General features: G+C 42.2%; 4 protein-coding genes across 5 annotated transcripts in view; 1 reads left to right on the top strand and 3 right to left on the bottom strand.

The window, feature by feature from the left end:
* Window positions 1-11604: 11604 nt before the first annotated feature.
* LOC117971137 (zinc finger and SCAN domain-containing protein 10-like) lies at window positions 11605-25578 on the bottom strand. The gene is made up of 4 exons (XM_059016618.1): window positions 25380-25578; window positions 18499-18707; window positions 16752-16801; window positions 11605-14651 (listed from the first exon to the last, which is right to left on the bottom strand). Exons 2-4 carry the CDS (start codon window positions 18702-18704, stop codon window positions 12772-12774), a joined length of 2136 nt encoding a protein of 711 aa, XP_058872601.1. The 5' UTR covers window positions 18705-18707; window positions 25380-25578; the 3' UTR covers window positions 11605-12771.
* Window positions 25579-34944: 9366 nt separating this feature from the next.
* On the bottom strand, window positions 34945-115157 carry LOC117433086 (trinucleotide repeat-containing gene 6B protein-like). Its single transcript, XM_059016465.1, has 24 exons — window positions 114913-115157; window positions 109305-109367; window positions 108568-108623; window positions 108064-108156; window positions 79858-79945; window positions 75674-75695; window positions 75036-75356; window positions 67866-68021; window positions 67490-67665; window positions 66186-66260; window positions 64608-64653; window positions 61178-61329; window positions 58741-58875; window positions 56874-57008; window positions 53836-53958; window positions 52604-52778; window positions 48598-48759; window positions 47163-47330; window positions 46386-46529; window positions 45587-45682; window positions 43808-44017; window positions 42946-43016; window positions 42261-42400; window positions 34945-40510 (listed from the first exon to the last, which is right to left on the bottom strand). Exons 4-24 carry the CDS (start codon window positions 108105-108107, stop codon window positions 40045-40047), a joined length of 3105 nt encoding a protein of 1034 aa, XP_058872448.1. The 5' UTR covers window positions 108108-108156; window positions 108568-108623; window positions 109305-109367; window positions 114913-115157; the 3' UTR covers window positions 34945-40044.
* Window positions 115158-122581: 7424 nt separating this feature from the next.
* LOC117969725 (endonuclease domain-containing 1 protein-like) lies at window positions 122582-124780 on the bottom strand. Its single transcript, XM_034917651.2, has 2 exons — window positions 124426-124780; window positions 122582-123257 (listed from the first exon to the last, which is right to left on the bottom strand). The coding sequence occupies exons 1-2, from the start codon at window positions 124708-124710 to the stop codon at window positions 122598-122600; spliced, it is 945 nt and encodes a 314-aa protein (XP_034773542.2). The 5' UTR covers window positions 124711-124780; the 3' UTR covers window positions 122582-122597.
* An 18477-nt stretch (window positions 124781-143257) lies between these two features.
* LOC117971138 (casein kinase I) overlaps window positions 143258-144179 on the top strand; it is a 31318-nt gene continuing 30396 nt past the window's right edge. Inside the window, exon 1 of one of the 2 annotated variants that reach the window (XM_059016384.1) lies at window positions 143258-143439. The gene's annotated coding sequence lies outside the window, so the exon portion shown is untranslated. Of the gene's footprint in view, window positions 143440-143741; window positions 143916-144179 lie in introns of those variants that run through there. The other variant, XM_059016385.1, reaches the window with a different exon arrangement.

Consider the following 144179-nt stretch of genomic DNA (forward strand, 5'->3'; position numbering starts at 1 on the left):
TGTTTATTGAGGGGAGTGTTGAGTGCTGGTGTATCTGTGTTTATTGAGGGGAGAGTTGAGTGCTGGTGTATCTGTGTTTATTGAGGGGAGTGTTGAGTGCTGATGTATCTGTGTTTATTGAGGGGTGTGTTGAGTGCTGGTGTATCTGTGTTTATTGAGGGGTATGATGAGTGCTCGTGTATCTGTGTTTATTGAGGGGTGTGTTGAGTGCTGATGTATGTGTGTTTATTGAGGGGTGTGTTGAGTGCTGATGTATCTGTGTTTATTGGGGGAGTGTTGGGTGCTGGTGTATCTGTGTTTATTGAGGGGTGTGTTGAGTGCTGGTGTATCTGTGTTTATTGAGGGGAGAGTTGAGTGCTGGTGTATCTGTGTTTATTGAGGGGAGTGTTGAGTGCTGATGTATCTGTGTTTATTGAGGGGAGTGTTGAGTGCTGGTGTATCTGTGTTTATTGAGGGGAGAGTTGAGTGCTGGTGTATCTGTGTTTATTGAGGGGAGTGTTGAGTGCTGATGTATCTGTGTTTATTGAGGGGTGTGTTGAGTGCTGGTGTATCTGTGTTTATTGAGGGGTATGATGAGTGCTCGTGTATCTGTGTTTATTGAGGGGTGTGTTGAGTGCTGATGTATGTGTGTTTATTGAGGGGTGTGTTGAGTGCTGATGTATCTGTGTTTATTGGGGGAGTGTTGGGTGCTGGTGTATCTGTGTTTATTGAGGGGTGTGTTGAGTGCTGGTGTATCTGTGTTTATTGAGGGGAGAGTTGAGTGCTGGTGTATCTGTGTTTATTGAGGGGAGTGTTGAGTGCTGATGTATCTGTGTTTATTGAGGGGTATGATGAGTGCTGGTGTATCTGTGTTTATTGAGGGGTGTGTTGAGTGCTGGTGTATCTGTGTTTATTGAGGGGTGTGTTGAGTGCTGATATATCTGTGTTTATTGAGTGCTGATATATCTGTTTGTTGAGTGCTGATATATCTGTGTTTATTGAGGGGAGTGTTAAGTACGGGTGTATCTTTGTTTATTGAGGGGTGTGTTGAGTGCTGATATATCTCTGTTTATTGAGGGGTGTGTTGAGTGCTGGTGTATCTGTGTTTATTGAGGGGTGTGTTGAGTGCTGGTGTATCTGTGTTTATTGAGGGGAGTGTTGAGTGCTGGTGTATCTGTGTTTATTGAGGGGTGTGTTGAGTGCAGGTGTATCTGTGTTTATTGAGGGGTATGTTGAGTGCTGATGTATCTGTGTTTATTGAGGGGTGTGTTGAGTGCTGGTGTATCTGTATTAATTGAGTGCTGATGTATCTGTGTTTATTGAGGGGTGTGTTGAGTGCTGGTGTGTATCTGTGTTAATTGAGTGCTGATGTATCTGTGTTTATTGAGGGGTGTGTTGAGTGCTGATATATCTGTGTATATTGAGGGGTGTGTTGAGTGCTGATATATCTCTGTTTATTTAGGGGAGTGTTGAGTGCTGGTGTATCTGTGTTTATTGAGGGGTGTGTTGAGTGCTGATATGTCTGTGTATATTGAGGGGTGTGTTGAGTGCTGATGTATCTGTGTTTATTGAGGGGTGTGTTGAGTGCTGGTGTATCTGTGTTTACTGAGGGGAGTGTTGAGTGCTGGTGTATCTGTGTTTATTGAGGGGTGTGTTGAGTGCGGGTGTATCTGTGTTTATTGAGGGGTGTGTTGAGTGCTGATATATCTGTGTATATTGAGGGGTGTGTTGAGTGCTGATATATCTCTGTTTATTGAGGGGAGTGTTGAGTGCGGGTGTATCTGTGTTTATTGAGGGGAGTGTTGAGTGCTGATATTTCTGTGTATATTGAGGGGTGTGTTGAGTGCTGATGTATCTGTGTTTATTGAGGGGTGTGTTGAGTGCTGGTGTATCTGTGTTTATTGAGGGGAGTGTTGAGTGCTGGTGTATCTGTGTTTATTGAGGGGTGTGTTGAGTGCAGGTGTATCTGTGTTTATTGAGGGGTATGTTGAGTGCTGATGTATCTGTGTTTATTGAGGGGTGTGTTGAGTGCTGGTGTATCTGTATTAATTGAGTGCTGATGTATCTGTGTTTATTGAGGGGTGTGTTGAGTGCTGGTGTGTATCTGTGTTAATTGAGTGCTGATGTATCTGTGTTTATTGAGGGGTGTGTTGAGTGCTGATATATCTGTGTATATTGAGGGGTGTGTTGAGTGCTGATATATCTCTGTTTATTTAGGGGAGTGTTGAGTGCTGGTGTATCTGTGTTTATTGAGGGGTGTGTTGAGTGCTGATATGTCTGTGTATATTGAGGGGTGTGTTGAGTGCTGATGTATCTGTGTTTATTGAGGGGTGTGTTGAGTGCTGGTGTATCTGTGTTTACTGAGGGGAGTGTTGAGTGCTGGTGTATCTGTGTTTATTGAGGGGTGTGTTGAGTGCGGGTGTATCTGTGTTTATTGAGGGGTGTGTTGAGTGCTGATATATCTGTGTATATTGAGGGGTGTGTTGAGTGCTGATATATCTCTGTTTATTGAGGGGAGTGTTGAGTGCGGGTGTATCTGTGTTTATTGAGGGGAGTGTTGAGTGCTGATATTTCTGTGTATATTGAGGGGTGTGTTGAGTGCTGATGTATCTGTGTTTATTGAGGGGTGTGTTGAGTGCTGGTGTATCTGTGTTTATTGAGGGGTGTGTTGAGTGCTGGTGCATCTGTGTTTATTGAGGGGTGTGTCAAGTGCTGGTGTATCTGTGTTTATTGAGGGGTGTGTTGAGTGCTGATGTATCTGTGTTTATTGAGGGGTGTGTTGAGTGCTGATGTATCTGTGTTTATTGAGTGCTGATGTATCTGTGTTTATTGAGGGGTGTGTTGAGTGCTGATATATCTGTGTTTATTGAGGGGAGTGTTAAGTGCGGGTGTATCTGTGTTTATTGAGGGGAGTGTTGAGTGCTGATATTTCTGTGTATATTGAGGGGTGTGTTGAGTGCTGATGTATCTGTGTTTATTGAGGGGTGTGTTGAGTGCTGGTGTATCTGTGTTTATTGAGGGGTGCGTTGAGTGCTGGTGTACCTGTGTTTATTGAGGGGTGTGTTGAGTGCTGGTGTATCTGTGTTTATTGAGGGGTGTGTTGAGTGCTGATGTATCTGTGTTTATTGAGGGGTGTGTTGAGTGCTGGTGTGTATCTGTGTTAATTGAGTGCTGATGTATCTGTGTTTATTGAGGGGTGTGTTGAGTGCTGATATATCTGTGTTTATTGAGGGGAGTGTTAAGTGCGGGTGTATTTGTGTTTATTGAGGGGTGTGTTGAGTGCTGATATATCTGTGTATATTGAGGGGTGTGTTGAGTGCTGATATATCTCTGTTTATTGAGGGGAGTGTTGAGTGCTGGTGTATCTGTGTTTATTGAGGGGTGTGTTGAGTGCTGGTGTATCTGTTTATTGAGGGGTGTGTTGAGTGCTGATATGTCTGTGTATATTGAGGGGTGTGTTGAGTGCTGATGTATCTGTGTTTATTGAGGGGTGTGTTGAGTGCTGGTGTATCTGTGTTTATTTAGGGGTGTGTTGAGTGCTGGTGTATCTGTGTTTATTGAGGGGTGTGTTGAGTGCTGATGTATCTGTGTTTATTGAGGGGTGTGTTGAGTGCTGATGTATCTGTGTTTATTGAGGGGTGTGTTGAGTGCTGGTGTATCTGTGTTTATTGAGGGGTGTGTTGAGTGCTGGTGTATCTGTGTTTATTGAGGGGTGTGTTGAGTGCTGGTGTATCTGTGTTAATTGAGTGCTGATGTATCTGTGTTTATTGAGGGGAGTGTTGAGTGCTGGTGTATCTGTGTTTATTGAGGGGTGTGTTGAGTGCTGGTGTATCTGTGTTTATTGAGGGGAGTGTTGAGTGCTGGTGTATCTGTGTTTATTGAGGGGAGTTTTGAGTGCTGGTGTATCTGTGTTTATTGAGGGGTGTGTTGAGTGCTGGTGTATCTGTGTTTATTGAGGGGAGGTTGAGTGCTGGTGTATCTGTGTTTATTGAGGGGAGTGTTGAGTGCTGATGTATCTCTGTTTATTGAGGGGTGTGTTGAGTGCTGATGTATCTGTGTTTATTGAGGGGAGTGTTGAGTGCTGGTGTATCTGTGTTTATTGAGGGGTGTGTTGAGTGCTGGTGTACTGTGTTTATTGAGGGGTATGATGAGTGCTGGTGTATCTGTGTTTATTGAGGGGTGTGTTGAGTGCTGATGTATCTGTGTTTATTGAGGGGAGTGTTGAGTGCTGGTGTATCTGTGTTTATTGAGGGGTGTGTTGAGTGCTGGTGTATCTGTGTTTATTGAGGGGTGTGTTGAGTGCTATATCTGTTTGTTGAGTGCTGATATATCTGTGTTTATTGAGGGGAGTGTTAAGTGCGGGTGTATCTGTGTTTATTGAGGGGTGTGTTGAGTGCTGGTGTATCTGTTTATTGAGGGGTGTGTTGAGTGCTGATATATCTCTGTTTATTGAGGGGTGTGTTGAGTGCTGGTGTATCTGTGTTTATTGAGGGGTGTGTTGAGTGCTGGTGTATCTGTGTTTATTGAGGGGAGTGTTGAGTGCTGGTGTATCTGTTTATTGAGGGGTGTGTTGAGTGCTGATAAATCTGTGTATATTGAGGGGTGTGTTGAGTGCTGATATATCTGTGTTTATTGGGGGGAGTGTTAAGTGCGGGTGTATCTGTGTTTATTGAGGGGTGTGTTGAGTGCTGGTGTATCTGTGTTTATTGAGGGGTGTGTTGAGTGCTGGTGTATCTGTGTTTATTGAGGGGTGTGTTGAGTGCTGATGTATCTGTGTTTATTGAGGGGTGTGTTGAGTGCTGATGTATCTGTGTTTATTGAGGGGTGTGTTGAGTGCTGGTGTATCTGTGTTTATTGAGGGGTGTGTTGAGTGCTGGTGCATCTGTGTTTATTGAGGGGTGTGTTGAGTGCTGATGTATCTGTGTTGATTGAGGGGTGTGTTGAGTGCTGGTGTATCTGTGTTTATTGAGGGGTGTGTTGAGTGCTGATGTATCTGTGTTGATTGAGGGGTGTGTTGAGTGCTGATGTATCTGTGTTTATTGAGGGGTGTGTTGAGTGCTGGTGTATCTGTGTTAATTGAGTGCTGATGTATCTGTGTTTATTGAGGGGAGTGTTGAGTGCTGGTGTATCTGTGTTTATTGAGGGGAGTGTTGAGTGCTGGTGTATCTGTGTTTATTGAGGGGAGTGTTGAGTGCTGGTGTATCTGTGTTTATTGAGGGGTGTGTTGAGTGCTGGTGTATCTGTGTTTATTGAGGGGAGTGTTGAGTGCTGGTGTATGTGTTTATTGAGGGGTGTGTTGAGTGCTGGTGTATCTGTGTTTATTAAGGGGAGTGTTGAGTGCTGGTGTATCTGTTTATTGAGGGGAGTGTTGAGTGCTTGTGTATCTGTGTTTATTGAGGGGAGAGTTGAGTGCTGGTGTACCTGTGGTTATTGAGGGGAGTGTTGAGTGCTGATGTATCTCTGTTTATTGAGGGGTGTGTTGAGTGCTGGTGTATCTGTGTTTATTGAGGGGAGTGTTGAGTGCTGGTGTATCTGTTTATTGAGGGGTGTGTTGAGTGCTGATAAATCTGTGTATATTGAGGGGTGTGTTGAGTGCTGATATATCTGTGTTTATTGGGGGGAGTGTTAAGTGCGGGTGTATCTGTGTTTATTGAGGGGTGTGTTGAGTGCTGGTGTATCTGTGTTTATTGAGGGGTGTGTTGAGTGCTGGTGTATCTGTGTTTATTGAGGGGTGTGTTGAGTGCTGATGTATCTGTGTTTATTGAGGGGTGTGTTGAGTGCTGATGTATCTGTGTTTATTGAGGGGAGAGTTGAGTGCTGATATATCTCTGTTTATTGAGGGGTGTGTTGAGTGCTGGTGTATCTGTGTTTATTGAGGGGTGTGTTGAGTGCTGGTGTATCTGTGTTTATTGAGGGGAGTGTTGAGTGCTGGTGTATCTGTTTATTGAGGGGTGTGTTGAGTGCTGATAAATCTGTGTATATTGAGGGGTGTGTTGAGTGCTGATATATCTGTGTTTATTGGGGGGAGTGTTAAGTGCGGGTGTATCTGTGTTTATTGAGGGGTGTGTTGAGTGCTGGTGTATCTGTGTTTATTGAGGGGTGTGTTGAGTGCTGGTGTATCTGTGTTTATTGAGGGGTGTGTTGAGTGCTGATGTATCTGTGTTTATTGAGGGGTGTGTTGAGTGCTGATGTATCTGTGTTTATTGAGGGGTGTGTTGAGTGCTGGTGTATCTGTGTTTATTGAGGGGTGTGTTGAGTGCTGGTGCATCTGTGTTTATTGAGGGGTGTGTTGAGTGCTGATGTATCTGTGTTGATTGAGGGGTGTGTTGAGTGCTGGTGTATCTGTGTTTATTGAGGGGTGTGTTGAGTGCTGATGTATCTGTGTTGATTGAGGGGTGTGTTGAGTGCTGATGTATCTGTGTTTATTGAGGGGTGTGTTGAGTGCTGGTGTATCTGTGTTAATTGAGTGCTGATGTATCTGTGTTTATTGAGGGGAGTGTTGAGTGCTGGTGTATCTGTGTTTATTGAGGGGAGTGTTGAGTGCTGGTGTATCTGTGTTTATTGAGGGGAGTGTTGAGTGCTGGTGTATCTGTGTTTATTGAGGGGTGTGTTGAGTGCTGGTGTATCTGTGTTTATTGAGGGGAGTGTTGAGTGCTGGTGTATGTGTTTATTGAGGGGTGTGTTGAGTGCTGGTGTATCTGTGTTTATTAAGGGGAGTGTTGAGTGCTGGTGTATCTGTTTATTGAGGGGAGTGTTGAGTGCTTGTGTATCTGTGTTTATTGAGGGGAGAGTTGAGTGCTGGTGTATCTGTGTTTATTGAGGGGTGTGTTGAGTGCTGGTGTATCTGTGTTTATTGAGGGGTGTGTTGAGTGCTGATATATCTGTGTATATTGAGGGGTGTGTTGAGTGCTGATATATCTCAGTTTATTGAGGGGAGTGTTGAGTGCTGGTGTATCTGTTTTTATTGAGGGGTGTGTTGAGTGCTGGTGTATCTGTTTATTGAGGGGTGTGTTGAGTGCTGATGTATCTGTGTTTATTGAGGGGTGTGTTGAGTGCTGGTGTATCTGTGTTTATTGAGGGGTGTGTTGAGTGCTGGTGTATCTGTGTTTATTGAGGGGTGTGTTGAGTGCTGGTGTATCTGTGTTTATTGAGGGGTGTGTTGAGTGCTGGTGTATCTGTGTATATTGAGGGGTGTGTTGAGTGCTGATGTATCTGTGTTTATTGAGGGGTGTGTTGAGTGCTGGTGTATCTGTGTTTATTGAGGGGTGTGTTGAGTGCTGGTGTATCTGTGTTTATTGAGGGGTGTGTTGAGTGCTGGTGTATCTGTGTTTATTGAGGGGTGTGTTGAGTGCTGGTGTATCTGTGTTAATTGAGTGCTGGTGTATCTATGTTTATTGAGGGGAGTGTTGAGTGCTGGTGTATCTGTGTTTATTGAGGGGAGTGTTGAGTGCTGGTGTAGCTGTGTTTATTGAGGGGTGTGTTGAGTGCTGGTGTATCTGTCTTTATTAAGGGGAGTGTTGAGTGCTGGTGTATCTGTGTTAATTGAGGGGAGTGTTGAGTGCTGGTGTATCTGTGTTTATTGAGGGGTGTGTTGAGTGCTGGTGTATCTGTGTTTATTTAGGGGTGTGTTGAGTGCTGGTGTATCTGTGTTTATTGAGGGGTATGATGAGTGCTAGTGTATCTGTGTTTATTGAGGGGTGTGTTGAGTGCTGATGTATCTGTGTTTATTGAGGGGAGTGTTGAGTGCTGGTGTATCTGTGTTTATTGAGGGGTGTGTTGAGTGCTGGTGTATCTGTGTTTATTGAGGGGTGTGTTGAGTGCTATATCTGTTTGTTGAGTGCTGATATATCTGTGTTTATTGAGGGGAGTGTTAAGTGCGGGTGTATCTGTGTTTATTGAGGGGTGTGTTGAGTGCTGATATATCTCTGTTTATTGAGGGGTGTGTTGAGTGCTGGTGTATCTGTGTTTATTGAGGGGTGTGTTGAGTGCTGGTGTATCTGTGTTTATTGAGGGGAGTGTTGAGTGCTGGTGTATCTGTTTATTGAGGGGTGTGTTGAGTGCTGATAAATCTGTGTATATTGAGGGGTGTGTTGAGTGCTGATATATCTGTGTTTATTGGGGGGAGTGTTAAGTGCTGGTGTATCTGTGTTTATTGAGGGGTGTGTTGAGTGCTGGTGTATCTGTGTTTATTGAGGGGTGTGTTGAGTGCTGATATATCTGTGTATATTGAGGGGTGTGTTGAGTGCTGATATATCTCTGTTTATTGAGGGGAGTGTTGAGTGCTGGTGTATCTGTGTTTATTGAGGGGTGTGTTGAGTGCTGGTTTGTCTGTTTATTGAGGGGTGTGTTGAGTGCTGATATATCTGTGTATATTGAGGGGTGTGTTGAGTGCTGATATATCTCTGTTTATTGAGGGGAGTGTTGAGTGCTGGTGTATCTGTGTTTATTGAGGGGTGTGTTGAGTGCTGATATATCTCTGTTTATTGAGGGGTGTGTTGAGTGCTGGTGTATCTGTGTTTATTGAGGGGAGTGTTGAGTGCTGGTGTATCTGTGTTTATTGAGGGGAGTGTTGAGTGCTGGTTTATCTGTGTTTATTGAGGGGAGAGTTGAGTGCTGGTGTATCTGTGTTTATTGAGGGGAGTGTTGAGTGCTGGTGTATCTGTGTTTATTGAGGGGTGTGTTGAGTGCTGGTGTATCTGTGTTTATTGAGGGGTATGATGAGTGCTGATGTATCTGTGTTTATTGGGGGGAGTGTTGGGTGCTGGTGTATCTGTGTTTATTGAGGGGTGTGTTGAGTGCTGGTGTATCTGTGTTTATTGAGGGGTGTGTTGAGTGCTGATGTATCTGTGTTTATTGGGGGGAGTGTTGGGTGCTGGTGTATCTGTGTTTATTGAGGGGAGTGTTAAGTGCGGGTGTATCTGTGTTTATTGAGGGGTGTGTTGAGTGCTGATATATCTCTGTTTATTGAGGGGTGTGTTGAGTGCTGGTGTATCTGTGTTTATTGAGGGGTGTGTTGAGTGCAGATGTATCTGTGTTTATTGGGGGGAGTGTTGGGTGCTGGTGTATCTGTGTTTATTGAGGGGAGTGTTAAGTGCGGGTGTATCTGTGTTTATTGAGGGGTGTGTTGAGTGCTGGTGTATCTGTGTTTATTGAGGGGTGTGTTGAGTGCTGATATATCTCTGTTTATTGAGGGGAGTGTTGAGTGCTGGTGTATCTGTGTTTATTGAGGGGTGTGTTGAGTGCTGGTGTATCTGTTTATTGAGGGGTGTGTTGAGTGCTGGTGTATCTGTGTTTATTGAGGGGTGTGTTGAGTGCTATATCTGTTTGTTGAGTGCTGATATATCTGTGTTTATTGAGGGGAGTGTTAAGTGCGGGTGTATCTGTGTTTATTGAGGGGTGTGTTGAGTGCTGATATATCTCTGTTTATTGAGGGGTGTGTTGAGTGCTGGTGTATCTGTGTTTATTGAGGGGTGTGTTGAGTGCTGGTGTATCTGTGTTTATTGAGGGGAGTGTTGAGTGCTGGTGTATCTGTTTATTGAGGGGTGTGTTGAGTGCTGATAAATCTGTGTATATTGAGGGGTGTGTTGAGTGCTGATATATCTGTGTTTATTGGGGGGAGTGTTAAGTGCTGGTGTATCTGTGTTTATTGAGGGGTGTGTTGAGTGCTGGTGTATCTGTGTTTATTGAGGGGTGTGTTGAGTGCTGATATATCTGTGTATATTGAGGGGTGTGTTGAGTGCTGATATATCTCTGTTTATTGAGGGGAGTGTTGAGTGCTGGTGTATCTGTGTTTATTGAGGGGTGTGTTGAGTGCTGGTTTGTCTGTTTATTGAGGGGTGTGTTGAGTGCTGATATATCTGTGTATATTGAGGGGTGTGTTGAGTGCTGATATATCTCTGTTTATTGAGGGGAGTGTTGAGTGCTGGTGTATCTGTGTTTATTGAGGGGTGTGTTGAGTGCTGATATATCTCTGTTTATTGAGGGGTGTGTTGAGTGCTGGTGTATCTGTGTTTATTGAGGGGAGTGTTGAGTGCTGGTGTATCTGTGTTTATTGAGGGGAGTGTTGAGTGCTGGTTTATCTGTGTTTATTGAGGGGAGAGTTGAGTGCTGGTGTATCTGTGTTTATTGAGGGGAGTGTTGAGTGCTGGTGTATCTGTGTTTATTGAGGGGTGTGTTGAGTGCTGGTGTATCTGTGTTTATTGAGGGGTATGATGAGTGCTGATGTATCTGTGTTTATTGGGGGGAGTGTTGGGTGCTGGTGTATCTGTGTTTATTGAGGGGTGTGTTGAGTGCTGGTGTATCTGTGTTTATTGAGGGGTGTGTTGAGTGCTGATGTATCTGTGTTTATTGGGGGGAGTGTTGGGTGCTGGTGTATCTGTGTTTATTGAGGGGAGTGTTAAGTGCGGGTGTATCTGTGTTTATTGAGGGGTGTGTTGAGTGCTGATATATCTCTGTTTATTGAGGGGTGTGTTGAGTGCTGGTGTATCTGTGTTTATTGAGGGGTGTGTTGAGTGCAGATGTATCTGTGTTTATTGGGGGGAGTGTTGGGTGCTGGTGTATCTGTGTTTATTGAGGGGAGTGTTAAGTGCGGGTGTATCTGTGTTTATTGAGGGGTGTGTTGAGTGCTGGTGTATCTGTGTTTATTGAGGGGTGTGTTGAGTGCTGATATATCTCTGTTTATTGAGGGGAGTGTTGAGTGCTGGTGTATCTGTGTTTATTGAGGGGTGTGTTGAGTGCTGGTGTATCTGTTTATTGAGGGGTGTGTTGAGTGCTGATATATCTGTGTATATTGAGGGGTGTGTTGAGTGCTGTTGTATCTGTGTTTATTGAGGGGTGTGTTGAGTGCTGGTGTATCTGTGTTTATTGAGGGGTGTGTTGAGTGCTGGTGTATCTGTTTATTGAGGGGTGTGTTGAGTGCTGATATATCTGTGTATATTGAGGGGTGTGTTGAGTGCTGATATATCTCTGTTTATTGAGGGGAGTGTTGAGTGCTGGTGTATCTGTGTTTATTGAGGGGAGTGTTGAGTGCTGGTGTATCTGTGTTTATTGAGGGGAGAGTTGAGTGCTGGTGTATCTGTGTTTATTGAGGGGAGCGTTGAGTGCTGATGTATCTGTGTTTATTGAGGGGTGTGTTGAGTGCTGGTGTATCTGTGTTTATTGAGGGGTGTGTTGAGTGCTGGTGTGTATCTGTGTTAATTGAGTGCTGATGTATCTGTGTTTATTGAGGGGTGTGTTGAGTGCTGGTGTATCTGTATTAATTGAGTGCTGATGTATCTGTGTTTATTGAGGGGTGTGTTGAGTGCTGATGTATCTGTGTTTATTGAGGGGTGTGTTGAGTGCTGGTGTATCTGTATTAATTGAGTGCTGATGTATCTGTGTTTATTGAGGGGTGTGTTGAGTGCTGATGTATCTGTGTTTATTGAGGGGTGTGTTGAGTGCTGGTGTGTATCTGTGTTAATTGAGTGCTGATATATCTGTGTTTATTGAGGGGAGTGTTAAGTGTCCATTAACTTGGATCTGTTCCAAACCAGTCTGGGCTGTTGGTGGGGTGCTCAGTGGAAGAAGGAATTGTAATCATGAGGATGTGATTTCAACAAACATTTAATGTATAACACTTTAAATATGTCCTGTTTTGTATTGTTTAATTTATTTTTTTAAAAATAAAGATCACCATCAGTTTGAACCAAGCGTTGAATATGGCTTCCATAAATAACATGTTTCTTTTTTTTTTCTCGATTAGGATGATAATATTTCATTTTATATGTCATTATTATAGCAAGGTTAGAAACTCACACTAGCCCTGCAACCACTCCTGGGTTCCTGACTGCTGTACCATCAATTACTACATTATTTAAATGATTCAACAGCCAGGAGTTTGAGCAACCATATTGTTCATTTCCTTATAGCTGCAAGAACAACTGCTAACAGTGGCCTGATTTTTCAAACTCCCAACACCTGGTGATTTCAATAATATACCTAAACAAGGGGAGTTTTGAAACCCTGGACTGGGTGCAGGACTGGTGGATGTTTCAAACCCTGTTACAGTGACTTTTTTTCAGATGACAATAATTAACATTGCATTTCTAACCATGTATCTGTCATTCAGCACATTGTTTCAACGTGCATATGGAATACATGTACTTTATAAGGGCCGAGTGGGGGTGGCTTCTATTTGTACATTAAAGTCAATGCACGGGGTGTTTGCTGCATGTCGTAAATATACTGGTGTCCTTGTAGAACAATGCAGCAGTACAATTTCATTACAGCAATGCCTTACACACCCACCTTTTATTATTCTAAGACTTATGGGAGTAATTCCACAGCTAGAACTCCTTTTTAAAAAATAAAGGCAAGTGACAAACATTTAGAAGTTGTCTGTTAAAGATACAAAACTAGAAATAAACACAGGTAAAAACTACAAGAGATTAATTCTAGTAACAAACGTTTTGGCTAGATTTTTATTTCAGGCAGTTTAAGTAAGTTTATTTGGTTATTTTTTATACATTTTGTAACTCTTTACCTTTTCAATAAATCGAATAATATACACTTGCTAGGTTTTACCTTTAGGCTGGTTCATACTTCAAAATCCCCAAGCTGGTTGTGCCGCACAGCCAAAGTACGAACCTGCCTTTACAATGACATGTATTTTCTTGCTCTTATTGTATTACTTGTATTGTAACACTTGAAATGTATTTGCTTACGATTGTAAGTCGCCCTGGATAAGGGCGTCTGCTAAGAAATAAATCATAATAATAATAATGTATTTGAAGTTCTGGGTGATTTACTTGGACATCAACGAATCCGCGGAGGGCGGCATGTGTGTCTTCTCTGGTGCGTGTGGAGGTTGATTAAGAAGCGGAAGTGCTTCGCACACACCTTGCACTGGTACGGCTTCTCCCCGGAGTGAATTCGGCGGTGTGCTTTCAAACTCCCCGCCTCGCTGAAGCCCCTCCCACACTCGGGGCAGAGGTTGGGCTTCTCTCCCGTGTGGGTGCGCTTGTGCCTATTCAGGTCCCCGCCGTACTTGAAGCCCTTCCCACACTCAGGACAGTGATGCGGTGTCTCTCCTGTGTGCACACGCTCGTGCCTCTTCAAGGTCCCTGCCTGGCTAAAACTCTTCCCACAGACAGCGCAGAGGTAAGGGGTTTCCCCGCTGTGGACTCTGTGGTGGGTTTGGAGTTTTCCTGGAGCCCAGAAGCTCTTCTCACACAGAGAGCAGGGATAAGGGCGACGCTTGTCTTCAGTTCTAAGCGATTGGTGAGAATTCTGCCCATTGTGTTTTTCTCGGTGCGTCTCTCCTGTGTGAACATGCACATGCTCGTGCCTCTTCAAGGACCCTGCCTGGCTAAAACTCTTCCCACAGACAGCGCAGAGGTAAGGGGTTTCCCCGCTGTGGACTCGGTGGTGGATTTTAAGTTTTCCCGGAGCCCAGAAGCTCTTCTCACACAGAGAGCAGGGGTAAGGACGACGCTTGTCTCCAGTTGTCAGCGATTGGCACAGTTTCTGTTCAGTGCTACCAGCTGGAGGCCCTGTGTGTTTTTCCATTTCCTCTCCCAGACACACAGCGCCCCGCTCGGGAGGCCGTGCAGGATCCTCTCCCAGACACACAGCGCCCAGCTCGGGAGGCCGTGCAGGATCCTCTCCCAGACACACAGCCCCCAGCTCGGGAGGCCGTGCAGGATCCTCTCCCAGACACACAGCGCCCCGCTCGAGAGGCCGTGCAGGATCCTCTCCCAGACACACAGCGCCCAGCTCGGGAGGCCGTGCAGGATCCTCTCCCAGACACACAGCCCCCAGCTCGGGAGGCCGTGCAGGATCCTCTCCCAGACACACAGCGCCCAGCTCGGGAGGCCGTGCAGGATCCTCTCCCAGACACACAGCCCCCAGCTCGGGAGGCCGTGCAGGATCCTCTCCCAGACACACAGCGCCCAGCTCGGGAGGCCGTGCAGGATCCTCTCCCAGACACACAGCGCCCAGCTCGGGAGGCCGTGCAGGATCCTCTCCCAGACACACAGCGCCCAGCTCGGGAGGCCGTGCAGGATCCTCTCCCAGACACACAGCCCCCAGCTCGGGAGGCCGTGCAGGATCCTCTCCCAGACACACAGCGCCCCGCTCGAGAGGCCGTGCAGGATCCTCTCCCAGACACACAGCGCCCAGCTCGGGAGGCCGTGCAGGATCCTCTCCCAGACACACAGCCCCCAGCTCGGGAGGCCGTGCAGGATCCTCTCCCAGACACACAGCGCCCAGCTCGGGAGGCCGTGCAGGATCCTCTCCCAGACACACAGCCCCCAGCTCGGGAGGCCGTGCAGGATCCTCTCCCAGACACACAGCGCCCAGCTCGGGAGGCCGTGCAGGATCCTCTCCCAGACACACAGCGCCCAGCTCGGGAGGCCGTGCAGGATCCTCTCCCAGACACACAGCCCCCAGCTCGGGAGGCCGTGCAGGATCCTCTCCCAGACACACAGCGCCCCGCTCGGGAGGCCGTGCAGGATCCTCTCCCAGACACACAGCGCCCAGCTCGGGAGCCCGTGCAGGATCCTCTCCCAGACACACAGCGCCCAGCTCGGGAGGCCGTGCAGGATCCTCTCTCAGACACACAGCCCCCAGCTTGTCCTCTTCAATGTGTTCAGCAGAGTGTGAAACTGGCTCAGCAGCAGCTATCTCACCAGCACCTGGGATGTGAAGAGGAGAACACTTTGATTTGTCATTTCATCTGTATGATGTTTGTAATCATGTCACATGGTTCTCGTTACAATTGATCAAGTAGTGTGATGTTTTTATTGATCAAGTACTGTGTTGTTTTTGATAAGCATCAGTTAACCCTTTCATGCATGAAATATTGAAAACAACTGAAAAAACAAGTAGTTTTGGACCATCATAAAAATATTTTTCCTATTGTTTTACATAGGGGGAAATATAGCACTCGCATGAAGGGACCAAGAACAAAGTACATAGAAAGAGTACTTGAAACTGCAAGCACAAGTCAAAAAGGAAGTTAGAAAGGCCAAGAGAGAAATAGAAATGAACATTGCCAAGGGGGCTAAAACCAATTCCAAAAAGTTTTTCCAATATTATAAAAAGCAAAAGAACATTCAAGGAGGAAGTAAAATGTCTCAGAGATACAAATGGCAAAATCATAGATGAAGAGAAAAAAATAGCAAATATATTAAATGATTACTTTTCACAGGTTTTTACAAAGGAGGATACGGACAAAATGCCCCACATGTCGACCTGTTCCTATCCAGTTTTAAATAACTTTAGCATAAGAGGCACAAGTGTTAAAGGGACTAGGAGCTCTTAAAATAAACAAATCCCCTGGGCCATATGAGATCCTCCCAATAGTACTCAAAGAAATGAAAGAAGTTATTTACAAACCATTAACCAAGACAGACTGGAGAATTGCAAACGTAATACCGGTCCACAAAAAGGGAGTTAAAATCGAACCAGGTAACTACAGGCCAATAAGCCTGACTTCTATTATATGTAAACTTATGGAAACTATAATAAGATTCAAAATGGAAAATTAACTATATGGTAACAGTATCCTGGAAGACAGTCAGCATGGTTTTAGGAAAGGGAGATTGTGTCTAACTAACCTGCTTGATTTTTTTGAGGATGCAACATCGACAATGGGTAATTGCAAAGCATATGACATGGTTTATTTAGATTTTCAGAAAGCTTTTAACAAAGTCCTGCATAAAAGATTAATTCTCAAACTGAACGCAGTAGGAATTCAAGGAAATGCATGCACATGGATTAGGGAGTGGAATTCGAGAATGTACCCTAAATTAAAGAGAATGAGAGCGTGTACCCTGAATTAAAGAGAATGAGCACATGTACCCTGAATTAGAGAATGAGATTGTGTACCCTGAGGAATTAAAGAGAATGTTAGTTTCTCACAAACAGGAGTATAAATAAATCACAGCTAGAGTCTGCTGTTACAGCAAGTGAATAAGGAATATCTCTGCTCTGCATTTCTGTAGCAGTGCTGATAATACAAGGCTTGTTTGACTATAACCTGCTGTAGAACAGATTTACTGGGCCCAATCCACAAGAACACTGAAGAAGCTGCTCTCGAATTTCATCACATCATAAACACAAACACAGACTCCTCCATTACCATTAACAATAACTCTCACGGTCAGCTTGCAACTATTGCCAGCATGAACATGCTCATATTCAAAGCATTACCTATATGGTACAGCGCACACACCAGGGCTGAAGTACAGGGGGTGCAACCAATGTTAGTGCATGGAGGGGGAAATCACTCCATAGAGAGGTTTGGGGTAACAATTATACAGTATTTTAAAAGGTATGATGTTAATTTTATACATGTTGATGGGGTATTTTATCAGTGATACAGACACATGTTTATTATTTTTATTGTATTTATTTTTAGTACACGTCAAGGGAAAGTTATAACCAGGTGGGGGTAGAAGACCTCTTGGGAGATCATTGTGGGGGGGCTAGTGTGAGAGACTGTCTCCTTGCTGTGAGGGAGTCCAGTACAGCTGCAGGATTAGTTTTGTTTGAGTATGTACTCCATAGATATTTATTATTTTTGCTTAGTGTTTTCCAGAGTATTTTCTTTCTGTAAACAGTTTAATCTTACTTCTATGTTTTGCTACCAAAATAAACCATGTGTTCACTTTCCCAACGTACTGTTTCCAGTCCGCTCTTTGCCTAGCGACCTCCACAACTCCACGCATTACCTTACAAACACACTCACTCAAGAGAGCAGTTAACAGTAGGAGGTCTTGTAATTTACATACCTTCTGAAGAGCTTCCCCTCAGACTAACATGTTGCTGTCTTTCAATAGACCTGGAAATAATAAAAAGTAAACAATACAAAATAATGGGGGAGGGGTGGATTTTACTACCAACCTAACTTATACAATGAAGGAACAATGGCTGCGTCTACAGCAAGGCAGCCACGTGATAGTCTCACCAATCAGGACCACCTGGAACAGAGCCTGTGCAGTTTCGAAAGACACACGTATCAGCAAACATTCATTTAAAAACATGGCATCTGGTAAACAAATCTGTTTGCAAGCCATGTCTATCTAAAAATGTTTTTGCTACAAATAATGCTGTCAATGTTTTACACACTGCAGTGGCGCAGGTCAATTTCAATTACCGGGTCTGGATTAGCGAGAATCTACTGTATCAAACAATCATGTAGCTAAAACATTATCATTACTGAAACCTGTGGCAGACCTGGGGGCAATAATTACAGCAGCATTGTTTGCTAAAATTGCAATTACAATGCTATTTTGTTCAGTTATAATTATGGTGCAGTAATTACAATTCTACTAAAAAGTAACAAACCACACTCCATTTACTCTAAAAGACAAAGGTACAAATACAGAAACATACTGTATAACTATTTTTTTTTTTTTTCTTTTTTAAACAAATGGGGTCAGAAAGGTGGTTGAAAATATGAGAATAATGATCGCTCAATGAAGAACACAACATGGAGCTCTGTGATTCCGCTTGAAAAGGTGTGTCCTTCTACAGAGCTCATAATTAGCAGTTCTCATGTATTTGAATTCAAGTGTAATTCATTTGACCTGCTGGTCTCTGATCAGGGTCTAGCTCTTCCGTTGTTTTCTAAATGCAAATAGATTTGATTTTCTGTTCTTGTAATTCAGCAAAAGTGTTCTGCTATGCAGTGGATCGCGTGTTTATCAAACGATGAGATTATGAAAAAATAAGTGCACAATTGATCAACTGTATGGTGTAATTACAGTTACAATGGTGTGTCACGGTCCAACTCCAATTGCAATTAATTCCAAATTACACAATTACAATTGGAATTAACCCCAGGTCTGACCTGTGTGTGGACCACTTAAACCAGTCCAGTCCTGTGTCAAACCCAGACCTGAAAGGTGCGAGTGTGAATCACCACAACCAGCCCCACACTGAGGAGTCAGGGTTTGAAGAGACTGCACACGAATTCAACAAGCTTGTGAGTGACATGCATTTCCACGGGAGCACAGCTGATGGTTTCATGAAAAAGTAAAAATCACATGCATCTACTGAAGAATTAAATCCTGTGCAAAAGAGTGTCCTAATCAAGTCTCCTCACAATGGGACAGGTGGTTCTCTAGTAGAAAGTGTACAGATGGGCCGCTGCCTCCACCATGTGCCTGTACAAAGCAGTGCGCACACACACACACACACACACACACTCACACACAGAGAGGGTCCTCACAACCACGTACTGTAAAACCATACAGCAAACACTATACATGTTATCAGACTCCACTCAATCCAATCAGAGCTATATGATGCCTATGCATTAGAACAAGTATGTACAATTTCACATTTTTGTTGTTGTATTTTATTATATTTCGTTAATGCACGGAAACACTCGGATTGTGTCGTGTTCATAGATATTCCGATGCTGTGCTTTGATAACAGTCCGGAGAAGGTTCAAGGCAGCTACTCTTTCACTCTGCAGAGTGTGACAGACAGACAGACAGAGGTGGATTCCCCTAACAGTACAGTAATACCTACATGTATGCATCCAATAGTAACTTTGCTACAGCCGCGTCGGAGGGCAGATTCTTCTGCCGTTTCAGTTCCCTCCAGCGCTCCATCTCCGCGGCTAGGTTCACCATCCTCCTGCTCCGAACTCGGTCCACTTTGCAGGCCTTGGATTCAGCCTCCGTGAGCCTCCGGACGCGGTATCTTTCCAGTACCCTCTTAGACATGGCTGGCATTCTCTGAAACAGTGTGCAAACCTATTAATACAGTAGAACCTGTCATATCCGATCCCGTCTATTAACCGATGGACCTCTGGCATGTGTCATTTACACAGGCTGCTACCAACTGAACGGTACTGATGGAAACTGATCAATGCACATTTTAATATGGGTCTAAAACAGTAAACTGTCCGTTTGGGAATTCAGTTTCATTTTTTACTTGCTGGAGGATCAAGAGATCTACAAGTGTACATTATCTCCATGTTAACTACCTCACTTATGTGAGTGTTATTTGAGAATTAGACCCCAATGAATTTGCTTGTTACAAGGCTCGTTGAGTCAAACGAGCCTTGTAATATCAGCACTGCTACAGAAATACAGAGCAGGTATATTCCTTATTCCAAAGAGACAGGACAGCAGTCTTCACTTCATCCTTCTCTAGTCTAACTTGCCTATATTTGAACAGCTCTTGTTTATCTCTCATCACCGCTTCTTTGTTTCACCCAATAGTGCACATCGTTCTGCACCAGGCATTCACTTCCACAGCCCTCCCCATCGTTCTGCACCAGGCATTCACTTCCACAGCCCTCCCCATCGTTCTGCACCAGGCATTCACTTCCACAGCCCTCCCCATTGTTCTGCACCAGGCATTCACTTCCACAGCCCTCCCCATCGTTCTGCACCAGGCATTCACTTCCACAGCCCTCCCCATCGTTCTGCACCAGGCATTCACTTCCACAGCCCTCCCCATCGTTCTGCACCAGGCATTCACTTCCACAGCACTCCCCATCGTTCTGCACCAGGCATTCACTTCCACAGCCCTCCCCATCGTTCTGCACCAGGCATTCACTTCCACAGTCCTCCCCATCGTTCTGCACCAGGCATTCACTTCCACAGCACTCCCCATCGTTCTGCACCAGGCATTCACTTCCACAGCCCTCCCCATCGTTCTGCACCAGGCATTCACTTCCACAGCCCTCCCCATTGTTCTGCACCAGGCATTCACTTCCACAGCACTCCCCATCGTTCTGCACCAGGCATTCACTTCCACAGCCCTCCCCATCGTTCTGCACCAGGCATTCACTTCCACAGTCCTCCCCATCGTTCTGCACCAGGCATTCACTTCCACAGCACTCCCCATCGTTCTGCACCAGGCATTCACTTCCACAGCACTCCCCATCGTTCTGCACCAGGCATTCACTTCCACAGTCCTCCCCATCGTTCTGCACCAGGCATTCACTTCCACAGCCCTCCCCATCGTTCTGCACCAGGCATTCACTTCCACAGCCCTCCCCATCGTTCTGCACCAGGCATTCACTTCCACAGTCCTCCCCATCGTTCTGCACCAGGCATTCACTTCCACAGCACTCCCCATCGTTCTGCACCAGGCATTCACTTCCACAGTCCTCCCCATCGTTCTGCACCAGGCATTCACTTCCACAGCCCTCCCCATCGTTCTGCACCAGGCATTCACTTCCACAGCCCTCCCCATTGTTCTGCACCAGGCATTCACTTCCACAGCCCTCCCCATTGTTCTGCACCAGGCATTCACTTCCACAGCACTCCCCATCGTTCTGCACCAGGCATTCACTTCCACAGCCCTCCCCATCGTTCTGCACCAGGTATTCACTTCCACAGCCCTCCCCATCGTTCTGCATCAGGCATTCACTTCCACAGCACTCCCCATCCTTCTGCACCAGGCATTCACTTCCACAGCACTCCCCATCCTTCTGCACCAGGCATTCACTTCCACAGCCCTCCCCATCGTTCTGCACCAGGCATTCACTTCCACAGCCCTCCCCATCGTTCTGCACCAGGCATTCACTTCCACAGCCCTCCCCATCGTTCTGCACCAGGCATTCACTTCCACAGCCCTCCCCATCGTTCTGCACCAGGCATTCACTTCCACAGCCCTCCCCATCGTTCTGCACCAGGCATTCACTTCCACAGCCCTCCCCATCGTTCTGCACCAGGCATTCACTTCCACAGCCCTCCCCATCGTTCTGCACCAGGCATTCACTTCCACAGTCCTCCCCATCGTTCTGCACCAGGCATTCACTTCCACAGCCCTCCCCATCGTTCTGCACCAGGCATTCACTTCCACAGTCCTCCCCATCGTTCTGCACCAGGCATTCACTTCCACAGTCCTCCCCATCGTTCTGCACCAGGCATTCACTTCCACAGCCCTCCCCATCGTTCTGCACCAGGCATTCACTTCCACAGCCCTCCCCATCGTTCTGCACCAGGCATTCACTTCCACAGCCCTCCCCATCGTTCTGCACCAGGCATTCACTTCTACAGCCCTCCCCATCGTTCTGCACCAGGCATTCACTTCCACAGCCGTCCCCATCGTTCTGCACCAGGCATTCACTTCCACAGCCCTCCCCATCGTTCTGCACCAGGCATTCACTTCCACAGCCCTCCCCATCGTTCTGCACCAGGCATTCACTTCCACAGTCCTCCCCATCGTTCTGCACCAGGCATTCACTTCCACAGTCCTCCCCATCGTTCTGCACCAGGCATTCACTTCCACAGTCCTCCCCATCGTTCTGCACCAGGCATTCACTTCCACAGCCCTCCCCATCGTTCTGCACCAGGCATTCACTTCCACAGTCCTCCCCATCGTTCTGCACCAGGCATTCACTTCCACAGTCCTCCCCATCGTTCTGCACCAGGCATTCACTTCCACAGTCCTCCCCATCGTTCTGCACCAGGCATTCACTTCCACAGCCCTCCCCATCGTTCTGCACCAGGCATTCACTTCCACAGCCCTCCCCATCGTTCTGCACCAGGCATTCACTTCCACAGCCCTCCCCATCGTTCTGCACCAGGCATTCTGTTCCACAGCCCTCCCCATCGTTTTGCACCACGCATTCACTTCCACAGCCCTCCCCATCGTTCTGCACCAGGCATTCACTTCCACAGCCCTACCCATCGTTCTGCACCAGGCATTCACTTCCACAGCACTCCCCATCGTTCTGCACCAGGCATTCACTTCCACAGCACTCCCCATCGTTCTGCACCAGGCATTCACTTCCACAGCACTCCCCATCGTTCTGCACCAGGCATTCACTTCCACAGCACTCCCCATCGTTCTGCACCAGGCATTCACTTCCACAGCACTCCCCATCGTTCTGCACCAGGCATTCACTTCCACAGCCCTCCCCATCGTTCTGCACCAGGCATTCACTTCCACAGTCCTCCCCATCGTTCTGCACCAGGCATTCACTTCCACAGTCCTCCCCATCGTTCTGCACCAGGCATTCACTTCCACAGCACTCCCCATCGTTCTGCACCAGGCATTCACTTCCACAGCACTCCCCATCGTTCTGCACCAGGCATTCACTTCCACAGTCCTCCCCATCGTTCTGCACCAGGCATTCACTTCCACAGTCCTCCCCATCGTTCTGCACCAGGCATTCACTTCCACAGCACTCCCCATCGTTCTGCACCAGGCATTCACTTCCACAGCCCTCCCCATCGTTCTGCACCAGGCATTCACTTCCACAGCACTCCCCATCGTTCTGCACCAGGCATTCACTTCCACAGCACTCCCCATCGTTCTGCACCAGGCATTCACTTCCACAGCCCTCCCCATCGTTCTGCACCAGGCATTCACTTCCACAGCACTCCCCATCGTTCTGCACCAGGCATTCACTTCCACAGCCCTCCCCATCGTTCTGCACCAGGCATTCACTTCCACAGCCCTCCCCATCGTTCTGCACCAGGACCAGGCATTCACTTCCACAGCACTCCCCATCGTTCTGCACCAGGCATTCACTTCCACAGCCCTCCCCATCGTTCTGCACCAGGACCAGGCATTCACTTCCACAGCACTCCTCATCGTTCTGCACCAGGCATTCACTTCCACAGCACTCCCTTATCTTTCACAGCTATTCTGCAACATTTCCATTGCTTTAATCTCTATCTCTTCAGCTGGCAAAACAAGTCTGCTTCACACCAGCATAGACGCTGTGGCCTTGCAGGTGCATTCGCTAATTCACTTTTTTATTCAGTTATACTATTGACTAAGTGTTGTTTAAAAGCTACATCATACAAAGATAAAATTATGAAATAATAATAATAATAATAATAATAATAATAATAATAATAATATTTTCAATACATAATAAAAGAAAAAAAGGGAAGCAATTAGGGAACAAGGACTTTGAAAAGGACATCAGGGTTATGATGGAGGCATCAGGTATCTCACCAGTGTGGTCAGGCAATTAAAGGCAAATAGAATGTTAGGTTATATTGCAAAGAAGCATGGAATACGAGTCTAGAGAGGTTATGCTACGATTACACAACACCCTAGTTAGACCCCACCTAGAATACTGTGTGCAGTTTTGTTCACCTCACTACAAAAAATACTTAATTGCACTCAAAGGTAAAGTGAAGGGCAACTAGGCTGATCCCAGGACTGAATGGCATGAGCTATGAGGACAGGTTAAAACAATTAAATATCTTTTCAGCCTAGAAAAAAGAAGGGAAATAGGGGACTTGACTAAAGACTATAAAATCATAAACAGTATAGATAAAGTTAACCCAAGACACTACTATTAGAAACATGATCTGAGATTTCCTTTAACCTGATTGGTCAATACAAGGGTTTAAATCTCTGATTATAGGACCTTGAATGTTATCTTTCAAACTATGTTTAATCACTGTTCCAAATCAATGCGCCCGAAAATATGTAAAGGGTATTTGTGCATTTTAACTTTTTTCTGCTTGTTGAAAGAAAATCTCAGTTCTTGTACATGCCCTCTGAATGTTGTCTGTCAATACAGACTATTCTTCTTCCTCGCTGTCCCGTCTATCTATTTAAATTTATTATAGCAAATAAAGTAAAATAAATACATAAATCGAGAATAGAATAGTGTAGCAACTAATGTAGTCTCTTTCCAGAGCAGCAATATCCTTTTTATAACGAGGTGACCAGAACTGAACACAATATTCTAGGTGAGGTCTTACTAATGCATTGTAGAGTTTTAACATTACTTCCCTTGATTTTAATTCAACACTTCTCACAATATATCCGAGCATCTTGTTGGCCTTTTTTATAGCTTCCCCACATTGTCTAGATGAAGACATTTCTGAGTCAACATAAACTCCTAGGTCTTTTTCATAGTTCCCTTCTTCAATTTCACTATCTCCCATATGATATTTATAATGCACATTTTTATTGCCTGCGTGCAATACTTTACTCTTTTCTCTATTAAATGTCATTTGCCATGTGTCTGCCCAGTTCTGAATGCTGTCTAGATCATTTTGAATGACCTTTGCTGCTGCAACAGTGTTTGCCACTCCTCCTACTTTTGTGTTGTCTGCAAATTTAACAAGTTTGCTTACTATACCAGAATCTAAATCATTAATGTAGATTAGGAATAGCAGAGGACCTAATACTGATCCCTGTGGTACACCACTGGTTACCTCGCTCCATTTTGAGGTTTCTCCTCTATAATCAGTACTTTCTGTTTTCTACATGTTAACCACTCCCTAATCCATGGGCATGCATTTCCTTGAATCCCTACTGCGTTCAGTTTGAGAATTAATCTTTTATGCGGGACTTTGTCAAAAGCTTTCTGGAAATCTAAATAAACCATGTCGTATGCTTTGCAATTATCCACTGTCGATGTTGCATCCTCAAAAAAGTCAAGTAGGTTAGTTAGACACGATCTCCCTTTCCTAAAACCATGCTGGCTGACTCCCAGGATATTGTTACCATATATGTAATTTTCCATTTTGGATCTTATTATAGTTTCCATAAGTTTACATATAATGGAAGTCAGGCTTATTGGTCTGTAGTTACATGGTTTGGTTTTATCTCCCTTTTTGTGGATCGGTATTACGTTTGCTATTTTCCAGTCTGTCGGTACAACCCCTGTGTCAAGAGACTGTTGCATGATCTTGGTTAGCGGTTTGTAAATAACTTCTTTCATTTCTTTGAGTACTATTGGGAGGATCTCATCCGGCCCAGGGGATTTGTTTATTTTAAGAGCTCCTAGTCCCTTTAACAGTTCTGCCTCTGTTATGCTAAAGTTATTTAAAACTGGATAGGAACAGGTCGACATGTGGGGCATGTTGTCCGTGTCCTCCTTTGAACACGAAAGCCATTGATTTATCTAAAGGTACTGTTATTATAAACTTTACAGTTTGGTTTTTATTTCTGGTAAGAAATAAAGCATTATAAACTAGCTATGTGTGCTTTTTTTTCTACCTGAACTGCATAGCGTTTAAATAAAACAACCGAAAACTGTTTTCAGAATGACTGAAATAACAATATATATATATATATATATATATATATATATATATATATATATATATATAAACAAAAAGTCATGCAACAGAGGCTTAAAGCAAAATTGCAAACACATGAAAACGTGCATATTCTGTTTCTCCCCACGCGGTTTATTACTTGATCACAGAAATCTGTAGTACCGGTTCAATAAAGTATAATACATGTATTATATATTATTATTGATTTCAAACAGAGTGGTACAGGTTTTTTAGCGTGTTGTGCTGCTGTTGTTTTCACAGGCCTGTCATTATATGATATGGCCTACAGACAACCAACAAACGTTATGACAGCTGCGTTCATTTAAAATCGAGTGCTTGGGTAGGTAGCCTATACATTAAAACTTTAAAATTAAACGTTTTATTATTTTCTTTTAAATCGTAATTTCTCACCAGGACGGAACCGCCTATCGACAGAAGTGGAGTCTTCAATCTTGTCGGCTTCCTTATTCTTTATTGTTATCTTGTTCTCTGCAACTTCAGCTTATGAACACTTTAATAAAAAACAACATGCATAACCGGAAAACAAAATACTTCTGTCAACGGAAGCATGCGTTCTCCTCCCTTTTGTTATTGGTTGCGAGCGCAGCTGCTCTGGTAATTGGGTAGTATAGTTGTAATGCTCTAACCCAATCGGAAAGCCCATAGCATCTGTCTTGGGTGGCGTTATTAGAGGATCTTCTCAATTGGTTTAAACATTGTTACTTCTGGCTGTGATATCCAATCCCCGCCCCAGGATGATGTCAATGTTGAAATGCCTGCTTTCTGAGATGTGTATCGCTGCGGACTGCAGGCTCACGCACCGCACTCCTCTCACCCCTGCGTGGAGCTGCCTAGATCACGTGGTGAGGCTAATGTTTTTGGGGTACAGTACACTTCACTCAAACAGTCAAAAACAGAAAATTCTGCCAGGTTTTTTTTTTTTTATCGTTAAGCTTTTAATAGGTCATTTTAATAACAATAAAGTTTGTAAAATACAACAATTATGAATTTATTTATGAAATATAGGTGAAAACGTTACTGCGTGTTACCTTTCATTGCAGGGGTCCATTTCACAGAAGTCCTGCGATTGCAATGGGTTGCGAGGACGCAGAGGTCGGCGCTGCGTGCGTTTCATGAAGCACTTCGCACGTCCCGTCGCTTGCGGTCACTCTTTTGCGATCTGCAATGAGTGAAATCACTAAAGCCCCTAACACAGTGCCCTATGTGACCGTCGCAAAAAAAAAATCCTTGGGAGCAGGCATCACACACTGCACTGCACAATTTGTGATTTTTTTAGCGTTTTAATTAAATCGGAAACAAAAACATTGGAAATGTGAAAAAAACGCCAAGTTATCAAAAGTGCTCAGCCATTTAAAGTAGAGATATCAAAAACACAAGCCATGTTTTAAGAAACCATTGGGGCAACCTTGGCCCCCACCGCTTTAACAGTTGTGCAGATTTGCTTTGCCGAGGCATCAGCCAAGGGCCTTTAACCACCCCAGAAGTGGTTTATACAGCTTATAACACGGCTACCTATCATGTGGGTGATGAAAAATAATTAAAATAATTAAGACACACTTTTATTGTGTATACATCCACAGAGTAATATAAGAACATAAGAACATAAGAAAGTTTACAAACGAGAGGAGGCCATTCAGCCCATCTTGCTCGTTTGGTTGTTAGTAGCTTATTGATCCCAGAATCTCATCAAGCAGCTTCTTGAAGGATCCCAGGGTGTCAGCTTCAACAACATTACTGGGGAGATGGTTCCAGACCCTCACAATTCTCTGTGTAAAAAAGTGCCTCCTATTTTCTGTTCTGAATGCCCCTTTATCTAATCTCCATTTATGACCCCTGGTCCTTTTTTCTTTTTTCAGGTCAAAGTCGTCCCCCGGGTTGACATTGTCTATACCTTTTAGGATTTTGAATGTTTGAATCAGATCGCCGCGTAGTCTTCTTTGTTCAAGACTGAATAGATTCAATTCTTTTAGCCTGTCTGCAAACAACATGCCTTTTAAACCTGGGATAATTCTGGTTGCTCTTCTTTGCACTCTTTCTAGAGCAGCAATATACTTTTTGTAACGAGGTGACCAGAACTGAACACAATGTTCTAGGTGGGGTCTTACTAATGCATTGTAGAGTTTTAACATTACTTCCCTTGATTTAAATTCAACACTTCTCACAATATATCCGAGCATCTTGTTAGCCTTTTTTATAGCTTCCCCACATTGTCTAGAAATATAGTCCCAAATTTATTTTCATTTATTGTTCGCTTATTAAAAATAGATTGCACATGTTTGTTTATTGTGAATTTCTGCATCGAAAGTGGCATCTCACTAGACACTAGAGGACTGAGCACACACCAATGATGGGCGGAGTTTCAAATGAGACTGAGGAAGTAAGAGGAGCAGCTGCCATGGATGCTGAAGCTGTATCTGTATCAGGTGAATTTGTGTCCTCGTTATATGCGAGGTCCACATATTCAAGTCCGTTTTCATCCTTTCAGATCTCAAAATATGTTTTTATTAGTTGTCGGACACCCTCGCGTCCAGTTGTGCCAGATTAAGTTGATGATCAAACCAGACTTTACGCACCATTTTATTTGTTATTAGTTACAAAACCACAGCCAAAAATGAGTGACATTCCACCTATTTCCTTTAATGTATTTGGGGATGAAACTCTAGATAACTGGCACAACACCAACTTTCTGAGTGAAGACAGCAGTCCATCTGAAAAAAAAAAATACAAATAAAATAAGTGAACCAGCAACTGTCAGGAGTAACACATAACAGAAGATGAGGAACAGCTAAATGAAATAGAAGAAAACAAAGATTGAAAATACAGCATGGGCTGTTAATGTACTTAGAGACAAATGTAAGACATTCATTTTAAGGAAATAAGTCAAAAAAGAATCTCAACAAGGCCAGACACAACCCCCCCCCCCCGAATTACCGGCCTGGATTTTAAGTGTCTGCAGTAACGTGAGGCACTGTCCCCTGACACGGCGGTCAGCTTGGTGCGTAAAGTCTGGTTTGATCATCAACTTAATCTGGCACAACTGGACGCGAGGGTGTCCGACAACTAATAAAAACATATTTTGAGATCTGAAAGGATGAAAACGGACTTGAATATGTGGACCTCGCATATAACGAGGACACAAATTCACCTGATAAAGATACAGGTTCAGCATCCATGGCAGAAGGAAGCAAGTTTTCTTCCAGGACAACCTTGTACTTGGCTTGATTCATGCCAAAGCTGCCCGATTCCAGCCTTGCTGAAGCATCCCCAGATCATCACCGATCCTCCACCAAATTTCACAGTGGGTGCGAGACACTGTGGCTTGTAGGCCTCTCCAGGTCTCCGTCTAACCATTAGACGACCAGGTGTTGGGCAAAGCTGAAAATTGGACTCATCTGGGGGTGCTTCAGCAAGGCTGGAATCGGGCAGATTTGTCTTTGTGAAGGACGCATGAATCAAGCCAAGTACAAGGTTGTCCTGGAAGAAAACTTGCTTCCTTCTGCTCTGACAATGTTCCCCAACTCTGAGGATTGGTTTTTCCAGCAGGACAATGCTCCATGCCACACAGCCAGGTCAATCAAGGTGTGGATGGAGGACCACCAGATCAAGACCCTGTCATGGCCAGCCCAATCTCCAGACCTGAACCCCATTGAAAACCTCTGGAATGTGATCAAGAGGAAGATGGATGGTCACAAGCCATCAAACAAAGCCGAGCTGCTTGAATTTTTGCGCCAGGAGTGGCATAAAGTCACCCAACATCAATGTGAAAGACTGGTGGAGAGCATGCCAAGACGCATGGAAGCTGTGCTTGAAAATCAGGGTTATTCCACCAAATATTGATTTCTGAACTCTTCCTAAGTTAAAACATTAGTATTGTGTTGTTTAAAAATGAATATGAACTTATTTTCTTTGCATTATTCGAGGTCTGACAACACTGCATCTTTTTTGTTATTTTGACCAGTTGTCATTTTCTGCAAATAAATGCTCTACATGACAATATTTTTATTTGGAATTTGGGAGAAATGTTGTCAGTAGTTTATAGAATAAAACAAAAATGTTCATTTTACCCAAACACATACCTATAAATAGTAAAACCAGAGAAACTGATAATTTTGCAGTGGTCTCTTAATTTTTTCCAGAGCTGTATATATATGCACGGTCATGTGATGCTGTTTAACCAGTCAGAGGATGTTATTATTCCAAGCCGTATATGTGTGTGTGTGTATATATATATATATATATATATATATATATATATATATACACACACACACACACATTTTTTTTCACATTTTGTTGTGTCGGTGCCTCAGTTTCATGCATTTAAATGAGGATTTTTTCCCACTTATCTACACACCATACTCCACACTGTTAAGGGGAAAAAAGTTTTTATTGAGAAAAAAAATTATATATTAAAAATACAAAATTGAATTGGATAATTGGATAGGTCTCCACCCCCCTGAGTTAATACTTGGTGGAAGCACCTTTGGCAGCAATTACAGCTGTGAGTCTGTTGGGATAGGTCTCTACCAACTTTGCACACCTAGATTTGGCAATATTTGACCATTTTTCTTTACAAAACTGTTCAAGCTCTGTCAAGTTCCTTGGGGAGCGTTGATGGACAGCAATCTTCCAGTCATGCCACAAATTTTCGATTGGATTTAGGTCGGGGCTCTGACTGGGCCACTCAAGGACATTTACCTTTTTGTTCCTTAGCCACTCCAGTGTAGCTTTGGCTGTCTGCTTTGGGTCATTGTCATGCTGAAAGGTGAACTTCCGTCCCAGTTTCAGCTTTCTGGCAGAGGGCAGCAGGTTTTCCTCAAGGACTTCTCTGTACTTTGCTCCATTCATTTTCCCTTCTATCCTGACAAGTGCCCCAATCCCTGCCAATGAGAAACATCCCCATAACATGCTGCTGCCACCATCATGCTTCACAGTAGGGATGGTGTTCTTTGGGTGATTCGCTGTGTTGGGTTTGCGCCAAACATAACGCTTTGCATTTAGGCCAAGAAGTTCAATTTTAGTTTCGTTAGACCACAAAACTTTTTGCCACATGGCTACAGAATCTCCTGAGTGTTTTTTTTACATACTTCAAAACGGGATTCATGGTGGGCTTTCTTCTTGCCACCTGCCGGATGAGATCCTCCCAATAGCACTCAAAGACATGAAAAGTTATTTACAAACCGCTACCCAAGATCATGCAACAGTCTCTTGACACGGGTTGTACCGACAGACTGGAAAATTGCAAACGTAAAACCGATCCACAAAAAGGGAGACAAAACCGAACCAGGTAACTACAGACCAATAAGCCTGACTTCTATTATATGTAAACTTATGGAAACTATAATAAGATCCAAAATGGAAAATTACCTATATGGTAACAATATCCTGAGAGACAGTCAGCATGGTTTTAGGAAAGGGTGTCTAACTAACCTGCTTGACTTTTTTGAGGATGCAACATTGACAATGGATAATTGCAAAGCATACGACATGGTTTATTTCGATTTCCAGAAAGCTTTTGACAAAGTCCCTCATAAAAGATTAATTCTCAAACTGAACGCAGTAGGGATTCAAGGAAATGCATGCACATGGATTAGGGAGTGGTTAACATGTAGAAAACAGAAAGTACTGATTATAGAGAAACCTCAAAATGGAGCGAGGTAACCAGTGGTGTACTACAGGGATCACTATTAGGTCCTCTGCTATTCCTAATCTACATTAATGATTTAGATTCTGGTATAGTAAACAAACTTGTTAAATTTGCAGACAACACAAAAGTAGGAGGAGTGGCAAACACTGTTGCAGCAGCAAAGGTCATTCAAAATGATCTAGACAGCATTCAGAACTGGGCAGACACATGGAAAATGAAATTTAATAGAGAAAAGTGTAAAGTATTGCATGCAGGCAATAAAAATGTGCATTATAAATATCATATGGGAGATACTGAAATTGAAGAAGGGGACTATGAAAAAGACCTAGGAGTTTATGTTGACTCAGAAATGTCTTCATCTAGACAATGTGGGGAAGTTATAAATTAAAAAAGGCCAACAAGATGCTCGGATGTATTGTGAAAAGTGTAGAATTTAAATCAAGGGAAGTAATGTTAAAACTTTACAATGCATTAGTAAGACCTCACCTAGAATATTGTGTTCAGTTCTGGTCACCTCGTTACAGAAAGAGTGCAAAGAGTGACCAGAATTACCATGGGTTTAAAAGGCATGTCGTATGCAGACAGGCTAAAATAATTTAATCTATTCAGTCTTGAACAAAGATGATGACGCGGTGATCTGATTCAAACATTCAAAATCCTAAAAGGTATTGACAATGTCGACCCAGGGGACTTTTTCGTTCCTGAAAAAAGAAACAAGGACTAGGGGTCACAAATGGAGATTAGATAAAGGAGCATTCAGAACAGAAAATAGGAGGCACTTTTTTTACACAGAGAATTGTGAGGGTCTGGAACCAACTCCCCAGTAATGTTGTTGAAGCTGACACCCTGGGATCCTTCAAGAAGCTGCTTGATGAGATTCTGGGATCAATAAGCTACTCCCCGCAGTCTGGGCAGCCATGCGGCTTCTCTCCCGTGTGAATTCTCCAGTGTGCCTCAGATTCCCAGTCTCGGTGGTGTATCTGCTCCCCGCAGTAAGGCATGCCCTCCGCATGGCTCTGCTGTGCTTCTGTTCTTTTATCATACACTCATTTCAATATGCGGCAAATCCTTATACCCCTACGTGAATTAACTACTTGCTTCTACCCAAGACTGCTGGCTGTCCTAGCAGTCTTTTCATACCCATTAAAAACCTTCCATGGGATACTTCAAAGGAGCTATATACTGTGGTTACGGCCCTGATTTAGACATATCTGTCCACTTCTAGTGTGAAGAGGATTCAGACAAGGCTGGTATTACTGCCCCTGCATTCCACAACGCTGTGCTTTTACTGAGACACCGTGTATGAGGAAAAGATGACGCCAACACAGAAAGGAAATATTTAAATGCTTAGCAGCCAAACATTTATTAACTTTTCTTTCCAAGAACCAAATATATTTTGTAGTTATATTGAAAAGCAACTGAGTTGCATATAATACAATCATATCTTCAAAAAAGCGTTCATTAAAAAGCAAAAACAACAAACAAACTTCAGAAAATTCTACATATATATATATATATATATATATATATATATATATATATATATATATATATATATATTATAATGCGCATTTAGGACATCTTGGTTTTTATTTTGAGAAAAAAAACAAAACAAACAAAAAAACAACAACTTGACTTAAATCCTCCGTAATGTTAACTCCTAAATCGGTTACACCCACACACACACTGATAAAATGTCAACTTTTATTTTAATTATTTATAATCCAGCATAAGAAATACAGTACCTTCCATGGCAAAAAATAAAAAATATGTAAATGCAATAAAAGTTATTTCTTTTTTTTAAATCCTTATTAGATTCAGCTTATTTGCACAATATAGTTCTACCATCTTTTCCTAGGAGCCAGTGATTTTCTTGAGTACCATCCAGCACTAATATAAAGCAGGGCCCTTTCCCTTTAGAGTCACACTGCTGCCAATGCAAACTGCTTCCCGTGCCACACTTTGAAGGAGGATCAGGTTCACCCTGCAGAGTTTAAACAGAGGATCAGGCTTCAGCTGCAGAGCACATTATGTTACTTGAAAAAGTGTTTTACTTAAACCCAATCTGAAAGCTTCAAGTATAATGCTGCAGATAAGAGCTGTGTTTTCACATGGTTATTTTATATCTGAAGGTCATATAGGCAGCTAGCAATTAAAGTAAAACATTACAAGGGGGTTCCGATAAGTAAACATTTCTAGACAGTCAGCAGCCGTAGACTCCCCCCCCCCCCCCCCAAAAAAAAAAAGCTGACACTCATCCTCTATGCAATCAAAACCATCTGAAAGGTTAAGACCCTCCAAAAACCAATCCAAGCAAAACAAGAAAGTGCAACCATTTTTAATAAGAACTTAACAGCTTACAACTTGTCTCTTATTTCTTAGGTAAGATATTCGACAGTGAAGTCACCCTGCTTTGAAGAGCTGCCCCATTGTGCGGAGAGCCCATGCTGCGATCTCACATCAGACTGACTCAGTTACAGATTGAAGCGGATGGTGGGGAGGGACTGACCTCCTCCACTCTCTGCACTTTTCACAGCGAGCTTAGCTTGCACCTGGAAGCAGCGAGTCTTGAAACCCCTTTGCTGCAGGCACTGCCTCGTCAGTAAATGTACCCAAGCTGAGTTCATAGAGACGACATCTTCAGCCTAATCCTGATTTAAAACGCAAACAAGCCACCCACACCACGTTTTTATTTAAGACGTCTTGGATTACAGATGCTGCACATTTTGGAAAGCAGCGTGAAAGTTTAAATATACATCTAGCCCCTTCTCTAAAAACCCTGAAGCAGGAAATTCAGCTTCAAAACATGTGGGAATGTACTCTCAACCTCCTAAACACCACACTGCAGCAGCAGAATTTTAACTAACAACGAGGGAATGTGCCGATTACCTGGTCAGCACTCCTTCAAGGAGCACACATATCTAACACTCGGCACCCAGCACCGCAAGCTCTGGACGGCAAGACCAGTTCAATACAGGACTGGAATCAGGAGAGGTTGTTAACCCTAAGCTGCATGCCAGGAGTAAAAACAAAGAGCAGAAATGGGTCAAAATCAGTCACCCACCATGGTCATTGAAGGCAATTTTCACTTCTAAAAGCATAGTGGATAATTACAATGTTGAAATGGAAATTATTGGACGCATGTTTTACTGTAAACACTGTTTAAAAAGAAAGTCTAAAATTACAATGGCTACTGCACTGCCTGATACAGAATGCTATGCCTTTAGGAAAAACAACAAGACTTGTACAGCTAGCCAGCTGTTCTGTTAAGCTGGAAGTTGAATAGTGGGAACTTAAACAATTGAAGCTAGCAGGTAAGAAAACACATTTAAGATGTTGTGGCCATTCTCTTTTCACCCTGTAAGAATCTCCACTGCACAGCAGTGACAGCTGCTGACAGAATACGAAACTACACACTGTAGTTCTGTGTCCAACCAGACAGTCAAGTAGTCTGGCTATTCACCTTCACTCCCTCTGCACACCAGCAAGTCACCTCACAAGCGTCCAGACAATCCTTTCCTCTTTCTACACATACAGGAGTTTGCTCTGGGTATGATTAAGGCTGGGACTGAGATTCAAGGCTGGTTTCACCAACTCCCATTAGCACTAATATTTAAACTGCGTAGCACAAGGTAGCCCGAAGGAAGTGCTTATCTGGGTCTGTATGAATTCACACAAAACAAACAGCAGTAGGAGTAGTCTGTATACTTTTTTTCAAAACCTGCAAAATCGGATATAAAAACTGCAGCATACCACTGTCCTAAAACTTGAAACCCTCAGACTTCACTGTGTTGTGATTGCATTGAGACAGTGATGGGGGAGGATGAACAGTTGAAAGCGGCGCTGAAGAAAGCAGATCTGCCACAGTTTAGATTATCATGCCTTGGAAACAGTCTGTTGCTTTTCAGCAACTTAGATCCACTAGCCAAAATTACACTTTTACCAGACAGTGCAAGGCTGTCACTTAGTTTAACGAAAAATTGCATTTTTTTTTTGTTTTAAATTAGACAAAAACAATAAGCTTGTTCCCTTTTGATGGTGAGAGCTCTCTTAGTTCTTTGTTTTCTTTATAACACTCCTAATGTGGTTCAAGAGCATAGCAGCATACGGACGAGAATGAGGACAGTTTTATAATACAAGTTTGAGGCAAAGACTGCCATATCATTTGGGGTCAGCAAACAAGAGCACCCTCCTGTCATTTAAACTCTGCAGGCAAATCCTCTTTGTAATGGTTTGGATTGGCGCAGCTCAGGCACGGAAATTGGCAGCGTTTGAACAGAAAACAGTGAAGCCCAGCAGACTGCATAGTTAACTTTTTTTTTTTTTTTTTTTAGTTTAAGTTTTTGTACAAACAAATTACTTTTAACACCAAAAAGCTTGAGGGAATTTAGTTTTTTTTCTCCTTTTCTTAAAAAAAGAATCTTAACACATCTTTGACAGATTAAAAATTCACATTTGCATATTAATACATATCAAGGCCATCTATTAGAGAAATAAGATCAAGGCTTTTTTCTTCTTTTTTTTTTTAAATATACAATAACTCTTATTTTCAGTAAGATTGAAAGGCTACAGGAACACACACACATACAGGAGCATTACCAGGTGTGTTTGCTGTTGCTCAATAGCCTTTGTAACTTTGTAAACTATAAACTTATGAAAACCTGGGAGCTTCCGAGCTCTCTATATAGCATCTGGTAGTATACAGAACATCCCTGTGTCAGTCAGGTTAACTCATTCATACAAAACCATTCACCCCCCTCCCAAAAACATAACAAAACCAACCCATACCGGGTTACAAAAGAACCTGCAATAGCTCCTAACCTCTTGTGCCCCCACCCTTTCTAACCACTTGAGTTGTACATTAAAAACCAAAAAGTAACAAATGAGAGTCAATAAATCTGCACTCAAACCTCCAGTTTCTGCACCAAGCGCTGTACAGATTAATGAACACATTGGTTACAGTGGTATTATCAAAGGGGACCAGTGTAGCATTGTGCTGGCATTGCAAACAGGAGGGTTCGATGCAGTGAGGGTGGAGAAGCCGGTATTAGAAATTAACAATACTAGAGGTAAAACGTACATAAAAATAAATTAAAGAGACAACACTGTCTTTCTTTAAACACATTAGAAGGATATTTGTTTTTATTGTAGCATTTTCAAGTATGAAAGGGCTTTCTTCGCAAGCCTGCGAGTCCAAGCAAACACCTGCGATGCTGCAATTCTAGGCATATGATCGTCTTTGTAAAATGGGTTATTTTGTCCTGGCTGAAATCATCCCAATTTATTTATTTAACTCACGCACTCAAACGAATACAACAAATACAATTAAATCTGCAGAATCTTTTTTCTAGAAGAAAGGAAGGAGGAGTAGAGGGTCATTCAATGTTGTACTACAGTGAAAGAAACCTCAGAAGATGGAGTGAGCTGCATGTTTGGTGCCTCGAGCAGCACCTGGAAGGACGTGGCAGGCAGTTTAAACAGTTCGGTACGCAGGGCGGAGCATGAACAGTGACAAGTGCAATCTGCGTGACCAGGGAAACACTGGGGTTAGCAACACCCTGCTGCTCCCTCTGCAATGTCCAAGGCAGCCCGTGAATATTGTCAACTTACTGACACGTCAGTGGTCACTAAATACTTGATCTGTCTGCAAAGTTTTGTCCAAGTCTTCAATCATTCTATTTATGCAAGACTTTGATTATGAATGTATTAGTAAATAGAGAATTAGGAGAGGAAAAGAGAACAAATCTCCAAAAACATGCATCTCAGATACAGGCGGACGCTGCAGCTCAGAGCCCTGGCACACCAGCTCTGCATAACACAGCAGACTGTGGTTCTGGAATCTGGGAAAGATATGCTGGAAAGATCTCAAGAGGGGACAAGTGCAGATTACCTGAATGTTTCACTCTACCTGATCTGCACTTCAAAAGGAGATGGGAGGAGTCAACCCCACCAAATATACCTACAAATGTTTTATTTATTTTTTAAAAATAATTTATCGATTCCCCTAACCTTCCTTAAACACTTCGTAAATAAAAAATGTTGTTCAATTTCGGGCCATACCGTTAACACTGCTCCAAATGATTGCTTTTAGGAAAAAACTAAACAAACAAACAAAAACACAACACCACACAGACTACAATTTGTAAAGCCGGTTCTGTAATCAATGCCACACATGACGACCAACAGTGACCACCTGGAACCTCTTTGGAATAAAGTGAGCATGCTCAGGCAAACAGCCCTGCATTACAAAACACACCAGCATGTAGGTGCAGGAAACACATTTTACAAGACAAAACAAGTGCATGCCTTACAGCTTACCCTGTAGAAATCAGCATGTTTAAGGGAATTTCTTAGCTGTTTAATATCCTACTGTGTGCATACCATTCTCCTCCTCTGCTTAGATTTGCTATTCTTCCATTACATTTGCCTGTTTTGCACAAGCTTCAGTGCACAATGCTTCATCTATGGTCATCAGTGCCAAGCATGGCACTTTCCCTACAATCACCTTTAAGAGACTTTTCAGATCATTCATTCGCTTGTGCAGTTCCAAGTAGAACACATCATACAGAACACACATGCAACAGGACATGAAAACAGGTCAGAAATGCATTACCGGGGAAATGCAGATGTTTAAAGTCCTATCTCTAAGATATATTTAATTATTTTCTCAATGTGATTGTTTCCCAAATCTTCTCTCTTAAGCATCCTGTATCTTTCAACAGATTTTTCTAATAGCCCACCCCACACAGACAATGACCACATTTAGAGTGCTTTGGCACGGTCTGGTAATTCCCGTGACATCGGATATTATTGCCCAATTAAACATCTTGCGTTTGTACACCGTCAAACAGAATTGGATTGTAAGTGCGCACATTTATGCATTGTTTATTCTTTTTCCTTTAAAAAAAAAAACAACAACAATAGTTGTCAGACCAACTCAACCTTTGTTTTAAATAGTGCAGGACATTATGTATAAGTGTAATAGAGATTGTAAAATGTAACAGTTTTATGTAAAATTCTGCACATACAGTACATATGTTTTCAAAGCATAGGACGACGCTGCCGAGACGGACGTTTCGAGTTGTGTAGGGTAGACTCCTACTTTTTTGTTTCTGCACCCTCCTTTTTATTGACAAGATTTCAGCTTTTAAGCCCATGCTAATTCAGCATTGAAGCAGACAAGGTAAACCATTTTCCCCTCCATGTTTGCCAAGATCTCCTCCAGCAGGCAATTACAAAAGAGCCACGACTCAAACTGCGAAACTATACTGGTTGGAGAGTTAAGAATGAACAGTAGATTTAGCAGGAGGCTGATTGTTCTTGTTTGGGCACAGTTCTGATCAATTAGGTCACAGATCTAAACCAAAGGAGTTAAAATTGAAAAAATAAATCATGCCAGACTGGAGAAGTGGTCTCCCACACCCTTGCTTGTGTAACTTGTCTTTTTTTTTTGTGGCATTTTGCGTTACACACACACACATACATACAAACAGCCACTGCAGAGTGAGTTCAGAAACACTTACAGAACTTCACGGATTAAAAGACATTGAGTTTGTTAAAGTCTAGAACTGTTTAGTGACTTATCGTGTAACAAAATGTGTAATTAAATTCTTGTTTAATTTGTATGGTCCAAGTCACAAGCTCCTTTGTGTCACAAATGATAAACTCTTGTCAGTTCGGTTGCTGTACTTCTACAGACCAGCCTTGGATTTCTGTGCAAAACAGGGTAGTGCTTCTACTAGACCACAGGAAGGACAAGTCTAGCTTCTGGCAGTATTCAATAAACTACAGTCAACGACCTCCAGGGAGGGATTGCAGGAGACAGACATTACGGAAGTCCACAATGCAAGTCTACAACAGTGTCTCGCTTCAGACAAAAGTAAACAAACAAATATAAAATCTAAGTGCTGCATCAAAACTAGCACTGTTTCAACTCAATGGCCACAGACTTTAAAAACTGGGACCACATGTAAATACAATGACAAATTTATTTTAACACCAAAAAAGGTATTCGCGTGTTCGCACCACTTTTCCTGAACCAATTTCTCCTCCATCTACAACCTATAATCCAAACTACTACAGAGTAATGGAAGCCAGCCTCAGCATTGTTAATTCAATGACAAGTGTGCAAAACAGGCTCTTTTTTCCTCCAAAGGTTCCCGTTTTTGTGATAAAATAGAAGTCAGTTATTGTGGTTTTAGTTTCCAAGCTACATAAAAAAGAATGCAATGAGCAGCCAGTATCTTTGCAAGCTCTAACAGTGTTTATATCTGCGGGGAGCTGAAAGGATGCTCTGTGTATTATTTTTAAGATTCTTAAAGGAAATACAAAAAATGACAAACCTAAAAGCAAAGTAGTACTTGTAACAAGCTAAACCATAAACAAAAGGTGCAATACTTTAAATCTTGCTAGGCAATCAATACTAAAAAAAAAAAAAAAAAAAAAAAGAACACACAACTAAACAAAACAAAGCAATGAACAAAAGGATAATTCTTTAAGAACATTCGTGGGTAAACGTTTTCTGTACTGTGCATGGCTGGCAACAGGAACTTATAGGGGTGGTCGATGATTGTGGTTTGAGCTTCAAAACCAGGGTGCTGCAAGGGACACAATGCAAAATGCTTTACCTTTCAACCATGTGCTGCCAGGTTCCCTGCCATTCACTCCATTTCTTTTCCTCTCTTCATTTTATTATTTATGTTTGCATTTTATATATATATATATATATATATATATATATATATATATATATATATATATATATATATATACCCACCCCCAATGTATTATTACAGTGAGATTCCACCAATTTACAAGAGCTGGCTGGAAACACACCCAGTGCAGATAAAGACTGTTTGTTTCTCTCTCTTGCTCCAGTATACAACACGTTTACACCTGTAGAAACATACAAATAAAAAGTAAAAAAAAAAAACTCTGTTATAAATGTTTGCTTTTTCTGTCTTAAAAATGCATCTCGTTTCACATTTGAGTGTCTCTCTCTTTCAGTTGGCGATCATTGTTCAAGTATATTTTGAAAGAAAGTGATATGTTCATTTCTTAGTAATTAAGTTAAAACGGGTCATATGCTTCAAGACCGATAATTGCTTCTCCCTCCCCCTGACTGAATATTTTGGCGTAGTCTTATTTTTTGTCCTTGTATTTCTAATAAAACTTGGTTTATTGCAAGTTGGGGGGAAAAAAACAAACAAAAAAAAAAAACTGTCAAGTTATTAGTGCTGTTCCAGAACACACACGCTCTTCCCACACATTCACGCATACACACACACACAAAATTGGTTAAAACGAGGTCAGAGTTGAAAGTTTTTTTTCTTCTTTTTCTTCCTCATCCTCCTCTTTCTCCATAACAATAAACCCAGTTCAGATTTTTAAATTTTTTTTTTTTTTTTTTTAAATGGAGTCCGTGCCCCCTCCGAGGAGATCCACTGGCAGTAGAGGAGCCGGGCTGCTGATTTGGTGGCTGTCTTCCATGCTGGGGGAGCCCCACAAACTCGAGGGGTACCCGGGGGCTCCACCCCAGAGAGACTGGCGCTGGGTGTCCCCCGCGCCGCCCCCCACCGTGGCCCTGCCTGCTGCTCCGCTGCTCCACTGGCTGAACAGGTTCAGATTGGCGCCTGCCCCGCTGTTGCTGGGGTCCACAGGGCTGGCACTAGTATCTAGGCTCTGCCAGCCCCCCCCCCCTCCCGTCACTGGCACACTTGCCCCCCCTCCTCCTCCCGAGCTGCTCGACACAGACGCTGACACCGCGGTGTTCTGAGCCCCGCCAGTGACTCCACCCTGGGAATGTGCAAAATAGCGGCTGACCTCCTCCTCGCTCACAAACTCCGCCAGGATGGTGGTGTTCCCCAGCACGCACCTGGGAACGAGACACGCAAACATTAATCCAGCCCTTCATAAACAGAAATCATTTTACACCATCTGCTCTGCTCTCCCTACTACTCAGACATTGATTTGACACTTTGACCAGGAGTCTTACCGTTGAAAACATACATGGATCCTACTCACAAAGATTGATCAGTTTTTCTTCTAAAGATTGTCTTGGATAGATTAAAGTTAGATATTCGTAAAACATTAACTGCAAAGTTGGACTTTTTTTATTTATTTATTTATTTTTTTTTTTTAAGATTCACTCTACAACCTTTAAAATAAACAAATAAATAAATAAAGAAATAAAGAAATAAATAAATAAATAAAACAAACAAACAAACAAACAAACTCAGGGCTTGAAACTCCCACTAGGCCTCCAGAACTTCTCTCATTTATGTATAGTACTTAAACGTTTCAACTAGGTGTTTGAATGTATAATCATATAAAAGTATTATTTTTTTTTGAATTTCTAAGTTCAGCTCTCAAGTTATTAAAACTAGAACTGCCATGCAGGTCAATTTGACCCATTTTGGATCCTTCGTTTTGTTCCAGATATGCAACTGAGAATATAATCAGAAGGAAATATTTAATCTTGAAAAGTAGTCATTTTTACTGGAATATGGCAAGCTGCACTCAGATGCATACAGCAAACTGAAATGACAGGTAAGAGAACAACTTATGTGCCGAAAACGTAGGTTATATATTCTTTTTTTTCTATTACTTTTAGAAAAAAAAATTCTGTTTTACAGGTTTGTATACCCGTTACACCTGTAAATGGGTATATGTACATAACCGTTTCTTTTGAAATGTATATTTTTTCACTGTTTGTAGTCATGCTGTATATGCGCTCATTTTGAAAATAAAGCCTTTTATGTTTATTTTTCCATTTAAATAGGGTGTTTCTGTGATGCAAATGTTATATACGATGTTCATGAATAACTTGATACTGTTAATTCTATTTGTTTCTTTTGGTTTTGCTAAATTGTGCAGTTCTGTGCATGGATAACATTTAGATTTCATTTTGCTGTTAAGTCGTTAATGGGAAATTTTACATACCGCTACAATACGTACGGGATTTAAATGTATGTACTGTATTACAGTTAACGTGTCGTCCATTTAGTTTTGGCAAGTGATTTTCAGAATCCTATTGTTTTGAATAAAAATACTACTGTTAAATATGTACTTACAAAACCAATATAGTACATCTAAATGGAAGTCTACTTATTTTAAAACAGTCCTTTCAGATATGTATTTTTGATAGTGTCCGTTTTTCAGGGAACACAAAAAAAGATACAAGGGTTGGAACGTGCCAAAATGAAATAATCAGATATGCATCACACGCATTTAACCGTCACCGAAGTAAAAATTGTATAGGATATGTGAGTGCTGGCCGGTATGGTCTGCTGTGGCGTGATGATGACAAACACGGTGCTCGCCGGTGTTGTTTTGCTAATCAGCTGGGGCTCCAGGGCTGTCTGCATCTTTAACAGTTAACCATACTAACCTTTATTTAAAGTAAGAAAAAAAAAAAAACCTGTCAGTCTTTGTGAACAGGATCCCTAGTAAGGCCATACTTAGAGGTTATAAAACTAGGTTGGTGGCTCCATACAGAGACATTGAGAAATACTTTCAGGCTAAACATTTGTCGCTGAATTCCCTGCTGCTGGGAGTGGAATTCTCTAGGGCACTGTACCAATGCAGTGCATTGAGGCGGAGGGAGATTAAGAAGATGCTCTCACATGTGCAGTGCAGTCTGTGCCTTGGCCGCCTCTTGCTTGCTGCTGTAGCGGATCAGAGCGCTGCCCTGCGTCAGGTTCAGGTGGAATGTCAGCAGGGGGCCATGCTGCATGCAGATCGTACGTAGGGTGGAGCCGTCGATCTGGAAGAGAAGCCAGAGGCAAATCAATGAGGGTCTTCACATTCACAACCAGCAGCTGAGCTTCAACAAAGGTGAAGCAAAACTATAGGAAACTAGCGGCTGGTTTCACAGACCTCGATTGGCACAAATCTTGGACTAACGCATGTTAGGCTAGGTAAGGTAGTCCAAGATCAGCAATAACCAGAGTCTGTGGAAATTTGCAGCAAGTAGACAAACTCTGTGGCGAGTGCTTCCTTCAGCCATAAGTACACTGAAAAATCCCCAGAACTCGCTATACTAGACTGTATTGAATTAGCTGGCTCTCGGATCCCCAGTACAATACTGTTCTCTATACTAGACTGTATTGAATTAACTGGCTCTGATACCCAGTACAGTACTGAGTTCTCTATACTAGACTATTAAATTAGCTGGCTCTCAGATCCTCAGTACCGAGCTCTCTGGACTGTATTGAATTAGTTGCCTCTCAGATCAAGTGACCAGGTCCTTGTTCATTACCATGTTTCCCCTCACACTCTCCCTCCCATGACCAGGCCCCTGTTTATTACCTGTGGAGTGAGGTTACTAAGCACCAGCCAGCAGCTAGTCCGGGCCACCCCACTGTCACTCCACGTCGAACCTGCAATAAAAACACACTCAGATATTCATGAAACAATCTTGGACTCTTGAGAAGGAAGCCAGATCTTTGCAAAGCAAAACAGAGCCCCTTGGTGGACAAATCTCAGTTGCAGCAATGTTTAGCACCAAGAATAACCCACAAACAACCCACCCATTATCAAAAGGTTTGCTTATAACTAAGGTAAACACAGACTATCCTTAAATGCCCCTGATAACTTTCAAATTAGGGGTCTCTAGCAAGAAAACAAAGTAATCATTCAGTTAATAAATGTATGTAAGAAATGTGCAGAAGGTAGATGCGAGTAGATTTTTATTTTAACTACATAGGCCATTATTAGTGATGCTTGTGCTGGACATGCAACTGTAGTGGACTTTTGATCAAAATTCTCACATCCTCAAGAACGTGTTCTAAGGAACGCCCATTGCAAATGTTATAACAAAGGGGTCAGCATTTCTCAAGATATAGCCAATGCCAATGAAATCCTATTTTTTATTCTCTTTCTTAAAATGTGACCACCTACGCTATTATCCTCAAATCCACTTGTACTCTATGTTGTCTCAAAAGCTTGTATATTTTCATCTTCTACGTTGGTCCAATTAAAAAAAGGTATCAACTTAAAAATAATTTCTTTTTCATCTAAAACAATACAGCTACGGTTGTTTAAAAGATAGAAATCAAAATGCATGTGTGGTTGAAGTACACATGTGAAAATCTCCATATCCCTTATTGGTATGGTTATACAGATCATGTAGGGTGATAACTGGGCCAAGCAGAATTTAATTTATTTTTACCTCCCACATATCTGGAGTCCTGACTGCCGCCTCCCCAGCCTCGAGCCAATCGGGGAGCTCCCCCAATCCAGGGGGAGGAAGAGGGTTGTTTCTGATTGGTGAGCCCAGGAGGGGGACGGGGCAGTGCTGTAGTGTTGCGGGAGCTCTTCCAGAGCTTGTTGTGTCCGATGGGGTCAGGGGGCCAGCTGGACTTGTACTCGCTGTGCTTCGCTGAGGAGGGAAGCACCCCGTATTAAACCTTACAAATCCTGCCCAAAGCCAAACGTTTGAATACGGCAAACCAAAACCGCTTTCAACTTCAAGTCTCCTCAGTGTCTTCATGCTGTATGTTAGAATGGTTCACGATTCACTATACACACTATTTTAGAGTGTGCACTCCACCCCGAGTCACACACTCACTGTATAGAATGAATCTCAAACCATTCTAACATTTGAAGCCATTGAAAATGACTTAGCAGAAACATTTGTCATTGAAATTCATTTTTTTTAGTATTTAAATTTAGCACTATTGAGTGTTTAACCCTTTCCGGTCCGATGATGGACCCTGTCCGACATCATCAAAAAGACGTAAGACACGGGTCTCTAGTCGTTTTTTCTCCGGAAAAAGCCGAGAAAACCATTCAATGGCTGAGTGAGACCGATAGGAGGAGCCGAGAGAAGCCAAAAAAAAAAAAGGGGCTGATCTGAGCAATACACATAGCCCCGACACCACATAGACAACATGGACATAAACAAGATAGCTGCTTCTGCATCCAGCGCATCTGCAGAGCTTTGAGATGTTACAGTAATAAAATAATTACTTGGATCGCATTATTGAGGAGTTTGGTGATAAAACGAGTGATCAGGAGATGATTTATCGGTATGCACGACTATGAAGAGTTATTTGAAAAATACAGCGAGTGTCCTGTTGATATGCAGTGCCTTTTAAACATGTTTTACTGTGAAAAAAAACACTTAAAACAGCACGTCTAAAACAAACTGCGCGTGTGAAAATAAATTGGACCTGACGCACCTGAGATGCGCTGAATAAATGGACCGCAAAGGGTTAATAGTTATGAATGATATATTAAGAGAAATCAAAAGTGGATAATGAACATTCCCACACAATGCTGTCAAGGGAGTCTTGTCTAGTAAGGTTACCTAATCAATTTAGGAGCTAAAGGAATTATAGCTCCTAATAATGATAATGCAGGGATGGAAAACAGTTCCATATTGCGCATTGCCTCCAACTGCTCTCGCCCGGCTTTCTGCCTGCAATGTGTTTACACACGTTTACTCCATGCAAAAAAAGAATGTTGTTAGGTTTGCAGAATGTTTTACCATGTGTCTAAAGAGACACACTTGAGATTGTTACCTAATAGCAGTGGCTAAAACAAGCTTGTAGACAGCTTGGAATGGGTGAGACTGCAGTGCAATGATTCTTATTTCCATACCTGTAACAAAGCCGGTATAGCTTGTTAAACTGAACTACAGCCAACAGATTGAGTCGGCTAAAAAATTACTAAAATAGGCTGGGCTTGACCAATTAAGTTCTCACTGCTGAAATTTCACACAACAGCTCAGGAAAACCTGTGCCTGACTGCAATTCATTCTGCACCAGGCGACTGACTGGCAATCTCTTAGAATGGCATATGAAATATGTAACTTACTTTGATACATTAAAATAAAATATAAATCTCAAGTTTGAATTTTCCCTTTACACTGAAACGAACGCAGCCCCAAGCTGTGGTTCAGAGTGCAGCAAGGCAGAGGAAGCATGGCAGGGAGGGGGGGCGTTACCTGAAGTGCTGTGCACATGTGAGAAGGAGCTGTCGGAGGCACTGTAGGGCCAGGCACCGGGTGAAGGCAGCGAGGTGTTCAGAGAAGGGTTAGAACCTGCAGAATGGAAACCAGATGTGAGAGAGAGAGAGAGAGAGAGAGAGAGAGAGAGAGAGAGAGAGAGAGAGAGAGAGAGAGAGAGAGAGAGAGAGAGAGAGAGAGAGAGAGAGAGAGAGAGAGAGAGAGAGAGAGAGAGAGAGAGAGAGAGAGAGAGAGAGAGAGAGAGAGAGAGAGAGAGAGAGAGAGAGAGAGAGAGAGAGAGAGAGAGGAGAGGAGAATCAGAAAAACGACTGCTTCATCCCAAGAGGCTGCAAAACCCAACCCTTAAACCAGGGTAAAATACAGAAAGCCAGGCAAGAAACTCCTGCAAGCCATCCCCCAGTCCTAGGCTTCAAAACTACCTTTTGTTATTTATATAAAATGACAAGGTGGCATCCACAGGCCCATGACAAACCTACACTGAACTGATCAAATATAACAGATGAAGTCCGTAGAGTTTTTTTTTTTTTTTTTTTTTTTTTTAAATACGCTGAGCGCAAGTCATATGTGAATATGTACAGGTGACCCTGTATTCCAGTTTGATCTTCCTGGTTTTACTATGAATTTAGTAACATCATACATTTGTGCTTGTTACCTACATGCACTGTGACTAATAAAGCCTGTATTAAACTGGAATGAGCGAAACAGCTGTGCAGTAGGAGTGGTATCTCCACCCCTGTATCTGCTGTGCAGTAGGAGTGGTATCTCATCCGTGCTGTACCTGCGTTGTCTCGGAGGAGCTGATGGTCGGTGTCGACGATGGGAGACACACCCGAGCCGCCTAGCACGCTCCCGGGGGTCATGTAGGGGTCAGACTCGGGGTCCACGCTCTGAATCCCTTTCCATGGCACTCCAGGCTGGAACTCTGCAAACAAATACCACAAGGTAAATCACTATAAACAACACCTGCTGTGTGCACATGTAAAAACTTAAGTGTGTGAAATACTGCTCCCCCAGATTCTGATGCAACTGGATGTGTTTCTAGATTCAAGTAAAATGCTTGATGTTTCCCGCATAATAAGAACCCTGGTTGGAGGGCATTACCGTCCTCATTAAGGCAAGACGCTAATGTACAGACAAGGTCAGCTGCCAAGGTCATGCCCAACAATGACACTTAATGCAATTAGAAACTGGTAAACAGATTGATGAATTAAAGTCCACAGGTCTCTAATGGAAAAGTAGCCACAGACTTGTAATTGGAAATCCTAGCTGATGTGTCACAAATCAGCAGCTACACTGTATTGTCCTGTTGGGGACCTCGAGAATGCTTTGCTAACAAATGAACCTGCTTCTTGGGCAAGGGCAAGGACAGCTACCATTGGAACAGCATCACGCTCAGTTTTACTGAATTCTTACTTCAAGGCTGTTTCTTACATAACAAAATGTAAGAATGCGTTTCTCAAAACAAAAAAAAAAAGTTATAAAAACAAGCGAACTTTTTTTGGCAAATGCAAAGTCCAGACCCTGAAAGCAGTCCCGGTGTGGTGTAGGCTCTTACCCGGTGGCCAGCTGGCGTGGCTGGGTTTATTCCCCATCTTGTTGGTGGCGGAGCGGGGTGGGAGCCAGCTGTCCCCAACGCTGTGCCCGCCCAGTGAATCTGAACCCAACATGTCATACTGGGAGTAGGGGGAGTTGCCTCGCACCTTCCCTGGTGGTACAAAAGCACCTGAAGCAGAGAAGAGCGAGAGTGAAAGAGACAGGAAGGGCAGGCCGGTTGGTTACTCGGAGCAGGGATAGGCAACACAGGAGCCAATTCACTTCAGGTGTAAGGTAGGTTACTAGAATACATATCCTTATATCATAAGCTAATGCACAGCGTGCACAGTGTTTCATTGTATAAGAGAGGTCATCTCCTGCAGCGTGGACGACAGCACCGCAAAGCAAAGTTGTACAAACTGGATCGGTCTACTCAAACTGTGTGAAAGGACGTCTGTTACACAATGAGAGACCCCCTACACACAGAAGGAATTCATTAATACAATTTAATTCACAATAAACACAAACTAAAACTAAACTACCTAGCATATATTATTTAATTCATATTTTTTTTGTCTCCAAACTGTCCAGCATCTTCTGTGTAGACATGCTGCTGCTAACGTCAGTTATATTGCTATAGTAAACAGTGCACTGCGGACTATGGGTCAAACCAATGTTCATGTGGGGTGCATTTTATTGTGATTCTTTTTTCTTCTTTTATCAAATGTCTGACTTCTGGCGTTTTCTGGATGACTCAGTTTATTACATTTTAAACCTTTAAAAAAAAAAAAAAGTCACAAAGAGTATATACATTAAACAAAAGAGTAGAGGGGCAAAATCTAACTGTAGTTTACCCCCCTTGTGCCCTATGGGTTAGGCGCCTACAGTCTCAATCAAGTTACAGTTCAAGAGAACATTTTTACAAGGTTTTCCACAATAAAATATATACAGCCCTCACCTACGTTTTTTTGGGGGCATTTTTACTTTTTCATCCATGCGTACTGTACATCCTAAGTGTTGCCCTTTGCAAAGGTTAAGAAATGACGTATGTGCCTTCATTGCCAAGTTCGTTACTTAGCAGCCGTAAAAAAAAAAAAAAAAAGCGACCAAGGAAAGACAGACAGAGAGAGAAAACAAAATGGTAGTCTAACATAATGCAGTTCAAATAATATTAAACATTCTCTTAGCAATTTTCTCATGACTTTTCTAAGACTTTCTGAATTTGTTCTTTTTCCAAAGGGTATTTCCAGACTTGGAAATGGCCACTTTCAAATTCCATTACTTTTCCAGGATTTCTATGACTGTACGAACCCTGTTTAATGCACTTGATTACACTGATAGAACATTTACTAAGCCAGGAGAAGCAACGTAACTGAAATCTGACTTGCACAAGGCAGAAAGGAAGTGTAACAGGAGCTGTGTTTGAGATGGGCGTGACGGTTCAGTGCTGGTCTCACCATTCTTGTGCATGGGGGGCTCCGGCGGGGACGCTGCAGGGGACAGCCCGTCCATCATGGATGTCCACTGCTTGAAGCGAGACTGCTGAGAGCCAGACTCCTTCCCACCCCCCACCATGGAGTTGAAGTCCAGGCTGCCGAGGTTCGCACTGGAGCCAAACCCTGGGAGACGAGAACCAACAGGAGGCTTCAGCTAAGTAAGGGTGTATAGAGACACTTCATTACTACCACATGTTCTGCCATTTAACCTTATAAAATAATTAGACATCCAATTAAAGAGTAAGAACGTTCACAAACGAGAGGAGGCCATTCGGCCCATCTTGCTCGTTTGGTTGTTAGTAGCTTATTGATCCCAGAATCTCATCAAGCAGCTTCTTGAAGGATCCCAGGGTGTCAGCTTCAACAACATTACTGGGGAGTTGGTTCCAGACCCTCATAATCCTCTGTGTAAAAAAGTGCCTCCTTTTTTCTGCTCTGAATGCCCCTTTATCTAATCTCCATTTGTTGAAAAAGTCCCCTGTGTCGACATTGTCAATACCTTTTAGAATTTTGAATGCTTGAATCATATCACCGCGTAGTCTTCTTTGTTCAAGACTGAATAGATTCAATTTCTTTTGCATTCCTTTCTGCATACATGCCTTTTAAACCCGGGATAATTCTGGTCGCCGCTCTTCTATGCACTCTTTCTGAAGCAGCAATATCCTTTTTGTTACGAGGTGACCAAAACTGAACAATATTCTAGATAAGGTCTTACTAATGCATTGTAAAGTTTTAAAATTACTTCCCTTGATTTAAATTCAACACTTCACTATATATCCGAGGATCTTGTTGGCCATTTTTTATAGCTTCCCCACATTGTCTAGATGAAGACATTTCTGAGTCAACATAAACTCCTAGGTCTTTTTCATAGATTCCTTCTTCAATTTCAGTATCTCCCATATGATATTTATAATGCACATTTTTATTGCCTGGGTGCAGTACCTTACACTTCTCTATTAAATGTCATTTGCCATGTGTCTGCCCAGTTCTGAATGCTGTCTAGATCATTTTGAATTACCTTTGCTGCTGCAACAGTGTTTGCCACTCCTCCTATTTTTGTGTCATCTGCAAATTTAACAAGTTTGCCTACTATACCAGAATCTAAATCATTAACCCTTTGCGGTCCATTTATTCAGCGCGTCAGGTCCAATTTATTTTCACACACACAGTTAATTTTAGACGCGCTGTTTAAGAGTATTTTTTTTCAGTCAAACGGGTTTAAAAGGCCCTGCATATCAACAAAGCACTCACTAGGCATCTCCAGCCCCGCCCCACCCTTTCGTTCCCTATCGCTTTCACATATGCTAAGAAATAAATAATAAGTCATACATTATTATTATTATTATTATTTATTTATTTTAGCAGACGCCTTTATCCAAGGCGACTTACAGAGACTAGGGTGTGTGAACTATGCATCAGCTGCAGAGTCACTTACAACTACGTCTCACCCGAAAGACGGAGCACAAGGAGGTTAAGTGACTTGCTCAGGGTCACACAGTGAGTCAGTGGCTGAGGTGGGATTTGAACCGGGGACCTCCTGGTTACAAGCCCTTTTCTTTAACCACTGGACCACACAGCCTCCTCTACATACCGATCAATCATCTCCTGATCACTCGTTTTATCACCAAACTCCTCAATAATGCAATCCAAGTCATTATTTTATTACTATAACATCTCAAAAAAGCTCTGCAAATGTCCGCGATAGTCTCTGTGCGCTGATACAGTAACATGCAGCTTGTTTCGTTATGACCGCCCATATGGGATGCCAATGGCAAGTATGACTAATCATGAGATACGCCTTTTTTTATTTTGTTTTTTTATTTTATTTTTAAAATCGGCTTGTCCTCGGCTCCTGTCGCTCCCACTCGGTCATTGAATGGTTTTCTCGGCTTTTTCCGGAGAAAAAATGACTAGAGACCTGTTTTCTACGTCTTTTTGATGATATCAGACAGGGTCAGACATCGGACCGGAAAGGGAAAATTGTAATGTCGGACCTGGTCCGCAAAGGGTTCATGTAGATTAGGAATAGCAGAGGACCCAATACTGATCTCTGTGGTACACCACTGGTTGCCTCGCTCCATTTTGAGGTTTCTCCTCTAATCAGTACTGTCTGTCTTCTACATGTTAACCACTCCCTAATCCATATGCATGTACTTCCTTGAATCCCTACTTTGCAAGCATTACGGCATATACTTTCAAAGTGCTTCGTCCAATCTAACTCACTATTTTTGGGGGGTTACAAAATGAACATAAAACACCTTCAAGGTGTTTAAGAGAACTTGGATTATATCTAGGCTTGCTACTATTCGATTTTCATTTTTTTGTGAAATCGACAATTAATATCGACGTTTATTAATATTTACCGTTTTTTTCGATCTTTATTTTTCAATTCAAGCAGAGCACGGGTGAAATCAATCTTTATGCTTTAAAAATATATATACTTTATGCCATTGAGAAACGTCTCATTTAGAGAAACCCCTTTATCATATTCTACATGCAACTAAACCATGGTTACCATCATTCTAATTGAAATGACATTTGGTGACAGCGAAGCTATACCTTGTAGATATAGATCCTACACAAATTTAAAAATATGTCTCAAATAAACTGTAGAAAATGCAGCATATAAAGTGTATTACAGAGACATTTATAGCAAGCATTTACAAGTAAAACAATATGCACAGACAAAACAAAACATTAGAGAGTTGAACAGAACTAACTTCCACTTATTCCGAGCTCTGCCCCTCTCCTTAAAGCACAGCTGGACTCGCAGGAAGCAAGGCAGACTGGCCCGCTTCATCCTGCCGCCAATCAGGGTATTGTGCACAATACTCATTAAGTGTTTTCCTCTTGCACCCCATTTTCAAATCAAGCTATTAACTGTCACCGTAGATACTTATAATAGCAAACGCTTACCTACACCTTAACCCACTAATTTCAAAGTAGGAGCTTTGAATGACAGGCGCTGTAGCTGGCAAATGAAAGTGGACAGTCATTTAAACGAATGACAGCATTCTAGCACTGCTTCAGCCAACGAGATCTGTCAGGACGGGATGAAATGATTGACGGTGAAACTACACTAACCTATTAAGGAACCACTGATTTGACTGACAGCGACCCCTAGCCATTCAGAGCGGAACGGAGACAGGATAGACAGCAAGTATAAAAACTACACAGACGAGAGGATTTCTTAAATTATTCTTTTTGGTAAGAAAAAAAATAGTGAGTGGTTTTACCGACGTTTATCCTATATAAATTTATTTCAGTTGAACTCATATTTTTGGAGAATTCGACGTTTAAAAGACTTTCACCGATTACAATCAAAAAGTAGCAAGCCTAATTATATCACTTAGTTGTTTGGCTCTAGTTTTGTAAATTTCACAGGCATTTTACCTCAAGTAAAAGCTTTGAAAATATGGCCCTGTGTTGAATGATTTTATCTAACAAAATAATTCAATAAATCTTAACCATTGGTGCACACACTATAGTAAAATTTATATATATATATATATATATATATATATATATATATCACACACACACGTTTTTCCAACTGGTCATTTCAGCTGGAGGGTGAAATTGTCCCCACCCCTTCAATGGCTTCTTTTCTGTCAATAACCAAATCAGCTGCTTCCCCAATTCATGCTATCAGCCAGTAACATGCTTTGACCCAGAAAAAAAACACATGTTTGCTATGTAGCGAATTAAAGTGCAAAATAGTTAAGATGTATGCAATTATTTTATTAGCTGCAATTACTTTAAGGTGCTTTCATCCAAGTTCAGGAGCTGCTCTTCTAGTCGCCTGCTATCGACATGTAACATAACAAGATCAGCCTCTTTATAGAAGTAAGAGCCAGCGCCAGCCAGTGCCCTGGATCAAGAATCCTTTTGTTTAGGTGGCACACCTTTTCTTTTGACAATCCCAGCATCATAGATGTAGCAAGGCAGTTATAAAAGGCCTACTCACCAGAGTACCCTCCTGGCATCTGTCCTTTGGGGTGCAGGTCCTGCATGCCGGAGTGCACCAGGTTGTCCAGGTGCTGTTTGGGCATCCCCAGGTGAGAGGGAGAGTGCTTCATCCCCCCCGCAGACTGCTGCTGCTGCCTCTGCTGCTGCTGAAGAACATTCATCATGCGGGCCAGCTGAGAGAGGGAAAGAGTGCAGGAATGGGAATAAGTCTCCTACTGCACAGCAGTTTCACCCATTCCAGGTTTTACTATGAGCTTGAATAGAAACAGTGTATCTGTAACAAGCTCAAGTGTGTCTTTTTAGAAACATAGTACTGTATAGAAATGGATCAAACCGCTATGCAATGGGAGTCTTATTTCCATCACTAGAGTTCGCCCACAGTTTACTATCAATATTCTGCATACCTAACAATGCTTTTTTTGCATGGAGTAAACATGTGTAAAAATCACAGGCAGAAACAGGACTAGAGCAGTTGGAGGCAATGCGCAATACAGAAAACTGTGTTGCCATAAGTTTCTGTCCCATTTAAGCTGGTCATTCGCAACAACCATTTCAAATATGCAAAACTCTTGTGAGCTCTCACCTTCAAATGTATGAAGCTTTAGCCAGACAAACAATTCAGATATATTATTTTAGATGACAACCACAGGACGCTCCAAAGTTAAATGTTCAATAGGCTCCAATACTTTAGCACATTGCATTTTGGGAATTGTATTCATTTTTTGTCTGAGCCTCTTGTTCAAAGCTGCTGCAGAACTACAGGTGCATTGTGCCAACATTGGATTTCTCTCACACTTCATGCACATTCATTGCCCAAGCACCTGGTTGCCCAGCACTTAAGACAGTTTTCACTTTCTAGGATGTACTCATTCAGCAAGCAGGGCAACATGAATTCAGTTTTTTTTTTAATTGGAAAATGCAGCTTCTTAAATCTCACCTGTTATGCACTTACGTTCACTACAGAGATCTCAAAATGTGCAGTTTCAAAAGAAACACAAGGTAATAGCTCTGATCTGAAGCAAGGCTTGCAAACAGACTTCAACTAAGTGTAGAGCCAGATATCATGCTTTAAAATAAAGAGATACGAATGTGTAACATGGGTGTTTCTTTCAAAACTGCACATTTGAGAGCTTTACACAGAATGGAACTACACAACAGGGGAACATTTATTGAATAATTTTGTTGGCTAGAACCGAGGGTTGGAAATGGAAAGCAGGGTGCTGGGTTTACCTGCTGTGGGTCTGGCTGCTGTCTCACGTTCTGGGGGAATTTCCTCTGGTTCTGCAGGAGCTGCTGCTGCTGCTGCTGCTGCTGTTGCTGCTGCTGCTGCTGTTGCAGGAGAAGCTGACAAGCCTGTCCGGGAGGCAATCAGCATAAAGAGATTCAGCTTGTATCTTGCTGCTTGTACACTGCTTTTTAATATATAATTACATTTTAAACAGTTTATAGGCAAAACCACAACAAAACATAGAACAGTGTGTTTACACGGTGCAAAAAAGTAGTGGCAAAATATATAGTTTGCCTCCCCTGTGCTCTACACGACACAGCATTTCTACACGAATCATAGGAATGGACCTGGGAGACCATTTTGACAAAATTCCGTCTACAGACGGAGCACTTTCACCCGAGAGAGAGAGAGAGAGAGAGAGAGAGAGAGAGAGAGAGAGAGAGGAGAGAGAGAGAGAGAGGAGAGAGAGAGAAAAAGAAAGAAAGAAAGCAAGAAAGAAAGAAAGAAAGAAAGAAAGAAAGAAAGAAGACAGAGATAGATATATAGAGTGATTATTTATATTTATATATATATATATATATATATATACACACACACATATATGTATATATACACAGTACTGTGCAAAAGTTTTAGGCAGGTGTGAAAAAATGCTGTAACGTAAGAATGCTTTCAAAAATAGACATGTTAATAGATTATATTTATCAATTAACTAAATACAAAGTGAGTGAGCAGAAGAAAAATCTAAATCAAATCCATATTTGTTGTGACCACCCTTTGCCTTCAAAACAGCATCAATTCTTCTAGGTACACTTGCACAAAGTCAGGGATTTTGTAGGCATATAGTCAGGTGTATGATTAAACAATTATACCAAACAGGTGCTAATGATCATCAATCCAATATGTAGGTTGAAACACAATCATTAACTGAAACAGAAACAGCTGTGTAGGAGGAATAAAACTGGGTGAGGAACAGCCAAACTCAGCTAACAAGGTGAGGTTGCTGAAGACAGTTTACTGTCAAAAGTCATACACCATGGCAAGACTGAGCACAGCAACAAGACACAAGGTAGTTATACTGCATCAGCAAGGTCTCTCCCAAGCAGAAATTTCAAGGCAGACAGGGGTTTCCAGATGTGCTGTCCAAGCTCTTTTGAAGAAGCACAAAGAAACGGGCAACGTTGAGGACCGTAGACGCAGTGGTCGGCCAAGGAAACTTACTGCAGCAGATGAAAGACACATCATGCTTAGTTCCCTTCGCAATCAGAAGATGTCCAGCAGTGCCATCAGCTCAGAACTGACAGAAAACAGTGGGACCCTGGTACACCCATCTACTGTCCGGAGAAGTCTGGTCAGAAGTGGCCTTTATGGAAGACTTGCGGCCAAAAAGCCATACCTCCGACGTGGAAACAAGGCCAAGCGACTCAACTATGCACAAAAACACAGAACTGGGGTGCAGAAAAATGGCAGCAGGTGCTCTGGACTGATGAGTCAAAATTTCAAATATTTGGCTGTAGCAGAAGGCAGTTTGTTCGCCGAAGGGCTGGAGAGCGGTACACGAATGAGTGTCTGCAGGCAACAGTGAAGCATGGTGGAGGTTCCTTGCAAATTTGGGGCTGCATTTCTGCAAATGGAGTTGGGGATTTGGTCAGAATTAATGGTCTCCTCAATGCTGAGAAGTACAGGCAGATACTTATCCATCATGCAATACCATCAGGGAGGCATCTGATTGGCCCCAAATTTATTCTGCAGCATGACAACGACCCCAAACATACAGCGAAAGTCATTAAGAACTATCTTCAGCGTAAAGAAGAACAAGGAGTCCTGGAAGTGATGGTATGGCCCCCACAGAGCCCTGATCTCAACATCATCGAGTCTGTCTGGGATTACATGAAGAGAGAGAAGCAACTGAGGCTGCCTAAATCCACAGAAGAACTGTGGTTAGTTCTCCAAGATGTTTGGGCCAACCTACCTGCCGAGTTCCTTCAAAAACTGTGTGCAAGTGTACCTAGAAGAATTGATGCTGTTTTGAAGGCAAAGGGTGGTCACACCAAATATTGATTTGATGTAGATTTTTCTTCTGTTCACTCACTTTGCATTTTGTTAATTGATAAATATAAACTATTAACATGTCTATTTTTGAAAGCATTCTTACTTTACAGCATTTTTTCACACCTGCCTAAAACTTTTGCACAGTACTGTATATATGTATATATATATATATATATATATATATATATATATATATATATATATATATATATATATATATATATATATATATATATATACACACACACACACACATATATACACAACTTTTCTTGATGCAGCATTGTTTTCATCCAATAGAAATTGTTACATAAAGAAATTTCCAGCGGCTGTATCACATTAGGGTCTACTATGCATTATAAATATATAGCCATTTGTATTAATTGCCTTCGGTAGGCTTCCTGTAAACTTACTTTATACATAAACATCGTCCTCCTCATGCTCCAAGGCACAATTTAGGTTTAGAAAATATATGCAAGAAGCTACCGCTTTTGGAATTCCAGCCCTGTAGAGCACACTGCTCCTGTAAAACCACCACATTCTCTTTAAAAAAAAAAAAAGGGGGAACATGCAGTCTGACAAGGGAAATAAAACAGGAGCTTCAATCAGAGCTGGGATTTAACTTTTTGCTTTCCTTTAGTCTAGTTATTTAAGCATCAGCATCCACTCAATTTACAGAATAATAGTGGTAGAACGACTAGTTATTTGCCAGTTGAATAGTCAAGGTAAAAATATGAAGGAAAAAAAATTAAAATCATGCATTTGATAATCTCTGGTGCTCTATTTTTGTACATAGTTTTGTGATACAGCACGCTTCATAATTTCCGTTTAAATTCAAACAAATTTCAATATAGACCTTGCCAGTTCGCTACTAGTTTACACTTTAAAACACATAAAGCATGACTGCATTGCTGCCGAAGCATGCGATTAGTCAACTGTCATTTCTCTAGTGCCACCCCCAGCGCAGGTCGTGTGCGCGGTCCCTCACCAGCTGGAACTGTGGTATCTGTGGCAGCTGGCTCAGCATTGCGATTTGCTGCGGGGAGAGCTGGGGGGCCATGTTGAACAGCCCCGTGTTCAGGCCGCTGTTCTGGGGAAGCTGCTTCAGCATGGACGCGGACACCTGGAACATGAGGCAAAGAGGGGGTCAGGAAAAAAACAGTGGCATATGCTTAGCAACAAACAACTCCCAACACAGCTGTAAAAACCAACACATTGGACCTACATCTACTGTGTGTACATTCAAAATGGCACAATTATGGATGGAAGCATTCCATCATCTAGCAAATGGCACAGTGCTTCTCTAGATTTATGTTAAGCACCATCTACGCAAGTATTAATGAAAAACACCCCCATTTACAGTTATTCAAAAGGCTCTAAATCAAACATAAGTAGTGTTTAGCATAGAAACTTGTTAAAGCAAGGTCTAGAGACCTACCACACAACCTAGTCAGAGCTGCCTGTTCCTTTATTTATTTTTTATTTCAAGGCTGCTAGCCCCTACAAATTAAAATATATTTCAGGCTCTGGCAAGCCAATGAGCTAATTTTTACTGTTCAATCTAGAATTTTGGTAAATGTAAACACACCGCATTTAGAACAAAAAAAACCTTCACTGATTTATTTTTTTTTATTTAAAAAAAAATTGAAAATTCTATTTATTCTGGACTTAATAGCAGTAATGAAGAGTGTTTTAGGATCTCGTAAGCGCTATCAAACCTGGACTAAAATATTCAAACTCAACTTTATAAAAATAACAATCAAAATAACACCAAGAAAGATTTAACAATGTTTATTTAAATTTTTACTACTCTGCAACTATCAAAACACAAAATGCTGTGTAGTATCCCTGGGTAAGGGCGTCTGCTAAGAAATAAATAATAATAATAATAATAATTACTTAAACCTCAAAACCCATTTGCACATGCATAAATGGGGAGTGTCAGATTGTGCGTATTGCTGGTGTTTTTTCGTACGTATGTGAGCGATAGTCATGACGCCCACCATGTTTCACAGAGAAGTCTGTCCTGCAGTATTCACAGCAGACGTCAGAGAGACACTCCACTTCTTTTAATGCATGACCATTCTGTGGTAAATTCCATTCGATATTTGACAAGCCATCCTCAATCTTTTAGACGGAGCAGAGTGACACTTTGTTTGATTTGTGAATGGTTAAGATGACAGTGACTGTGAAACTAGTATATTAACAGACCACTGAGATGATTAACAGCGATCCCTAGCCATTCAGAGTAGAACGGAGACAGGACAGACAGTAAGTACAAAAACTAAACAAAACTATAAGATGATTTCAAAATTGTTATTTTTGGTACGAAAATTTGTTTTCACCAACGTTTATGCTATATAAATTTATTTTTGGGGGAATTTGACTTAACAAGCTTTGAAATTCAAGGAAATAGGACTGTTGTTGGCTTCTTAAATGACCAAGAATAGTTTTATGAACATCAAACTTTCCTTTGTATGTTTATAGACGCAGTAGGACTACCTCTTATATTTGTAAGTGTCGTTTTGCAGATTCTGCTTGTGACACAACCAAGCCGTTAAGAGGTTGTCCTACAGCATGTATAAACATACAAGTCACAACTCCTAAACAAAACAGAATCTGCACACTTCAGTGTTAATACATTACGTTAATACGTTTATTATAATTAAGCACAAATGATGGTTGATCTAGAATGTTTAATATAAATACTGTGCGAGATTGAGAAATAAGATCAACAGAACAGCACATAATATTCATAAAAACAAACTTAATTCTTCTTTAATATGCTGCAAGTTAAAGCTATTCATTTCATAGCGATGTTTTTAAAACCTTGTTTTCCCAGCTAGCCCGCATACCTGAGGGGACAGGAACTGGGGAGGCACTTGAGCTCGCAGCCCAGCAGAAGGGTTAATGGGTGGCACCGACGCCGGGTGCAGACCACGCGACTGTGCCATGCCGCTGCCGCCACCGAACACTCCATGATTACCAGCCTGCGGGGAGATAGTGGGCGTGAGAGCCACCGTGTACCCAACTAAACCAATACCCAAAACAGGATATTACCTCGACTCCATGACAGAAGAGTGTGGCTTTATAACTGTTCCAAACCAGGTAAGCATGCGTATCAAACTCACTACAGTGAATAGGCACGCCTTCACAGTGGTTCCTTCAGCTGCACCTGGTGTGCCTAACACTGCACTCACACCCCTATACAGTGCATGATCATCGCTGAATGCAGTAAATTGCAATCAGGTGGTTTTAAAGTGTGTTTGATTGCATGTTATTTCAGGCAGGGACAGGGTGTTACTCCACTTCGCTGATATGGAGTCGAGAGAGAACCCAAACCAAAATATGTTCAGCCAAGCAATCCAATCTTTAAAATCCTCAAATCGTAAAATCTGACGCTACACTTGGAGCTGGAAACTCACACTGGTCCCGATCTCGGCACTGGGCTTCAGAACTGGTGTAGGAATGAATGAATGAATGAATGAATGAATGAATGAATGAATGAATGAATAAATAAATAAATAAATAAGAAAGAGAGAGACAGACTGTGGCTATTCAAGCTCATAGTAAAACCTGGAATGGGTAAAACTGCAATGCAAAAGAAGTCTTATTTCCATTCCTGTAACGGGGGAGAGAACAGCAAGTAAAGCTTCACAGTTTGAAACATGACTGACTTGAAAAAAAAAAAATGATTCAAATTCAATGCTCCAGAAAATAGTTTCACTGGCCATGGGCCCAAACGCAGGTGCTGACACTCTTCCTTTGGCATGTTACACACAGGAGGCAGCAGAGACAGCAATCAGGGAGAATGTTACAGAGAAAGCAGAGGAGGGGCGCAGTGTGGCTCTTACTTGTCGAGCAGCAGCAGCAGCAGCAGGGCTGTAGTGCTGGGGGTTGAACCCGAGTCCTGAGCCCCCCGATGGGGAGTGCTTGTAGTTGGGGGGAGGGGAGAAGGGGGAGCAGGGGCCGTCATCCCCAAGGCACCCATCCTGATTGGAGAAAGGCAAGGTCAGCTGAAAACAGGGTAGGCGCAGGGAACAGCCAGCCAGCAGGACAGGTTAGTCAAGCAAACAAAGGAGAGGGCGGGGAAAAAGACAAGACAAGAAACAGAGAGTTAGTTTTAGTTAGTTTTGAACAGGATGTACACAATACAACTTCACGATATAGGTAAGCAGTTACTAAAGACTAGCGAAGCCCCGGCAAGGAGATGCAATAGGATCTGCTGGGCGACAGGGCAGCTGTAATTGCACAGCATTCCTGAGTAACATGAGGCACCATATGATAAGCAACAGGACCCTAGGATCCTAGCAGTCTGCTGTTGCAAAATGTTATTGGCCACATTTTGAAGTGCATAAGGCCAATTCACACACAGACAGAGTGGTTGTAACAATATAAAAAACAGTAGTTCAACTATTGTTCCCAGTCCATTCTTGCCATTTATACTGTTAATTGTTTTATTCCTCTCAAACACAGGGCTGTATAAGTGATCACATGATTGATTCACCTCTGTGCTTGTCACATTGCAACTTACAGCAGTGTTTATTTATGTACATGTGCTGCCATAGTTACAGCGCTCATGTGTGTTCATGTTGAGCTTGGTGCTCGTGAGCCTCTTGTGAAGTGGTAGTACGTTACAGCGCTCATGTGTGTTCATGTTGAGCTTGGTGCCCGTGAGCCTCTTGTGAACAGTGGTAGTAAGTTACAGGCTGATCAAAAGTGAAATGCTTTCCCTTCGAGCCCAGACAATGACAGGCTGAATCAGCTGAAAAATGTAGAGATTTGTTAGTTCTCCAATAACAAAAAGTAATACGAAACATTAAAATAAATCTAAAAACTCTGAATGTGGTCTTTATCTTGTGTTTTGACTATTAACTCCTGAACCTTGCACCAATAGTGTTAAGAAAGACTGATCTTTGGATTCAGATGAAAAGGGGCACTTGTATTGGACTTTTATCATTGCTTCCTCCATGCTGTATGATACAGAGACCTGAACACTGCGTGCCAAGGGAGAGGGGGGAGGGGGAGACCATTCATTAGAACAGTGCTCCTCTAGTCTGGAGCAGGGTTTGTGGCAGTGGTGGCACCACTGTGGCGGGTCACTGGGCTTGTGGAAGCACCGCTGTGGCGGGTCACTGGGCTTGTGGAAGCACCGCTGTGGCGGGTCACTGGGCTTGTGGAAGCACCGCTGTGGCGGGTCATGGGGTGTGTGGAAGCACCGCTGTGGTGGGTCACGGGGCTTGTGGAAGCACCGCTGTGTCATGTCTCGGGGCATGTCTTCCTCACTCTCACCTTGTCGTAGTAGGGCCCGGAGTCCCCCGGTCCCATGTCTTTGGAATTGGGCGGGCGGAAGACCTGTCTCCCCTTCCTCAGCTCTCCGTTGTAGTCGCCCAGATTCATCCCTCGCTTCTCAGCCTCCAGCTTCTTATCCTGCAGGGGGCCTCCTGAGAGAGAGAGAGAGATATATGCATTCAAGATCAGGCAGGTGGTTACAAACTCTGTAGTCTTGCATTTTAAATCTGCTGGTTGTTGAAGCTGACACCCTGGGATCCTTCAAGATGCTGCTTGATGAGACTCTGGGATCAATAAGCTACTAACAACCAAAACGAGCAAGGTCGGCTGAATGGCCGCCTCTCGTTTGTAAACTTTATGTTCTTATGCTCTCAACTAAAAGGGCTGTAGGTTTTCCACTGGGATCAGTCAATGCTGTAAAATTATTACTTTTTTTTTTTAAAACTGTTCTGAAACCCAGGACAGGGTTATAACTCAGAATCAAAACTAAAATGTCAAAAACGATTGTTACATACAATCACCCACTGGAACTTTAGCTGCAGCTACACTTACAATGTTGCCCAGAGTGTAGATCTCTCTCAGAATGTCAACGACAAAATACCGTATTCCTTCGAATTTAAGATGCAGCCCAAATTTCCCACCCTCAAATTTGAGGAAAAAATAAATATGCATTTACAAATATACAGTACTGTGCAAAAGTTTTAGGCAGGTGTGAAAAAATACTGTAAAGTAAGAATGCTTTCAAAAATAGACATGTTAATAGTTTATATTCATCAATTAACAAAATGTAAAGTGAGTGAACAGAAGAAAAATCTACATCAAATCAGTATTTGGTGTGACCACTTTTTGCCTTCAAAACAGCATCAATTCTTCTAGGTACACTTGCACACAGTTTTTGAAGGAACTCGGCAGGTAGGTTGGCCCAAACATCTTGGAGAACTAACCACAATTCTTCTCTCTTCATGTAATCCCAGACAGACTCGATGATGTTGAGATCAGGGTTCTGTGGGGGCCATACCATCACTTCCAGGACTCCTTGTTCTTCTTTACGCTGAAGATAGTTCTTAATGACTTTCGCTGTATGTTTGGGGTTGTTGTCATGCTGCAGAATAAATTTGGGGCCAATCAGATGCCTCCCTGATGGTACTGCATGATGGATAAGTATCTGCCTGTACTTCTCAGCATTGAGGAGACCATTAATTCTGACCAAATCCCCAACTCCATTTGCAGAAATGCAGCCCCAAAGGAACCTCCACCATGCTTCACTGTTACCTGCAGACACTCATTCGTGTACCGCTCTCCAGCCCTTCGGCGAACAAACTGCCTTCTGCTACAGCCAAATATTTCAAATTTTGACTCATCAGTCCAGAGCACCTGCTGCCATTTTTCTGCACCCCAGTTCCTGTGTTTTCGTGCATAGTTGAGTCGCTTGGCCTTGTTTCCACGTCGGAGGTATGGCTCTTCCATGAAGGCCACTTCTGACCAGACTTCTCCGGACAGTAGATGGGTGTACCAGGGTCCCACTGTTTTCTGCCAATTCTGAGCTGATGGCACTGCTGGACATCTTCTGATTCCGAAGGGAACTAAGCATGATGTGTCTTTCATCTGCTGCAGCAAGTTTCCTTGGCCGACCACTGCGTCTACGGTCCTCAACGTTGCCCGTTTCTTTGTGCTTCTTCAAAAGAGCTTGGACAGCACATCTGGAAACCCCTGTCTGCCTTGAAATTTCTGCCTGGGAGAGACCTTGCTGATGCAGTATAACTACCTTGTGTCTTGTTGCTGTGCTCAGTCTTGCCATGGTGTATGACTTTTGACAGTAAACTGTCTTCAGCAACCAAGTTTGGCTGTTCCTCACCCAGTTTTATTCCTCCTACACAGCTGTTTCTGTTTCAGTTAATGATTGTGTTTCAACCTACATATTGAATTGATGATCATTAGCACCTGTTTGGTATAATTGTTTAATCATACACCTGACTATATGCCTACAAAATCCCTGACTTTGTGCAAGTGTACCTAGAAGAATTGATGCTGTTTTGAAGGCAAAGGGTGGTCACACGAAATATGGATTTGATTTAGATTTTTCTTCTGTTCACTCACTTTGCATTTAGTTAATTGATAAATATAATCTATTAACATGTCTATTTTTGAAAGCATTCTTACTTTACAGCATTTTTTCACACCTGCCTAAAACTTTTGCACAGTACTGTACATACAATCTCAGTTACACATATGGAGGCTCGTTGGGCCGTCTGCTATCACAGAGCATTACAGTTATGTGCTGCTTCTCATTTCCAGTCGTGGATACTCACACCTGCTTTTCTCCCAATTTGTGAACTGTGGAATTGCTTGGCATGTCGAAAAATACGGGTGTCTCGTCAGCATTTCCAATCTATTCAAACTGGTACCGTTTGTTAGAAATGCTGAAATTGTAAAAGCTTCTCTTTGAATTGCTCAGGAAGCTTTAAATTATTTGTTTATTTATTTAGCAGACGCCTTTATCCAAGGTGACTTACAGAGACTAGGGTGTGTGAACTATGCAACAGCTGCAGAGTCACTTACAACAACGTCTCACCCGAAAGACGGAGCACAAGGAGGTTAAGTGACTTGCTCAGGGTCACACTGAGTCAGTGGCTGAGGTGGGATTTGAACCGGGGACCTCTTGGTTACAAGCCCTTTTCTTTAACCACTGGACCACACAGCCTCTTTAAATACAAAAAACACACAATGTACAATGACATTCTTTCAAAATTGCACTCTTGGGACCTATATAACGAATAAAAGTGTGCAACCGGTAGGGTTTATGGAACTCATAACCAGTGTGCTGTAATGAGGACCAGTTTGTGAGGAGCTGGTTTGCGGTGCTGGAGCTAATGATGCTTCTTTGAAAATGGCTGCCTGTGTCATGAATGATTTGAGATCGGGCAGCAACGTTTTGGTTCGTCTTTTCTCGGCAGTCAGTCACGTTGCTGTTTGTGTACTAGGGTAGTCATGTATTTTGTTGGCGATTTTAATACACGCATCACTATACTGTACTCTAATTCAAGACGCAGGCTATTTTTGAGAAGCAAAAAATGGCTCAAAAACTGCATCTTAAATTCGAAGGAATACAGTATCTGAAACACTTAAACCACAACAGGTTCTGTAAAAAAAGACTGTGTGCTAATATCAGGTTTTCGTCTATTTAGATTTATTGTCTTATATGTTTAAGTGTTCGGTGGTTCTCATCAACTTCAGTGTACTCTCTCTTGCACTCTTTATGAGAATTACACTCAACTTGATTAGAGGAAGACACTGAACACTTAAAAACACACATTATTGTTCGCTTTTATACAAACCCCAAAATGGGAGAACTAGACAGCGAAAAGCTTTACTGGCTCACTGCTGCAGGGAATAATTGAAAGGTTAGACTGAAGATAAACGGTCCACTTACCAACTGACAAATCCATCTTACTGCCCGCAGGATCATCAGCTTGGCTCTGTTGAAGCAATACAAAATAATCTATGAAAATGATGCTTTGCACAACAGCTCTGTGACAATACTAAAACCAATTCAGAACCCCCATACAGTATATTGCGCAATCCGCGTCCAAACTAAAGGAAGTTTTATCACAATTGGATCTCTAGATACAAGTATAAATGTGCAACACACACAGACAAAGAAGACCAGGCATCCCACATTGCAAGGTTGTGTTCAACTCGTTAACCAAGGTTCCTCATTTGGTTCTCTGGCTATATGTAGGACTCGAAAGTTGAAGATAACCACAACTAGAGAACAGTCAGAAATGCATGCGTTTCTGAATCAATTGTGCCTGAATATTTGACCTCAAACCCATTTGCCAAGAAGGGATGTTGCCTGGCAAATTGGACAAGGCAACCGAGGTCATTCTTTGGGGACACAGGGAAGCAGTGGGTTGCGAATAACCCCAAAAAATCCCCCCCATCCCCAATCATCAGCTGGTCCTTCAGAATCCATGGTCATCTCAGCTCAAATTAATTTAGCAGATGCTTTTATCCAAAGCTATTTACATACGGGCCACCCGGGAATCGAACCTCAAACACATGGTTGCAAGTCCGGAATCCTAACCACCACTCTACACTGCCGCAAAGACAGGCAACAGGGTTATTATAGGTTCTGTCGGGGGGCCGTTCAAGTTTTCATGCTAATTAGGGCCGCAACGATACAGTAACGTCACGATACGCATCACGATTTGATACTTGCGATGGTCCTGTTGGGCTACTGATGCAGAATAACATCAAATGGTCATTTAATGATGGAGACATTTTGTTAAGACAGAAATCAAAATGGGCTAGGGAAGAGTATGTATTCATACCAGCTATAAAACACAGTCTTAATTCAAGAACCGTTTGGTGAAGTACAATGAGGTATTTTGTGCTTTTGGTCTTGCATCCCATAACAAACAATAGTATACAGACCTCTATGATGATATGCTACATCATGTAAAGAAAGTATCACGATTCACAGATACATATTTTCTAGGCACTTAAAAGGGGGGCGCGACTAATATACCGAAGTAATACTTCTTTAAAATTTGAATACATCAAATTAGTAAATGCTGCTGGAACTATATTGCCCAAGTATGGTTTTGGAAAAATGTTCAGTAAAGCAAAGATATATTCTTGAAGTGTTTGGGTACTTGATAAGCTAAAATAAAATAGGTGAATACAGATGTAGGATGTATAACTTGGTTTTACATTATGTTACTTTTTAAATCCATTCAAGTACTATTTGACAGTGGTTTACACTGTTACTACTAGAATGTACAATACTGTAACAGTATTATATCTATATTTTGGTTTACTTTGACATTGCACTTAAATTTACTTGAACCAATTATTTAGACATTTAAAACAGAATATTTCCTAATACTGAAGTTTGAAAAAGGGGAGGAGCGATTCTTACGGTAATATGATGACCTAGAACCATTACAACAAACTGGATTACACAAGCACACCATCTGACGTGGCAACACCTCTGTCTTGTACGTACCAGGAGTCCCATGTTTGCGAACTGCTTGGACAGAGGGTTCATCCAAGGTTCACCGCTTCCTCCTTTTAAAGGACCCTTGAATTAAAACACAGAACAGTCAGGAACCTTTAGCGTCACCCATGTAGACAGCTAGCTGTTAGTACTGATGCATGCTCGTCTCTAGGAATTTCTTTGCAAAACACTTTAGGGGGTTACTTTAAAAAGGTGGGTTTTGAGAAAAAAAAAAAATTATATAATTTATATATAATTATATATAATATATAAAGCTCAAAGAGCCAGCTTGTAAAGACCAATACAAATCTTTGAACTATTGCGGGAACAGAAAACACCAAGAACACACAGTGGGCAAGTGCTGTAAAACATTGATTGTATAACCTGCAGCAACCATGACCCCAGGGGGATGGCAGTGAGAAGGGTGCAGGTGAAATCTTGAGTTTCTGTAGAAATATGGGACATCGCAAGCAGCACTTCGTCATCTAACATCCAGTGCTGCTGGGCAGAAACTGTGGACTCCACGTCAACATGGCTCCCAATGGTGAGCTGAATATACTGATCTAACCCTTGTTTAAAAGCTAGTTAACAACTTCAAATGAGTATTCAAGTCTGCAAAGTGTTGTTAATCTGTACTACTTGGGACCAATGAACCCTGTCTAAACCCTGTTGTATATTCTGTTTAATAAAGTGTCTGTCAATCATAAATCATTTGAATCATTGGGATTATACTTTACTAATAAAATGTTCAGTTTAGGAGAATACGTATTGCAGGAGTAAAGAGTAGTTAACATCTATCTAAAAAATGTACGTAAAAAAGCATTGTGAAACATCTAAAATAAACATCTCACATGATACTTTGTATTTTAATCCTGCACAAAGCAGCAGATGTCATTGCTATTACAACTTAATTTGTAGTGAAAGAAGAAAAAGCAGATATAAAGTCTTCAACCCTGGGCCACACCCTCCCCTTGCAAATCAGGGAGGTTGCAAGTAAAAAGCACATGGACCGAATCTGACAGCGCAGCAAGATTTACGTGTTAACTTCACACCTCTGCAATAGCAAATAACTCAATTCTGTAATTAAGGGCAATTAAAGCAGACAAATACAATATTTATAAAGACTAAATAAATATATGTGTGGAAAACAAATAACACATAATAATAATAATAATAATAATAATAATAATAATAATAATAATAATAATAATAATAATAATAATAATAATAAACACCCATTGAAAGTTAGATACTGCTTACAATAACAACAATAATAAAAACACACACTGAAAAGTCAACAGTTGCAGCGGTACCTTAATGTTGATCTTCTTGCCCCCTGCCCCTCCTCCCTGGCCCCAGCCGGAGCTGTTGCCCTGGGACCCAGCGCTGTTCCACACCCCCCCCTCCTCATCCTCCTCCCAGCTGGAGTGCCGCTTTGCCGTCACCTGGCTCTCAGCCTCGCCCCAGCCCTCTTGCATAGATTTCGAACCTGCAACATCACATACAAACAAGCCAGTCAGGAATGGGAATAACTCGTATTGCGTAGCAGTTTCACCCATTTCAGGTTGATTAGCCACAGTGTACAGGTATCAAGCTCCGGTGTGCTCACATGTTTATTTTTTTGAATATAAAACAGGTTCAGTGCTTTTGAATATGGCCCTTGGTGTAAGACCAGACTGCTCCACTCACCAGGTTTGATGGGGTTGGGAGAGGGGTTCCCCCAACCTGACGGAGACTTCCCAGAATCCTCGGGATCTCCCCAGCCTGTGCTGCCATCGTTGGGCTTGCACCAGGCAGCTGTGCCGTTATCCACCGGCGGACCAGAGGGGGCACTGCTGTTCCATACTGCCAGGGAAAATAAGGTGAATGTCAGTCACTCACTGGAGCTCATCCGCTCACAATAATTAATGGGAGTTGAAACATGATTTAACAATAGTTTTTCATCTAGACTTTCCCCCTAGTTAGAAGATTTCTCTCTCTCAATACTTGAGAGTTGAAAAGTAAGTTTGTTTATTTAGTTTGCACCTTTGATACAACAGCATCTCAAAGCACTTTACAAGTCAAACTAAAAATTACAATACACTTACAATTAACATGAAAAAAGTTAGTAAAATGAATAGAAAACAACATTGGTAGAGAAATAAAAAAAAGAAAAGAATAACATTTTGAATGAAATGCTGGTCTAAAAAAGTGAGTTTTTAATCTTGATTTAAAAATATGAAGTAACTCTGCATCTCTAATGTCAGACGGTAGTTAATTCCATCATCTGGGAGCATTGTAACTGGAAGCTCTCTCCTTTCCTTTTTGTCTTAATCTTTGGGAGGGACAGAAGACCAGAATTAATTGACCTTAAAATCACGTCTAGGTACATATACAGTGCCGTGAAAAAGTATTTGCCCCATTTGATTTTCTGCATTTTTGCACATTTTTCACATTGTATTGGGTCAGATTTTTTTTGTAAGAAAGAACACAAGAACAAAGTTTACAAACGAGAGGAGTCCATTCAGCCCATCTTGCTCGTTTGGTTGTTAGTAGCTTATTGATCCCAGAATCTCATCAAGCAGCTTCTTGAAGGATCCAGGGGTGTCAGCTTCAACAACATTACTGGAGAGTTGGTTCCAGACCCTCACAATTCTCTGTGTAAAAAAGTGCCTCCTATTTTCTGTTCTGAATGCTTCATCTAATCTCCATTTGTGACCCCTTGGTCCTTGTTTCTTTTTTCAGGTCAAAAAAGTCCCCTGGGTCGACATTGTCTATACCTTTTAGGATTTTGAACGTTTGAATCAGATCGCCGCGTAGTCTTCTTTGTTCAAGACTGAATAGATTCAATTCTTTTAGCCTGTCTGCATACGACATGCATTTTAAACCCGGGATAATTCTAGTTGCTCTTCTTTGCACTCTCTAGAGCAGCAATATCCTTTTTGAAGAAGCAATATCCTTTTTGATGAAGATCCAATAACATTGTGTCAAAAATATGCAAAAATGCAGAAAATCAAGACAAGGGGCAAATACTTTTTCACAGCACTGTGTATATATATTATACACACACACACACACACACACACACACACACACACACACACACACATACATATAAATATCACACACACACAAAAAATTTAAACAGTATATATATTTTCTTCTATAAGAACAGGGCAGCAGTGTGGAGTAGTGGTTAGGGCTCTGGACTCTTGACCGGAGGGTCGTGGGTTCAATCCCCAGTGAGGGACACTGCTGTTGTACCCTTGAGCAAGGTACTTTACCTAGATTGCTCCAGTAAAAATCCAACTGTATAAATGGGTAATTGTATGTAAAAATAATGTGATATCTTTTAACAATTGTAAGTCGCCCTGGATAAGGGCGTCTGCTAAGAAAAAAATAATAATAATAAAAGACATGAATGGTAAAATAAACCAGAGTTGAAAGGTCACAGCACATGGCAGGCACCTCTACAGTGTCCAAGAAACAGGGATCAGAAAGATCAGAAAAAAAACAAATTTGTTTATCTAGTTTGAAGGAAATAAAAAAAGATGTTCAATGACAGTCAAGTAGTTTGTTTCATTTGAGAAAGTTGGGATTTGTTTTCAGACTGTGTACGCTGCATTGTGTGAAAAAAAGTTAAATAAAATGTAAGTATTAATCTTTTTTTAAATGCGCAAGCCCACTTTTGCTTAAATTAGCAAGCACTGTATGTATATGAAGATAGCAACCGTGAGTTTACAGTTACATACGACCTGTGTTCAGAATTTCAACATCTAATTAGCATCATTGCTGTGCATGTATGTCTGTCAAATGGGAAGGCACTGACCAAATGGATGTATACTAAATATTCGTAACATTCCCACTTTTATTCATTTTTTTTCTGCAAGAGACTTCATTTAGTTTTCAAGAGACAGTATTTATACTGCAGTTATGTACTTGTTATGTACTTGTTGTAGTGTTTATGTACCTAACGTTTCTGGCTGTGCTAAGTGGTGGGGGACTGGCTGTTTGCCTGTTGCGTGAGAGAGTGTGGGTTGTGCATTGCTGTTGACTGGTGTTCTGCCTGCACAATGCACACTCAGTAAAAGAGCCATTTGGTGTCTGTCTGACTCCTTTGCTTGATAGACCCCGACAACAGCACTTGTAAGTGCTACAATACCCCCCCCCCCCCAACCACAACACAGCCGACCGCTACAATACGCGGAGAAAACTATTGACAATATATGGCAGCATACAAAAGGGATGTGGGGCTATTTGTTTTAGCAGGGTGCTTAGTGAAAATCAAATACTATCATTCATAAACTTAGAGAGTTGAAAATGTGGGCTGGCTGAGTACTCGCACTGTTCTTAGTGTCCACCAGGTCAAGCTGCTTCCCTCACTACCCTGCTGTGTGTATGATATTATTTTACTCAATATGGGTATGGTACAAGCCCAACGGTGAAATCTATTGTTGTAGCTCATGTCTTAGTCTGAAATTTAAAAAAGTGGCTCATGCCCAAGAAAAGGTTGGACACCCCTGGAATAATGTGTTTGTGCAGCACCACTTGTTGGCTTTTTGAACTAAAGCAGAATATCGAAATGCTCAGATGCCCAGTTTCAGGAACAAACATCTCGGCAGCAACACCACCAATGCTTTTTGGATTTAGATTACCGAGAAACACAATATTTGCAGATAACACTATCATCAATAATTTCCCTACAAGTCACCAATCATGTTGCAGACAAACTCCTGTCTTCAGCACTGTATCTATAGTGTCGTCTGGTTCAGTACTCTTCCTACACAACAGCAACATGAGGAGGAGGAGGAGGAGGAGGGAACAGTCCAACTTGGGAATAAAGTGTCAAGGTGCACTTAGGGCTTACCTGAGCTGGGTGTCTTTCCCATGGCTGGGGGGCCTCCAGGTCCCAGGTTCAAGTCCCTGGCAGGCTGCGGAGCACTTCCAGTTTTCTGCTGCTGATGAGGAGGTGCTTGCTGCTGCTGCTGCTGCGGTGCGGCTGCACTATTCTTGTCCCAGAGGTTCACGCTCTTGTAGTTGTAGCTGCCGGGATCCCCCCAAGCCGAGGTACCATCGTCAATGTCCATCGTCCGGCTGATGGTCTGGGGGGACGGTTCCTCCCAGCCGCTTGGCTCCTCCTCCCCAGGGCCGGGGGGGTGCGCGGGGCCTGCGGTCCAGTTCTGGGTGGGCCGCCCCCCGCTTTGACCCCAAGACCCCTGGAGGGCAGGGTCCTGCTGCTGTTGCTGAATCTGATGTGGGGGAGCTTGTTGTGGCGGCTGTGCCTGCTGCTGCTGCTGCTGTTTACCCCAACCACCTCCCTGCTTCGCACCAGGTTCCCCCCATCCTCTTCCTGGAGGGTCATCCCAACCTGAATTTGAGCTGCCACCACCCCCCCCACCCCAAGCCCCCATCTCCGCCTCCCCTACTCCTCCCAAACCCATTTTTCCCTGCCCCCCTCCCCAACCAGTTTTATTGGCCGCCGGGTCGGGTTCTCCCCAACCGTTGTTGTTTTTACCAGCAGAAATCCAGCCAGAGCTACTGCCCGCTTGCCTCCCCCATCCGGCATCCTTGCCCCCGTCCTTCCAGGACGAATGGGAAGGGGCTGCAGGAACGCTCTTGTCCTCCTGGCTTCCTCTGCCTGGCCCGGGGTTGCCACCTACCCCCCAGCTTGCTGCTAAAGGAGGAGGCTGCTGTGGAGTAGGTTTACTGTAGTCACCCCAGCCCCCTTGATTGCCCCCTTGATTGCCTCCTCCTCCTCTCCTGTCCCTCCACTCTCCCTCTCCCCAGCCCTTGGCTTGATCACTGCTTTGGCCAGGAGGGAGGGGCTCTCCTCCCCAGCCTCCACAATTGCCCCCTGAGTTCTTGGCCTGGACGGCTGCGTTGTTGGCGACAGATGAAGAAGTCGTAGTAGTCATGGTGGGGTGGTTGTTTTTGACAGCAGCGTTCGCAGAGACAGAAGCAGCACTGCTGTGATTGGCAGGGTTACCCGTCAAAGAACCAACAGGAGCGCTCTCCCAGCCTTCCGTCCCTCTGCTGCTGCCATTACCCCCCTTCCTGCCGTCCCCTACAGATGGGGCGGCAATCAGATTAGCAGCATTACACCCCCCGCCGCCACTTCTGGATTCCTCGTAGTCCCACTCCACATTCTGCCTGATTTGGGTTTGGCCCCAACCAGAGTTGGACAGAACTCGAGGATCCAAATCAGTCCTGCTCAGCATGGTCTGTAAGGCCACTTCCGGGTCGGATTGCGGAGGCCTTGGGTGGTGCACCCTGCCGCCGCCCCCCCTCGAGGAAGAGGGGTGACCCCCACTGCCACCGCCTCCTCCAGACCGAGGGTTGCTTCCAGTGCTGCCCTGCCCTCCACCCTCGCTACCGGCCGAGCTGGAAGCCCTACCCCAGCAGGAGGGGGTACTTCCCGGTCCATCTTCCACCTGTAGTCCCTTCTGATTGTCCCACGCTCCAGCAGTGCTGGGATTGGTGGTGGTGGTGGTGGTGGTGTTCGTGACTACAGATGGGCTGCCGCTGTTCGGCCCTCCCGTGCCCCACTCCCCGACCGGAAGGTCCTCTCCCGCCACAGGGGCTCCGCCCCACACTCCCTGAGATACCCCACCGGTATTGTTCCCCCCCTCCCCTGTGCTGCTACCCCATGTTTTACCACCCTTCCCACTGTCCTGATTCCCGTAACCCCAAGATGTAGTAGAAGCAGTCGTAGTAGTGCCGATTCCACCTCGGCTGTCCCAAGGATCAGTCTTTAAACCCTCCACTTTTGGCTGAGATCTCCAGGAGGATTCATCCAAACCTGCCGTTGAGTCACCCCCAAGGCCCCTGCTACCTTCCTCTCCACGGCTGGCCCCATTGCCTGGGTTTATTTTTGGTCCGACAGGCTGCTGCTGCTCCTGGCCCACACCCCATCCCAGGGCCTCTTCCATTTTCTGTCGGTCCCTGGTCGAGGTCTGATGGTGGTGGAGGCGGCTCACAGAATTAGCATTAGAAGATGAAGAAGAGGATGATGAGGAGGACGACGAGGACGAAGGGGTACTAGAGTAAGAGGACGTCATCGGAGGGGAGTTGCTCGAAGCCAACCTCGCCTCCTCTGGCTCTCCTTTCCTCAGCTGTGCTGGCCCCCCGCCACCGGGACCCTCCTGGACCAGGGCGGGCCAGGCCGAGGGGTTGCTATTTGGGTTAAAGTTGGCACCACCTGCGCCTTTCCAACTGCCAATCCCACTATTACCACCAGCATCAGCTGCTGGCAAAGGACTGGAAGATTGAGTGGGTTTGGACTTTGCCCCGCCGACACCACTGCCACCACCACTCCCAACTCCAGCGGTAGCCAGGGTCCAGACCCCTGCACTACCGCTGCCCGGTGCACATTCATTATTCCCCACCGTAGAACTGGAATTGGCTGTCCCTTGCGGTGGCTGTAATTGTGATGGCTGCTGCTGCTGGAGGGCACTTGAGGCACTGGGGTTGCTGCTGCTGTCCACAGCACTGCTGCTCTCTGAAGGTGCTGCCGCCCCACCGCCTGCACCCTCCGCTTCCTTGCCGGCGATGCTCGGCCACTCCTCCAGGTCAGACCCGTCTACGATCACCTTGTCCCAGCCCTGAGGGGGGGCAAGGCCCGTCCCTCCCACCCCCCACGTGGAATTTGCATAATTTGTAGAAGCAGCAGAGGAGGAGGAGGAGGAGGAGGAAGAGGAGCTAGAATCTGAAAAATAATAAATTAAATAAATAAGAGGATTTGTTTTGCCTGCACACAAGAACTGTGTTGAATGACTCTTAGATACTCACACCCAGGACTACCCTTAGACATTACTAAAATGATAATGTTAAATAAATTATTCCTCCCCTACATCTGCATTAACAACGCCCAAGTAACCCTACAGACTCATACTCATTCATGCGTTGTGGGTCCCAGTGCAAGCTTCTATCCCTGGGACTGCAAGCCAAACGCTCCAGCTAGACTCAAATTAGGGAAGCAGTGCTGTGCTTCTTAACCCCCTTCGAGGTATTTAAGCCAGTTAGTTATTTTTGTGTAACTATCTGCAAAAGTTTAAGATCTTTTTTGAGCCTGATAGCAGTTATGTATTTATGTATGGAATGTATTTATTTGAAGTTCTTGGGGGCATGATTACTGAGCTGTACAGAGAGAAGGGAGGGGGGGTAGAGGAACTGAGCCATGTGAAACTCAAAACAAGGAGCTGGGCGTACTGTTAAATATTAGATTCACATTGAAATTGTAGGTGAAAAGAATTGCTGTAACAACGAACTTTAAAAATCTATAAATTCACCTTTGTGATCTGTTCTTTCCTAATTTGTATAGCATACAGCTATGGCCAAAAGTTTTGCATCACCTAGAATTTTGAGAAAAACACACACACACTACTATGAAAATAATTTAGATCTTTTATTTATGATGTAATCAAAGAAACTACAAAATGATATCACAAAAAGTCTTTTGGCCATAGCTGTAGTTTAATCTGAATCAAAGGGTTCACACATTCTTCAGAACAGCAAACCCAGTCTGCTTTCTGAGGTAAACGTTTTAAGCAGTATATAAAAACTTGAGCTTTTCAGTCCAACAATTTAAACAAGGTATAGGTATATTTCTCTATGGAAGGTCTTTGTGACCAAAATAAGACCTTTAGCTAGCCACTTGGAGGAAGGGCAGTCCGTTTAGCCATGGATTCCCAGTGGTTTCATTTCCCCTAACTCAGTTAGGGGAACGCTTGCATCAAAACAAGCGAGCATAGATGGACCGAATGGCCTTTTCTCGTTCTAGAATTTATGTTTCTACATGCAGAATTGCGCTCAAGATTTTTCACATTTGGCTATGAACACAATACAAAAGCCGGCCGAGACGAGAAGCTGCTGGGTACTGACCTGTGTGGACTCCACTGTCCCCTTGGTTAGTTGCGGAGGATTGGGGGTGGGTGAGGGGAGCCTGCCCCCCGCCCCCCAGGAGAATGCAGGATGGGGGAGGGGGCTGGCCACGCTTCAGCAGGACTTTGTGGTCCTGCTGGCAGCGGAATCTCGGGGGCACCTCCCTGGGCATGTAGCGCTGCGCCGGGGCGCTGGGCGGCTGTCCGTTCGGCACCGCCACCCTCTTGGCATTGTTGCCACCGTTGGCAGGTGGCACGGGGCTGCTGCCAACAGGGCTGGCGGCCAGCGGCTGGGCGGGGCCCGGCTTTGTCACCTCGGGCACTGGAAGGGAGAACATTAGGGTTTTAATTTCTTTTTTTTTTTTGTTAGTGCCCATTCTTTTATCCCCCAATTTAGTTCCCTCACCACAGCAATTCCCCACAAAGCTCAGGAGAGCAGAGGGTTCAGAAGACAGTCTCTGATCCTAGACTAAGGCCATTGCCTTTTTCACACCCAGGAACAAGAGCAGATTCACATTGCAAAACACTAAACATTTGTTCTAAATAAAATTGTACTAGATACGAATTTAGGTATGAAAGAATATAAAAACACAAGGCAACAGTCTTATAGAGGACTCCAAAAATTAAAACAAGCCCTACCTTTGGTTTTTTGTTCTGCAACCTGGAGAAAAGGACAGAGACAAAAAGGCAGTCAGGCATTTGACTCAAGGCAGGGGTGTGTAATTTCTGAAAGAAACTTCTTGTCCAATGGACAAAATGCTAGAAAAAATCTACTTGTCCTTGTGGCAAAATGGTTTGCAGTGCACAGGTGTAGAGGTGATGCAGTGCTCAGGAATAAGAAACACAACACAGTTCACAGTGAAAAACAGCTCCTTATTTGTCCTGGGTTGCTTGTTGGCAACCTTAAATAATACCTGGCTCTACACAACAATGTGTACAGTGCAGGTAAACCACGGGATTCAATCCCGAAATAATACTAATAAATCACACACACGATCACAATTCCAATAGTGAGTGCTCCTAGTGCAAGTGGTGACTTAATACAATAATCTGAAAACAGTGCAGTGTGGGTTTGATGCTGGCGTTTAAATCTAAAAAATATGTAAAATATGATAAATGGCAAACTAGGTTAGCAACACTAAAAATTAAGATTTTGTGCCACGGAAAGTTTGTCTTGAAATGCTTCTAACAGTAAACTTCACTTTTTTAAACATCCCAACAAGTACATGTTTGACCACAAAGTTTCTAATCCGCTAATACCTTAGAGACACGAGGCAGAGAAAGGAAGATTTCCAGAAAACTATAAAAACTGTACCAGCCTCGTACCAAGGAGACTCTGAACGCAGCAGCGAACGACATCCAGAGCATAACTAGGACATCCAGACTATAACACTAAGACAGGACTTAATGGCTGCTAAAAATGGATTGTTAGATTTTTTGAGGTACAAAATAATGAAAGCTAGATGTACAGTATTTATTGAAAGTACTGATGTTGCATTTTACCCATCCAAAATACATTTTAATCACATAGCATCTAAATTGGAGTGTAAATTGCTCAAATGACCCAAAATCATATGTAGAGCGCAGTAATCACTGCGCCCCCTAGAAAGTGACATGCCCCTCCAGTTGAGAACCGCTGTTTTAAAACATATTTTCTTAAGTCCTCACTCCTGTTATGCTGAATTTTTTTTCCGATACAGCACCAATTCCTGATATCTAAAATCACTTCCTTTACTGTAAGTCACATGGTCCGACTGCAGTCAAGACAATCATAATAAACCAACACAAATCTAATAACGATAAGAAAACAGATTATCGCTTCTTTAAACATGTACTGATAATCGGCAAACATACAAAGTAGCAATCTAGGAAAAAAAGCAATGAAGGTTAAACTAAGATTCAGCAATTGAACGATTAAATAAAATAGCGAACAAAAAACATTAGATTATCATAACTCTGGTTCCCCGAAATACGAATACTAACCATTACAAATGGGTGTTTCCCTTTAAGACACCCAAACCTGAAAACTTTATACCAAAGACGTGGCTGCTGCTCCGCCCCCGAGAGCATGAAGGAGTTGCGCACACCAACAACGATGTCATTTTCCTTCAGGGATTGAGACCATGAACACTGCGACCCCGAAGTTAATGGTTAATATTCCTATTTCAGGGAATCAGGGTTATGATAACAACCTAACGTTCCCTTTCAAGAAGTGAATATTAACCATTACAAAATGGGAAAGCATACCCAGGTGAACTGCCTGGAGTGGGAAGAGGTTCTGTTATGCCCATAGCAGAAGCTTGTGGGCTTTACGGACTGCGTGACCGCAAACCACCCCGGTGGTTGATGTAGGACAAAATCCTAGGGCTGCTGCTTCACCTGAGGCGCAGCCCGTGCCTGTTGCCTAGGCACAGGGAGCTTGAAAGCACGCCTGCCTCCACGGAAAGCAGGTGCAGGCTGTCTCTGGGCAGATCCCGTGCACAATGGTACCACTGCAGCATCTTGTTCACCAGTGGGCCAAACGTGTGATTTGGGGTGACCGGAGCATCCAACAGCGCTGTTTTGCCTCCATCAAGCACGCGTGCTTGGGAGATCCAAAGCTGCCTGCGAGCAACCACCAACGCTGCCATATTCCTGCCTATTGCCTGTCCACTGAGTTTGGACAGTCGGAGCAGGTTCCTGGAGAGCAAGCGCAGCTCATCCAGCTGTTGAAACAAGGGCTTGTGGGTCTCGGAAACGGACTCAATGAGTGTGCCTGCTTGTTCTGACACACTGCATCCTTGGATAGCAAGGAAAGGTTAGTAGGCTACACAGCCGCAATGGGTGCCCCTACTAGCGGAAAATGGGTCAGACCCAGTTTGTCGGCTTCAAACACCTTGTAGACAGAGTCCAACGAACGGGAAACAGACACAGCTATAGATGGGTGTTCCCATGTGGACTTGAGCTCAAACAGAAAAAACAGGTGGACCAGAGGGGCAGCAAAGGCAACAGTAGGTTGCTCATCATAAATATGAGTGCCTCTCTTCTTTCGCAGCAGGCCACCGTACCTGCAGGACTGTAGTAGACCGCTGCATCAGGAGGTATAAGCTTGCACGATAAGGAGAGCTGTGCCACCGGAACACTGTCCGATTCCGCATCATCAGATGGGAGCCCTGCGTCTTGATCGTCAGCCCACAATAGACAACATATCACCCTACAGATCATACGGCTCTGCCTGAAAAGGTGCAGGTGAGGCGGGAGGAATGGGAACTGGTGGTATCGGTGGGGCTGAACGCTCTTGCAGCATACCGCAAAAAACAGGTCTCTAGTTGTTTTTTCTCCGGAAAAAGCCGAGAACCATTCAATGGCCGAGTGATATCGATAGGAGCCGAGATAAGCCGGGAAAAAAAAAGGGGGGGCGTATCTCATGAATACAGATAGCCCCGACACCACATAGATAACACGGACATAAACAACCAAGATAGCTGCTTCTGCATCCAGCACTCAAAGAATATCAGACATTTGCAGAGCTTTTTTTAGATGTTATAGTAATAAAATAATGACTTGGATCGCATTATTGAGGAGTTTGGTGATAAAAACGAGTGATCAGGAGATGATATATCGGTATGCACTACTATCAAGAGGTATGTGAAAAAAACAGCGAACGAGGGGTGGGGCGGGGCTGGAGAGTACTGAGTGTCCTGAGACGCGATGGACCGCAATGGGTTAACAGGGATGCCCACCTGTAGAACAGCCACTGGCTAACCTTCCAGTCAGTACAGACAAGACTGGACGCAGCCTGCTTGTAAAACAAGCCTTTGTAAAAGTGTGCTGATCGCTACATAAATACAGCATCAGGCTGCAAAAGTAGGCACACCCACAGTAGCTGTTTGGTTACAGAGAGAGAGAGACAGAGACAGAGACAGAGACAGAGACAGAGAGAGAGAGAGAGAGAGAGAGAGAGAGAGAGAGAGACACACAGAGAGAGAGAGAGAGAGAGAGAGAGAGAGAGAGAGAGAGAGAGAGAGAATATTAATATAATACACACACAACTGGAACGCAAGGTGAACACGGTTGAACCAGAAAATAAATACGTGTGTCTGTATTTATTTGAGTAGAAGATTTCACAGCCGCCTGAGTGCTAAGGATCCCACAACGGACAGCACTGGAGCCACAGGCTTCCCGCGGGGCAATAGACCGCGCGCGGCAGAAAATACAAGAAACTAGAAAGAAACCAAACCATTTTTACTTCAGCAATTCAATATTATTAATTCATCATTTAAAAGCAAAGCTCAAAAAAAAGGTAATTACAAAGGTGATAATTTTCTATCAACACTTTCTCAAGTATTCAGGTTCAGCTGAAAAGGTAAATGGCATCGTGGTCAGTGTGCAGCTCCCACACTGCTCTGACGAGAAGTCTTTGGTATAAAGTTTCGGGCGTCTTAAAGGGAAACACCCATTTGTAATGGTTAATATGCCTTACTTGAAAGGGAACTCTGTACACAAATCTGTTTCCACAGACCATGACTGTTACGAATCTTGGACTAATCTTACTTTAGGCAATGCTATGAATGAAGTGGGTTAAAAAGCCCAATTTGTGGTACACAGGTAACTCAACATCTCTATGGATAGATCCGAATACAGAATGCATGCTTCAGTATACACTGCAGTTCACTAAATATTCAAGCAAAACACACATTACATCGAACATGTTTTAGTATAAACTAACACACACATCCAGTATTGAACCATCCCTACAGAATGGGTTTTCATGACAGGTAACAGCAAACTAAACTATTTTAATATTATTAAAAATGGTGCATAAACAGGAACGAGAGGCTCACCTTCTGAGCAGCCTCTTTCTTCTTCTTATCGTCTTTCTTCCTTTTTTTGTCTTCCATGAACTGCTGCTCCCTGTCCGGCTGTTTCTCTCTGCAAGAGGAAGGGAAAAAGTAAGCCTGGGTGTTACCATGAGCAACCTTCATTTCCATCCACCACTTCATAACATAATGGCACTCGCAAAACACCTTGAAAATTCAATGAGGAACGCTGATCTCAACTCTGTTTATTTGATACAAATGAAACAGCGTATGAATGAACTGGATACCGGCACAAACAAAAAGAAATAAACAATGATGTTGTGTTTGACTGTTATTCATGCCAAGCCAACAGCCGTTCACATTTAAAAAGGTAGGTTAGTTTTTTCATCTGTTGTTAGTTGTGTGTGGTTTCATTGCTGTGCAAGTAATGCTGTGTATAGACAAATTAGAATGGGGCAGTCCCTTGGCAATATAAATTAACTTTTTCATGTTGCATAAAGCAAAATAAGAGCAAGACCTTTTTATTAAGATTCCAAAAGCACTAGCCTGTAACATTCAATACCAATACATTGTAAAATGACCTTCACACGGGACATTATTAAATAAAGAAATGATATCCAGCATAATGATTCATTCATTTGAACTCAGTTTTATCAATGCTCCAACTAGTATGCAAATATTGCTTAAGTAACAAAATATGATACAGGCACACACAGGCAAAACCTTGAATGACTTACAGGTCTTGAAATTAACTTCTCCATCCACTCACCATCAGGGCTAATGGAAGGAATAATCCACCAGCCCCAGATACATTTCTACTGGCCCAGTATAATGTATATTGATAGCTCACCACGAATGCGGGGTTTGTGTTTCAATGTATGCTTAACATAAGAACATAAAAAAGTTTACAAAACGAGAGGAGGCCATTCAGCCCATCTTGCTCGTTTGGTTGTTAGTAGCTTATTGATCCCAGAATCTCATCAAGTAGCTTATTGATCCCAGAATCTCATCAAGCAGCTTCTTGAGGATCCCAGGGTGTCAGCTTCAACAACATTACTGGGGAGTTGGTTCCAAACCCTCACAATTCTCTGTGTAAAAAAGTGCCTCCTATTTCCTGTTCTGAATGCCCCTTTATCTTACCTCCATTTGTGACCCCTAGTCCTTGTTTCTTTTTTCAGGTTGAAAAAATCCCCTGGGTTGACATTGTCTATACCTTTTAGAATTTTGAATGCTTGAATCAGATCACTGCATAGTCTTCTTTGTTCAAGACTGAATATATTCCATTCTTTTAGCCTGTCTGCATACGACATGCCTTTTAAACCCGGGATAATTCTGGTTGCTGCTCTTTGCACTCTTTCTAGAGCAGCAATATCCTTTTTGTAACGAGGTGACCAGAACTGAACACAATATTCTAGGTGAGGTCTTACTAATGCATTGTAAAGTTAACATTACTTCCCTTGATTTAAATTCAACACTTCTCACAATATATCCAAGCATCTTGTTGGCCTTTTTTATAGCTTCCCCACATTATCTAGATGAAGACATTTCTGAGTCAACATAAACTCCTAGATCTTTTTCATAGTTCCCTTCTTCAATTTCAGTATCTCCCATATGATATTTATAATGCACATTTTTATTGCCTGCATGCAATACTTTACACTTTTCTCTATTAAATTTCATTTGCCATGTGTCTGCCCAGATATTAAAAGGGAAGAGAGAAATTGCAAGAACAAGAAACTACTGGAACATGTACAAATTACATTAATTGTGACCACTGAGCAGGTCATAGAGTTAGAACACAAATACAAGTATGGGACACATTTCCAAGCATGTCCCCCCCCCCCTTGACTGCAAGCTTGAAATGTGCCGTCACTTCAAGACAGATAAACTCTTCCGATTCATTTCCGAGACAGAAACTCTTCCGATTCATTTGAGCCAGCTAATCTCTTGTTGAAAATGCGACATACTAAACCTGTTTTTTAAATATAGTACTTAAAAGCAGATTTTATTCTATGACACATTTCATGAATAGCTCTATTGACAAACTGAATAGTTTAAATTTAATTGCAGTAATTATTCAAAACCGGCAAGCATTAAAATATTAAACAATAGGATAAGAACATAATTTCTGAATTCAAATTAACTTTTAAAAAACAGTAGTCATAACTGCCATCACCAAAAAAGTAAAATATGAATCCACCTTTAATTGTACATAAAAACATTAGGGTAAGTGTAACGATTAAGCCCATGCACCTATTAAGCCCACCACCACTTAATTATCAACAGAAAAAATTACTTTTTTCAATCTTGATGAATCCAGTGGGTTGCTCCACCCATCTTACTTTATTTAAAATCAACCAATGTTTTTAAGATACAAATACTTTTCTGTCTACTTCCTGGTGGCCATGTCTCCAAGCAACTAAAGAAAACTTTTTACATATTTTTTTGATGGATTGAAAAGTTAAGTATTAATGCTTTTTGTAAATTAAAGAGATTAAATGTTGTTGGGTAACATGGAAAGCAGTTTCAATGCAATATAAAGATACACGTGTTTGCAGGTTTGTACACTCTTAGTTTTAAAAGGAGATTATCAGAGGAGGTATAGTAACTGGTAAATGCGAGATTGCAAGATTGCATTTAATTGCACGGACGACGACCGTCTGACTGCAGGAATAAACACAATCGCACATTGCTGGAGGAACCGATGCACTCAAGAGATAACATAGGTCAAGCCCAAAAGAACAAAGGGCCACACCAAGATAACACCATCTTAGGCAGTGTGAGCCAGAACCAGTTCTCTTTACCACACGTAAACAAGAGCCCCCTTTGCATCTAGTTCACATCAAGAAACTACTCACTACTAATTCAAAAACTTCTTCAAATGTTCTGAATCTTAGTTAGAAAATCTGTCCAATTAGTACTTTTATAAGTAATATTATCGTCTACAAAGATGGGTTACCTGAAATTTTGGAAACTGAATATGTGCTAGGTTTCAGATTAGTCACATGGTAGTATACTTAAAACAAAAGAGTCTAAAATTATGCATATTCCATACCTTCTGGTGACTTTTTTCTTACTTATATGAAAAACTCATTAGCAATATTGTACATGCTTTTCTGCAATTTGATGTAGGCTTTAAAGGTACACAACCACTTCAGAGCACTTAGCCACTGTAAATGTCAATGTGCTCTGTCCCCAAATTTAATATATCCCCAATGACCATGAATAAAATTATCTGAAGAGGTCTTGTATTTTTTATTAGAAGAGTAAGCTAATTATATAAATTGTACCTTATAATTACTAAATGGTGTTGTACCCATTAAGCCCATTTAGGTGATAATCAAAACTAAACCAATTTTAAAACATGTCATTTAAAAGGCATGTTATTTTATTTTAACATGCACACAGGATGAGTAAAAAACGTCAAAACCGCAGTTCATGCCCTCGCATGTTGGAGGTGTGTTACTTCTATCAAGGCGGCACCATCACCAACCTAAGTCACGGATAGCCAGGAAGTTTAGACAGAGAGTCACCGAAAAGGTCAAGGTTGAGGGACATCAGGGACTTGAGGTTCATTTAACTGCAGCAGTAGTGTGACATTTGAAACTGTCTCCAGGTAGCGTAACTTACAAACCTTAACAGTAAATAATAGGCTTAGCTCACCTTTGATATTACAGCAGGCTACAGCCTGTAGGTCAAAATTAGCCATAAGCAGTGCTTTTTAGGCTAAATATCAGTGTAGGTTAAGTGCTCGATTGAAATATCTGACTTGATTGCTAATTCATATTTCTAGAAACATTTGGTTTAGTTTAAAGCACTTTTCTATATCATGTAGGTCCTACAGTAGCTCAGTGGGGTTGAGGGGTTTACTAAAGATGATCTTCTAGATCTTGTAGAAGAATATATTAAGTCCACCAACATTGAATCGTAAACAACCAGAGACCTGGAAGGAAGTGGTGTGCCAGGTTCATGAGAGATCATCCAGAGCCGACAGTCAGAAAATCTGAACAATTTTCACATGCAAGAGCCAAGGCAACGCCAAATCCTACTATACTGGAGCGCTGGTTTAATGAAATCCTTACAAACGCACTGAATGAAAACAGTGTCCATGACAAACCACAACACATTTAATGTAGATGAAACCGGCTTCATCACAGACCCTGCATCTGACAAAATCCTGGCTCCAAGGAGGATAAAAAAAATGTCCACCAAATCCCTGGGGGTAGTGGAAGAGAACAAATAACCGTATGCATGTCTGGCGGCTGGGAGAAGTCTGCCTCCATGCATAATATAAAAAGGTAAACACCTCTACATCACATGGGGTCACAATGGTCCACAATTAGCAAGGTATGCTGTGCTTGATCATGGCTGGATGGACAGGTCACTAAAGACTATTCTCAAAATCTGTTTTTGACAGTCCTGCAAGGTCTCCGATATGAAGTTTCCTAGTCCTTATTTTTGGTGAACATGCTTCACACGTCTCTCTGAAAAATGTGCTTCTCCTGGGGCTCCCATCTCACCTAACTCATCTTTTACAACCCGTAGACAAAGCTGTGTTTGGAGATGTAAAACAAATAGTGGAGAAGCTACGATGTCATGCATGTCAGTCGTGACAAGATCAGAAAGATTTTCCATTTAAGCTGAAGGATGTGCTTGATGTGGCTTTAAAGTCACAAAATGTGTTAATTAAAATCTATTTGTATATATTTATAAAAAAAATTTAAAAATTTGGTAATATGCAGTGTTTAAAGGGTAATAAATTATTTATCTAAACAAAACAAAAACACTGCACTTAATAGGAACACACATGGGCTTATTGTACATGATGTCCCTATTAAGACCAGTCCAGATTTCTCATATTTTGAAAATTATTTTATCAAAATGTATATGAAGTCACGAAACTACAAATTAAGATGAATCTTTCATTTACGCCACTCAAATGGCAGAAAACCTGAGCTAAATATCTAAAAAAGGGTTCAAACTAGATTTGGTGGGCTTAAAAAGGTACACTTACCCCTATCTATAGGAAATAAAGTATAGCACATAAATGAACTTTCAAATTGTGCCTGTTGCTACTGTAAATCAATCAAGACTGTGAAAAGCTGCTGTAGACAAAGAAACCATGAACTACTGGAGGCTTTATGCCATGGGCTACACTATTTATGTTTAGTGCTTTTTATACAAAAGTAAAATCGCAAAGCACTGTACAGTACCTAGCAGGAAAAAAACAAACAATACCATTTGTATAGCATGTCACACAAACGACTGCCAGTCAGACCATTTGAATAACAGTATACACAACAGAAAAGCAGCAATTTTAAAGTTACATTAACCCTTTGCGGTCCATTGTCGGACTGGGTCCGACATTGCAATTATTCCTCACAGGTCCTTTGTCGGACTGGGTCCGACATCATTATAGCAACGCAATAAACGGGTCTCTAGTTGTTTTTTCTCCGGAAAAAGCCGAGAAAACCATTCAATTGCCGAGTGGGAGCGACAGGAGCCGTGCCAAGTCGAGGGGGGGGGGGGGGGGGAGGCATATCTCATGAATAGTCATACATGGTATCTGGTATCAGATAACGGGGGCAGTCGTAAGTAAACAAGTTGGCTGACTGAATCAGCACACAGAAAACATAGACATTTGCAGAGCTTTTTTGAGATGTTATAGTAATAAAATAATGACTTGGATCGCATTATTGAGGAGTTTGGTGATAAAACGAGTGATCCGGAGATGATCGATCGGTATGTACGACTATTATTATTATTATTTATTTCTTACATAGGTGAACGCTATAGCAAACGAAAGGGTGGGGCGGGGCTGGAGATGCCTAGTGAGTGCTTTGTTGATATGAAGGCCATTTAAACCCGTTTGACTGTGGGAAAAAAAATACTTTTAAACAGCGCGTCTAAAATTAACTGCGCGTGTGAAAATTAATTAGACCTGACGTGCCTGACGCGCAATTAATAAATGGACAAGGGTTAAAACCGACTAAGATAAGAAAGCCATTTTATAAAAAAAAAAAGAATTTGAAAATTGTAACAGTCCCAGCCCTGACAAACTAAGGCAGAGCATCCTGTTATCTCAGAGCGCGGTTTGGAAGATACAGGGTCAGTAACTCCTGCAAATAACAGGGTGCTAATCCATTCAGGGCCTTGTAAATATACAGCAAAATCTTAAAAGCAATTCTATACTGCACAGGCAGCCAGGTTTTAGTCCGTATTCTAGCGGCAGTATTCTGAATAAGCTGCAAGCAGGATATCGCACGGTTTGGCCCACCAGAAAAAAGTGCATTACAATAAATAAATTCTAGATGAAACAAAAGGCATGCATTAGTCGCTCAGCATCAGATACGGAAATAATTGGTCCAAGTTTGGCTATATTTCTCAAATGGTAAAAAGATACTTTAGTAACTTCCCTAATATGAGTTTCAAATGATAGATCAGGATCAAAGATGACCCCCAAACTCCTAATTTCTAGTTTTTAGGGTTGAGCACATGTAATCCCACATTTCCTTTTAGTTGGTTCTGTGAGCCCACTAGCATGACCTATTTTTTTTATCTGAATTCAACACTAGAACATTGTGACATCCAGTGCTTGATGACTGCAAGGCAAGTACCTAATAACACCCCGACAGAAGAAATTCCTGGCTTTAGGGATAAATATAATGCAGATAATGTCACCCAAAGGTAGCATATATAATGAAAACAACAAGGGACCTAGAATCGAGCCCTGTGGAACACCACAATCAACATCCAATAATGCCGATTTTACCACCCCAATAGAGACAAACTGAAACCTATCAGAAAGATAAGATTTGAACCAGGATAGGACAAGGCCAGACAGTCCCACTGTGCTTTCAAGATGATTCAGTAGGATGGAATGGTCTACAGTATCAAAGGCAGCACACAAGCAATAAAAATGTGCATTATAAATACCATATGGGAGATACTGAAATTGAAGGAGGAATCTATGAAAAAGACCTAGAGTTTGTTGACTCAGAAATGTCTTCATCTTGACAATGTGGGGAAACTATAAAAAAAAGGCCAACAATATGCTTGGATATATAGTGAAAAGTGTTGAATTTAAAATCATGGAAGGTAATGTTAAAACTTTACAATGCATTAGTAAGACCTCATCTAGAATACTGTGTTCAGTTCTGGTCACCTCGCTACAAAAGGATATTGCTGCTCTAGAAAGAAAGCGACCAGAATTATCCCTGGCTTAAAAGGCATGTCGAATGCACACAGGCTAAAATAATTTAATCTATTCAGTCTTGAACAAAGTAGACTACGCAGCGATCCGATTCAATATATAGTTATTGAGGACTTTAGGGTCCAAATTGTGTTTCTTAAGCGTAAGCTTTACCACAGCTACCTTAAGTGCTGAGGAAACTATACCGGAGGAAAGTGAACCATTTATCATTTTTAAAACGTGGGTATTAATAACACCAAGAACATCTTTTAATAGTTTTGTAGGAATAGGACCAAGAGAGTGTATAATAGCTCTCATATGTTGAACTAGCTGTGTCAGTTCCTGTAAGGTAATCAAAGAAAAAGCCCCCATAGTAGCCTTAATAGGTATAGTTAGTAAAATTGTGCTGGAGTCCTCCTTAATAGAAGGTGTCTGTGAAATCTCATTTCTGATGTCTAGTATTTTATTTTTAAAAGAAAAGTAAAGTCATTGCAGCCAATGTCAAGGGTAGGACTATTAGGGGAAGGATTAATTAATTTATCTAGGGTAGTGAGAAGAAATCAAGGATTATTTTTATTTGTTTCAATTAAAATTAGATTAATATGATGATCTAGCCAATGCCTTCCTATATTTAACCAGGTGGCCCTTCCATGTGATATAATGAATGTGCAGTTTAGATTCCCGCCACCCCCGTTCTAGTTTACGACCCTCGAAATTCATCCTACGAGTTGTACCATTAAAACATGGTGAGTTTTTTTTTTTTTTTTTTTTTTTTTTAAAAGACACTCAGGAGTTTTGATTGGCACTACAGTTTCTAAGATACCAGTCAAGGTGGTGCTGTAGGTATTAACCAGCTCATCTACTGATGAGGACTCAGAGAGTGATAATGAGCGCAAGACATCAGAAACCTTAACAGCAGTTGAAGAATTAATTACCCAGGATTTAAATGTATGGTCCACAGTCTTTGTAGATACTGACAGATTCACCTCAAAAAGAATGGCAAGATGATCAGAAATACCAGGATCTAGGGTTATAACATTCTTAACAGCTAAACCACGAGAAATTACCAGATCTAAAGTATGGCCACGATTACGCGTAGAACCTTTGACATGCAGGATATGATCTAAGGAATCCAGTAGCCTAAAAAATTCCAAGGAGTCAACGTCAGAGTCAGTGTCAACATGATGGTTAAAATCACCCAATAAAAGAATCCTATCATATATGACTGTCAATATAGATAGCAGATCCCCAAATTCAGTCAGAAATAGCAGGTTTGACTTAGGTGGTCGATAAATAAATAACTACAATATGAACAGGTAACGGACTGTTTAATGTCAAGGTTAGAACTTCAAAAGATGAATAACCTTCAACAATTTCCTGTTTGATTCTAAGTTCACTACAGAAAACAGTAGCAAGCCCACCGTCCCGCCCAGTAGAGCAAGCTTTCTGGGAAAAAAAAGAATAGTCAGGTGCAGGGCGGGCGCGAAATAACAGACTGCACAGGCAGCAACTGCCACAACGCCTGTATGCCTGCCCGTCATTGCCGCCGGTGTCCCTCAGCACCAGCACATCCCATCTAACACCCATTCACAAACTTGCTCAGCGTCAGCTGGCCCGTTCTGTCACAATTCAACTGAATTCTGTCTAATCTCATCCTGCGAGAATTACTCATCATAATAAATGTATTATTGTTGACATTCCTTTTACTGCGCACCTCCCAGCACTAAGCCCCGAGAAAGATGCACTGTATCATTGGTTAATGAAGTGCAAACAGAGGGAGGGACGCTGTTAGACTGAGCTCAATATGACCGCGCCTCCAGGAATTTTCAATCGCACATGTTCACTAGCAGTGTCAATTTGATTTTGTTTGTGAGCACCATGCTAACTCAAAAACTTTTAAAAGTGGGAAGAAGAGCTGTCTAAAGCGGCAGCGAAGTGTTCTAGGATTTACCTAATGTTCAGGTAAGAAATGGGTGCACAACAATTTATCCCCGACAACATAATAAATGATGGACGATAATAATAATAATAATAAATAATAATGTGAACTTACATCAAGTATTGCAGAAATTGGTTGTGCCTTCATATGTTGAGAGCCACTTGCACACTTTGCATTCCACTGTGTTTGAATCATTTAGGAATTTCACAAAAAAATATCAAAACAGCAATGGGTTTTCCGGCCATTTCTGATTGATTCTATGCTTAAAATTACAATACTTAAATACAACGTTGCAATACATTCCAACTAGGGGTGTAAATGGTTTAGAGTTTAAACATTAGAAAAGAGTCAAACGTTTTTAATTTGTTTAATCGTTCAAACTGTCAAAAATGTTCAGGTCAAATATTAAAAAGCGGGTGTCTGCAAATAACGGCTACTCAGTTGTTTTTTTTTTTGTATTAGTTCCTGCCTGTGTCACGTGGCATCATTGTCATTGGATATTCTCCCAATGTCCAGCATGCTTTTGGTCATGTGACTAGTCGTCTTCTACTTGAAGATGGATCGAGCGTGGAGGAGGTGGGGCCCAGACATGCAAGCGAAATGTGATAATTCGGGCTGAAAACATAACAGTTAATTATTGAGACGATCGCAAATGGCATGCAACCAATTTCAATTGTGGAGGATACCGGATTCAACTTTGATGTCTTTTGTTGAGCCAGGCTTTTTTTTTTTTTTACTGTTGCCAGTCACATAAGTACAAACTATTGCAATTAGTAAATACTTTTTTTAATCTGAATATTGATTAAAATCGAAAATCAATTTTTCGATCGATTACATTCCTCATTATATACATCAATATGAATACTGGACATTATTTAAGTTTATCAGTGAAAAAGCACCAAACGCCCTGCCTTGCTATTTACAGTATTTCTGCCACATACAAGCAGTGGGCGTGTTCTTCTTTTCCTGCTCGTGTTAACTAGCATCTGATTTGCAGGTCCCATCCTACCAGCGAATCGGTTTTGAAAATGCTTTGTAAGTACACGCCCCTCTGTGTATTCACTGTATAAACAAACAAAAAAAGCTCACTGCCTTGAATCCAGAGCAGGACGACAGGCTTCCTGGAAAACAGCTTGTAAATAAATTGGGCACATTGAAGAAAACTGACTGTATATAGTTTGCGCTTCTTTGGAGTTTCAAAATGAACTGTATATAGTGACTATTTAACAATACTCAATACACAATCAGTGATGTTAAACGCAATTTTGGAGTAAGGATCAGCTAGCGGGTATGCATGTTGTGATAAGTAAATCAATTTATTATTACTATTATGATGTTGTAGACAGGGATTTCCGCATTGTGTTTCACAGATAATGAAGGTTAGGTGGTACAGTATTAACAAGATGCAATGCGTGATGCTGCAGCTGTCACTGAATAAATTTAAAAAAGACGTTTATCATATATATTAGATTATAGATTGTCACATGTACTGTAATGTGTTTGTAATAAATATTTTAGTAACGCTCTTTTCTTCTCCTGACGCTACCAAGGCATAAGTGCCCCTCGCATTCAATTGTTGTGCACAAGCTTTCACTTAACTGCAATGATATTGATGATGTCGTGGGAAGAGGAATGCACCGAAAATGTGTGACCAATTAATCGATTGCTATCTTGAGGCTTAACTGACAGCCCTAATCAATTGCATTTAAGGAGAGGAGAAAAGCCAATGCAAAAGACTAATTTACAGACATATATGCAGTCATTTATAGAAATCCATTTATTTTAAAATGCTCAGAGCCTTTGCAGCTAACGCACTTCCCCGAAGATGGCCGACTTCCGGTTTTCGCCTGCTGTCGAGACCGCACAGAGGGGACGCATACTTACACAGCATCTTTTCAAAATGTTTTTAGTTTAACCTATATATATTTTTAAAGTTTAAATGTGTATTAAATTAAACAGAATCTAGCACACCTAATTCTAAATCTTTTCATGTCTTCAGTGTATATAAATTGCTCATTTATATACAGTTCAATGACCATTACTGTTTTGTAATTCGGTGTTACTCCCCCCAAAACACCAACACTAAAAACAAACACCCAAATTTGGTAGATTAGTTTTGCTCAAATCCTTACACACAAAAAAAAAAACCCCAACATCAAGTAGCTATGTATGACATGGTTCAAGCTCCCTGCGTTATGAACCGAGCAGGAGAAATAACATAATAGCGAACGAAACACAATCTTGAGAAGTAGATCGATTTCTGTTTTCATATATTTCTGTAACACATTCTCATTACCTCATGTAGTTCTGCTTTTTAACTAGTAAAACGTGTGCTTTCACGAAAGGGGTTAGAATGTGTCAAACTACATGCCTTTTTTTCCCCTGAATTCAAGTGTCCACCAATGCACCATAACAAAAAACTAAATCCTTTGCAACTGTAAATTTCAAAAACTGTGAAACTATATAAAGTCTCTCAAATGTAAACCTTTAACATTATGTACATGCAGCTTTTCATCATTGTGATGCAGAGCACTCTCCATTGCCTGACTAAGTTTCTATTTCAAGTTTTTTTGTTTGTTTTTTTCACCCAAAGCCACGTTGTTTGTCCAGGTTACAGTGGTTAGCAAACTACCAAACAACTCGTTTAACCACTATTGTTTACTACACTCCAGCCATGGGTAAATCTTCAGCCAGTTTGCCTGAAAATCTGTTTGTTTTTTTTGTTTTTAAAATGGTGAGCATGGATTTCACGTGGGAAAAATATCCTAATATCCGAACAAATATTTTTTTACATGTATTCAAACACGAAAATAAAATATTTGTATTCGACAGAAATGCGTATTGTGCGGTTTTTTGGTTTTTTTTGCAAAGTAAAAAAAGTACATAATACATTGTGTATGTATATAATGCAGGGTTTATTTTAGTAATAGGCTACTGTAATAAAATGTTAGTCTGCTGCGAGAAATTACATTGCTGAAAACGCGGAAATCATGTGCAATATGGCAAGTGGCAAAAGGCCTCAGTCTGACGTGTGGAATTATTTTGACAAAATAAATGAACAACGAAACGCTGTACAATGCAAGCTTAGCAGAAAACGAATGACTTACCAGGGCGGTACTACTAATTTGCGAGAACATATTAAACGGGTGCATGCTGTACTTTACAAAGAAGATCCAGATAAAGGAGGCCAGACGACCATCACCGACTTTGCAAAGAAACCAACTTCGCGAACACAATCGCGTAAAGATGAAACAAGCCAGGTGGTCAACTTCTTGGTACAGGGAATGTGTCCACTCAGTATTGTTGAAGACAAACCTTTAATCGAGTTGCTGCGTTGCCTTCAACCACAGTACAAGGTGCCATGTCGCAAAACCACAAGGAGAACTGATTAAACAGCAACACGATGGACAAAAACCATTTAGGTACATTTAGGTACAACAGATACATGGACAAGTGTGGCAAACGAGTCATACATGACTAACTTGCCACTACATGGACGGTGAGTGGAATTTACAAACTAAAAATTATAGCTACAAAACAGACTGCAGAGAGCCACACTGCTGTGAATCTACAGCACCACTTAGAGGAAATACTGTCAGACTGGAATCCCCCTCTCTAAAATACTTGCAGTCGTTACAGATAATACTACCAATATGTTGCTCATGACAGAAAAGATGGGCTTAACTGTCATGAGGAGTGGGGGACAGAGTTTACAACTTTCAATTCAGAAAGGTCTAACAGTACCGGAGACTGATCGTGATACTGGTGCGTCTCAAAAGTTGGTAGGCCACTTTAGAATGAGCTCCACAGCACAGACTGAACTACACCGGCGACAAGAGCAGTTTGGTCTCCGCAAAGACATGCTTATGCAAGATGTACCAGCAAGATGGACTGAGCGGCTTTCCAAACATAGATGGCCATTACCTGCAGTACTGAGTGACCAAAAAGTCACAAAAGAAGCTCATAGCTACCTTGATCTCAAACCAGAGCAATGGGATATTTTAAAAGAGCTGCTTAACGTATTGTCCCCAATGGAAAACGCTACACTGTATCTCAGCAGCAAATGCAGTCTCACGCTTTCAGCAGTTCTTCCTGTGATCACAAACTTGGTTGATAAAATTAAACCAGAAGGGAGCGATTCACTCGCTGTTACAGACAAAAACTTTGATCAGAACTGCCCTGGAGAATTGTTTCCTTAACAATATCAATCTAACCTCTGTGCAAGTGCCAACAGTTAAAAAAAAAATTGCCATCTAATAATTTCATCCCAAGGACTACAGTGAAACATACCATCTTTAAACTGGGACTTTAGTGAAGACTGCATGTGTACGTGAGTACAATAATCATTGTAGATAGTAATGCATAGCCAGCCAGCATTTTTGTAAATAGCAACACATGTAATGTACAATAAAATAAATATTTTATTTGTGCCATCGGTGTCAATTTCAGGTGGAGCTTCATGGTCGGCAAGGTGACAGAATTTTTTCCTCTGTCACCCCATCTGGTGCTGTCAGTGTCAGTTTCTCAGCACACAGTACAGCTAGTCGCTCAGTAACGAGGTGCAAACAGGTGACTGATCGATCTGTAGGAGCATTTACGAAGGTACTTTGTTAAAAAAAAAAATGTAAATCTAAATTTATAACCGTGTTTATTTTTTAGCAAAATAAAATCTAAGCCTATTTTTAGGGACCCCAACTGTTGTTGTTGATTCCAACTTTAGGCACTTTACATAAGGACTAACAAGTTTACATCAGGGCTAGCAAGTTTCAAAAGGTACTAGTCCTTTGGACTAGTAGCACAATATTGTTAGTTTCTAACCCTGCAGTGTATAGGTAAGCTCAGGTAAAACCAGGAATGGATCAAACTGCTATGCAACAGGAATCTGATTTCTATCCCTGTTAAAGCATTAGGGCTAACTGGAAACTGGCAGATGAGACTGCATTCAACTCACCTTTTTGACATTAGTGAAGTACCACCCATACCAGTAAAAATGCAAGCACCACACTAGGAATTCGCCAATTGACACAATTATTGTAGGCAAGTTTTATGCAATGCACACTTGAAATACACTTCCTTGTCCTTGATTGTCAACTTGTCTAAGGGTATGACACCCTCCACACCTCGTGGTGATGCCTTACCAGGAGAGCTAACTGGGGGGCCCCCGTAGTTCCTGGATTTCGTTTTTATGCCGCCCTGCAACTGGCTTGTTAGTGCAGTCTAACAAATCCACTGTTGCGTCCACATTCACTATGTCTGGGAGCTTCACTGAATGCAGTGTAAACAGATTTTCTTTTCAGAGGCAGAATAAAGGATCAATTCTTGTGTTTGAACAACTCAATTATTCCTGGATCTGCCTTTATTCACCACACACGCTGCGGTTTTATTGCTTCACTTTATAGAACTAAAATAAGCACACGTCAGATTCGCTCCTTTCAACCTCCAGGGTGTTTGGTTTGCTCTTGCAGCCATTGTTGCCTGGACAGTGTTTATACAAAACTGCCTGCCTGCCTACCAATGCAATGAGATCACAATCATTCACAAGCACTGACTGCAGGGAAGAGTTTCCTGCACACATTCAAGAATGTCCTGTAGATTTTTTTTTAAATTAAAAATCAAGTACCATTCCAATTGTTTTAATTGTACCCCACACAAACGTTTGAAACATTGCAGACAACAATCCTCCTCCATACGTTCACTGACTGATCACATATTACAAACAGTACAGCAACAGAACAGTCTGATCCAGTGCATTCTTTCTGAATGTCAAAGCTCTGTGCTTTTAAGGCATATCTCTGCAGTAGAAATATACTAGGTGAAGTAATTGGGCAAATGGGGTGAAAACATTATGCCTTTATCCTGTCAGCTTGTTAGACATCCAGGTGGCCATTTGCGACCTAAACGAACCTGTTACCGATTAAAAATATCAATAAAGTCGCCGCTCTGGTGACAGAAGAATTGAGGGAGTCGTCATGTGAATTTCAGTAAGGAAACTGCATTTCCCAGGTACACATTGTGCTGAAAACCAAGGTTACCAGCGCGCTGAGATAAACAAGCACGGATGTAGAGGGCAGCGACTGGCTCAGGATCCTGTGTGTTTGGGGCAGTGAGCTTAGTCAAGTGGTTTCAGGGAGTTGTGCTTATAGCAGCTGCAATGTGTTTACTTCTGACGTGAATGTTAAATAAAATCTTTAGTATTGTGTGAAAAATTCCATTTCAAATCGATGGGCATTCACTGCATATTATTTATGTTGTTTGCTTTAAGTGTGAGTCTTATTGGTTTAGTTTTGAAAGGGGGATTTGTTTCCCTCTTTGTTAATCAGGGTCCAAAATGACACAAATTTTTGCCGTTATCTTTTCTTGTAAAATAAATATTACAACTGACCAAATATTTGCATTGAAAGTAACGCAAAAAACACTAGAGAGAGACGAGAGATGGGTGGTAGGTAAAAAAAAAAAAAAAAAAAGTTAAATTGTAATTTCTCCTCCTCTATAGTCAATTCTAAAGTGAGGGTTCCATTGGGATTATTAATAAATAATTGTAATGTTATTTAAAAGTATTGTTTCCAGGGGTTCCCGAGTGGCGCATCCAGTAAAGGCGCTCCACGTGGAGTGCAGGATGCGCTCCAAAGTCTGGACGTCGCGAGTTTGAATCCAGGCTATTCCACAGCCGACCGTGGACAGAAGGGGGAGGCGGCGCACAATTGGCAGAGCATCGTCCGGGAGAGGGAGGGTTAGGTCGGCCAGGGTGTCCTTGGCTCACCGCGCATCAGCGACCGCTGTAGTCTGGCCGGGCGCCTGCAGGCTCACCCGTAAGCTGCCCGAGAGCTGCGTTGTCCTCCGACGCTGTAGCTCTTGGGTGGCTGCATGGTGAGTCCGCAGTGTGAAAAAAAAGCGGTCGGCTGATGGCACACGCTTCAGAGGACAGTGTGTGTTCGTCTTCGCCCTCCCGAGTCAGCGCAGGGGTGGTAGCGGTGACCTGAGCATAATAAAATAATTGGCCATTCTAAATTGGTAGAAAATAATAAAAATAATTGACAACGACTAAACTTATAAAAAAAAAAAAAGTATCTCTTCCCTTTAAGAAAGTGTTAGTGTTGCACAGAGCAAGTTTAAGTCTTAAATAATAAAACTCCAGATTTTATTTGTCTGGCTTGTTTGTAAGCAATAATAAGGACAAATACACATTGCAGTTGTGAGTTTAAGCCAACGTCTTGCTCGATCTATAAGCAATTGTTTACTTCAAATCTATAAGCAATCGTCCCATATTCCTTAAAAAAAGTTGTCCACCAAGCTGGTAAGGGATTTGTGCTACCCCGCATCCCGTGAATTCTGAAGAAGTGACCCTGCATGTAAAAGTTTGACAGTTCAAGCATGCCAGAGTTAATATACTTTAGAAGTCCTGGACGCATGGGCTAGTTAATCTGTGCTGAGCAGAGGTCCAAACAGGATACAAAGTCCTCCAACACAAGTCATCCCAGGTAGGACCTAGTTAAGAGCTTGTGTATGTTAGAGGCTATCAGTCCCTGGACACTGGGGCCCTCGATCTAATCAGCCCACAGCAGCACCAAAGCACTCCCAGCCTTAAATCATCATGCATAACTGATCTTCATGTCTATCAGCTCTCACCAGAGCTAAACCTCGCCTTCTTTCCACGAAATCCACCTTGCTCCCCGGCCCCCAGCCTCCAGCCTTTCCTTGCAACATCAGAAGTCAGCTTCTACATCCCTGGTACTTGAACAGTAGGGTGTAACAATATGGTCCATTTCCTGACATTAGTGTATCACCATTAGGGATGTCATGGTGTACCGTGGTACAGATTGCCACAGTTTTGAAACCACAACCATTTTTCTATACCATGGTTAGAGTTCACGGTTTACCACGGTATGCAAAAGTAGTTCACGTGTTTCTGTCTCTACCAGCTCCTCATTGCTGCTTGGCAGTTTTGAACTAAAAAACAAAGCGCCGCTGCTCTTAATTCTGTTTTTATCATTAAAATACACTTTATGTACACATACTAGATGCTGCTTGTGAACTCTATACACTAAGCTGGTAATCCATGAGCACATTGTAGCCAAGTAAAGAACTGCACCTAACTAAACTTGGGCAAAACAGATTTAACCCTTTGCGGTCCTTTGTCGGACCAGGTCCGACATTACAATTTTCCCTTTCCAGTCCGATGTTAAGACATTAAGAATGCTTTGTCGTTGACGTTCTGAGCGTGAGATCTACACGCAAGAGAAATTATAATGAGGATGTGACAATCTACGATTGAGTGTTTCTGAAGTAATGGACGAGTGACAGGAGAGCTATGCAGAGTATCAGAGGCACTGATCAATATTAGGGAGAGGAAGATGTTCCAGCTGAACTTCAGTAGCTCCAGAAAGAACTTCTGAGTGTACTGGTAAGCCAAATAAGGCCTGACATTATTGAAAAGTGCAGTGGCATTTGTTGTGGAATCAGAGTGCAAGCAAATCAATTTGTTTTACCAGGCTGCAAGTTCTGGGCTAGCTGCCGACTGTGAAGACAATGAGCAGCGAGTGCACATTACGTATTCCACAAGTGAATACAGAGTCACAGATCTGAGAGTAAAGGGCATTTGCGTGTGAAAACAGTACAGCTGTTATACGTGCACAGCGATACAAGCATTCAACCACCACTGCTGGATTGTGGTTCTAGAGGGGCTGCCCTTCTAACCCCACTCAGCCTGAATCTACTCCTCCAACCTTTCTGCTGAGCCAGGTTTGAACCAGCCTTTATTTCATGACAAGCAGAATCATATGCACTGTGACACACCCAGCTGGGGGGTAATAAATGCAACACTAAATTTAAAAAAGTATTTCAGGGAGGAAAATCCTAACTTTACTACACATTAAATTGGGCCCCATTTAAGCTTTTCCTCTATAACTTGCCTAAGCTCAGGTGTGACAAATTCAGCTCACGGTAAAACCGGTAACATGTGGCTTATTTCCATCACTACATCACCGACATAATTTTGCTTATCATGTAGGTCCCTTTCAAGACAAATCGGTATTTCACCCAGACTCAACTGCAAGTGTGGGTAGAAAAGAAAACAGCTCAAGGAGGAAGGATATGCTCTCATTATGTTGTTAAGAATGCGCTACTTAAAATAAAGCATGCTTCTTATTTGTACAAGGAATGCTGCGGTCTGCCTGACAGATGTAGTCAGAGAGGTAGCCAGAACATGCAGGGAATATAGGAACAATAGCAGGGGCCTGCGGATTGAACAGCAATATCAATGCTCTTGTCTTTCATCAACATCCTGGCACTCTGATCATTGTTTTTTATCGGATACCGACAGTACAAAACAATCTTTAATTATCTTAATTATTTATTTGTTATTAATTTTGAATCATTTCCTCTGCTAAAATGTGTTGAACACATTAGAGGGGGTCTGGTACTGAATGGCAGTATGCAATGCAATGTTGTAACTTCATGCCACATCACAAATTGCTTCTAAATAAATAAATAAATAAATAAATAAATAAATAAAAACAAAATAATAATAATAATAATATAAAAACTGCCAACTAATGACCAGAACAAACTTGAATTACAAAAAAATAGTTATTTAATAGTACTTATTAAAAATGCAGTTTTACTTTGAATAAAAAACCCCAACGGCATCACTGATAAATTCTCTCTGCACTCTGAATCAGCACCAGCTCTGATCTGTGTGGCCACTACTCTGCAACACAGTGCATCAAATCATACAAAAAGGGCTGTTCATTTGGGGCTGGTTCCCAACAACACTATGCTTATATTTTTCCTGGAATTGTGACTGAGCGTTCTGAAGTTATGGACGATGTCTTTACTGCACAGCCTGACCTGCTCATTAACACAACTCCCCACCAGTAACGCTACTAGTAACGCTACTATCTATGATACAGTTTTAGAAAAGACCCCCTTGATACAAATGGTGTCACTGTATAGAATTAAAGAAGAGCAGCGAAAAGGGAAAACATTCGGGACACGCCACCGTGTTTTATTTTTCACCTTACGCATTAAGCCCTGAAAACGTTAAAATAAGCCGTCAGTATGTTCACACTTCTCAAACAGCCTACTAAGGTACACTAACTAAAAAAAGGAAAATAAAAATAAGCACATTTCAAGAACAGGGGTGAAACTGAACAAAAAAAGCTAGTTTACAGCTAGTTTAAAACACTGCTGCCAGAATTCTTACTAAACCCCCCAAAAATGTGTATATTACCCATTTAGCCTCTTTGCATCAGCACCTTGTGCATTTTAGAACTGATTTATAAAATGTTGCTATTAACTTGGAAAGCCCTAAATGGATTGCCCCCCCCCCCCCCCCCCGAGTTATTTCCAGGAGTTACAGAGCCCTGACAATCCAAGTCGTACTCCAAGATAACAGGATGTGGGGCTGTTGATTTCCTGAGAGTGAATAAAGATGTGTGGGAGGGAGGGTGGGCCTTCTCTTGCAAAGCCCTGACATTGGAGAATGCTCTACCAGCTTCAGTCAAAATATCAGGGAATCTTTATTTTTAAAACAGCATTGAAAGCATTTTTATAAAATAGCTTTACCCCCACCCCCCATCACTTTATCACTGACTATATTGTTTTAGACTGTCTTTTTAACTGCTTTATAGGAATCATCAACAGCAAAACTAAATCAAAACGTTACCCATGCACAGAACTGCGTAAAACGTAAAAGGCAATGCAATTTAGCAAAACCAAAAGAGAAAAAAAAGGTTTCCACAATTAAAACAGTAGCCAGTCAGTATTCAAAATTGAATGTCACAGTTCACTTGGAAATGAAAATGCACAAAAGATCAGATAAAAAAAAAAGGCATCACAGTAGCTAAAACTGTCTTGTTCGCTTCGTTTTGGCTGCATATTCATCTTATGCGCTGTATAACTGCACAATACAAGACAGACTGATTCGGCACTAGAGAATTTGTTTGTTTATTTTGTTTATTTATCTGTTTAAGTTTTTTTATTTATTTATTTATTTATTTATTTATTTATTTAAAAGTGGGCTGTGATGGATATTCTGCTAAACTGTAACATTGAAGAGAGGGGCTTTGTATCAAATCGCGTGTGACGGGTAAGTGCATTAATTTGTTACACACACACACACACTGATAAATTTTTATATAATATATATATTAAATATATACACACACACACAGGAAATTTATTTTATTCTTAATACAAGGACGGTAAAACGCGACTGACGCGTATCTGAGTAATGGATATCCAAGTGCTGACTGTAAATAAATAAATAAAAATACTCCTATGTGCAGCTGGTGGAGTAGACCTGTGGTTTATTTTATTATTTTCTATACGTAAACATTAGACAATGAGTGCCAATTGATAAATCAATCTTTCTAAAATGTATAGTTATCGGTACACAATACATTTTGTAATACAAAATGAGCCTTAAATTACTGATCAATTATAACCAATTCACCATATGGTTGCTATGGATGTCGGACAACTTTTTATTGTTAAATACAGATAAAACAGAGGTTATGCTTTTTGGATCAAAAGAGTCAACTAAACAATACAAATCTATGCGTTTCAGCTCAAATCTGAAATGAGGAACTTGGGTGCAATTTTTTACCCAGCTCTTTCATTCGAACTGCATATGAGGAATGTAACTAAAGTTTCATTTTTCCCACCTTGAAAATATTGCTGAAGTAAGATGCTTTCTTTCACTGCAGGATGCTGAGAGATCAACGCATGCCTTTGTATCATCTAGGCTTGATTACTGCAACGCCCTGTTTTCAGGCATCCCAAGCTATGTTTTATCCCGATTGCAGCGTGTACAAAATGCTTTTTATATATACACAGTAGAACTCAGTTAATCCGATCTAATTAGGACCGGAGGCAGTTCGGAAAAATGAAAGAGTTTGGATCATGAGGAGAATACACATTAATTGTTTGATAAAAAAAAAAAAATCTGAATCTGTGGTGTTTCTCACCTTAATTTTAACGTGCAGACAACTGTGCGATGTTTAAAACAGCTGAGCCATGCGAGAAAAGGAGCAAAACATCCACCACTTATTTAAATTACAGCACATGAACACATTAGTTTTAGAAAACAATACCGGTTTTCTAATAATAAAGCTTAAAGTAACAAACTGGCAATTGAGTATAAAGTACTGTAGTAAAACAGTACTCGCGTTAATAATGACTGCAATAAAAACCCTGACAGTTTGCCTTGTTTTAGAGGAGAGGATCGCTTTATGCACAATCACATAGCCGCTTCTTCATTAACAGTTCGGGTCAGTATCGGACTGCTGCTCCAAGTACTGCAAGCAGTGGTTGGGTGGATTTGACATCAGTACTCGGTTATAAAAAAATAAAAAAATAAAAAAATAAATAAATAAATAGGGTAATAGCACCGTTTAGACTTTCTAGCACTCCTGGCTCCATGTGCTACACAAGAGACATTTAAAAAAAAAGATGTTATATTCGGAGAGAGAAAAAAACAAGATCGTGTCGTCTTGCGAGGTAAGCCATGCTAGCAGGGTGAGCAGGTTAATAATAGCTTTTGGTGTGATGTTGTTTACATCAGGATGATTACATTTGATAAAACTGCATGAAAAAAAAATCACGAAACAGAGTTGGCTACCGTTCCTGTTTGAATTCTTAGGCGCATGTGGATTTTTTGACTGTTAATGTAAGCTTGTGCGTGCCACTGGCATTATACCACGTGTCAGACGTGAAGACACCATTTCTGCATTTACAACTGTGCACAGTTTTCACTGCTAGGTGGAAAGGGGTGGTTCGGTTTATAAAATTGAGCCGGATTATCGAGGTTTGGATAAACAGAGTTCTACTGAATATATAAATACCATGCCATCGCAGTTTTTGCACAATAAACAAAGTGGCAACAAGACACCTTTGTTGGTCTGAGGCCCGATTCTGAACGGATTTGAACCTCCCGCAGGAGAAAATAACCACGCTGGCATGAGGAACCCGAGCGACACGCCCCCTTGTCTGCAGGTCGGCAATTCTGAATGTTGTTCTTGTATACAGTTAAACCGGGTAGCAGTTCATTTATGGCAATAAAAAAATAAAAATAAATAAAAAATGTGCATTTCTATATTTGGTTTGTTGTACTATTTATATCTTGCAAATAGTGTTTACCGTTTCCCATCCACTTCAATAATAAAGAATTGTTTATATTACAGGGCCGAGATGACTTGCATGGTCACGTATAGCTCTTCAGCTTCATTCATGAAATAAACACTTATGCTTTCCCTGATTTAGTGAAATTAAATAGGTCTAACCTCCTTGTGAACTGCATGTAATTATTCCTTGCCCTTACGCAGTAATATGCAACTGAACATTACCTAAAGACAAAACTGAAAATCGAAAGCTTACCTAAAAAAGCTGTATGAGTGGATTCATTCTTTTGATTTCTGCATCAGAAATCTTGAGAACGCAATGTGTTTGTACTGGTTTATAATCCTCTGACGTTATCGTTTTTATTAAGTCAGCAATATGAAAGCCGTGCCATGTTTATTTTCTTTGGGTAGTTTTGGGCCAGAGTTTATCTGATAACGGTATATTGTATAATAATAATTATGATTATATCTGACAAAAAAAATGCAACACTTGCAGAGAACTGATTATGCGCAGTGGATAGCCTGGTAGTATTGAGCACTAGTGCACAGGGTAAAAAAAAATAAAAAATCTATGGCAATCATTTTTATATCTGCATGAAGTGGCTTACAGATGCAGCTATTTAAAAAATGTATTTGTTATAAAAGAAACGGTACGAAATTGTTTAATGCTGGTTTAAAAAAAAAAAAAAATATTGTGGTTTCTAAATGGTTCTGCTGTTGTCAGGGGAAAATGAATCAATGGTCACTTACTTGATAATTGTCTTTGTGAGCAGCTGTCTTTGTAAAGGTCTGTGTGTGTTTGTGAACTTGTGTACCAGTGTCTTACAAAAGAGAAAAAATTAAATTTGTACCTGCCAGAAACCAACAAACAAAAGCTTTAGTCTCTGTGCTCCATGTTGTATGAAGTGATCATTGCATTGTGCACCGACAAACTCATTGATTTTACTGTCACGGAGTACAGTACTTTTATTTTTTTCCTTCATGCAATGCATTCTCTTGCGCCTATCGGAGGTGAAATGTATTTTTGACACCGTTTAACCATCGCGAAATAGGCCTGTGTGTATGAGCGTTTTGTTTGTGCCAGACATATGCATGCATGTTTATGGTTTCCCCTAGTGACGTCACATATGTCAAGATTCAAAATCAGGGCTTTAACAAGCTTTACGATTGCAAATTTCTTACAGTAACAGCACAAAACAATAAATGATATAGATATCACTATTATAGTGTAATTTAATAAAATATAATCAGATTGTAATCTGAAATATGGACTTTAAGTAGATCTATATTATGAATGATGTTTCCAGTCACATTTGAAGATGTCGTTTCTAGGCTAGGCTTTACCACACAGTCGAAGTGGCATCAGCCTAAATGTTTTTGTCTGCTTTATTTTCAGGGTGTTATAGTTAAAGGTAAATAAATAAATAAATAAAATATATATTTATTTATTTATTTAAAGGTTCATAACCCCAAATGAAAGCATCAGTTTGGTGCTGTAGACTGTAAACGGTTACCAGCAGAACAAAATCATCATTTGAGAAAACAAATGTGGGGAACAAAAACTAAGGACTTCAGATAAAGCCAACAGCTTAATTAAAAAGGTTTGTGCCGGACACCAATACCCAGTCAAATTATACACGGACATACTGTTTCAATGCGGTTACAAATCATAAAGAAAAGTGCAAACATTAGCAGAACTAAGTGATGCTGGAAACCAGCGTTGTACGTTTTGAGGTCACGGGTTGGCCGACTTAATTCCCATTGCCAAAGCAATTAGTGGGCAAAAACAAACACAAAAGGTTGAATTTGTAAGTTTAATAGTCCTTTCACTGCAGACATGTAATCCCAACCCCAGTACTGGAGATGCAACACAGCACTGCATCTGTCGAGATTATAAAACCCTAACATTCGTTACCAACGCCAGAATGCAACCCAGACAGACATTAGGTTCAAGAAACGTCATTCAAACGAGACATTTTTATTAACACAACAATCTGCAAAACGCTTCATTTGGATATGTTTACTGTTATTTTCATTTCAGGTCAAAGCATGAATCGTCCAAATCCCGGGTAGATTTAAATATTTAGTAATGTTACAAATAACACTACTACGGACTACTGTACAGGTACAGTGTTTATCTTGACAAAACAAACACCACCAACGCTAAAAACCAACCTCTAAAATTACAATTCCTTTTTTGAAAAAAAAAAGGGGGGTGGCGGGTGTGGTGGCATTTTATTGCTTTTTTTTATTATTATTATTTCTTTAAAGGCGTGCTTTTGACTCGTTTTCTTTGCGGCCCAAAAACATAACAAGGCCAACCTAGCAAACATAAGGCCCCGGGTTTCATCAGGCCTCACCACATACATGAAGCCTTAACAACAAGTCAGCGGAACAGCTCAAACAAATCCCCCGTCAATGACAGACCTCCCTCTGCACTCAACGCGTTTCCGTAAAACAGCAACAAGGGCGTTACTTGCATGAGCAGCGGAATACATATTTCTTATTATTTATTTATTTATTTATTTATTTATTTATTGGGCACGGACTGTAGCAGGTAGATATATGTAGTGTGTTTGCACCGAACGAAGCAATGCAGTCGAGGTGCAGTGACGGGGAACACGGCTGCAGAATTGGATTTACGCAACGCTAAATATGTACATTAGTAATAATAATTACCGTAGTAAAAACAAAACACAATTCCTCGTTTCTAAGCTTGCAGATAACCCTTATCAACCCGACCAACTGTATTTCTCCAACACCTCCCCCAACGCCCCCCCCCCTTCTGCAAAAAAAACACTTAAATCATACTCACCGAGGAATAATAACAATAAAGTGCTTTAGTGCAAAAATCCAGCAACTTGAGGCATTCGAGGCAAAAAAGAAAGAAAACTCCCCAGAAGAAAGCGACCTGTCTTTTTCCGTTCTTCAGTTTTGTTGCAGAATATTTTATGTTTTTCCTTTTAAAATGCTGTGAAGCCGCTTGGGTGTTGGTCGGCCATTTTGCACTCTCGTCTGTGTGTTTGCGAGTCTCGGTGTGTCTGATCAGCGAGCGCTCTGCTGCCTTTCTCGGTAGGGGAAGCTTTTTTTTTTTTTGTGACCTTCAAAGAGAGGCAGCGCAGGCTCATGTGACCCGTGAGGCCGCCTGTCGCTCAAAGCAGGAAGGTACAGCCTCTTAACGCTGCAGTAGCATGGAATCATCACATTTTCATGAAATAAAAACGAATTATGGCTGGTTTCACAGATGTAGTAGCGCAGCACTAATCTTGGACCAAGGCAGTCCAAGACGTGCTAATCGAGGTCTGTGAAACCCTAATCCATATCTATGGACCAGGGAGTTCGTTTAGCACCACACAGAGAAATATTATTAAGAAATCTAACTATGGGCAACTTGCAGGAAAATCAGCCACTCCACAGCAGGTGTATGAACTAAACATTTTGCTTGCTGCATTCTGTCTCTACCATCATTGACCACAGCGAGGAGCAAAAGAAGAGGGCCACTACCTACATGTACTGGCCGCTGTGGAGCTGCGCAGGCTATTAATACGATCGGGGAAAGAAAAAATAACTTTGTAATGACAAATGTGAATTAGATTACTTATGTGACTAGATTGCTTGCTTAGATTGTTAATATGTGAAGCTGTTGTTTAAGAGGAATGGGTCACTCAGCCATGTTATTGATGCTGAATCACTGGGATCTTTTAGACCCGACCTGACAAAGCTTTGGGACCAATCAGCTGCCTGGAATCGGACCTACATTCTCATATGTTCTATATGGTTGTTATTTTGTTGGTTTTGAAATGAACAATAAAAAAATAAAAACAAACACATAAAATCACATGAGAAAGCAATGTTACGAATTTGTATAGTTTCCAGTATCTTGTGTTTAGATGTCATCCCTGTGCATAGAACAAATCACAATTCTAAAATATATATGTTTAATACGTTGAGGGTGTCTTACTATAACAGAAATCATTTTGCACAGTTTTGTGCAGGCAGAATACTTTTGCCCAAACTGAAGGCGACGACATAACCAGGGTTGGTGTCAATACCTGTTTTTCAATTCCAATTCCTTTTTAAAATCAACTCCCAATTCCAACACATCATTGATTATTATTATTATTATTTATTATTATTATTTGTTTATTTAGCAGACGCCTTTATCCAAGGCGACTTACAGAGACTAGTGTGTGTGAACTATGCATCAGCTGCAGAGTCACTTACAATTACGTCTCACCCGAAAGACGGAGCACAAGGAGGTTAAGTGACTTGCTCAGGGTCACACAATGAGCCAGTGGCGGAGGTGGGATTTGAACCGGGGACCTCCTGGTTATAAGCCCTTTTCTTTAACCACTGGACCACACAGCCTCCTAATTGATTGATCAAAATTGCAATTAGCAGTATCCTGTTAAAATAAGCTTCTCACGGTAGCAATAAATTATTCACATTGAAGTCACTGTTAGTCAATTAAATTGTCTTCATGAAAACTGTAGAACAATCGCAACAATTATGTTTCTAAAACTCCTTCGAAGGAAAGGGAATTGCAACCCCAAGCCTGGATAGAACAAGTATAAAACGTATATATAAAAAAAAAAAAAATGTAAAAAAGTTGAAAATGAATAAGCCTTTCCTTGAAGTGAGTGACAGCAGGTACGCCACACAAAGTTCATGTGAATAAAGAGGTCGCCAGCGCTGGAAAGGGTTCTATTGTGAACATGGGCACAAGTGAATGCAGCTCAGTGTTGAATGGGGCTGTGTGGAGGTGAGGACTCAGCAATGCCGTTTCACTGTTCTTTTCATGCAGTAAGTGCTGCTTAGGCTTTTTTTTTTTACCCCCATTGGTTTTTGTGTTGATACAACAAGCTGTGAATCACAAAAGGCTTTTGACAGCCAAATGAAGAGTCTTTCTGAGCTTACAGTTGGACATGTTTTACTGACAAGCAATGCACTTCTCAAACTGGGAATGCCATGGACACAGGACCGGTTTTTTTAGGGCTGTAACGAAAGGTACATTTTAACCTTCGAAGGTTCGGAACACATTACCGAAGGAAGGTTCGAACCTTCGATTGTACTAATTTGCATAATTTACTGGTGACGTCACCATAGCTACTTGTTAATATTTGATTGAAAATCCTATTATCCTACAGGTAATCCATATAAATGGAATACAACATGTAGCTTAAAAATACGTTATATAAAAATACATGTTTATGTACAGGTAATTGATGCTGCTTGATACTCATACATATACTGTAGTGTTGGACGATAATACAATTTTCTGTTATAGATTATAGGCTGTAAATTAATCACAATGATCATCAGCTGAAAAAATAAAATATATAACATTTCTTCCAACGTCTCTTGTTATTGCTAACTTGTTTACAAAGAAAACAATGTTTCATAAATTGATTTCTAGTTTCACATTCCAAACATATACATATATCATATACAGCTCTCGCTAACTTATTTTTGAAAAAAGTAGGGTTGCAACCTTTATAAAATAATGATTAATTAATACTTACACTTTATTACTTGCAACTTTTTTTGCACAATTCAGGGTACCCGTTGTATCTTTATAACATTCATTCCCCTGGCCCTAACCTAGTCTGTTGAAAATAAATGTGAATTTTCTCCAAAACACAACATAGCTCAACTAAATACTTCAGACTGGATGAACATCTTTTTGCAAACTGTAGATAAATGAGAGGTTTATCTGTTTTTTGTCTTTTTTCTGTCTTTCTGAAACCAGTTTCTTGGACGCTGTCTGCCTCTGTGCTGTGACCTTTCAACTGTGGTTTGTTTCTTTTTTTTTTTTTTAAAGGAGCGGTGCTTTAGTCTACTCAATGCTCAGTTTTCGAAATAAAAATGATTAGTGTTGGCAGATATTTTATGTTTCATGTTCGCAATCCAGGAATTACTGACCAGGCCTGGACTACAGGTGACAGCAATGAAGTCGTAATATAAATATATTTTAAACATACCTTTCTATAGCCTGGGCCCCTGTCCTCCTGTGTGAGTTTCTCATCTCCCAGCATGAGAACAGAGGATTATGCTAAACCACCCAGCAGGTAAGCCTGCAGAGAAGAAAACAAGCAACTGCCATTACAATTACAAACTTGAAACCCCTACGACTCCGGGAGACATTGCTTATAAACAGGGCTTCCAAGCTGGGCTCACGTGAAACACACATACACCTCAGATCACACCAGCTCACTTCATGTTGTGTTATGGAAGTGTAGCAGATTAGGAATAATACAAAATGTTTCATGTATTTCTGGTTTATACTATAAATTATACAGTGACATCCTCCTATTAATTTCAATGGGCTATGTGCTGTCCTGAGTTAATTACTTTTGTTGGTTTTTCATTTGAAATTTCCCATTGTATAAATCGCAATACAACACTTCAGGGTGTGTGTCGTTGTACACCCAAGTAACGTCAAAAAGTGGCCCGATAACTTATGTAGAAAAAACAGCACACTGTACCTGGAGCGGAGATGAAGGATGCCCTTCAGTGATAATACAGAGGATGTCAGCTTGTCCTGTTCCAACAGAAATCACCTGCATTACTAATGGAGAACAACTTCCAACTTCAGCTCAAAGACTTGCTGCTTTTCCTACAGAATCCAGTTTTAAAGAGCAATTTCGTTTGGGTAAAAAATATCAGAGTTATCTTAACTAATGTATTCTTGCTGTTCAGATTGGTTTTGTTTAAGTTTCAGTCATCAAATCCTGGTGACTCTTTAAAACTATATACAATACAGATCTAGATACTGGGACACCAGAGTGTAACCATTAACCTATCCCCTCTGCAACACTTTGCCCTTAGTAAAACACCACTTTTACTTTATGCAGTATTTGTTACTGACATATTTCTACATCCACTAGGAACCTGGAAGTGTTTCAGGGGGACAGGTTAATGGTTACACCCTGATGTACCAGAACTACTTGGGTGATTGTACATTATTCTGATATTTCAAGTTGCTCTTTAAAGACAGGGTCCCAAGTTTCAATTAGAATGCTGACGAAAGGAATATTGTAGCACTGCTAAAATGTAATCACATGGTATAAAGACAAGGAGTTTCCAGAACAATAAAAATATCAAGCCTGTATCTAAAATGGATAGGAGCAGTTAACAAAGCAGCATCAAATTTATTAAAACATAAAACATCCCCTCACTAGGGTCTTAAATAGTTAAAAGGGAAAATAAAAAGTCCCCCAACCTTGCCAGTCTCCTTGAGGCATCAAATAGAGTCTTGGACAGGTAGGCGCACCAAGGAGGCAACCTGCCAGGAGAGAACACAGAGGGGACAGTAACCTAGGGTGCACAGGATGTGATGTCAATTCCCAAAACATTTCCATGGAACAAATTCAATTCCTTTCGGCTATCTAGAAAGGGGGCGGAGCTACTACATCTAAATCATCGACCCGGAAGGGAAGCGATGTGGCAGCTGCGGATTGGAGGAGTGGTTGCAATCGTTAACCAAGGGGGCGTGACTGATGGTATATCAATGGGACGTAGCGAGGTGACCTGTTCCATTGTCATGATTAACGCTGAACCCCAAGGAGAACCGTACTGTTATCGTGAGTGTTTTGTTTGTTTGTTTTGTCGTGTCTGACCTGTTTGTTGTTATTAGACGGCTAACACGATCCAGAGCGGTCGCTAAAGGCCAGAACAAAACTCAGACAACACTGCGCATGTGTCACAATTAATTGTATTTGCACCGTGAGCACTACAGCACTCACTGTGGACTTATGATTGTGTTTGTGTTATTTGTGGGTGTTTAAATACAGGGACTTATTTCGGGACTGAACCCGTGGATTAAGCGGAGCAATACGCAATGCTGCGTATTGCCTTTTCTCATTATTGTTGTCATCAGACTTGGGATTACAAATAAAACCATAATTTCACCAGTACTTTGTTGTGAAAAGTCGTACAGCCTTTTCTTGTGTGTCTGCGACCGCAAAACGCACAGGGTCGGATGATGTTGAAAAATCCAACATTTGTTGCATGGTAGCCTACATAGGCTACCATGCGCAGCAACCACTTGTATAATAGTAACAATAATAATGAATACAATGTATTTATTTGTCTTAATGTTATTCTTCTTATATATTTGAGTCACTAATAAGTTAACGTCGCTATTTATTTTCTGTATGCAATTACTTTCCCCATCAAATCAGTAACGTTGCTCAGCTGTTCGTCTGATCGGTGGCAGTATGGAGAACAGCTGACCAGTTTTCTTTGTTTGCTGCTCATAAAAAAAAAAAAATATATATATATATATATATATATATATATATATATATATATATAGAGAAAAGTGTAAAGTATTGCATGCAAAATGTGCATTATAAATATCATATGGGAGATACTGAAATTGAAGAAGCTATGAAAAAGACGTTTATGTTGACTCAGAAATGTCTTCATCTAGACAATGTGGGGAAGCTATAAAAAAGGCCAACAAGATTCTTGGGTATATTGTGAGAAGTGTTTAAAAGGCATGTTGTATGCAGACAGGCTAAAAGAATTGAATCTATTCAGTCTTGAACAAAGAAGACTACGCGGCGATCTGATTCAAACATTCAAAATCCTAAAAAGGTATAGACAATGTCGACCCAGGGGAACTTCTTTGACCTGAAAAAAGAAACAAGGACCAGGGGTCACAAATGGAGATTAGATAAAGGGGCATTCAGAACAGAAAATAGGAGGCACTTTTTTACACAGAGAATTGTGAGGGTCTGGAACCAACTCCCCAGTAATGTTGTTGAAGCTGACACCCTGGGATCCTTCAAGAAGCTGCTTGATGAGATTCTGGGATCAATAAGCTACTAACAACCAAACGAGTAAGATGGGCTGAATGGCCTCCTCTCGTTTGTAAACTTTCTTATGTTCTTCTTATGTTCTTATATGAGCCAATTTACACATTCACTTCATTCATGAGACAGGCAATTTTAAAATCCTGTCTCAAAGCGGCGTGGGATTGTGGAGCCTGTTGGCAACCCTAATCACAAGTCGACAGTAACGCATACTGGCTGAAAGTATGACCGACAGCTACGACCACTTTGCTGCATCAAAAAGTCTGCAAACTCGGGGGTGCTTCAGTCCTTCTGGCACACCCGTAGAAGTTTCTGCAGCTGACGTACGGCTTTTGTCTGCAAGAGAAGTATAAGCCAACCTTTAGACATGTTGGATTTTTCTACTCTGATTCATTATGAGCATCAACAATTTACTCAAAGCCTCCACTAGTGTTTCCTACTATTATACAACCTTGACTTGCACAAAGAAGGAAAAACTTTGAGTGAAATAGCTTGCATCACTCGATTTACAAGGTGTGGTATCCAAAGCATAATCAACAAGTACAGAGAAACATCACCTATAATTGATAAACCCAGAACTGGAAGACCCAAAAAGCTGTCTAACAAGGATGAGGTGTCATTGTCCATCAAATCAACAGTACGAAGGTCACTCTTGAAATCAGGACTTAAAGAACATAAGAAAGTTTACAAACGAGAGGAGGCCATTCAGCCCATCTTGCTCGTTTGGTTGTTAGTAGCTTATTGATCCCAGAATCTCATCAAGCAGCTTCTTGAAGGATCCCAGGGTGTCAGCTTCAACAACATTACTGGGGAGTTGGTTCCAGACCCTCACAATTCTCTGTGTAAAAAAGTGCCTCCTATTTTCTGTTCTGAATGCCCCTTTATCTAATCTCCATTTGTGACCCTTGGTCCTTGTTTTTTTTTCAGGTCAAAAAAGTCCCCTGGGTCGACATTGTTCCCCTTAAGAAAGGAACAAGACTAAAAGGCTAAAATATGCACAAGAACATAGAAATTGGACTATGAAACCTGTGCCTTCTGCCAGTTCTGTTGTCAATTCAACACTTCTTTCTATTCCTTAAGGATATTATCTTCAAGTATTGCTGGGTTTGTCATTTACAGATGATGTTTCTCTGTACTTGTTGATTATGCTTCGGATACCACACCTTGAAAATAGAGTGATGCGAGCTATTTCACTCAATGTTTTTCCTTCTTTATGCAAGTCAAGTTTGTTATAATAGTAGAAAACACTAGTGGAGGCTTTGAGTAAATTCTTGATTCTCATAATGCATCAGAGTAGAACAATGCAGCATGTCTAAGACTTTTAAACAGCAGTGTATATTTTTGTAAAGTTATAGTTTTACATTCAATAAATAGTTAATTCCACATTTACTAATATTAAGCCCAATTCATTTTAGAGGTTTGGCCTGATCTCTACTCCCACATGGTAGGATTTTAGATCCGTTTGACCAAAATCTGATAAGCTCTTGATTTTATACCAATTCGAAACCATGAAGACCCCCCCGATTGTGTGTGCACTGGTTTAAATCAGGGTTCAACACAACATCATCCTCGGATTGTGTGCACTGGTTTAAATCAGGGTTCAACACAACGTCATCCTCGGATTGTGTGCACTGGTTTAAATCAGGGTTCAACACAACGTCATCCTCGGATTGTGTGCACTGGTTTAAATCAGGGTTCAACACAACGTCATCCTCGGATTGTGTGCACTGGTTTAAATCAGGGTTCAACACAACGTCATCCTCGGATTGTGCGCACTGGTTTAAATCAGGGTTCAACACAACGTCATCCTCGGATTGTGTGCACTGGTTTGAATCAGGGTTCAACACAATGTCATCCTCGGATTGCGTGCACTGGATTAAATCAGGGTTCAACACAACGTCATCCTCGGATTGTACGCACTGGTTTAAATCAGGGTTCAACACAACGTCATCCTCGGATTGTGTGCACTGGTTTGAATCAGGGTTCAACACAACGTCATCCTCGGATTGTGTGCACTGGTTTAAATCAGGGTTCAACACAACGTCATCCTCGGATTGTGTGCACTGGTTTGAATCAGGGTTCAACACAATGTCATCCTCGGATTGTGTGCACTGGTTTGAATCAGGGTTCAACACAATGTCATCCTCGGATTGTACGCACTGGTTTGAATCAGGGTTCAACACAATGTCATCCTCGGATTGTGCGCACTGGTTTAAATCAGGGTTCAACACAACGTCATCCTCGGATTGTGCGCACTGGTTTAAATCAGGGTTCAACACAACGTCATCCTTGGATTGTGTGCACTGGTTTGAATCAGGGTTCAACACAACGTCATCCTCGGATTGTGTGCACTGGTTTGAATCAGGGTTCAACACAATGTCATCTGGAAATGTCTTGTTGCTTCCTGCTCCCTATTCACTTCTTGTGTTATAGTTCCAACTCACTCCAATAGTCTCGTTGCAATCAGACCATGTGACCGACAGCAACGGTACCTGAATGAAGAAGTTCATCTAATGGGCTGTGTTTGAAATCTATTAATATCACAACTGTAAAAAAAAAAAAAAAAAAAGAGAGGAGCCAAGAGATTCAGGGTTACTGTAACATAGCTAACAAGCATGTCAGTGACATGCCTGCCCCACCACGGCTGTCAGACCTAACATCACCATAACATAACCCACTGAACCCGCTGAAGAGACACAGGTGCCTTCGTACACCCCTAGGTTCTTATACTCTTAATAGGCTGGGATAAAATACACAGCAGAGCCTGTCATACCCCATCCTGTAAGACACGGTCCCCTCTTTTAAATGATGGGCCTCTGGCATTTACCCAGGCTGCTACCAACTGAACAGTACTGATGGAAACTGATCGATGCACATTTTATTACAGGTCTAAAACAGTAAACTCAGCTCTATTAGAACAGAATGGATTCAGCTGCAGATAAATATATTTTCTTTTAAAAAATGGTGTGTTTGGGAATGAAGTTTATCTTTTTACATGCTAGCTGTCACTTCATGTAAAACAAAGTGCTCAGTGTGACTGTGTTAATAAAAGAAAACAAGAAATTACTTTACCATTAAAAAGTTAAAACAAGACTTTCACAATAGTGCCAACCTCCAAAGCCAGCCACTGGTCCTCTTTGTATAGAAATACGTGCATTTACTGTACTTTTGTGTTTTAGACACTGCTGTAGCTGAATTTATTTATAATGGCCTGGCTTTAATAATGAAACTATAAGTATAATACCCTCCCCCTCTGAGATTTGACATTTTCATTTATCCAATAGGCCTCTGGACATACGGACAAGAGTGACAGACACACAGGCTCCATATGCCACCAGATTCTGATGCTATAATACTCTGTCCTAAAGTACACGGTGTACAAGTTTCATCAAGCTGGACACGCCGAGAGAAAGTAAGCTTGAGTGCCCGCAGCAGCTGCAACCATATGAAGTAATACTCAAAGCTGTTTGACGACATTGAGAAAGACTTCCAGTCGTTTGTCAAAGAATTGTATTATTATTATTATTATTATTATTATTATTATTATTATTATTTAGCGCGTTGACTGTTTTGTATTTAGGATAAAACTAAATTACGGGAATGAAAACAAACTGGAAAACCAACACGATCAGTCCTCAGACAGAAAGACGGGTTAAAAATCATCAAAGTGTATTTATATAGCGCCCTTCATACAGGTGTATCTCAAAGCACCTTACAAGACAATGGAAGAATGTACAATCATTTGTACACAGAATCAACACCTAATTATTATGAGTGTTAGCAAAACACAGGCTAATAAATGTGTACAGCAGTTGCTGTTGTTGGAGTTGTATTTATTTGATATAAAACGCTATTATACATGATACACTATTTCCATTCGGTACTCGAACGTATTGTTGCAACTTATGAGTTACTCGTATTTTTTTTAAAAAGCGTTATTTGGAACAATGTAAACAAAATAACTTATGAAAGAATGCTTGTTTGTTTTGTTTTGTCATGTCTGTAACTCACCCGCCGGTACAGCTTCGTTCGGTGTGTGTAAAAAAAAATCTTCGACTACAATATAAGCAAAATGATTCTTTAGCGATATAATCCTGCCGCAAACAAATCCAGCTTTCTTACTGTATAATGTGTGTGCAGAGCTCTGCCTATATTCCTGTTTCCGCTACTTTTTAACTAATTTCTTCTCCACCCTCCACATCTTCCGTCAAATTTCCTCTGCTACTTTTTTAAACACAGACACCCAAACCCTACCGAAGAGATTGACACGCCCTCTTCCCGGAAGAAAGACACCCTATTGGACCTGGAAGCCATCCATCAAAAGTCTGACAACTCTCATTGGTTTGACGATGAAAAAAAAACCCACCGGCTTTACAGCGAATGGGACCCGCCCAATATTTGCATTGGGTTTCAGTTACTTGAGTCAGCCCAGATCTGGATATTGATTGGGCATTGTTAATCATCGCGTCCCCAGCGTATACGGCCATTGGTGGGTTAATCCATCGATTCTACTGGTTGCCACGCTGTCAGTCCTCACAAAACTATACTCTCATTGGTGTATTTGATAATCAGCTCGTAAACAGCTTGCGTGAGGCAAAGATACCATTAAGCACACGATTGGACAATGCTATTGTTGAAAACAAAATTTCAGTTTGGTAACCAATTTTATAATTATTTAAGATATCATTGTTTTTAGATGCAGTGTACGAGAGGTCAACGACCCGAATTCTAATAAATGTAGAATTTGAAGTGTTTACCTCCGAGTTCACAGCACTTAACACATCACTGGTATCATGCATGCCAACAGTCCCTATATGGTCGGGACAGTCCCGATTTCCTAGCGAATGTCCCGCGTCCCGATGCATAGGAAGAAAGTCCCGATATTTACCCATAGAAAAAAAATGTATTCTGCACAGTAGAGTTAGTGAAAACCACACGCTGTGCTCTTCGTGCGGCTGACGCTAACTTATACAAAGGTAAGAACGCTTCATCATGTCTATTTTTACTGTCATGATGGTCTGTACATATTCCTGCGAACGTGTTCCAGACCCTCACAATTCTCTGTGTAAAAAAAGTGCCTCCTATTTTCTGGTCTGAATGCCCCTTTATCTAATCTCCATTTGTGACCCCTGGTCCTTGTTTCTTTTTTCAGGTCAAAGAAGTCCCCCGGGTTGACATTGTCTATACCCTTTAGGATTTTGAATGTTTGAATCAGATCGCCGCGTAGTCTTCTTTGTTCAAGACTGAATAGATTAAATTCTTTAAGCCTGTCTGCATATTACATGCCTTTTAAACCCGGGATAATTCTGGTTGCTCTTCTTTGCACTCTTTCTAGAGCAGCAATATCCTTTTTGTACATGGTGAACTGAACACAATATTCCAGATGAGATCTTAGTAATGCATTGTAAAGTTTTAACATTACTTCCCTTGATTTAAATTCAACACTTCTCACAATATATCGAGCATCTTGTTGCCCTTTTTATAGCTTCCCCACATTGTCTAGATGAAGACATTTCTGAGTCAACATAAACTCCTAGATCTTTTTCATAGATTCCTTGTTCAATTTCAGTATCTCCCATATGATATTTTTAATGCACATTGTTATTGCCTGCGTGCAGTGCCTTACACTTTTCTCTATTAAATGTAATTTATTTATTTTATTTATTTAGCAGATGCCTTTATCCAAGGTGACTTACAGAGACTAGGGTGTGTGAACTATGCATCAGCTGCAGAGTTACTTACAACTACGTCTCTCCCGAAAGACGGAGCACAAGGAGGTTAAGTGACTTGCTCAGGGTCACACAATGAGTCAGTGGCTGAGGTGGGATTTGAACCGGGAACCTCCTGGTTACAAGCCCCTTTCTTTAACCGCTGGACCACACAGCCTCCACATTTGCCATGTGTCTGCCCAGTTCTGAATGCTGTCTAGATCATTTTGAATGACCTTTGCTGCTGCAACAGTGTTTGCCACTCCTATTTTTGTGTCGTCTGCAAATTTAACATGTTTGCTTACTTTACCAGAATCTAAATCATTAATGTGCAGCAGTGGGAAGCAGTTTTGAGTAGTGGTTAGGGCTTTGGCCTCTTGACCAGAGGGTCATGGGTTCAATCCCAGGTGGGGGACACTGCTCCTGTACCCTTGAGCAAGGTACTTTATATTGTAACACAGCAGGGAGGGGGTTCATATCCTCCCTGCAGAAAACGTGCGTATGCACCGTTTTGTTAATTGTGTTATTATTTAATTATCACCCGCACCTGGTTACGATTGTAAATTGGAACCTGGTGCAGGGTATTTAAGAGAGACAGCTAAACTACTTGAGGCTGCTGAGTAGAAGGAAACAGAAGGCTGCGTGTGCTGTTTCCGAGCAGTCTCCTTTGTAAGTACCATGGTGTGTTTGTCTGCTGGTAAACAGCTTAGCTGTCCGGTTTGGTAGTTAGGGTGAACCTACCTATGTAGTTAGCACTCCAAACGGAGCTAGGTGTTTATTTTGTTTGTGTTTATTTTGTGTATTAAAAATAGCGTGTAAGCGCTTAAACTCCATTTCTTGTGTCCTGGGTCCTGCTTTTAAAGGGGCAACGAACCAGAGTGAGTGCCGCTCTGTTACATATGGTGGCAGCGAGTGTGGGCGCCCCTACGACCCAGAGAAAAAATGGAAAGCACTGAAGAGTTGATCGCAAGGATCAACCGGAACACCGCTGCTCAGTTAGAGCAGACTGAGATGGGAGAGAGAGCTGGGGTTGGCCCCGTTGGAAGCAAGGGAGCGGGAGCCAACAGAGCTGGAGCTGCTGCTCCAAAAATGGGAGCAGGCAAGGGAGGCACCGCTGTCTGCAGTCCCGGCGAGAGAAGCCCCGCAGTCTCCTGCACCAGAGGACATGGTGCTGTGTCCTGAGCGGGAGGAGTCCTTCCCGGAGCCAGAGGAAGGACAGCCGAGGGAGCAAGAGGTACCGCCGCCGGCTACAGACAAGGGGGAGGAGGTGAGGAGCCCACCTCCACCACAACCCCGACCACCACCCCTGCGTTCCGGTCCGGCGCTGCTGCAGGTGATCCCGTGCCCCTTGCTCCTGGACACCCTGCCGGTCTGCCTGGACCTGCCTGCGCTAGACCTGGAGCCCAGGAGTGTGTACCACCGGCCACAGCTCTACCCCTGGTTCCCTACTCCGCTCTCCCCGAGCACCCAGATGTCGCTGGGCTGCTGCCAGACGTCACTGGTGCTCCCCCTGTTCGCTGCTAAACTCCCCCTGGGTGATCGGACATTGCTGCGCCGGTCCCCAGGTGAAGACCTCTGCCCGCTGCTGCAGCCTCCTGTTCCCCGGCCGTCGCTTCGGTCGCCCCTGTCATCCCGGTGGGGTCCCATGTCGCCGGTTCACGGTCCCTTCCTGGAAGCGCCGGAGGAACTGACCCACCCTCAAGCCCGCCCGTGTAAGAGGGCGAAAATTGACATTTGTGGACTCGAGGGTGGGTGGTTGTGTTTTAGGGGAGGGGGTGGCCTTGGAATGGCCGATCAGTGTTGCACACTTGAGGGGGAGGATGTGAACACAGCAGGGAGGGGGTTAATATCCTCCCTACAGAAAACATGTGCGTATGCACTGTTTTGTTAATTGTGTTATTATTTAATTATCACCCACACCTGGTTGCGATTGTAAATTGGAACCTGGTGCAGGGTATTTAAGAGAGACAGCTAAACTACTCGAGGCTGCTGAGTAGAAGGAAACGGAAGGCTGCGTGTGCTGTTTCCGAGCAGTCTCCTTTGTAAGTACCATGGTGTGTTTGTCTGCTGGTAAACAGCTTAGCTGTCCGGTTTGGTAGTTAGGGTGAACCTACCTGTGTAGTTAGCACTCCAAACGGAGCTAGGTGTTTATTTTGTTTGTGTTTATTTTGTGTATTAAAAATAGCGTGTAAGCGCTTAAACTCCATTTCTTGTGTCCTGGGTCCTGCTTTTAAAGGGGCAACGAACCAGAGTGAGTGCCGCTCTGTTACAGTATGTACAAATAATCTGATATCTTGTTACAATTGTAAGTCGCCCTGGATAAGGGTGTCTGCTAAGAAATAAATAATAATAGCAGAGGAACTTTTAGCCTGTCTGCATTGCTATTCTTTGCACTCTTTCTAGAGCAGCAATATCCTTTTTGTAACGAGGTGACCAAAACTGAACACAATATTCTAGGTGAGGTCTTACAAATGCATTGTAGAGTTTTAACATTACTTCCCTTGATTTAAATTCAACACTTCCCACAATATATCCAAGCATCTTGTTGGCCTTTTTTATAGCTTCCCCACATTGTCTAGATGAAGACATTTCGGAGTCAACATGAACTCCTAAGGGGGGGGGGGGGGGGGGGGGGGGGGGGGAGGGGGGGGCGTGCAAAAAACGTGGAGACGTGGCTGGTGTATTTAAAGGGTGATCACGGGTGTTAGTGAGGTGACGGTAAAGGAAGTGCGGTGCGGCTTGTTTTTGTATTATGTGATGTATTGTTGTAAAACTGTAGCGTTTCTGGTCTCCAAGTCTCTGCTGACGCACCCTGTCACATATGGTGTCAGATTTATCAAAGCTATTACAAGAGTCAAGGAGGAGTTCATTAGGAGCTGGTTTGGTGTGACTCGGCTGGCTGTGATTCTGATGTGCGGACTTCAGAATCACCAATTAACAAGTCCCTGAATGGAACATGTGCGTTCTTTATTTCTGGTTCCATCGCTTTATGGGGCAGTATGCTCAAGTGCAGACAGAACACAGACTTCAGCACACTGACAGGGACACCTGCAATGGAATGCAAGTTGCCAATGAATCTACAATGTAACTGCATTTTTTTCAGGGTATTTATATTTTTTTTGCAAACTTCTATCTGCCCAGACCTGCTCTGTTCTGCATTCTCATACGTCTGAAGCATCGTATTCCACGTGTACTGCAAACATGTTACAACTTTCTCAGGGCAGAGGGAATGAGCACACAGCACAGCTCAAAACAGGAAAACATGCTGAGGCTCAAAATCATAATTTTCTATACAAAAATGTTAGTTTGTAAAGTGATGGAGAATCAATATGAAGTTTTTAACAAACACATTTTTTGATTTATATTAGATTTAAAAAAAATAGACTTATTCTTTATATGATATTATAGGTCACGCCCCATTAGTAGCAACTTCACTTAGAATTTTTCAGAGTGTAGACAAGCGCTCTGAACGTTTAAACCACAACAGGGTCCATAAAAACAGATTAAGTGCATAAATATCAGCTTTCAGATTTATTGACTTAATGTGTTTGTAAGTGTTCAGAAGTTGAGAGAGTATTTCTGTGTCACTTACAAACATACAAGTAAACTTAATAATATTATTATTATTCAGACATTCACTTTTGAGTCCTCAGCTTCACGTGGCTGGAGAGCCGTGCTCATTAATAGCGTGTATGTAAGTGTGCACCTGAGAATGGAGTCTCCGCTGTAGTACAGGCTGCTCCTCTCAGTGTCTTGTACTAGCACTATAGCTCATGCACACATCTTATTGAAGGCTGTGATTCAATTTGATTTGATGAAATGCAGAAACCTCTCGCCAACAGATGCTGCAGATTGTGAAAGCAAATCCTACCAAGCACTTGCTATAATTAACTTAGCTCCCAAATCCCTCGTGATTTCTTGTTTCACTGTTGATGTTCCAGTGTGCACAATCCTGGTGGCCAGCTCCTTTGAGTGCTACTGCCTCCAAACACATACATGATTGGAATATGATCATGTAAATAAACCGCTCTTCAAGTTGGCAAACTCAGCAATTGTATTGATATGTATGCAGACGGACCATGTCTATATAACGCATCTGCACAGCGAAACCACACAGTATTAAACGCTTTCTGTCATTTTAAAATCCTGAAAAAATGCGTGAAATGTGTTGCTTTGTAATATTTTCCTATTTAATTAATGTGTTCCTATGCTTTGTCTGTGTATTTTTTTTCCTTCTATCCAAATTGTGTGAGCTTTCAATGTAAAGGCAAACTTGTGGAAGTTACTTAGAAGGACACAGTCCTGGGCTCCCGAGTGGCGCATCCAGTAAAAGCACTCGCTAGAGTGCAGGATGCGCTGTATAGCCTGGACGTCGCCGGTTCGAGTCCAGGCTATTCCACAGCCGACCGTGGACGGGAGCTCCCAGGGGGCGGCGCTCAATTGGCCGAGCGTCGCCCGGGGGGAGGGAGGGTTAGGTAGGCCAGGGTGTCCTCGGCTCACCGCGCAGCAGCGACCCCTGTAGTCTGGCCGGGCACCTGCGGGCTTGCCTGTAAGCTGCCCAGAGCTGCGTTGTCCTCCGACGCTGTAGCTCTGAGGCGGCTGCACGGTGAGTTCGCAGTGTGTAAAGAAGCGGGCGGCTGACAGCACACGCTTCGGAGGACAGCGTGTGTTCATTTTCGCCCCTCCCGAGTCAGCGCAGGGGTGGTAGCGGTGAGCTGAGCCTAAAAAATAATTGGGCATTTCAAATTGGGGAGAAAATAATAAATACTAATTGGCAACGACTAAATTTAAAAAAAAAAAAAAAAAAAAAAAAAAAAAAAGGACACAGTCCTTATCTGGGGATGATATATGGTGGGTGGCTGTGTGTTGTAATCTCCTGCAGTGATAGATCTTATTAGCAGGGTGTGTGTGAGTCAGATGCATGAATTGTGATTAGAAGGTCCAACAGGGTACCACAGCTGTAATGGAGAAAAGTTACCAAATGAATTGTATGTTTATTAGAAGGGCCAAGAGGGTTACTACCTCTTTATTGGAAAACAGTTACAAAAGAAGGAATCGTTAAAGAATGATGTAACTACAGGTTGGGTATGACAAGGCTGTATAGAGTTTAACTGTAAAAAGTTTACTTGTATAGAGTTTATGTGTTGGCCCAGAGGAATGAGGACTGCACACTCTGTGTTGTTATGCATAAAGTGCCTTTTCATATTGCATGCTGATTTTGAAGTTTAATAAAGTGTCAGTATTAAACTGGTTAATATTGTTGTATTGAGCGAATCACTCTGGGTTAATCCACACAATAAGACGCACCAGTGAGCCAGTCAACAAGAGGAAGTTCAAATCAATATCAGAGAAATTCAAATCAATATCAGAAGAAATTCAAATCAATATCAGAAGAAATTCAAATCAATATCAGAAGAAATTCAAATCAATAACAGAAGAAATTCAAATCAATAACAGAAGAAATTATAATCGATATCAGAAGAAATTCAAATCAATAACAGAAGAAGTTCAAATCAATAACAGAAGAAATTCAAATCAATAACAGAAGAAATTCAAATCAATATCAGAAGAAATTCAAATCAATAACAGAAGAAATTCAAATCAATAACAGAAGAAATTCAAATCAATATCAGAAGAAATTCAAATAACAGAAGAAATTCAAATAACAGAAGAAATTCAAATCAATAACAGAAGAAATTCAAATCAATATCAGAAGAAATTCAAATCAATATCAGAAGAAATTCAAATCAATAACAGAAGAAATTCAAATCAATAACAGAAGAAATTATAATCTATATCAGAAGAAATTCAAATCAATAACAGAAGAAATTCAAATCAATATCAGAAGAAATTCAAATCAATAACAGAAGAAATTCAAATCAATAACAGAAGAAATTCAAATCAATAACAGAAGAAATTCTAATCGATATCAGAAGAAATGCTATTTGTTTTGGGAACTTGGCCTGGCCGAGGTGTTATTCATCTTTATTATTCAAACCAAGTCGCCCACAATGATTTCAATAACGAAGTGACGTATTCTACCAATATCTTCCCAAACATTCCTTCTGCTACCCATCCATCTGTCATTTCAGAAAGGAATCCCTGACTTTGAGCCTTACATCCACCCACAAAGATGGTCACTGGATTAACTGGATCTTTGGTGAGCTTCTTTTCCAGGTCTGACATACTAATTTCATAAACTGTGCCGTTGTTCTCATGCTTCGCCCAGTACGCTCCTGACAAAATACCATTATTTTTCTCATTAGCACAGCAAAATGCTGACCACATAAATTCAGGCACGTTCACTTTTTTGTCCACGCCAATGAATTTATCAGTGGATGGATAGGCACCCACAATAACATAGGGGGTATTGGGATCTCTGCAATTGCCTTTTAATATATTTGCCAGGTTGGTTTCATGTGCACTCCATATAACGTTATTGAAGTTGCTAAGCTGTGGCACGACATTGGTGTAGGTGCATGTGGCAGTCGCCCCGTCCCCAGAATTGTGACTGAAAGGGTTGACGTGTCCTTTGGTGTATTTGTAAGCTGTAGCGTCCTGGTAATCCTCATCAGTTGCTTGATTCTTCACTCCTGAACCTGGTTTGTACTCCAGCATAGATTTCTCGCTACTACTGGGATCGCTGACCTTCAAAAGATAGACAAGAAAACGTACACTTCAACATCATTGTCTTTACCTGGTACTTTATACTGGGTTAAATCTTATAATGAGCCTCATATTCCTACTGAGTCTCTACTCAGACTCCCCGGAAAACCATGTGATCCTGAAACACAGACATGGACTGAGACACAAACATTTCTGCTGAGGTTAACAATGAACCACATACTCTACTCTGGGAGAAACATTTTGATTGGGATCCCGCGGAGTGCCACTCTCAAGTGCATAAACTCATTCAGTACTAATCAATCTACAGTATGTCCTACAGCAGGGGTGCACAATTCCGGTCCTGGAGGGCCGGATCCCTCCTGGCTTTTGTTCCAACTGTGTTGTAAATTACTTAATTAGACCAATAATTGGTAATAATTGGTCCAATTAAGTAATTTAGGGCAAGGTTGGAACAAAAGCCAGGAGGGACACCGGCCCTCCAGGACCGGAATCGTGCACCCCTGTCCTACAGGATTGTTTTAAAATCAATTCAGCTCAATCCCACTCGCAGACCATACAATAGCAACATGTAATTAGAAGATGTAGTAGTTCTGTGTAATGAGAGAAAGAAACAATCAAATTTTGTTTAGTTCAGCTCTATACACAGACACACACACAGACAGACAGACACACACACACACACACACACACACACACACACATGCCTCCTTCACTGCTTATCTCATCCAGAGATAAGGTAACGACCCAATCTGAGGCTTTTACCTTCATGTTACCTTTCATCACAAGAGAATAAGTGTGTATCAAGGTAAATGTACCAATGTAAGTGTCAGACAGACAGTTTCTCATACTTCTAACTCCTAATGTCCTTTTTAAGTTTCATTATAACTGGATAAGTAGTGTGACATACAGACAGGAAGAAAAAAATAACAAAATAATTATGTGTCACATGAAAACAGGCAGGCAGGCTGACAGACACACACATAACCGCCATGCATCCCCAGATTATGATACAAGAGCTCAAGAAGGTCCTTAGCAAGTTTCATCACAATTGTAGAAGCTGTCCTCTAGAGAGATGCATGCGAAACCCTAAACTGAGAAGTATGTACGAATGTACACCTCCCTCTGCTAAATCTTTACTGTCAGGGATATGCATCTCCAGAAGGGGATAATAAAATAAACACCTTCTTACCTGGGGTTCGTAATACCAAAGTGGTCTTTCACTGTTGTTGTCGGATTTGAACACATAAGCAGAATAAACTGGAACCCTCTTCTCTTTATCAAAAAGCGTTGCATAATGATATTTGTTATTTAACAACTGACAAATGCGTACATGGTTGTTTGTGGCAATATATTTAGGGATATGTCCTTTGTAAAAGCTTGATTTGCATGTTGTCAATGACCTGACCACTTCTGCATCTGATGACAGTGCCACCAAACTGACGAGGAGTACGACGATGGGAAGCAGACGGTACATGATGGCACAAATCTTGTCCTGCAGCTGATAGGAAAGCAACTGCTGCTCCTGAGATATTTATTTATCTTTAAGAGACACCTATGCACGCACACACACACGTCCGACACTGATTAACTAATCCGGTGCAAATATCAAGGTAAGCAAATATTTCTCATAAACAGATAGACATTACGCAACAGCTGTGTCCCCTGCAGTGTAGTTTCGGGGGGGATGGGTCCATATGCTTGATATAACTCTCACAGATGCCTCGTTTCCATGCACCACTCAGTCCGGGTTGAAAACCCTGCTGCCCCTGATACTGCATTTCCATGTTCATTTAACCGACCCGCATTGGCTGCCAATCTGGGCTGCCCTGATTTTTTTCAGACCCTTTCCCAAAGCGGGATGGGTGGAAGGACATCACAAAACTGACCAATCCAGTGACGTGTGGGCGTAAACATTTAATCCACTTCCACGGTCAGCAGGAAACAGATAATGTGAACACTTTATTGGGATTGCAGTCTTTTCACTCAACTCAGGTAGATTATCAATACGGGTGAACCTGGGTCAGCTCGGATCAGCTGCTCAGTCCGTGCTCATGGAAGCAATGTAAGAGTAGCTTCAGATTACATTTTATTTGTATTGTCCTCTTAAATTGTAACGTTGATCTGAGCGATTCTTATTTTTATTGCAGTTACTCAAGGTGCCGGTTCAGGAGCTGCTGTCCGGTTTTGATTGCCTGCCTTTCAGCACCTCAGCAGTGGGAGTGGACGGCAGATCCACCAGCGGCAATCCTTCTTCCTCCGCTCTTACTTCCAAGAGGCAGGAAACCAGGTTTGTAGCAAGACGTGCTGTTACCAGGGAAATGGAAATGGATGTAAACAGGAATAGAACATGGGTTTTATCAATAATAATTGTGCATTTAAGTTATGCAATAAGTAATACATTTGTAACAATCTACCTTTGACCCAAAAGGCCAACACAACATTCCTAGAATAAGAATCGGTTACTACCAAAAACTCCTTGAAAATGACATAAAAAGTAGATGGCAGAAAGGCAGACACACAGCAAAAAATAGGATTGCTAGGTTTGTTTGAGTGCAACACATTTAATTTCAAAAACATCTATCCAACACACACAGATTACCAAACAATTTTATAACCCACAGTACCTCTGATAGCTGCTGACCCATGCACATAAAACCAAGTTGAAACAGAATAGGGCAGAATAGGACAGAATAGGACAGTGGTAAATCCACCGGAAAGCCTACATAGGTAATAAGTAAATACAAAATAATGTCCCATAATAATAGTCCAGTATAGATGTCCCAAAAAAATAATCCAATAGCATAACAAACAAAAACAGAAAACACAAAAAGTCAAAACAATGTAATCCACCATACAAAATAAAGTTAAAAGAAATTAAACAAAAATCCTATTTTCTGTTCCTTGAATGCCCCTTTATCTAATCTCCATTTGTGACCCCTGGTCCTTGTTTCTTTTTTCAGGTCAAAAAAGTCCCCTGGGTCGACATTGTCTATACCTTTTAGGATTTGGAATGCTTTTGAATGGTTATAAAGGTCAAGGTCCTCCAACATATTTAAAAGGGCAACGTTTCCTAAAACTCACTCTTAAAAGGGTAACAGTAAACATACATTTAAGTATTGTATGTTCTGACTTTAAACATTTTAATGTTTTTTAATGTCTGGCCAGGCTAAAAGTGGTGCGCTTAAATGACCACTTAAATGATATTCACTTTTGTGTGACAGTCATTCAATAAGAGAGTGAGTTGATGTGTGGCAAGGTCTACTGAGTGGTCATGGTCATCAGCCTGGCAACACATGAACAAACAAAATGTAGTTCAGCGCTGGGCAGTGCACCTTTATGAACTAATAACAAAACTAGACAAAAGCCAACAAAATACAAAAACAAGTTAAAGCCGGCTTTTACCGAAAAAAGAGATTTGTGGAAAAGCCTTAAGCTCACACATACAGCCATGCTCTCACTCCTGAGTTTCACCCGAACTGAACTTCTAGGCTGGCTACAGCTTTTAATATTCAATTGGTCAGTTAATTAAGCAAAGTGGTGGTTCTCACCGGAAACTCACTTTAAACTTCAAAACTCACTTTAAGGATCAAATCACATAAACATCAAGCATATTTTAGGCACTTCCAATATCAGATCAAATCATCAATCATATAGTTAGTATATTAGTTGTCCTTCGATAAACAATATGTCCAATGATTGGCAAGGAAAGGATTTATATCTTACCTCAATCCATTACGTCCCTGCTGTGTGCCAGAGTTCGTCTCCTCCTCCCCAGCCTCCACCTGCTTCTTGGCTTTGTCTAACGGTGGAGGGCAGCTATCCTGTCCCCCTGCCCATGGCTTAGCTATGGTCAGCCTGTCCACATATCTGCAAGCTAAGTTATTAATCAGCACTGCCACATCACTTCAAACTGTTACAGCACCACGGAGCACCTGCACTGCCACATCACTTCAAACTGTTACAGCACCACAGAGCACCTGCACTGCCACATCACTTCAAACTGTTACAGCACCCCAGAACACCTGCACTGCCACATCGCTTCAAACTGTTACATCACCAGAGAGCACCTGCACTGCCACATCACTTCAAACTGTTACAGCACCCCTGAGCACCTGCACTGCCACATCACTTCAAACTGTTACAGCACCCCTGAGCACCTGCACTGCCACATCACTTCAAACTGTTACAGCACCCCAGAGCACCTGCACTGCCACATCACTTCAAACTGTTACAGCACCACGGAGCACCTGCACTGCCACATCACTTCAAACTGTTACAGCACCACAGAGCACCTGCACTGCCACATCACTTCAAACTGTTACAGCACCACGGAGCACCTGCACTGCCACATCGCTTCAAACTGTTACAGCACCACGGAGCACCTGCACTGCCACATCACTTCAAACTGTTACAGCACCACAGAGCACCTGCACTGCCACATCGCTTCAAACTGTTACAGCACCACAGAGCACCTGCACTGCCACATCACTTCAAACTGTTACAGTACCCCAGAGCACCTGCACTGCCACATCACTTCAAACTGTTTCAGCACCACGGAGCACCTGCACTGCCACATCACTTCAAACTGTTACAGCACCACGGAGCACCTGCACTGCCACATCACTTCAAACTGTTTCAGCACCACGGAGCACCTGCACTGCCACATCACTTCAAACTGTTACAGCACCACGGAGCACCTGCACTGCCACATCACTTCAAACTGTTTCAGCACCACGGAGCACCTGCACTGCCACATCACTTCAAACTGTTACAGCACCACAGAGCACCTGCACTGCCACATCGCTTCAAACTGTTACAGCACCACGGAGCACCTGCACTGCCACATCACTTCAAACTGTTACAGCACCACAGAGCACCTGCACTGCCACATCGCTTCAAACTGTTACAGCACCACGGAGCACCTGCACTGCCACATCACTTCAAACTGTTACAGCACCCCAGAGCACCTGCACTGCCACATCACTTCAAACTGTTACAGCACCCCAGAGCACCTGCACTGCCACATCACTTCAAACTGTTTCAGCACCACGGAGCACCTGCACTGCCACATCACTTTAAACTGTTACAGCACCCCAGAGCACCTGCACTGCCACATCACTTCAAACTGTTACAGCACCACGGAGCACCTGCACTGCCACATCACTTCAAACTGTTACAGCACCACGGAGCACCTGCACTGCCACATCACTTCAAACTGTTACAGCACCACGGAGCACCTGCACTGCCACATCACTTCAAACTGTTACAGCACCACGGAGCACCTGCACTGCCACATCACTTCAAACTGTTACAGCACCACGGAGCACCTGCACTGCCACATCACTTCAAACTGTTACAGCACCACGGAGCACCTGCACTGCCACATCACTTCAAACTGTTTCAGCACCACGGAGCACCTGCACTGCCACATCACTTCAAACTGTTACAGCACCACGGAGCACCTGCACTGCCACATCACTTCAAACTGTTTCAGCACCACGGAGCACCTGCACTGCCACATCACTTCAAACTGTTACAGCACCACAGAGCACCTGCACTGCCACATCACTTCAAACTGTTTCAGCACCACGGAGCACCTGCACTGCCACATCACTTCAAACTGTTACAGCACCATGGAGCACCTGCACTGCCACATCACTTCAAACTGTTACAGCACCCCAGAGCACCTGCACTGCCACATCACTTCAAACTGTTACAGCACCCCAGAGCACCTGCACTGCCACATCACTTCAAACTGTTTCAGCACCACGGAGCACCTGCACTGCCACATCACTTCAAACTGTTTCAGCACCACGGAGCACCTGCACTGCCACATCACTTCAAACTGTTACAGCACCCCAGAGCACCTGCACTGCCACATCACTTCAAACTGTTTCAGCACCACGGAGCACCTGCACTGCCACATCACTTCAAACTGTTACAGCACCCCAGAGCACCTGCACTGCCACATCACTTCAAACTGTTTCAGCACCACGGAGCACCTGCACTGCCACATCACTTCAAACTGTTACAGCACCATGGAGCACCTGCACTGCCACATCACTTCAAACTGTTACAGCACCACGGAGCACCTGCACTGCCACATCACTTCAAACTGTTACAGCACCACGGAGCACGGGCACATGGAACAGTGTTTATTGTTTATTGTTTTTGGAGTGGCAAACCCACTGTTTAAATCCCTGATACCATTGCTGGTAGAGTGGATAGTGGTAATTACGATAGTTTATGTCAAAAGTGTGATGGATGAAGACCTTTGACCTTGTTCTTTTGTGAGGGAGGCTCTTATGAATATGTATATATGAATATCTAAAGAGGTGCAATGTTTTTTATTTTATATATATATTGTTGTGACCGAGCTGTTGTTGAGTGGCATGTCGGTGGTGACGTCACAGACCAGAAACAGAAACCAAAACAGGTAAGGAATGGTGGTGGTGAAACTGAGCGCTACGGCGCTCAGCTATTTTATTAAATAAATAAAACAAAAGGGTTAAACAAACACAAACCCAAAAGGCGCGTTGGCCAAACAGATAAACAAATAGGTATCGTGCTGCTGTAAAAACCAGCATGCTTAGCAGTTGTTTTTACTTTCTTTCTCTCGCCACAAAACCCGTCCCGCCTCTGACACTCTCCGCATTAGCGTGGACAGCTGGCGGCTTTTATATTCTGGCCAAGGGGTTAACTAGCTGTTAATTATCTTATTACCCCTCGGCTACAGTCTGCATGAGTTTAATAAGGATACATGACTGTCAGCTAGTTAAATAAATCAGTAGCTGATCAGTTACACATCCTCACAAGGTTTTTAAAATACAAAAACAATAACAGATACGCGGCGCTTCGCCGTAATATAAAACATAAATCATAATATAAATAAATAATAAACAAAGGGGCAGGACACTCCGCCACACATGCCCCCCCCCCTTGTGCGCAGCACACATGGCCTTTTCGGGCCACCTCCTCCCTTAGTCCCCAAAGTCCCGGTTCACAGTCCCAGCCCAGGAACAGGGGCAGCAACAGGCCAAAGGTGGCGGCCATGGTGGGAGATCCTCCCACCACAACAGCTGTAGCGGCCAGGCTGACCATACACAGGCTGGCTCCTCCGGCCAAAGCAATCTTGCGGCCGCCCGACGGCCTGTGGGGGTGGTCTCCTGACCTTCCCCCCACTCTGTAGCCGACAGCTCCCTCTTCTGGGGCTCCAGCCACTGAATTTCCTGCAGTGAAACTGCTGTGGGGGAAGGTGGTCTCCTGACCTTTCCCCCCATCTTCATAGCCGACAGCTCCCTTTTCTGGGGCTCCGGCCACCCAATTCCCTGGAGCGAAACTGCTGCGTAGGGAACTGGTCTCCTGACCTCCCCCCCCCCCCCCTCTTCATGGCCGGCAGCTTCCCAGGCGAAGCAGAGCCGGCGGCGACCCAAGGCGATATTTTGTGTAAATATTTATTTTTTGTTAGTTTAATAAATATACGACTACGGCCATTTTCAACCCTGTATCTTTTGTTTTGTCCTGTTTCCTGGTCCGTGCCACCATCCACCTGCGTGGGATTTTAACCCACGCCTCCATTCGGAGCCGGACAAGGAAGCAACAGTTTCAAAAAGTTATTTTTTTTTTTTTAAATGGGGAGAAGAAGTGGGAGAGGAAAGCTGCAGCAGCAGCAGCAACAACAGCAACCGCAGCAACAGCAGGAGGTCTGGGATAAGAACATAAGTACATGTTTACAAACGAGAGGAGGCCATTCAGCCCATCTTGCTCTTTTGGTTGTTAGTAGCTTATTGATCCAAGACTCTCATCAAGCAGCTTCTTGAAGGATCCCCACCCCTTCACTGGCTCCTTTCCTTTCATTACCAACCAGCTGCTTCCCCTATCGACTGACATGCTTTGCTATCCAGTAACACACTTTCACTCAAAAGACTGGTGAGGGGAAATGACCTAGGAAGTGCAAGTGAAACAGATATCTTGAAAATAAGGCAGAGAAAATGGGAACTTTCTTTAACTGAAAGTAGTACCTGATATAGTATATTAAAATGAAAAAAAGAGTTTGCTGTAAAATGTGTTTCTTTCAAAACTGCACATTTGAGACTTGCACAGCACAGGAGGTAAAGATGTAAGGGATTATTTTGTTATCTACAATTATTTTAAGTGGCAAAGCCTCAGGAACTTGTTCAGAATTGTACCCTTTATACAGCAGAAGCAGTTATAAACCTGCATGGCTGTGGCTCCCATGTACCCTTAATTCCATTCTCTTTATATAGAAGAACACAAACAGCACGGTCTGGTAGCTGTTTCTTCCCACTACAGCTTAATAAAGGGGGAGGCACTGTAACATGTTTCATTAAGTTTCAATGAAGTACCCCGGCTCAAAACAAATCTATTCTTTTAAAAGCTGAGTGATTTAGTATCGCATGAATAAACATTGGAAAGTCTTAGCCCTAGGTTTAAAACAAACACAAAGTAATGTATGCTGGGAGACTAGAAGGTGGCATTTGATCCAGTGCTCATAACAATATCTGAATCGCTGTAGAATTTTAATCTGCATTCTGTTTATATTGATTTCCTGAATACCAAAGATTTTCATTAAAACATTTTTACAAATTATTTTAAAACCCTGTAATGCATAGATCTTTATAATATCCCTGTGCAGGATACAGCAGTGTAATAGGAATGCACAGGAAGCTGGTATTGTTACAGTTAGTAGAATAATCTCATTAATCAGAGCAATGGACAAGGGTTTGGAAGATGGCCATTTTGCCTCCAAGTGGTTTCAAAATGTTTTTATTGTTTCACCTTAAATTGAACTACCAGTGGAGTATATATGGAGTATTCAACACACATAGAAAAAACAGACACATTCAGTGATGTGTGTGTGTGTTTCTCTGTGTGGTTGTTTGTCTTTTCAGGGTGTGTGTGTTTCTCTGTGTGGTTGTTTGTCTTTTTAGGGTGTGTGTGTTTCTCTGTGTGGTTGTTTGTCTTTTCAGGGTGTGTGTGTTTCTCTGTGTGGTTGTTTGTCTTTTCAGGGTGTGTGTGTTCCTCTGTTTGGTTGTTTGTCTTTTCAGGGTGTGTGTGTTTCTCTGTGTGGTTGTTTGTCTTTTCAGGGTGAGTGTGTTTCTCTGTTTGGTTGTTTGTCTTTTCAGGGTGTGTGTGTTTCTCTGTTTGGTTGTTTGTCTTTTCAGGGTGAGTGTGTTTCTCTGTTTGGTTGTTTGTCTTTTCAGGGTGTGGGTGTTTCTCTGTTTCATTGTTTGTCTTTTCAGGGTGTGTGTGTTTCTCTGTGTGGTTGTTTGTCTTTTCAGGGTGTGTGTGTTTCTCTGTTTGGTTGTTTGTCTTTTCAGGGTGTGTGTGTTTCTCTGTTTGGTTGTTTGTCTTTTCAGGGTGTGTGTGTTCCTCTGTGTGGTTGTTTGTCTTTTCAGAGTGAGTGTGTTTCTCTGTGTGGTTGTTTGTCTTTTCAGGGTGTGTGTGTTTCTCTGGTTGTTTGTCTTTTCAGAGTGTGAGTGTTTCTCTGTTTCGTTGTTTGTCTTTTCATGGTGTGTGTGTTTCTCTGTTTGGTTGTTTGTCTTTTCAGTGATGTGTGTTCCTCTGTGTGGTTGTTTGTCTTTTCAGGGTGAGTGTGTTTCTCTGTGTGGTTGTTTGTCTTTTCAGAGTGTGTGTGTTTCTCTGGTTGTTTGTCTTTTCAGGGTGTGAGTGTTTCTCTGTTTCGTTGTTTGTCTTTTCAGGGTGAGTGTGTTTCGCTGTGTGGTTGTTTGTCTTTTCAGGGTGTGTGTGTTTCTCTGGTTGTTTGTCTTTTCAGGGTGTGAGTGTTTCTCTGTTTCGTTGTTTGTCTTTTCAGGGTGTGTGTGTTTCTCTGTGTGGTTGTTTGTCTTTTCATGGTGTGTGTGTTCCTCTGTTTGGTTGTTTGTCTTTTCAGGGTGTGTGTGTTTCTCTGTTTCATTGTTTGTCTTTTCAGGGTGTGTGTGTTTCTCTGTTTCATTGTTTGTCTTTTCAGGGTGTGTGTGTTTCTCTGTGTGGTTGTTTGTCTTTTCAGGGTGTGTGTGTTTCTCTGTTTGGTTGTTTGTCTTTTCAGTGTGTGTGTGTTTCTCTGTTTGGTTGTTTGTCTTTTCAGTGATGTGTGTTCCTCTGTGTGGTTGTTTGTCTTTTCAGGGTGAGTGTGTTTCTCTGTGTGGTTGTTTGTCTTTTCAGGGTGAGTGTGTTTCGCTGTGTGGTTGTTTGTCTTTTCAGGGTGTGTGTGTTTCTCTGGTTGTTTGTCTTTTCAGGGTGTGAGTGTTTCTCTGTGTGGTTGTTTGTCTTTTCAGGGTGTGTGTGTTTCTCTGGTTGTTTGTCTTTTCAGGGTGTGAGTGTTTCTCTGTTTCGTTGTTTGTCTTTTCAGGGTGAGTGTGTTTCGCTGTGTGGTTGTTTGTCTTTTCAGGGTGTGTGTGTTTCTCTGGTTGTTTGTCTTTTCAGGGTGTGAGTGTTTCTCTGTTTCGTTGTTTGTCTTTTCAGGGTGTGTGTGTTTCTCTGTGTGGTTGTTTGTCTTTTCATGGTGTGTGTGTTCCTCTGTTTGGTTGTTTGTCTTTTCAGGGTGTGTGTGTTTCTCTGTGTGGTTGTTTGTCTTTTCAGGGTGTGTGTGTTTCTGTGTTTGGTTGTTTGTCTTTTCAGGGTGTGTGTGTTTCTCTGTTTGGTTGTTTGTCTTTTCAGGGTGTGTGTGTTTCTCTGTTTCGTTGTTTGTCTTTTCAGGGTGTGTGTGTTTCTCTGTGGTTGTTTGTCTTTTCAGGGTGTGTGTGTTTCTCTGTGGTTGTTTATCCTTTCAGGGTGTGTGTGTTTCTCTGTTTCATTGTTTGTCTTTTCAGGGTGTGTGTGTTTCTGTGTTTGGTTGTTTGTCTTTTCAGGGTGTGTGTGTTTCTCTGTGTGGTTGTTTGTCTTTTCAGGGTGTGTGTGTTTCTCTGTTTTGTTGTTTGTCTTTTCAGGGTGTGTGTGTTTCTCTGTTTCGTTGTTTGTCTTTTCAGGGTGTGTGTGTTTCTCTGTTTCATTGTTTGTCAGTGTGCGTGGAGGTGCTTTGTCTTTTCACAGTGTGCTCTTCAGTTCCAGTTCAGAGACACATGTAATGTAGGCCAGATCAGAGTTTTTATATTAGTAAGTACTTAAAAAAATTACATGTTGGAAAAAAGGGGGTTAACCCTTACCATAATAGATGTGTGGAATTTCACTGCTCAAATCGACCTCAACTTGTGTGGAGAAATGGTGCTAAATAAACATGATGTATGGTGCCGTGGTCACTGGCATGTTTGCTTATCCTGAATGAGCTTGTAAAGCATGGTGAGGCTGACAGATAGGGCAATACTGTATGAGCAGTACTGTAGTGCACTGCAGTCTCTACTGCAGTATATATTTATTTACTATAGCATACAAAACTATATATACATTCATTTGTTTATTCATTTTCCAAAGTGAAGATACATGTATACTGCTTTACTTTCAATTACAATGTGTATCATATTAAATAGGTTTGCTGCCATCTGAAACAATCACTATTGTGTGCATTGAATGTTATTCCAACTGCAATTCCTTCTTTTACCACTTCTTTTACACACATCACAATTAAGTGTTTAACACATTTTTCTGACACACAGCGAAGCCCTATAAGGTACTTTGGAATGGTGATTTTCCAGTCAGACGCTGTTACGTCAAAAGCTTTTTGGTTTCAAGGGACATCTATCAGATTCTGTCATGAAGATCACAGTGCTGTGTTAACAGGGTGATGCTAACCAATGCCTTGAACCAATATTCTTACCCCTTATCAATCTTTATTAACATTGCATTCATCTTCATTTAGGATATGCACATTTTTGGGATATGCATGCATTTTAAATACAACACTCGATAAATTGCTGCATCCTGTAGCTGTAGGTTACACAGTCTGATTGAAGCCTGACCGTTGGAGTGAATTTGACCTACAAAGCAGTTTTTCATCTCTATGTGCAGATTCCAAATTGAAATACATACCAGGCACCAAAGGATCTTCCACAGAGGAAAAGGGGCACTGGGGTAATATTGCTAGTGTTTATAAGAGCATCTCTAACTATAGATCCCTCTCCACATTCAGCCACCAGAAGAAACATTAGTTACACGCCTCATATAAAACAGTATTACAACGTAGACACTATACTGGAGTTTACTGTGGTATACTGCAGTACTTTTGTAGTATATTCTAGGAGACGTGTGTTTTTGGACAGTACTTTTGTAGTATATTCTAGGAGACGTGTGTTTTTGGACAGTACTTTTGTAGTATATTCTAGGAGACGTGTGTTTTTGGACAGTACCTTTGTAGTATATTCTAGGAGACGTGTGTTTTTGGACAGTACCTTTGTAGTTTAAAACCTCCTGTGTTTAATAACCTTGGCAGTTTCTTCCATATCAGAGATTCCAAATAACTAATAATTATTAACTGATAGTAATGTTTCACTAGGAAGTGAGGATTCTGGGTCAATATAGGGAACTGACAACATTGTTCTATGCATTGTGTTAATACTCCTTCTGAAACAAATAAGAATTTGTAAAATGGTCAGATGATTTGAATATGGTTCAAGCAGCAAACAGCATACAAAGCCAGGCCTGGTCAGTACTGTGTGCATTGTCATCAGATAAGCTCTGTGAATCTAAACACAGCAGGCTGGTCAGTACTGTCTGCATTGTCATCAGATCAGCTCTGAATCTAAACACAGCAGGCTGGTCAGTACTGTGCGCATTGTCATCAGATCAGCTCTGTGAATCTAAACACAGCAGGCTGGTCAGTACTGTGTGCATTGTCATCAGATCTGCTCTGAATCTAAACACAGCAGTCTGGTCAGTACTGTGTGCATTGTCATCAGATCTGCTCTCAATCTAAACACAGCAGGCTGGTCAGTACTGTGTGCACTGTCATCAGATCAGCTCTGAATCTAAACACAGCAGGCTGGTCAGTACTGTGTGCATTGTCATCAGGTCAGCTCTGTGGATCTAAACACAGCAGGCTGGTCAGTACTGTGTGCATTGTCATCAGATCTGCTCTGAATCTAAACACAGCAGGCTGGTCAGTACTGTGCGCATTGTCATCAGATCAGCTCTGTGAATCTAAACACAGGAGGCTGGTCAGTACTGTGTGCATTGTCATCAGATCAGCTCTGTGAATCTAAACACAGCAGGCTGGTCAGTACTGTGTGCATTGTCATCAGATCAGCTCTGTGAATCTAAACACAGCAGGCTGGTCAGTACTGTGTGCATTGTCATCAGATCTGCTCTGAATCTAAACACAGCAGGCTGGTCAGTACTGTGTGCATTGTCATCAGATCAGCTCTGTGAATCTAAACACAGCAGGCTGGTCAGTACTGTGTGCACTGTCATCAGATCAGCTCTGTGAATCTAAACACAGCAGGCTGGTCAGTACTGTGCGCATTGTCATCAGATCAGCTCTGTGAATCTAAACACAGCAGTCTGGTCAGTACTGTGTGCATTGTCATCAGATCTGCTCTGAATCTAAACACAGCAGGCTGGTCAGTACTGTGTGCACTGTCATCAAATCAGCTCTGAATCTAAACACAGCAGGCTGGTCAGTACTGTGTGCATTGTCATCAGATCTGCTCTGAATCTAAACACAGCAGGCTGGTCAGTACTGTGTGCATTGTCATCAGATCTGCTCTGAATCTAAACACAGCAGGCTGGTCAGTACTGTGTGCATTGTCATCAGATCAGCTCTGTGAATCTAAACACAGCAGGCTGGTCAGTACTGTGTGCACTGTCATCAGATCAGCTCTGTGAATCTAAACACAGCAGGCTGGTCAGTACTGTGTGCATTGTCATCAGATCTGCTCTGAATCTAAACACAGCAGGCTGGTCAGTACTGTGTGCATTGTCATCAGATCAGCTCTGTGGATCTAAACACAGCAGGCTGGTCAGTACTGTGTGCATTGTCATCAGATCAGCTCTGTGAATCTAAACACAGCAGGCTGGTCAGTACTGTGTGCACTGTCATCAGATCAGCTCTGTGAATCTAAACACAGCAGGCTGGTCAGTACTGTGCGCATTGTCATCAGATCAGCTCTGTGAATCTAAACACAGCAGGCTGGTCAGTACGTGTGCATTGTCATCAGATCAGCTCTGTGAATTTAAACACAGCAGGCTGGTCAGTACTGTGTGCATTGTCATCAGATCAGCTCTGAATCTAAACACAGCAGGCTGGTCAGTACTGTGTGCATTGTCATCAGGTCAGCTCTGTGGATCTAAACACAGCAGGCTGGTCAGTACTGTGTGCACTGTCATCAGATCAGCTCTGTGAATCTAAACACAGCAGGCTGGTCAGTACTGTGTGCATTGTCATCAGATCAGCTCTGAATCTAAACACAGCAGGCTGGTCAGTACTGTGTGCATTGTCATCAGATCAGCTCTGTGAATCTAAACACAGCAGGCTGGTCAGTATTGTGTGCACTGTCATCAGATCAGCTCTGTGAATCTAAACACAGCAGGCTGGTCAGTACTGTGTGCATTGTCATCAGATCAGCTCTGAATCTAAACACAGCAGGCTGGTCAGTACTGTGTGCATTGTCATCAGATCAGCTCTGTGAATCTAAACACAGCAGGCTGGTCAGTACTGTGTGCATTGTCATCAGATCAGCTCTGTGAATCTGAACACAGCAGGCTGGTCAGTACTGTGTGCATTGTCATCAGATCAGCTCTGAATCTAAACACAGCAGGCTGGTCAGTACTGTGTGCATTGTCATCAGATCAGCTCTGAATCTAAACACAGCAGGCTGGTCAGTACTGTGTGCATTGTCATCAGATCAGCTCTGTGGATCTAAACACAGCAGGCTGGTCAGTACTGTGTGCATTGTCATCAGATCAGCTCTGTGAATCTAAACACAGCAGGCTGGTCAGTACTGTGTGCATTGTCATCAGATCTGCTCTGAATCTAAACACAGCAGGCTGGTCAGTACTGTGTGCATTGTCATCAGATCAGCTCTGTGGATCTAAACACAGCAGGCTGGTCAGTACTGTGTGCATTGTCATCAGGTCAGCTCTGAATCTAAACACAGCAGGCTGGTCAGTACTGTGTGCACTGTCATCAGATCAGCTCTGTGAATCTAAACACAGCAGGCTGGTCAGTACTGTGTGCATTGTCATCAGATCAGCTCTGAATCTAAACACAGCAGGCTGGTCAGTACTGTGTGCATTGTCATCAGATCAGCTCTGAATCTAAACACAGCAGGCTGGTCAGTACTGTGTGCATTGTCATCAGATCAGCTCTGTGAATCTAAACACAGCAGGCTGGTCAGTACTGTGTGCATTGTCATCAGATCAGCTCTGTGAATCTGAACACAGCAGGCTGGTCAGTACTGTGTGCATTGTCATCAGATCAGCTCTGAATCTAAACACAGCAGGCTGGTCAGTACTGTGTGCATTGTCATCAGATCAGCTCTGAATCTAAACACAGCAGGCTGGTCAGTACTGTGTGCATTGTCATCAGATCAGCTCTGTGGATCTAAACACAGCAGGCTGGTCAGTACTGTGTGCATTGTCATCAGATCAGCTCTGTGAATCTAAACACAGCAGGCTGGTCAGTACTGTGTGCATTGTCATCAGATCTGCTCTGAATCTAAACACAGCAGGCTGGTCAGTACTGTGTGCATTGTCATCAGATCAGCTCTGTGGATCTAAACACAGCAGGCTGGTCAGTACTGTGTGCATTGTCATCAGATCAGCTCTGAATCTAAACACAGCAGGCTGGTCAGTACTGTGTGCATTGTCATCAGATCAGCTCTGAATCTAAACACAGCAGGCTGGTCAGTACTGTGTGCACTGTCATCAGATCAGCTCTGTGAATCTAAACACAGCAGGCTGGTCAGTACTGTGTGCATTGTCATCAGATCAGCTCTGAATCTAAACACAGCAGGCTGGTCAGTACTGTGTGCATTGTCATCAGATCAGCTCTGTGAATCTAAACACAGCAGGCTGGTCAGTACTGTGTGCATTGTCATCAGATCAGCTCTGTGAATCTGAACACAGCAGGCTGGTCAGTACTGTGTGCATTGTCATCAGATCAGCTCTGAATCTAAACACAGCAGGCTGGTCAGTACTGTGTGCATTGTCATCAGATCAGCTCTGAATCTAAACACAGCAGGCTGGTCAGTACTGTGTGCATTGTCATCAGATCAGCTCTGTGGATCTAAACACAGCAGGCTGGTCAGTACTGTGTGCATTGTCATCAGATCAGCTCTGTGAATCTAAACACAGCAGGCTGGTCAGTACTGTGTGCATTGTCATCAGATCTGCTCTGAATCTAAACACAGCAGGCTGGTCAGTACTGTGTGCACTGTCATCAGATCAGCTCTGTGAATCTAAACACAGCAGGCTGGTCAGTACTGTGTGCATTGTCATCAGATCAGCTCTGAATCTAAACACAGCAGGCTGGTCAGTACTGTGTGCATTGTCATCAGATCAGCTCTGTGAATCTAAACACAGCAGGCTGGTCAGTACTGTGTGCATTGTCATCAGATCAGCTCTGTGAATCTGAACACAGCAGGCTGGTCAGTACTGTGTGCATTGTCATCAGATCAGCTCTGAATCTAAACACAGCAGGCTGGTCAGTACTGTGTGCATTGTCATCAGATCAGCTCTGAATCTAAACACAGCAGGCTGGTCAGTACTGTGTGCATTGTCATCAGATCAGCTCTGTGGATCTAAACACAGCAGGCTGGTCAGTACTGTGTGCATTGTCATCAGATCAGCTCTGTGAATCTAAACACAGCAGGCTGGTCAGTACTGTGTGCATTGTCATCAGATCTGCTCTGAATCTAAACACAGCAGGCTGGTCAGTACTGTGTGCATTGTCATCAGATCAGCTCTGTGGATCTAAACACAGCAGGCTGGTCAGTACTGTGTGCATTGTCATCAGGTCAGCTCTGAATCTAAACACAGCAGGCTGGTCAGTACTGTGTGCATTGTCATCAGGTCAGCTCTGTGGATCTAAACACAGCAGGCTGGTCAGTACTGTGTGCATTGTCATCAGATCAGCTCTGTGAATCTAAACACAGCAGGCTGGTCAGTACTGTGCGCATTGTCATCAGATCTGCTCTGAATCTAAACACAGCAGACTGGTCAGTACTGAGTGCATTGTCATCAGATCAGCTCTGTGGATCTAAACACAGCAGGCTGGTCAGTATTGTGTGCATTGTCATCAGATCTGCTCTGAATCTAAACACAGCAGGCTGGTCAGTACTGTGTGCATTGTCATCAGATCAGCTCTGAATCTAAACACAGCAGGCTGGTCAGTACTGTGTGCATTGTCATCAGATCAGCTCTGTGAATCTAAACACAGCAGGCTGGTCAGTACTGTGTGCATTGTCATCAGATCAGCTCTGTGAATCTAAACACAGCAGGCTGGTCAGTACTGTGTGCATTGTCATCAGATCAGCTCTGAATCTAAACACAGCAGGCTGGTCAGTACTGTGTGCATTGTCATCAGATCAGCTCTGTGAATCTAAACACAGCAGGCTGGTCAGTACTGTGTGCACTGTCATCAGATCAGCTCTGTGAATCTAAACACAGCAGGCTGGTCAGTACTGTGTGCATTGTCATCAGATCAGCTCTGAATCTAAACACAGCAGGCTGGTCAGTACTGTGTGCATTGTCATCAGATCAGCTCTGTGAATCTAAACACAGCAGGCTGGTCAGTACTGTGTGCACTGTCATCAGATCAGCTCTGTGAATCTAAACACAGCAGGCTGGTCAGTACTGTGTGCATTGTCATCAGATCAGCTCTGAATCTAAACACAGCAGGCTGGTCAGTACTGTGTGCACTGTCATCAGATCAGCTCTGAATCTAAACACAGCAGGCTGGTCAGTACTGTGTGCATTGTCATCAGATCAGCTCTGTGGATCTAAACACAGCAGGCTGGTCAGTACTGTGTGCATTGTCATCAGATCAGCTCTGAATCTAAACACAGCAGGCTGGTCAGTACTGTGTGCATTGTCATCAGATCAGCTCTGTGAATCTAAACACAGCAGGCTGGTCAGTACTGTGTGCATTGTCATCAGATCAGCTCTGTGAATCTAAACACAGCAGGCTGGTCAGTACTGTGTGCATTGTCATCAGATCTGCTCTGAATCTAAACACAGCAGGCTGGTCAGTACTGTGTGCATTGTCATCAGATCTGCTCTGTGAATCTAAACACAGCAGGCTGGTCAGTACTGTGTGCATTGTCATCAGATCTGCTCTGTGAATCTAAACACAGCAGGCTGGTCAGTACTGTGTGCATTGTCATCAGATCAGCTCTGAATCTAAACACAGCAGGCTGGTCAGTACTGTGTGCACTGTCATCAGATCAGCTCTGAATCTAAACACAGCAGGCTGGTCAGTACTGTGTGCACTGTCATCAGATCAGCTCTGAATCTAAACACAGCAGGCTGGTCAGTACTGTGTGCATTGTGCTCAGATCTCAGAAAGATCAATTAGCATCAGCAGCAGAGCCAAGCCCCACTCATATTGCAGTAGGAACTGGTAGCACCATGAATACAAAAGTGAGGGAACCCAAATGTGTCTTATTTAACATTTACATGATTACATGTTTACAGGGCTGGTCATTGCTGTGTATAACTTGTCCCCTTTTGCAGTTATCACATCTTATTTCCATTACACGAGAGTAGATGTTAAAACTTCATGCTGATTTGAACTCGGTTCTCGCCAAGATAAGCACCAACTAAGACGTAGCTTTACAGTAAACTAGTGTGATCCATCTGTGTCTCCATCCATTTGCGCTTCCTTCCATATGATGGTGTAGATATCCTTCTGTCTGGTGTTAATGGCTGAAGTGTAATGCTGGCTCCAGGGATTAGCTTATTTTGCCTCCCTAGCGCATCAGCACACACAACGGCTGCGATGCTGGCTCCAGGGATCAACCACAGTGCGGTCTCCCCAGCGCATCAGCATGACAACTGTCTGGATTGAGCTAAGTAGGGTACATCTCTGGGGTCTTCAAGTGGGCACCTTCCATCCTCTGTGTTTCGTCGACTAGCCCACGATACCTCAAGGTGTCGACGGTGATTCTGGCGTCCCAGCATCACCCCCCTCCGTCACCCACTCAACTCAGCCCAGCTTACTTACCCGTACATCAGCGTTTCTTTCTTTCTATTGTGCTTGAGATCCCCAACCAGAATCTTTCCATCTCAACCACAGCCAGTTACTGCTCCTCTCTGCTGCTTCAGATAAGTTCTTCACTGTGCGACGCAACTCTTGGCCACTGAATCCGACGTCTCTGAGAAACCGGGTTGTAGAATGTGCCACAAATCCTCGACAACCCACTTCCACTGGATAAACCCGGACTCTCCATCCTCGCTGTTCCGCTTCAGCAGCTAGTTGAGCATACCGCTCAACTAGCCGCTGGTCCATTTACATTCTTCAGTTTAATCTCAATCTCTACAAGTCTTCCGAGTTTTCTCATGTTTTCATGTACTTCGTTTACAACGAGAACAAGAACAAGATTGTTTCCACTTTTTGTCTGCCTCTCTCTCCTAATCTATCCATGAATATGTGCTGTTAGTGTTTGAATGGCGCTGAAGCCCCTGGGATAGCTGTGGCAGTACCCTGGATTTCCCTTACAGTCCTGGTAGTTTCCTTCCATCATTGCTTCTCACTTGGCTGGAGTGACTACCAAGACTAACTTCCTGTTGAAATTCTGCATGGTTTCCAAAGATGTAATAGTAAAATAACTCTACATTAATGGTGCTGTACATTTACTATATATATATATATATATATATATATAGAGAGAGAGAGAGAGAGAGAGAGAGAGAGAGAGAGAGAGAGAGAGAGAGAGAAAATGTATAGCACCATTAATGTAGAGTTATTTTACTATTACAGTAAAACATAAACAGATTATATGTCAAAACTAAAATCGTCCTGTATTTGGACTATACACCGTCTCTTGAAGTGTTACTGCAGCTTTAAGACAATCCGGGATGTTTGCTGCCGAAGTCTGACATCATCGCTGCTCCTCTCAATGGAAGCTCTGCGAGTGTCGAGAGCGAGAGAGACGCTATCCTCACTCAGGGACTGAACGGACAGAGCCGGAGAGCTGGGGTATGAGAGCCGACATAATCTGGAGCCATCCGTCCCTCCCGAGTACCCGATCGGCTTGACAACCACCGGATCACAAAGTGCGGAGACTCAGCTTTAAAATAACCCAAATATCGGGTAGGTGACGGACCGGGAAGTGCTTCAAATGTGAGGGGAAAGAGGCTGTCCTCTCTGTGTTGGGGGAGGGGGGACGGGACTGGGTCTGGTACAGCTGGCTATGGTGATACACTGTAAACCCAGCGTCTGGGCTGGGTAGGGGTGCGGCTTTTGTTGTGTATGTGCCACGGCTGTGGGATCAGTGTCTGCTATTATTTAAAAAGATACATTCATGTATTTTAAAAACAAAACGCTGCTTTAAAAAATGTCACTCTTGCAATGGAAATCACCGAGTAGTACTAATCTACGACAACTTCTAGAGAGAGCTCCTTTTGTTCCTAACGTGTAATAGCACATTTTAAAATTACGTGTTTTTTTGTTTTAAACTCTCTTCACATTGTATGGTGGAAGTGTGTGATTTCTAACACGTAGCTCCCCCGATGTGTTCACTTTTCCTGGCTGTGTATCGTGTGTTTTTGCGTAACAGATCAACGCTAGTAAGTATCCGTTTATAATTTTCAGTTTACCTTTGTAATTTAAAAACAGCGCTTGCAGTGTGTACTCGTAACACAGGTAACGACTTGATAATTATTGTAATACAACAAACCAACGTATTTGCATGTTTGTCTCAAACCATTTAATCGTAACACATATGCAAACCTCTTTTTAAAGAGTCGTTTTCAATCTTTCTCTGATATTTCCACCTATCGATTTTTATTTTTTAAACCTAATTGTTTTATTCAATGGCTTTTACTAGGTTT

This window comes from Acipenser ruthenus, chromosome 53 (genome assembly GCF_902713425.1).
Source record: "Acipenser ruthenus chromosome 53, fAciRut3.2 maternal haplotype, whole genome shotgun sequence".
In the NCBI taxonomy this organism is placed as follows: Eukaryota; Metazoa; Chordata; class Actinopteri; order Acipenseriformes; family Acipenseridae; genus Acipenser; species Acipenser ruthenus.

Coding starts and splice junctions, on each gene's coding strand:
- LOC117971137 (XM_059016618.1), bottom strand. CDS start 18,704: ATGCCAGCCATGTCTAAGAGGGTACTGGAAAGATACCGCGTCCGGAGG. Junction 16,802..18,498: donor TTACTATTGGATGCATACAT/GTAGGTATTACT, acceptor TATTATTTCCAG/GTCTATTGAAAGACAGCAAC. Junction 14,652..16,751: donor GAGGGGAAGCTCTTCAGAAG/GTATGTAAATTA, acceptor TTCACATCCCAG/GTGCTGGTGAGATAGCTGCT.
- LOC117433086 (XM_059016465.1), bottom strand. CDS start 108,107: ATGAGAAACTCACACAGGAGGACAGGGGCCCAGGCTATAGAAAG. Junction 79,946..108,063: donor GGGGCCCAGGCTATAGAAAG/GTATGTTTAAAA, acceptor TTCCTCTTGCAG/AGAGAAACAGCCGGACAGGG. Junction 75,357..75,673: donor TGCAGAACAAAAAACCAAAG/GTAGGGCTTGTT, acceptor TCTCCCTTCCAG/TGCCCGAGGTGACAAAGCCG.
- LOC117969725 (XM_034917651.2), bottom strand. CDS start 124,710: ATGTACCGTCTGCTTCCCATCGTCGTACTCCTCGTCAGTTTGGTGGCA. Junction 123,258..124,425: donor TTTGGTATTACGAACCCCAG/GTAAGAAGGTGT, acceptor TATCTTTTGAAG/GTCAGCGATCCCAGTAGTAG.